Raw genomic sequence first — 137246 nt, 5'->3', positions numbered from 1 at the left:
GTGTTTTTCTGATAACAAACAAGCTGAAACTCAGAGCAGCTGATTCAAACTCAGCGCCGTTCTAAGACACGGGCGAGGGGAGGAGGCAACAGCACAGCAGAACAACGCAGCTAATAAACGAGGCAGTCTTCCCAGCGACAGCGAGTGGGACAAGTACAGGCGTGGAAAAGTGCAGAGCAGTTTAGAAGGTGGTTGAAAGCAGGTTGACGGCTGCAGAAGAAACTAAACTTAAAAAAAATAAATAAACATGGTCTTCAAGCCAGTAATCTGTGACACCTGCATGATGTGGGAAATCCGAGAAAACCCAGCGGAGCTAAACCAAGTGTGTGTAAACTGCCGCACGATCCAGGACTTGCATAAACTAGTAAGTATGCTAGATGGAGCTGGAAGAAATGAGACAGCAACAGGATCTTGAGGAGCTGGCACACCCACAAGTCTGTACCACCCCTAATAGACTGAAAGCCTCCAGGGAGATAGAAGGTCAAAACAGCTGGGTTGAGGTAGGCAGAAGCAGGGAAAAACAGAAACTTCGTCAAACACAACCACCAGAAATCAAAACAACCAACAAATTTGAGCCACTTCAAAATTTTGATGATCAAAACCAACATCAAGAGAACGAAAGGAACAACATCCAGGACCCGATTAACAGTGGTGACCAGACAGCATAATGAAGAAAAAAAAATAGCTAATATTTTAAGTGATTACTTTTCACAAGTTTTTACAAAGGAGGATAAGGACAACATGTCCCACATGTCACCCAGTTCCTATCCACTTTTAAATAACTTTAGCATAACAGAGGCAGAAGTGTTAAAGGGACTAGCAGCCATTAAAATAAACAAATCCCCTGGGCCAGATGAGATCCTCCCAATAGTACTCAAAGAAATGAAAAAAGTTATTTACAAACCACTAACCAAGATCATGCAGCAGTCTCTTGACACAGGGGTGGTACCGACAGACTGGAAAATTGCAAACGTAATACCGATCGACAAAAATGGAAACAAAACTGAACCAGGTAACTACAGACCAATAAGTCTGACTTTTATTATATGCATACTTATGGAAACTATAACAAGATCCAAAATGGGAAATTACCTATATGGTAAATGTAACCTGGGAGACAGTCAACATGGTTTTAGGAAAGGGAGATGCAACATCGGTGAGGGATAATTGCAAAGCATATGACATGGTTTATTTAGATTTCCAGAAAGCTTTTGACAAAGTCCTGCAAAAAAGATTAATTCTCAAACTAAACACAGTAGGGATTCAAGGAAACACACGTACATGGATTAGGGAGTGGTTAACATGTAGAAAAAAGAAAGTATTTATTAGAGGAAAAACCTCAGAATGGAATGTGGTAACCAGTGGAGTACCACAGGGATCAGTATTAGGTCATCTGCTATTCCTAATCTACATTAATGATTTAGATTCTGGTATAGTAAGAAAACTTGTTAAATTTGCAGACGACACAAAAGTAGGAGGAGTGGCAAACACTGTTGCAGCAGCAAAGGTCATTCAAAATGATCTAGACAAGATTCAGAACTGGGCAGACACATGGCAAATGACATTTAATAGAGAAAAGTGTAAGGCACTGCATGCAGGAAATATAAATGTACATTATAAATATCATATGGGAGATACTGAATAAAGAAGGACTATGAAAAAGACCTAGGAGTTTTTGTTGACTCAGAAATGTCTTCATCTAGACAACGTGGGGAACCTATAAAAAAGGCCAACAAAATGCTTAGATACATTGTGAAAAGTGCTGAATTTAAATCAAGGGAAGTAATGTTAAAACTGTACAATGCATTAGTAAGACCTCATCTTGAATATTGTGTGCAGTTCTGGTCACCTCGCTACAAAAAGGATATTGCTGCTCTAGAAAGAGTGCAAAGAAGAGCGACCAGAATTATTCTGGGTTTAAAAAGCATGTCATATGCAGACAGGCTAAAAGAATTGAATCTATTCAGCCTTGAACAAAGAAGACTACGTGGCGACCTAATTCAAGCATTCAAAATTCTAAAAGGTATTGACAGTGTCGACCCAAGGGACTTTTTCAACCTGAAAAAAGAAACAAGGACCAGGGGTCACAAATGGAGATTAGACAAAGGGGCATTCAGAACAGAAAATAGGAGGCACTTTTTTACACAGAGAATCGTGAGGGTCTGGAATCAACTCCCCAGTAATGTTGTTGAAGCTGACACCCTGGGATCCTTCAAGAAGCTGCTTGATGAGATTCTGGGATCAATAAGCTACTAACAACCAAATGAGCAAGATGGGCCGAATGGCCTTGTCTCATTTGTAAACTTTCTTATGTTCTTATGTTCTTATATTTAAGACACAAAAATAATGAGCTCCAGGACTGGAGGACTGTGGCAAAGTGCCCGCCCCTGTGTGTATTTTGTGTTTTGTGTTGTGTTTTAATGTTGGTGTATAGTCATTGGTACACAGGATATAAACGGCTCTTTCAAATGTATATTTGTATTTAGGCATGAGGATTGCACAGCACTTCATGTGCAAGTAAAAAGTAATAATATGTCAGCACAGGGAATTGCACTTTATTAATTCACGTGCAGGCCGGTGGAGGCAGTTCCATCTCCTTTGGTGGTGGAGGCGGGTATAAAAACCTGTTTTCCTCTAGTAGCAGGGCTGGAGCTGAGGTTGCTGCCGGCTCCTCCGACAGCAGGGCTGGTGGCACTGCCGGGTCCTCCGACAGCAGGGGTAGGGCAGGTGGCACTGTTGGCTCGTCCGACAGCAGGGCTCGTGGTCGGCATCTCTGCAGGGCTCCCTTCAGCAGTAAATAAAGGGGCTGCTGTGCAGCAACAGCTTCACGCCCTTGTCCCCCCCAAAAAAAATCTGGGGGTTGGGCCTCCCGTTCCTCCCTCTCCAGCTCACAGGACTGTAGCTCCTCCCCTTCCGGCTCTTGGGACGGCAGTGACGGCTCCTCCCCTTCCGGCTCTTGGAAAGGCAGCGACGGCTCCTCCCCTTCCGGCTCTTGGGATGGCAGTGACAGCTCCTCCCCCTCGTACTGTGTGGGGCAGATGGCCACCGTGTGCCCATATTCCCCACAGCCGGGGCACAACTCTTCCTCAAGTTTCTTTAAAAAAAACTTCCAGCTGTCATCTGCATCCTCCTGGGCCAGCTCCATATTAAAATTTATTTATTTATTATTTTTTTTAAAAACTACAGTCCCACTCTGAGTCTCTAGGGGGCACAATCCCACTCTGACACCATATATGACAGGATAGCTGGGTGGATAGAGACTCGGAGACAGTAAAACTGCAGTTAAAGTGCTGCTGCGCTGTTTAATAAACAAAAAAGTAAATCAAAAAGTTGAATCAAACACTGCTCACAGAGCAAAATAAAAGGTTTAACAAAAACAAGTCACAAACCAAGTAATCAGAAACGAAAATAACCAGCCCAAGGGCCAAAACAAAAGTTTTAAACAGAACTGTTCAGGCTGGGCAGGGCCTTCACTGACTCTTCTCCAAAACACAGAGTAACAAAACTTTTTCACTCCCAAATTCCCTCCACCAAACAAAGGAGTTTCTCCTCTTTTATAGCATGTGGCTGGAGCCTAATTATCAAAATGCTAGAGCATTTAAAGTAAGAATGCTTTCAAAAATAGACATGTTAATAGTTTATATTCATCAATTAACTAAATGCAAAGCGAGTGAACAGAAGAAAAATCTAAATCAAATCCATATTTGGTCTGACCACCCTTTGCCTTCAGAACAGCATCAATTCTTCTAGGTACCATGATAGATATACCATGCTTACAAAAAAATGTATAATAAAATGGTGGATTCCTTCCAGGTACTGCAAGCACTGTAAGATAAGGCCCTCTACACCGGTGCAGTCACTTCTCATTATTTACTGATCTATGGCTTTGATAGATCATAACAATTACTATTGACCATTTGCACGTATGCCTAACCCCAGAGATGATCCTGAGAATTGCGCGCTCTTTAAGAATCTATGTGATGGCCATGATAAGTTCTGAGTATGCCTGCAGATTAAACTAAGACAACCAATAGCAGTAATAGCTTTAAATCATCATCCACTGCTACTCCAAACGTCCTACTTCAAATAATACAGATCTTAAACACTGCAAGAGACAGCTGCCTTACTCAGCTGCTTCTGCAAATCACCTGTGCCTGCACTCCACACACACACACGCCTTCTTACTGCACAACTAGCAGAGAACTCAACATCCTGCACTCCACACACACACACACACACACACACACACACACACACACACACACACACACACACACCTTCTTACTGCACAACTAGCAGTGAACTCAACATCCTGCCCTCCACACACACACACACGCCTTCTTATTGCACATGCTTGCCTTATCATAACGTGGTTTTGGTTATCTGGCCAGTGTATGATCTGCACGCTGACAAACCAATCACAAAAAAACAGGTGAGAAAAAAAAGAAGCAGCTATCAAGGCCCTGGTTTACAGTCTTCTGAGATTATCCAGTGATGTCACTGAATCACAATGCAGTAAACATTTCTGGAAGATTATCCAGTGATGTCACTGAATCACAATGCAGTAAACATTTCTGGAAGATTATCCAGTGATGTCACTGAATCACAATACAGTAAATATTTCTGGAAGATTATCCAGTGATGTCATTAAATCACAATACAGTAAACATTTCTGAAAGATTATCCAGTGATGTCACTGAATCACAATGCAGTAAACATTTCTGGAAGATTATCCAGTGATGTCACTAAATCACAATACAGTAAACATTTCTGGAAGATTATCCAGTGATGTCATTAAATCACAATACAGTAAACATTTCTGGAAGATTATCCAGTGATGTCACTGAATCACAATGCAGTAAACATTTCTGGAAGATTATCCAGTGATGTCACTGAATCACAATACAGTAAATATTTCTGGAAGATTATCCAGTGATGTCATTAAATCACAATACAGTAAACATTTCTGGAAGATTATCCAGTGATATCACTGAATCACAATGCAGTAAACATTTCTGGAAGATTATCCAGTGATGTCACTAAATCACAATACAGTAAACATTTCTGGAAGATTATCCAGTGATGTCATTAAATCACAATACAGTAAACATTTCTGGAAGATTATCCAGTGATGTCACTAAATCACAATACAGTAAACATTTCTGGAAGATTATCCAGTGATGTCACTGAATCACAATACAGTAAACATTTCTGGAAGATTATCCAGTGATGTCACTAAATCACAATACAGTAAACATTTCTGGAAGATTATCCAGTGATGTCACTGAATCACAATGCAGTAAACATTTCTGGAAGATTATCCAGTGATGTCACTGAATCACAATACAGTAAACATTTCTGGAAGATTATCCAGTGATGTCACTGAATCACAATACAGTAAACATTTCTCTTTTAAACCAGCAATTTCCCTCAATGTACAAAATACATTTGGGAGTGGACTTCAAGTATCACAAGGAGGAAACTGACCAACAACATTTGGGGAGTTGATTCCATGACAAAAAAGTGTCTCCCTATTTTCTGTTCTGAATGCCCCTTTTTCTAAATCCATTTGTGACCCCTGGTCCTGTCAGTAAATTTTAAACCCTGTGTTCCTGAACCTCATTGCAAAAATAAGAAAGTTAGTATCTTTTTTATAGCGAGGTGACCAGAACTGCACACATTTATTGTACAGTTTTAACATTTTAAATTCAACACTTTTCACAATGTATCCGAGATTTGTTAGCCTTTTTTATAGCTTCCCCACATTGCCTAGATGAAGACATTTCTGAGTCAACAAAAACTCCTAGGTCTTTTTCATAGATTCCTTCTTCAATTTCAGTATCTCCCATATGATATTTATAATGTACATTTTTATTTCCTGCGTGCAGTACCTTACACTTTTCTCTATTAATGTCATTTGCCATGTCATCTGCCCAGTTCTGAATCTTGTCTAGATCATTTTTGAATGACCTTTGCTGCTGCACAGTGTTTGCCACTCCTCCTATTTTTGTGTCGTCTGCAAATTTAACAAGTTTGTTTACTATACCAGAATCTAAATCATTAATGTAGGATTAGGAATAGCAGAGGACCTAATACTGATCCCTGTGGTACACCGCTGGTTACCACACTCCATTCTGAGGTTTCTCCTCTAATCAGTACTTTCTGTTATCTACATGTTAACCACTCCCTAATCCGAACCCTCACCTGAACTGCTTGCCTTACAAGTTTGTTTACTATACCAGAATCTAAAGCATTAATGGAGATTAGGAATAGCAGAGGACCATAATACTGATCCCTGTGGTACACCGCTGGTTACCTCAATCCATTCTGAGGTTTTTCCTCTAATCAGTACTTTTCTGTTTTCTACATGATAACCACTCCCTAATCCTTTTGGAGGAACCTGTGGGACACACATTAAGAAAGTTAGTATCATTTATATTTGTGGATTTGTGGGACACACATTCCCCTTGTGCCTTAAAGGGTTAAGGTCTGTCAGATTTGAGATTTAAGCACAATAGCTGCTTTAAGCAGTGGGCACTGCTTATTGAACTGGACCAAAGTGATCAGATCAGAGATGCAGCCTTGACCCCCGTTTAAATCAATTGCCTTTCCACCCTGCCCCCTGTCAACCCTGCTGCTGCTGGATGTCAGTCAGGTGTGACGCTGACCCAGTCATGTGCTTCTGTGTTGACTGCAGTCACAGAAACAAGCCCAGTTCACTCCATGTGATCTATTAGCCAGCATGAGGCAAAGGCAGACCTTGAGTTCCATACCACTGTGCCAAGCAGCTGAAATAGAATCGTCAATCACAATGCCGAGACAAGGAGAGGAAATGGAATCTTACTCATAACGTGACCGCCTCTCTGTGTATTTATAAGGACTACAGTCCTGGTTAAGGGAACAGAATACACATTAGTCATGTAAACTTCAGCTCCCAGTACTGCACACTACAGCATTAACATGGTAGAGTGGTGATGAACCAGCGCTGAACAGACTGGCTCTCCCAGAGCACTGGGCTGATGAAGAGGACACTGCAGCACCTACATGGTAGAGTGGTGATGAACCAGCGCTGAACAGACTGGCTCTCCCAGAGCACTGGGCTGATGAAGAGGACACTGCAGCACCTACATGGTAGAGTGGTGATGAACCAGCGCTGAACAGACTGGCTCTCCCAGAGCACTGGGCTGATGGAGAGGACACTACAGCATTAACATGGTAGAGTGGTGATGAACCAGCGCTGAACAGACTGGCTCTCCCAGAGCACTGGGCTGATGGAGAGGACACTACAGCATTAACATGGTAGAGTGGTGATGAACCAGTGCTGAACAGACTGGCTCTCCCAGAGCATTGGGCTGATGGAGAGGACACTGCAGCACCTACATGGTAGAGTGGTGATGAACCAGCGCTGAACAGACTGGCTCTCCCAGAGCACTGGGCTGATGGAGAGGACACTACAGCATTAACATGGTAGAGTGGTGATGAACCAGCGCTGAACAGACTGGCTCTCCCAGAGCACTGGGCTGATGAAGAGGACACTGCAGCACCTACATGGTAGAGTGGTGATGAACCAGCGCTGAACAGACTGGCTCTCCCAGAGCACTGGGCTGATGAAGAGGACACTGCAGCACCTACATGGTAGAGTGGTGATGAACCAGCGCTGAACAGACTGGCTCTCCCAGAGCACTGGGCTGATGAAGAGGACACTGCAGCTCCTACATGGTAGAGTGGTGATGAACCAGCGCTGAACAGACTGGCTCTCCCAGAGCACTGGGCTGATGGAGAGGACACTACAGCATTAACATGGTAGAGTGGTGATGAACCAGCGCTGAACAGACTGGATCTCCCAGAGCACTGGGCTGATGAAGAGGACACTACAGCATTAACATGGTAGAGTGGTGATGAACCAGCGCTGAACAGACTGGCTCTCCCAGAGCACAGGGCTGATGAAGAGGACACTACAGCACCTACATGGTAGAGTGGTGATGAACCAGCGCTGAACAGACTGGCTCTCCCAGAGCACTGGGCTGATGAAGAGGACACTACAGCATTAACATGGTAGAGTGGTGATGAACCAGCGCTGAACAGACTGGCTCTCCCAGAGCACTGGGCTGATGAAGAGGACACTACAGCATTAACATGGTAGAGTGGTGATGAACCAGCGCTGAACAGACTGGCTCTCCCAGAGCACTGGGCTGATGAAGACCTTTTTTTAGAACCCTCCCCCCCTGCCCCCCCTCCAAATTTGCAAAGGTTACAAAGCATTCTAGAAGTCATGTCACATTATTAGAACAATCTCCTGGAGGTTCCACTGCAATTTATTTATATTCAGTAGGCTGCTACAGTGCCAGACATCCAGGCTGGCCATAACAGTAGGGATAAAAAAAATCTACGTTACTAATCCCTTAAAATAACCCAGATATATACGTGCCACCTGCAGAGTTTGATTGAGTGCCGTGGTACAGCAATCAGGTGCTTTTTATCATGCTGACATCCCATCCATTACTGTAGTTCATGCTTTGGGTATTAGGCTACCAAAGATTTAACTAGCTCTCCTTAAAACTATTGCCTAGTGTCAGCATCTGCTTATTCAGTATCACTCACTCATATATAAACATGACTTTCCTACTATATTCCTATAGAGGTCTATACAGAAGATAACGTCTTTACCATAGTGTAACCCACACCCTGTCTATAACCCTAATAAGAATCCTAAATTATTACAATTGTATCCAACAACTTGTAAAATACTGTTGAATAGCACTTAGTTGTCAAATCAAAAGATAGCACTGATATGGTCCTGAAAGTCAAATTGCTCTCGTTTCAGTTCTGCAGTTCACTGACAAGCCTTACCCTGCATGTGCCATCTGGTATTTACAAAGAGCATGTGTTGTACTAAAGACCAAAATAACATGTTTAATATGTCTTAGCTTTGAAGACCCTAACTGATCTCACATTACTGTATATTCCACACTGATTTCATGACATTCCCTCTCAAGCAGCAGCAGTTAAAGTGTAAAGTTTACCTTTATATTTCTCCCTGGCATTTTCATAAGCCTGGATGAAGTCCTCCTCTGCATTGGGTGGCAGGCTGGATGGGTCGTACAGAGCCATGTGGGCGCCTGTCGCTCGCTTCTTGTTTTCTTCAGTCAATGTTTAATTCTGCACTTCTCTCTGTCTAGTTTTAAAAGTAGTCTCTGCTTCTCTCTCTCTCTCTCTCTCTCTGAACAATCACTCTCAGGCACTGGGTTTCATTCCAGCCACTCAACTGAGAAATACCAACACATGTCAAACCCGCCTCTTAAACACACAAACACAGGCACTCACTCGCAGGCTGGCAGGCACACACACCCACACACTGTCATACACCAAACAGACAGGCAGTGGGATATCCTCACTCACTCACAGACAGGCAGTGGGATATCCTCACTCACTCACAGACAGGCAGTGGGATATCCTCACTCACTCACAGACAGGGAGTGGGATATCCTCACTCACTCACAGACAGGCAGTGGGATATCCTCACTCACTCACAGACAGGCAGTGGGATATCCTCACTCACAGACAGGCAGTGGGATATCCTCACTTACTCACTCACTCACAGACAGGCAATGGGATACACTCACTCACTCACTCACTCACTGACTCACTCACAGACAGACAGTGGGATATCCTCACTCACTCACTGGCAGACAAGCACACACTGTACATATTGGACTTAAATTAATACTATTTTGAAACACCTATAATTGAAGGATTTAAATAATACTCCATAGCAGTTTCATCCATTCCTGGTTTTATTGGGAGTTTATTAAGGCACACCTGAGCCTGTACCCATACGCTGTGGCTAATCAAGCATGTATTAAACACTGGAATGAGTAAACTGCAGTGCAACAGGAGTCTTGTTTCCATCCCTGGAATTTAAAATTATTGAACAAAAGAACTCTGTTTTCTTCCCACAATCAAAATGAACCTAGAAAATAATAGAACCCAATGGCGTAGGAGGCCAATATTGTGTCAGGTCAATATCATGTCAGGTCAATATCGTGTGAGGTCAATATTATGTCAGGTCAATATCATGTCAGGTCAATATCGTGTGAGGTCAATATCGTATCAGGTTAATATCGTGCGAGGCCAATATCGTGTCAGGCCAATATTATGTCAGGTCAATATCATGTCAGGTCAATATCGTGTGAGGTCAATATCATGTCAGGTCAATATCGTGTCATGTCAATATCATGTCAGGTCAATATCGTGTCAGGTCAATATCGTATCAGGTCAATATCATGTCAGGTTAATATCATGTGAGGTCAATATCGTGTCAGGTCAATATCATGTCATGTCAATAACGTGTCAATTTCGTATCAGGTCAATATCATGTCAGGTCAATATGGCCATTTTGCACGATAGCGATTTGTTGGTAACTGATTCAAACCTGATACAGTTCTGTTTGTAACCTGATAACTCCTCATCATCAAACTCAAATTCAAATGGTTTATTCGAACTTTTCAAAACTGAAATAGCAAGAGTAATCTAGAGTTGCTGCTTAGAAACAATGTGGCCCCATGTGTGTAAATGATTAATAAAAAAGGTAGGGATAACTGTCCAAGGAATGTATTTGTATTGTGTTTAAAAATATTTTCTATTGTTAACTCTTTAAACCCTGCTGGCTGCACGGCTAGTCTGGGCTGCTCATAGCACACAAGCTAGTTCAAAAGCCAGCCAGGAGAGGGGATTCTCACTAGGAGCAGACAGGAGAAGGGATTCTCACTAGGAGCAGGCAGGAGAAGGGATTCTCACTGAGAGCAGGCAGGAGAGGGGATTCTCACTAGGAGCAGCCAGGAGAGGGGATTCTCACTAGGAGCAGCCAGGAGAGGGAATTCTCACTGGGAGCAGGCAGGAGAGGGGATTCTCACTAGGAGCAGCCAGGAGAGGGGATTCTCACTGGGAGAAGACAAGAGAGGGGATTCCCACTAGGAGCAGACAAGAGAGGGGATTCCCACTAGGAGCAGGCAGGAGAGGGGATTCTCACTGGGAGCAGGCAGGAGAGGGGATTCTCACTAGGAGCAGGCAGGGGAGGGGATTCTCACTAGGAGCAGGCAGGGGAGGGGATTCTCACTGGGAGCAGGCAGGAGAGCTGATTCTCAATAGGAGCACGCAGGACAGGGGATTCTCACTGGGATCAGGCAGGAGAAGGGATTTTCACTGGGATCAGGCAGGAGGGGATTCTCACTAGGAGCAGGCACCTTTATGAAGGGCTGGTATAGGAGTTAGTCGTGGGCTTATCTCCATGGACAATGTTTTTTATTTTTTTCCAAACCTGTTTGTAGATTCCTTCGACAGACCAGTAGTAGCAGCATTGCATTTAATAAATCAAAACAATGTAGTTAAAAAAAAAAAAAGGGACTTCTTTTTGGGGTTTTCTTTTGTAGCGAGAGAAACACATATGGACTTAAACCGTTCTTGTTCGCTGCAGACATCCACCTTTGAATTTCCTTCAGCCGCCCGCATTGTGTTTGTACACGTTTACTTTACCCGCCTTTTTTTCAAAAATCCCAACCCCCAAATGAAAAAGAAACATTTCTACAATGTGAGCCGAGCTGAGATCAGTATCAGATATGATAGAAAAATGGGAATTACAGGGTTCATTTTTTTCAGTGCCTCTACCATGGCTTTATTTCAATTTTAAAGGAAAGACCAAATAAAAAAATTCAGGATTTTTACACATTACTAGTTCAGTTACCTGCTTCCCTTGGTAACGAAGTATCATAACATATACTGCTGTAATGCTATTCTTTGCTGCCACCTAATGGATTGAAGATACCCATCCTCTACCTACTTTCTGTTGTGTGCAGAGGCTGATGCACTACCAGGCTGTTCTGAATGAGTAAAACTTGACTACCAAACACACTTCAAACTGGACAGAGGAACCACTCCAGCAGTGTGGACTTCCTTCTCCCTCAGCATGTTGAGAGAATAGTGTGAGGATAGTGTTAATTACACAACAAGCTTCACAAATCCCTGTTAGCACTGCAGGTTTGAGACGATAGTGTTCATTTATACAGCAAGCTTCACAGATCCCTGTTAGCACTGCAGGGTGGACAGCATAGTATTCATTGATACAGAAAGCGTCACAGATCCCTGTTAGCACTGCAGGGTGGACAGGATAGTGTTCATTTATACAGCAAGCTTCACAGATCCCTGTTAGCACTGCAGGGTGGAGAGGATAGTGTTCATTTATACAGAAAGCGTCACAGATCCCTATTAGCACTGCAGGGTAGAGAGGATAGTGTTCATTTATACAGCAAGCTTCACAGATCCCTGTTAGCACTGCAGGGTGGAGAGGATAGTGTTCATTTATACAGAAAGCTTCACAGATCCCTGTTAGCACTGCAGGGTGGAGAGGATAGTGTTCATTTATACAGAAAACTTCACAGATCCCTGTTAGCACTGCAGGGTGGAGAGGATAGTGTTCATTTATACAGAAAGCGTCACAGATCCCTGTTAGCACTGCAGGGTAGACAGGATAGTGTTCATTTATACAGAAAGCTTCACAGATCCCTGTTAGCACTGCAGGGTGGAGAGGATAGTGTTCATTTATACAGAAAGCGTCACAGATCCCTGTTAGCACTGCAGGGTAGAGAGGATAGTGTTCATTTATACAGAAAGCGTCACAGATCCCTGTTAGCACTGCAGGGTAGAGAGGATAGTGTTCATTTATACAGAAAGCTTCACAGATCCCTGTTAGCACTACAGAGTGGACAGGATAGTGTTCATTTATACAGAAAGCTTCACAGATCCCTGTTAGCACTGCAGGGTGGACAGGATAGTGTTCATTTATACAGAAAGCGTCACAGATCCCTATTAGCACTGCAGGGTGGAGAGGATAGTGTTCATTTATACAGAAAGCTTCACAGATCCCTGTTAGCACTAGATCCCTGTTAGCACTGCAGGGTGGAGAGGATAGTGTTCATTTATACAGAAAGCTTCACAGATCCCTGTTAGCACTGCAGGGTGGAGAGGATAGTGTTCATTTATACAGAAAGCTTCACAGATCCCTGTTAGCACTGCAGGGTGGAGAGGATAGTGTTCATTTATACAGAAAGCGTCACAGATCCCTGTTAGCACTGCAGGGTAGACAGGATAGTGTTCATTTATACAGAAAGCTTCACAGATCCCTGTTAGCACTGCAGGGTGGACAGGATAGTGTTCATTTATACAGCAAGCTTCACAGATCCCTGTTAGCACTGCAGGGTGGAGAGGATAGTGTTCATTTATACAGAAAGCTTCACAGATCCCTGTTAGCACTGCAGGGTGGACAGGATAGTGTTCATTTATACAGAAAGCTTCACAGATCCCTGTTAGCACTGCAGAGTGGACAGGATAGTGTTCATTTATACAGAAAGCTTCACAGATCCCTGTTAGCACTGCAGGGTGGAGAGGATAGTGTTCATTTATACAGCAAGCTTCACAGATCCCTGTTAGCACTGCAGAGTGGACAGGATAGTGTTCATTTATACAGCAAGCTTCACAGATCCCTGTTAGCACTGCAGGGTGGAGAGGATAGTGTTCATTTATACAGAAAGCTTCACAGATCCCTGTTAGCACTACAGAGTGGACAGGATAGTGTTCATTTATACAGAAAGCTTCACAGATCCCTGTTAGCACTGCAGGGTGGACAGGATAGTGTTCATTTATACAGAAAGCGTCACAGATCCCTATTAGCACTGCAGGGTGGACAGGATAGTGTTCATTTATACAGCAAGCTTCACAGATCCCTGTTAGCACTGCAGGGTGGACAGGATAGTGTTCATTTATACAGCAAGCTTCACAGATCCCTGTTAGCACTGCAGGGTGGAGAGGATAGTGTTCATTTATACAGAAAGCTTCACAGATCCCTGTTAGCACTACAGAGTGGACAGGATAGTGTTCATTTATACAGAAAGCTTCACAGATCCCTGTTAGCACTGCAGAGTGGACAGGATAGTGTTCATTTATACAGAAAGCTTCACAGATCAAGCACTGCAGGGTGGAGAGGATAGTGTTCATTTATACAGAAAGCTTCACAGATCCCTGTTAGCACTGCAGAGTGGACAGGATAGTGTTCATTTATACAGAAAGCTTCACAGATCCCTGTTAGCACTGCAGGGTAGACAGGATAGTGTTCATTTATACAGAAAGCTTCACAGATCCCTGTTAGCACTTCACAGATCCCTGTTAGCAGGGTGGACAGGATAGTGTTCATTTATACAGAAAGCTTCACAGATCCCTGTTAGCACTGCAGGGTGGAGAGGATAGTGTTCACTTCATTTATACAGAAAGCTTCACAGATCCCTGTTAGCACTGCAGGGTGGAGAGGATAGTGTTCATTTATACAGAAAGCTTCACAGATCCCTGTTAGCACTGCAGGGTAGAGAGGATAGTGTTCATTTATACAGCAAGCTTCACAGATCCCTGTTAGCACTGCAGGGTGGAGAGGATAGTGTTCATGCAAGCTTCACAGATCCCTGTTAGCACTGCAGAGTGGACAGGATAGTGTTCATTTATACAGAAAGCTTCACAGATCCCTGTTAGCACTGCAGAGTGGAGAGGATAGTGTTCATTTATACAGAAAGCTTCACAGATCCCTGTTAGCACTGCAGGGTAGACAGGATAGTGTTCATTTATACAGAAAGCGTCACAGATCCCTGTTAGCACTGCAGGGTGGAGAGGATAGTGTTCATTTATACAGAAAGCTTCACAGATCCCTGTTAGCACTGCAGGGTGGACAGGATAGTGTTCATTTATACAGAAAGCTTCACAGATCCCTGTTAGCACTACAGAGTGGACAGGATAGTGTTCATTTATACAGAAAGCTTCACAGATCCCTGTTAGCACTGCAGGGTGGAGAGGATAGTGTTCATTTATACAGAAAGCTTCACAGATCCCTGTTAGCACTGCAGGGTGGACAGGATAGTGTTCATTTATACAGAAAGCTTCACAGATCCCTATTAGCACTGCAGGGTAGAGAGGATAGTGTTCATTTATACAGCAAGCTTCACAGATCCCTGTTAGCACTGCAGGGTGGAGAGGATAGTGTTCATTTATACAGAAAGCTTCACAGATCCCTGTTAGCACTGCAGGGTGGAGAGGATAGTGTTCATTTATACAGAAAGCTTCACAGATCCCTGTTAGCACTGCAGGGTGGAGAGGATAGTGTTCATTTATACAGAAAGCTTCACAGATCCCTGTTAGCACTGCAGGGTGGAGAGGATAGTGTTCATTTATACAGAAAGCTTCACAGATCCCTGTTAGCACTGCAGGGTGGAGAGGATAGTGTTCATTTATACAGAAAGCTTCACAGATCCCTGTTAGCACTGCAGGGTGGAGAGGATAGTGTTCATTTATACAGAAAGCTTCACAGATCCCTGTTAGCACTGCAGGGTAGACAGGATAGTGTTCATTTATACAGAAAGCTTCACAGATCCCTGTTAGCACTGCAGGGTGGAGAGGATAGTGTTCATTTATACAGCAAGCGTCACAGATCCCTGTTAGCACTGCAGGGTGGAGAGGATAGTGTTCATTTATACAGAAAGCTTCACAGATCCCTGTTAGCACTGCAGGGTGGAGAGGATAGTGTTCATTTATACAGAAAGCTTCACAGATCCCTGTTAGCACTGCAGGGTGGACAGGATAGTGTTCATTTATACAGCAAGCTTCACAGATCCCTGTTAGCACTGCAGGGTGGAGAGGATAGTGTTCATTTATACAGAAAGCTTCACAGATCCCTGTTAGCACTGCAGGGTGGACAGGATAGTGTTCATTTATACAGAAAGCTTCACAGATCCCTGTTAGCACTGCAGGGTGGAGAGGATAGTGTTCATTTATACAGAAAGCTTCACAGATCCCTGTTAGCACTGCAGGGTGGAGAGGATAGTGTTCATTTATACAGAAAGCTTCACAGATCCCTGTTAGCACTGCAGGGTGGAGAGGGTAGTGTTCATTTATACAGAAAGCTTCACAGATCCCTGTTAGCACTGCAGGGTGGAGAGGATAGTGTTCATTTATACAGAAAGCGTCACAGATCCCTGTTAGCACTGCAGGGTGGAGAGGATAGTGTTCATTTATACAGCAAGCTTCACAGATCCCTGTTAGCACTGCAGGGTGGAGAGAATAGTGTTCATTTATACAGAAAGCGTCACAGATCCCTGTTAGCACTGCAGGGTGGAGAGAATAGTGTTCATTTATACAGAAAGCGTCACAGATCCCTGTTAGCACTGCAGGGTGGAGAGAATAGTGTTCATTTATACAGAAAGCTTCACAGATCCCTGTTAGCCCTGCAGGGTGGAGAGGATAGTGTTCAAAAGCTAAACCCCAGCTGGAATGACCAGTGCTAAAAGGACATTCAAGTGGAAAGACTTAGTTACTGCTGCTTTTGCGAGGATTTGTTTAAAATCATAACAAACCCAGTACAGCTCAAGTACAAAGATACATCAAACAAAACACAGTACGATGAATTCAGCACAATACAACTGCGACAAGAAAGAGAACATTTTAAATGTATGAAAACAACACGATACATTCTTGTGATGCAGTATAGATTACAGCTCGGCATTAACCATTTAAATCACTATTCCAAAAAAAGAAAATGACTCCATAAACACTGAAGGATGAGAACACACATCATCACCTACTCACTTAAAAATGTAATATAGGGATATATTGCCAGAAGAAGAAAAACAAGAGACTGGGCAACCAAAAACAGGTCAGCTTCAGTTCAAGAAATTAGCAGCATCCACTTTCCTGTCTTTGTGTAAACAGCAGAAATGTTAGAAATGTTTCATCACCATGTTTCCCTCAAAGTCCTGTGTAAACAGTGGATATGGCCGAGAGTCACAGTCCTTGTCATCCTGGATTGTATCTCTGCCTGATAGTGCTGTGTTGGAATATCTATTCATGCTAGTCCTCCTGCTCTGGGTCTGGTTTGTTTTGCCTTTCAAAGGGCTATTCCCAGCTCTCCCCATCATGTTGCGGTGGGAAATGACCTTGTTTCCCTGGGAATCCTGACCCATTGCCAGGGTGCTGCACGTGTTCTCCTCAGTTTTTGCTCTTTTAGTTGGACTCTGGTCCATTTCCCAGTTCATTTGGATAGGGGTTAATGGGGAGCTATCTGAAGGAGACATGGCCCGTGTTAATGTGGCCATGCACTTATTCTCCTTGTCCACTCCCACACTGCCCTCCAAGCTCCTGGGAGATTGCATTTGTTGGCTGTCAGAAAGCTTGTATTTTCTCAGAGTCTGAGAGCAATTGCTCACCGTTTGGGTCAAGGTGCTCTTATCAAGGTTCAGTAACCTTTTCCCGAAAGTCTCTGGGTTCAGCCGTTCACTCAAACAGCTGCTTTCTTCTCTCCCACGAGAGCTCTTCCTATCAGGCAGCATGTGCATCGCTCGGTGTGCTGTGACTTGGCTCCCCTGGAAATCCTGAGTAAAATCACACCGAGTCAAACCAGCCCCCTGTGTATCTGCTGTGCAACAATCTGAAACATACCTTCCATGGGGGGTTTCACAATCTATGGGTTTGGGTTCGTTTTCCCAGCAGGTATCTGCTGTTTCTGCAGTGAATACATCAGCTGCAGTGTGTCTCTCTGTTTCTGTAGTAACCAAATACATTTTGCCAGAGAGTTCTTTAAGGTTGTAGGATTGGCTCTGCTCCTTGCATTTCTGATTTCCTTTATCACTGGCTTCATAAATATGATGCACTTCTGAACTGAATGTACTCATCCCTTGTTCAGTGTCCTCCTGACTCATGCTGTTGCAGTGCTCATCCTCCAGATGACCAGCGCTGTCAGCCTCCAATTCGATTCCCAGGAGGTCCTCAGACGCACTGCAGCTGTGCTGCTCCTCTGTTAAATTTGGGCTGGAGTTCCGTTTTCTTCCAGGTTTGCCAGATGCAGTTGTTGTGAAGTTAGAATCTGAACCTTTGCTTGGACTTCTACTTTTATTACCTGTTGGGTTAAAACACTGGTTAATACAGAACAGTACAAAAGCCATACTGATGGTGGCACTTACTCTGTGCTTTTTTCTTCATTTTAATAATAAATCGATGTCAACAAAAAGCAACAACCTAGAACACTAGCCATTTAACGCCATTTTAAAAAAAAAAAATCTGCAACTAGATTTGGAGAGAGAGAGAGAGAGATTCATTTTCTTATTAGTTGTTAAACTATTATTTACCAAAAGAAACATACCGTGCTACAGGCTATTCACAGCTAAAAAAAAAAAAAAAAAAAAAACTTTAAAAAGTTTAATAAAGAAAACTATCACTCCCGCACGCACTTAAAGGAATAACACGCTGGTTTTAAAATATTTTCAGTCCCTCTGACTCCTATTGTTTCTTAGTCCCGCCGGAGGTTTAAACAAGTCCTTCGCCTTTCCCAAAAAACTGAATGCTGTTGTTCAGATCAAATGCCTGCAGCACGTAAATATTATTAACTTACGATTTTCTTCTGTAAAAGATGTATATTTATTGTTGTATCATAAAACCGAATTCCACAGTAAGCTTCAAATAGATTTTGCTTACATTGCAGAGATGTTTCAGACATCTACGTTTGTTGATGGTGACGTCGATCAGCGCGTCGAGCGTAACTTTGTTGTTCAAGTGACATCACTGGAGAAGAAGGTGAGTAGGAAGTGATGTTGCTATTATTTCTATTTTATACACAAAACAACTTTTAATTGCGTTGAATCCGATTAAGAAGTGCTGTAATCACAATATGATACGGTTAAATGGAAGCCCGTATTGTCATCTAAGCGCGGAACTGTTGAGATACAAGGTCTCACTGTTCTTTGTTTACAGTAAAGATAGTGGCCAAAACGTTTTTATTTTATGAATATAAACGCTGAAAAAGACGTTGAAGTAATTGATGTAATTGTCACGTTTTTCTTTAACCTTTTGTCGAAGTGAGGAACGGAATATTACATAACGCACGAATCTGCTGTGTCTCTTTACTGTACACTTTTCTCTTGTGATAAAAATTGTATTATCTTGTTATCGATGTATTTTGGTTACATAAAAAACAAAAGGCAATTGAGATTCGTCTTTATTTCGCTTGAAAGAGTAAATATTTTGAAATGGTATTTTCATTTTGTATGCTTTCTATTTTCCTCGATAGTTGTAATAACTGTGAGGATTCTAATATTTTGGACATTTCTCTGTGTTCAATCCACAGGCTGCGAGGGAACTCTTAATTGCCAGTCGCTATCTGAGGTGAAAGATCATTTTGTCACGTCACTATTTGTAATGAGGAAAACAAAGACAATGAATTCAGATGAAAGCGAGATTAAGAGAGTAAGATTTATAGACAGGGATTATTTATTCTGTTACTCACCGCTAATGTTATCATAACCCCCTGAAAACGAACAAAATGACGGGTTGGAAGTATACAGTTACATTTTGGAGCTAAATAACACAATTAAAGTACAAGTAGCATGTCCCAAATATTATTTATAATATTATTCTTCAATATCTGAACTAAATAAAAGCCAATATAGCTGTCTTCCACTCTTAACCCACCTTTTACATTTAATAGCATATCTGATTGAGTAAGTGTTAAACTAGTGCAGTGCTCCAAGTATTTAGTTGTTACAGTAACTCTGTGAGTGCTGAATATCAGTTTTAAAGAATACTGTAAGAAAGCCCCATTTTGAAGAGTTCTTCCTTTGTCAGTTTTGCATACTAGTCTGTAACAGAGCTTGAAGATTTAGTTATAACCGCTGAATTAAATGTTTGGAAAAAAAGTGTGTTAAACAGTGCAGTACACAGAATATAGTGTGTCACTACTATAGAACAATAGGTAAATTACTTAGATTTTAGTTTTTTTGTTTCCTCACAACACTCATGAAGCTGAAGATTTTGTCTGCTTTAATTGTTTCACTGTTTAATCATTGTCGGTAAGCCATTTGCTTTAAGCCCAAAAGTCCCAGTGTGAGGAATGCTTCCCCCTGTCTGTTGCAGAGCTCCAGAGCCTGGCCTGTTACCATGTTTCATGGGATCCCAGCGACTGCAGGCATGGGGGGAGGTGAGAGTTCAATCAACTGCTTTACAAGTTTATTTCATTGGAACAGTGCTCACTAATCAGAGGCAGAGGCACCCTAAATAAATAGGCTGAAATATTATACATTCAAATCGAACTTCTGATTTTTTTTTTCAGCCCCAGTTAATAAACCAGAACTGTATGAGGTAAGCTTGTACTTTAACATCCAATGAATACCTGACTGCGCTAAACAAGACTATCAGCTACATTTGAAACCTTGGCGTGCTGTATATTCTAAGCTAATTAGATGGTAAACTCTTTTGTATTGTTCAAAGAAGCAAGTAAAACAAGTGCCATAGCTGGAAGGTTAATAGTCACACTCTTCATGTTTACAACATTGAAAACCATCTGTGACAGTATCCTCAATGTAAAACTTTGCTGTTTTATCTGTTTTTAATTGACACAAAAAAAGATGACAAACATTTTTCTTCTTGACTTTCAGGAGGTCAAATTATATAAAAATGCCAGGGAGCGTGAAAAGTAAGTGTTCAGTCAGGTGAAACATTGCATGTGTATAATAAAAGTAGCTATGGAAGATGAGAGGTGGTATTCTCCAGTGCCGTGGTTAAATTGACCACACATGTTCCTTGATAACTTAAAACTCCTATCAGATAATAATGAGCGAGAATCCTACAGAACAGTGTATTTACTCTCCAGGCTTATTCCTGAGTAATTCTGCCCCAGTTAATTACCTTGCTTGCTGTGTGTAGTAAGGACACCAGGGCATCTTTGGAAACAAGAATTAGTTCTAGTTCAGTGCAGAAATACTTGTGTAAATGAATGTGCTTTTCTCTGTTTCTAGGTATGACAACATGGCGGAGCTGTTTGCTGTAGTAAAGACTCTTCAGGCCTTAGAGAAAGCTTACATCAAGGACTGTGTGACCCCGAATGAGTGAGTGTTAGCGAAAGCTTACATCAAGGACTGTGTGACTCTGAATGAGTGAGTGTTAGCGAAAGCATACATCAAGGACTGTGTGACCCCGAATGAGTGAGTGCTAGATAAAGCTTACATCAAGGACTGTGTGACCCCGAATGAGTGAGTGTTAGCGAAAGCTTACATCAAGGACTGTGTGACTCTGAATGAGTGAGTGCTAGAGAAAGCTTACATCAAGGACGGTGTGACTCTGAATGAGTGAGTGTTAGATAAAGCTTACATCAAGGACTGTGTGACTGTGAATGAGTGAGTGTTAGATAAAGCTTACATCAAGGACTGTGACTGAATGAGTGCATGTTAGATAAAGCTTACATTAAGGACTGTGTGTCTCTAGATGAGTGAATGTTAGAGAAAGCTTACATCAAGGACTGTGTGTCTTTAGATGAGTGAGTGTTAGAGAAAGCTTACATCAAGGACTGTGTGTCTCTGAATGAGTGAGTGTTAGATAAAGCTTACATCAAGGACTGTGACTGAATGAGTGAGTGTTAGAGAAAGCATACATCAAGGACTGTGTGACTCTGAATGAGTGAGTGTTAGATAAAGCTTACATCAAGGACTGTGACTGAATGAGTGAGTGCTAGAGAAAGCTTACATCAAGGACGGTGAACTGAATGAGTGAGTGTTAGAGAAAGCTTACATCAAGGACTGTGTGACTCTAGATGAATGAGAGAAAGCTTACATCAAGGACTGTGTGTCTTTAGATGAGTGAGTGTTAGAGAAAGCTTACATCAAGGACTGTGTGACTGTGAATGAGTGAGTGTTAGATAAAGCTTACATCAAGGACTGTGTGACTGTGAATGAGTGAGTGTTAGATAAAGCTTACATCAAGGACTGTGTGACTCTGAATGAGTGAGTGAGATAAAGCTTACATCAAGGACTGTGAATGAGTGAGTGCTAGAAAAGCTTACATCAAGGACTGTGTGACTGTGAATGAGTGAGTGTTAGAGAAAGCTTACATCAAGGACTGTGTGACTCTGAATGAGTGAGTGTTAGATAAAGCTTACATCAAGGACTGTGTGACTTTGAATGAGTGAGTGTTAGAGAAAGCTTACATCAAGGACTGTGTGTCTCTGAATGAGTGAGTGTTAGATAAAGCTTACATCAAGGACTGTGACTGAATGAGTGAGTGTTAGAGAAAGCATACATCAAGGACTGTGTGACTCTGAATGAGTGAGTGTTAGATAAAGCTTACATCAAGGACTGTGACTGAATGAGTGAGTGCTAGAGAAAGCTTACATCAAGAACGGTGACTGACTGAATGAGTGAGTGTTAGGGAAAGCTTACGTCAAGGACTGTGTGTCTCTAGATGAGTGAATGTTAGAGAAAGCTTACATCAAGGACTGTGTGTCTTTAGATGAGTGAGTGTTAGAGAAAGCTTACATCAAGGACTGTGTGTCTCTGAATGAGTGAGTGTTAGATAAAGCTTACATCAAGGACTGTGACTGAATGAGTGAGTGTTATAGAAAGCATACATCAAGGACTGTGTGACTCTGAATGAGTGAGTGCTAGATAAAGCTTACATCAAGGACTGTGAATGAGTGAGTGCTAGATAAAGCTTACATCAAGGACTGTGTGTCTCTAGATGAGTGAGTGTTAGAGACAGCTTACATCAAGGACTGTGTGACTCTGAATGAGTGAGTGTTAGAGAAAGCTTACATCAAGGACTGTGTGACTCTGAATGAGTGAGTGCTAGAGAAAGCTTACATCAAGAACTGTGTTTCTCTAGATGAGTGAGTCTGTCTACTATAAGTATATTCAAATAATCACAGCCACACCTCCTTTAGACATGACTGGCTATTAAATATGTCTTCTTAAAGAATTGTGGACCAAAATAGAGCTTTCTTCTCAACGGAGGTGCATCTGTGGGTACAAGGAGCCATAACAGTGATAAACAACAGAATGATTATACACATCTTTATAGCTGCACACTTATATTTGCATATTGTATTCAACGCCACCCCTATGGCAAATCTGCATTGCATCATTGAGTTCTCCATGGCTAATTCTGTGCCAGTACCAATGTTCAGCACCCTAGGTCAGTTAGGTAAGTCTCAGCATATGTGGATATACCCTAAGCTAAGTGAAGTCATGCCAGCCTGGTCTGCACTGTTGATGTTGATGATAGAGATGACTAAGCTGCTGAATGTGCTTCCCAGGTACACGGCTGCCTGCTGCAGACTGCTGGTTCAGTACAAGGCTGCATTCAAGCAGGTGCAGGGGTCCGATGTGGGCTCCATTGATGATTTCTGCAGGAAGTACAGGGTACGTAGAGAAAAGCAGACATACAAGGCATACCGTAATGATAATACATATCCATTGTTTCAGTCTGTGTAGTTATTAAGTTACGTTCTGTGAAAAGCCAGGCAGGATTTATCATGTTTTTCAAAGTCTTTGTCACAGAGTTGAATGACAAAGCCAACTCCCTCTCTGCTTTCAGGGAGATGTGAGGAGTAAACCAGTAATACTGTTCAGAAAAAAGGGTGCTCATGCCATATATGTGTGATCTGTTTCTTTACTAGCTATTGTCTTTCCTAGCTGGACTGTCCACTAGCTATGGAGAGGATTAAAGAGGACAGGCCAATCACCATTAAAGATGACAAGGGCAACCTGAACCGCTGCATTGCAGATATCGTTTCAGTAAGTCAAATACTAATCTATACTTCTGTTCATTTTAGTTTTGATAGCAGTTGTGATATCAATATCTTATATAAAGTGTTGTCCTGGTGCCCCTCATACACACAGAGTGGAGTCACATGTCAGGTTGTCCTGTCCCCCTCTGGAAACAACAGCAGACCATGTGTCTCCCAGCCGCCGACTGTATCCAGCTCACAAAATTGGTTCCAAACTTCTCTGCTTTAATATCTAGGCTACACTGCATTCTGTGTTAGGCTTTAAGTTTAAAATGCTTTTTCAGCTTCCGTGATGTTGTCTGTTTATCTCTCCGTTGTAGCTTTTTATCACAGTGATGGATAAGCTGCGGCTGGAGATCCGAGCCATGGACGAGGTAATTTACACTAAATATATACGGCTGTGGCCAAACAGTTTGATTCATAGAGAATTTTAGGATTGAGACCATTTAAAAAAATAAATAAATAAACTTTAAAGAACATGATTTAGCTATTTTATTTAACAGTGTGACATTATTCAGTAGGTTTCATTTGACTATATGAAGCAAAATGAATTTATTTCTATATGGTGACGCCATAGCTGTGCTAATAAGAACACTGAGTTAGGCTTGTTCAAGTAATATGTCTGGGTGTACATTTCTAGATCCAGCCAGACCTGAGGGAACTGATGGAGACCATGAACAGAATGAGTAGCATGCCCCCTGATTCTGAGGCGAAAAATAAAGTCAGTCTCTGGTATGTAACGTGTGATCTGATCTGTTAATCACATTCCAAACTCATTTTTGTATTAGAATCTAGAATCTAGAATGCATTAGGCCTCCATTAACATGCATTCTGGGTCCCAAAACACAGCAGTATTAACCCTTTACAGCATGACGTTTTCTATTTTTGCAAAACATGCTGTAAAGTTTTTTTCCAGCAAGGTTTCCCGAATCGAGAAGTAGAATCTATTGTCATGGAAACTGACATTTTGAAAGAGTGTTTGTGTTTTACAGTAAATGCCATACCACTCCTGATGCGATGCAACAAGCCTACTAAAACCTATGCTTTTGATAGTCTTGCATGAATATAAAAGTCAAGTTTTATACAGCGAGTTTATACAAAGGAGATATGACAATGGCAATACATAAAATACAGTCTATCAAAAATAGCCTGTTTTACATTTTACATTTGATAAATGCCTCAGTTAAAATCTCATCATGTCTGGTGTGTGGCAGACTGAACATTAATCCCCAGAAGCAACTCCACTGTCACTACCCAGCCCTCTGGACTTTGTCTGGGGAATGTTTTATGAAACAGGTGATTAAATAATGTATACTTACAGCACCATCTCTGGCTTACATAATTGACAGACCCCTTTGATGCAATTGCAGGCTGATGACTCTCAGCGGGATGTCGGCCTCCGATGAACTGGATGACTCCCAGGTCCGTCAGATGCTGTTTGACTTGGAGTCTGCGTACAATGCCTTCAGTCGTTTCCTGCATCATTCCTAAATTTTCACCTCCCCCCCGGAATTCCCTGAGGTTGACTCTGAATTGAATCTGTTCAGTCTTGAACAAAGAAGACTACGTGGCGACCTAATTCAAGCATTCAAAATTCTAAAAGGTATTGACAGTGTCGACCCAAGGGACTTTTTCAGCCTGAAAAAAGAAACAAGGACCAGGGGTCACAAATGGAGTTTAGAAAAAGGGGCATTCAGAACAGAAAATAGGAGACACTTTTTTACACAGAGAATTGTGAGGGTCTGGAATCAACTCCCCAGTAATGTTGTTGAAGCTGACACCCTAGGATCCTTCAAGAAGCTGCTTGATGAGATTTTGGGATCAATAAGCTACTAACAACCAAACGAGCAAGATGGGCCGAATGGCCTCCTCTCGTTTGTAAACTTTCTTATGTTCTTATGTTCTTAATCCTCTGAACTGTCACCTTCCACTGGCATTCCCTGAGGTTCAGTCTGAACTGTCACCTTCCACCGGCATTCCCTGAGGTTCACTCTGAACTGTCACCTCCCACCGGCATTCCCGGAGGTTCACTCTGAACTGTCACCGTCCACCGGCATTCCCTGAGGTTCACTCTGAACTGTCACCTCCCACCGGCATTCCCGGAGGTTCACTCTGAACTGTCACCTCCCACCGGCATTCCCTGAGCTTCACTCTGAACTGTCACCTTCCACCGGCATTCCCGGAGGTTCACTCTGAACTGTCACCTTCCACCGGCATTCCCTGAGCTTCACTCTGAACTGTCACCTTCCACCGGCATTCCCTGAGGTTCACTCTGAACTGTCACCTTCCACCGGCATTCCCTGAGGTTCACTCTGAACTGTCACCTTCCACCGGCATTCCCTGAGGTTCACTCTGAACTGTCACCTTCCACCGGCATTCCCTGAGGTTCACTCTGAACTGTCACCTTCCACCGGCATTCCCTGAGGTTCACTCTGAACTGTCACCTTCCACCGGCATTCCCTGAGGTTCACTCTGAACTGTCACCTTCCACCGGCATTCCCTGAGGTTCACTCTGAACTGTCACCTTCCACCGGCATTCCCTGAGGTTCACTCTGAACTGTCACCTTCCACCGGCATTCCCTGAGGTTCACTCTGAACTGTCACCTTCCACCGGCATTCCCTGAGGTTCACTCTGAACTGTCACCTTCCACCGGCATTCCCTGAGGTTCACTCTGAACTGTCACCTTCCACCGGCATTCCCTGAGGTTCACTCTGAACTGTCACCTTCCACCGGCATTCCCTGAGGTTCACTCTGAACTGTCACCTTCCACCGGCATTCCCTGAGGTTCACTCTGAACTGTCACCTCCCACCGGCATTCCCTGAGGTTCACTCTGAACTGTCACCTTCCACCGGCATTCCCTGAGGTTCACTCTGAACTGTCACCTTCCACCGGCATTCCCTGAGGTTCACTCTGAACTGTCACCTCCCACCGGCATTCCCGGAGGTTCACTCTGAACTGTCACCTTCCACCGGCATTCCCGGAGGTTCACTCTGAACTGTCACCTTCCACCGGCATTCCCTGAGGTTTACTCTGAACTGTCACCTTCCACTGGTATTCCCTGAGCTTCACTCTGAACTGTACCTCCCACCTGCATTCCCTGAGGTTCACTGTGCACTCCTCTGAACTGTCACCTCCCTCCAGCATTCCCTGAGGTTCACTGTGCACTCCTCTGAACTGTCACCTCCCACCAGCATTCCCTGTGGTTCACGCTCCCACTGAGGTTCACTGTGCACTCCTCTGAACTGCCACCTCCTACCGGCATTCCCTGATGTTCTCTCTGCACTCCTCTGAACTGTCACCTCTGGCAGTTTCATAATTGTTTTGGGGTTGATTTTATATGTAAATAAAGTTTTTGCAACCCTTAGGACTGAAGCATTAAATACTGGGGCACTGTAAGTGTTAAACAGAGATGTTCAAAACAATGTATAGTCGACCTTGAAGCTTGTTTTAAAAAATAGTAGTGCAATTAAAGCATGGTTAAAAAAAGACAAACAAAAGCAGTCTGCATGGAGTGCAGGATGAGCCCTATAGCCTGGAGATCGCAGGTTCGAATCGCAGGCTATGTCACTGCCGACCGTGACAGGGGGTTCCTAGGGGGCGCCGCACAATTGGTCGAGTGCCGCCCGGGTAGGGAGGGCTTAGATCAGCTGGGCAATCCACGGTTCACCGCGCACCAGCGACCCCTGTGGCCAATAGGGTGCCTGCGGTTCTGCAGTGGAGTCATTAGATCTTTGTTGTCCTCCAGCACTATGTGACGGATTGGCAGGAGCACGTTTCGGAGGACGCATGTTCCAACGGTGAACCGGGATACAAATAACAATTGGGCTTTCCAAATTGGGGAGAAAGCCGACGTAAAAAAACAACGGCGACTACTAAATAAATATATATTATAGTAACACAGCAAGGAGGGGGTTAATGTCCTCCCTGCCAAAAGCATAATTGTTTTTATTAGTTAATTATCACTTGTACCTGGCTATTATTGTGAGTTATAGCCAGGTGCAGGTTATTTAAAGAAAGCAGCGAGTCGGTTCTGGGCTGCTTCTGGTGTTTGTAGAAGCCAGACTAAGCTGGTGTGTGTACAGCCGTAGTTAAAGTAGAAAGGTAGTATAAAACCTTTTTGTTTTGTGAAACTGTGTTTTGCAGCCAACAAACATAAGAACATAAGAAAGTTTACAAACGAGAGGAGGCCATTCGGCCCATCTTGCTCATTTGGTTGTTAGTTGCTTATTGATCCCAGAATCTCATCAAGCAGCTTCTTGAAGGATCCTAGGGTGTCGGCTTCAACAACATTACTGGGGAGTTGATTCCAGACCCTCACGATTCTCTGTGTAAAAAATTGCCTCCTATTTTCTGTTCTGAATGCCCCTTTGTCTGATCTCCATTTGTGACCCCTGGTCCTTGTTTCTTTTTTCAGGTTGAAAAAGTCCCTTGGGTCGACACTACCTTTTAGAATTTTGAATGCTTGAATTAGGTCACCACGTAGTCTTCTTTGTTCAAGACTGAATAGATTCAATTCTTTTAGCCTGTCTGCATATGACATGCTTTTTAAACCCAGAATAATTCTGGTCGCTCTTCTTTGCACTCTTTCTAGAGCAGCAATATCCTTTTTGTAGCGAGGTGACCAGAACTGCACACAATATTCAAGATGAGGTCTTACTAATGCATTGTACAGTTTTAACATTACTTCCCTTGATTTAAATTCAGCACTTTTCACAATGTATCTGAGCATCTTGTTGGCCTTTTTTATAGGTTCCCCACGTTGTCTAGATGAAGACATTTCTGAGTCAACAAAAACTCCTAGGTCTTTTTTATAGTCCTTCTTTATTCAGTATCTCCCATATGATATTTATAATGTACATTTTTATTTCCTGCGTGCAGTACCTTACACTTTTCTCTATTAAATGTCATTTGCCATGTATCTGCCCAGTTCTGAATCTTGTCTAGATCATTTTGAATGACCTTTGCTGCTGAAACAGTGTTTGCCACTCCTCCTATTTTTGTGTCGTCTGCGAATTTAACACGTTTGCTTACTATACCAGAATCTAAATCATTAATGTAGATTAGGAATAGCAGAGGGCCTAATACTGATCCCTGTGGTGCACCACTGGTTACCACACTCCATTCTGAGGTTTTTCCTCTAATCAGTACTTTCTTTTTTCTACATGTTAACCACTCCCTAATCCATGTACATGTGTTTCCTTGAATCCCAACTGCGTTCAGTTTGAGAATTAATCTTTTATGCGGGACTTTGTCAAAAGCTTTCTGGAAATCTAAATAAACCCTGTCATATGCTTTGCAATTATCCATTATCGATGTTGCATCCTCAGAAAAAATAAGCAGGTTAGTTAGACATGATCTCCCTTTCCTAAAACCATGTTGACTGTCTCCCAGGTTACATTTACCATATAGGTAATTTTCCATTTTGGATCTTATTATAGTTTCCATAAGTTTGCATAAAATAGAAGTCAGGCTTATTGGTCTCTAGTTACCTGGTTCAGTTTTGTTTCCCTTTTTGTGGATCGGTATTAGGTTTGCAATTTTCCAGTCTGTCGGAACAACCCCTGTGTCAAGAGACCCCCTGGTTAGCGGTCTGTAAATAACTTCTTTCATTTCTTTGAGTACTATTGGGAGTACTTAGCTGTCCAGCTTACTGAAACTGAAATGTTTTTCCATATCTTTGTTTCATTTTTTCAATTTGCAGTTTAGGTTTTGAATCAGGTTATTCTGAAAACCATGCTTAAAAAGGTACGGGTAGTGTTGTGAATGAATGAATAAATAGGAGGACCTGACAAAACGGAATGGACCTGTCTGAACTCACTGACAGTTAGTTTACAAATGGATATTGGTTTGAATAAAGTTGTTGTATGAAAGATAGCTGTACACACAAGGTCTTCTATATTTCAAACCCTACAGCCTTGTGTTCTATATTGCGTCTTCAAGCAATCAGTTTCAGTTGTCTGTCTGGGATCTTGGTATAAAATCAAATATATTCTGCAATAAATTCATTGATTTTAGAAGGTACTCTATTTATAGGCTACTTTTTGCTGAAGAAATTGTAAATAAAGTTAATAAAACCTGTCTGTCTTCCGTGTTTAAGAAGTAAATGCATTTGCTATTTTTTGTGGTTGCTTGCTATAATAATGTAGGAAACATAGAACTTCAACGTTCAGTACTATTCCCTTTGTGGAGAAATCTTTTTATTTTTTAAAGTGAACCCTACATTTTCATCTTTACAGTACAAATGTGACAATTGAATCGCTCAGTAATATTTTAGCTGTCATGACTATTCCTTTTGTGCTCTGTTTTGCTTCCTGAATACCAGCCCTTTTCAATGTTATTTTAGCCACATTCTGCTCCAGTCAATCCCTGGAATAGATTTCGTTATGTCTGCTATCTTTTAAACCAAAGGTGAGGAATCCAGGTCCTGGAGGGCCAGTGTCCTCCCTGGCTTTTGTTCCAACTGTATCCTAAATTTTTTAATTTGACCAATTATTACCAATTACTGGTCTAATCATGTAATTTAGGGCACAGTTGGAACAAAACCCAGGGGGTACACCGGCTATCCAGCAATGTTCCCCACCCCTGTTTTAAAAGTACTCAAAAATAACACTCATTATAGGGTGCAGTTATTTAATCCTATCTCAGCATACCAGTCTCCTTTCCCATGCCAGCTTTAGTTTACCCTACTGCCTTTGCAATTTATACACAGCTCTTACCAGTAAAACTTACCCTGCTCGCTGCCCCTTTGTTTTAACCTCTGCCCATATCAATGCTCACATACTGAGATAGTGTCTGCTTTACAATCAGTATGAGCACACACTGAGATAGTGCTTTACAATCAGTATGTGCACACACTGAGATAGTGCTTTACAATCAGTATGAGCACACACTGAGATAGTGCTTTACAATCAGTATGAGCACACACTGAGATAGTGTTTTACAATCAGTATGTGCACACACTGAGATAGTGCTTTACAATCAGTATGTGCACACACTGAGATAGTGTTTTACAATCAGTATGTGCACACACTGAGATAGTGCTTTACAATCAGTATGAGCACACACTGAGATAGTGCTTTGCAATCAGTATGAGCACACACTGAGATAGTGCTTTGCAATCAGTATGTGCACACACTGAGATAGTGCTTTACAATCAGTATGAGCACACACTGAGATAGTGCTTTACAATCAGTATGTGCACACACTGAGATAGTGCTTTACAATCAGTATGTGCACACACTGAGATAGTGCTTTACAATCAGTATGTGCACACACTGAGATAGTGTTTGCTTTACAGTCAGTATGTGCACACACTGAGATAGTGTTTGCTTTACAGTCAGTACACAATGCTTTTCTGTTTCTTTCAGTCAAGTTCAGTTAGTTGTGGCCAGAAAACCTTTCAGTGCTGGATGTATTTCACATGACACTTCAGGGTAAAGCATCAGAAAACCTTTCAGTGCTGGATGTATTTCACATGACACCAGGGTAAAGCAATGGAAAACCTTTCAGTGCTGGGTGTATTTCACATGACACTTCAGGGTAAAGCATCAGAAAACCTTTCAGTGCTGGATGTATTTCACATGACACTTCAGGGTAAAGCAATGGAAAACCGTTCAGTGCTGGGTGTATTTTACATGACACTTCAGGATAAAGCATCAGAAAACCTTTCAGTGCTGGGTGTATTTCATATGACACCAGGGTAAAGCAATGGAAAACCTTTCAGTGCTGGGTGTATTTCACATGACACCAGGGTAAAGCAATGGAAAACCTTTCAGTGCTGGGTGTATTTCACATGACACCAGGGTAAAGCAATGGAAAACCTTTCAGTGCTCTATATTTCACATGACACTTCAGGATAAAGCATCAGAAAACCGATCAGTGCTGGGTGTATTTCACATATGCATGAACTTCAGGGTTATAAATTACGTATTTTTCAGGTTAAAGGAAATGTCAGATCCATTTTTAATACACAGATATATTTGCACACAACCCAGGTCCCAGATATGTAGTCGATCTGTTTTTATAGATGTATCCCATTTCATAACCTTTAAAACAGTTATTCTCTAAGAGTAAATTGTTACTGACGCTGTTTTGTTTACTCTATCTCTTCAATTTGACTTTTTTTTTTTGTCGCACTGATTCTTACATTTTAAATACGACATTAAATACGACAAACAGTGAAGATGATGGGAAAGCAGTGTGCGGCCCCTTTAATAGAGTCCTCGGGAGCAGGTCCGCTCAGTTTCTGTAGTCGCGTCTCCAGGGCAACAAAAACAACAAGGAAACGAAAGCTTGCAGTTTGTACCCCAGTAGACAGCGAAGACCAGGGGCAGCAAACAAGAAAGAGTGATAAAACACAACGATCACAATGCAACTAGCACTAGAATAGCGCCGAGGAGAAGGCTTTGAAAAAAAAAACACATGAAGACAACATTCATTTATGAATAACTAGAATGGAAGGTCAATAAACTCTTGCTATCAGCAACTGAACCGAAGAAGGAAAAGACCAGAAAAAGGTGTTGCTTAGTTTTAAACTAAGCGACGTTGCACATAAACAAATGCGCAGCGCCCTGTAAGGCAATGCACAGTTTCACTCGGTTTAGAGGATAAACAGTATATGCATGGTGTTATTATTGTACTACAAATAACTATTGAATGCAAGATGAGTGTGTTGGAAGTTGAGGACCATATTTCTCAGAAGTATGAAATAAAGAGAAGACTGGGGAAAGGGGTAAGTAATTTGTGTATTAAATATTGTGCACTTTTCACTATAGCAATACGCCATCATGAACGTGTGAGTTGCTGGTTCTGCTTCTGCTGATCCATACTGAGCTATACGCATGCTGTATTATTGTATTTGTGAGTCTTGCCTTGTCAAATGACTCGACTCCACTCGAATCATCAGGGTCACAAATGGAGTTTAGATAAAGGGGTATTCAGAACAGAAAATAAGAGGCACTTTTTGCACAGAGAATTGTGGGAGCCTGGAACCAATTCCCCAGTTATGTTGTTGAAGCTGACACCCTGGGATCCTTCAAGAAGCTGCTTGTTGAGATTCTGGGATCAATAAGCTACTAACAACCAAACGAGCAAGATGGGCCGAATGACCTTCTCTCATTCGTAAACTTTCTTATGTTCTTGTGTTCTTAGCGCAACATTTTAACAATACCAGTCTTACAACACAAATCTCCTTCCCGGTGTATGGATTAACCTGTACTGTACAGTATTTACAAACGCAGTCGTCTGGAGTCGGCGCACACTGCATTGCTGATTTAAAACATGGTTACAGGTGTCGTATTGTTTTGCAGACTGTGTAAATATTTAGTTTGTCACAAAGGCGATTGACTGTTGTGAAATTGGCAGTTTTGGAATGACATCGATGTATGTATTGAGGATGCAACATCGATAATGGATAATTGCAAAGCATATGACATGGTTTATTTAGATTTCCAGAAAGCTTTTGACAAAGTCCCGCACAAAAGATTAATTCTCAAACTGAACGCAGTTGGGATTCAAGGAAACACATGTACATGGATTAGGGAGTGGTTAACATGTAGAAAACAGAAAGTACTGATTAGAGGAAAAACCTCAGAATGGAGTGTGGTAACCAGCGGTGTACCACAGGGATCAGTATTAGGTCCTCTGCTATTCCTAATCTACATTAATGATTTAGATTCTGGTATAGTAAGCAAACTTGTTAAATTTGCAGACGACACAAAAGTAGGAGGAGTGGCAAACACTGTTGCAGCAGCAAAGGTCATTGAAAATGATCTAGACAAGATTCAGAACTGGGCAGACACATGGCAAATGACATTTAATAGAGAAAAGTGTAAGGTACTGCACGCAGGAAATAAAAATGTACATTATAAATATTATATGGGAGATACTGAAATTGGAGAAGGAATCTATGAAAAAGACCTAAAAGTTGTTGTTGACTCAGAAATGTCTTCATCTAGACAATGTGGGGAAGCTATAAAAAAGGCTAACAAGATGCTCGGATACATTGTGAAAAGTGTTGAATTTAAATCAAGGGAAGTAATGTTAAAACTGTACAATGCATTAGTAAGACCTCATCTTGAATATTGTGTGCAGTTCTGGTCACCTCGCTACAAAAAGGATATTGCTGCTCTAGAAAGAGTGCAAAGAAGAGCGACCAGAATTATTCTGGGTTTAAAAAGCATGTCATATGCAGACAGGCTAAAAGAATTGAATCTGTTCAGTCTTGAACAAAGAAGACTACGTGGCGACCTAATTCAAGCATTCAAAATTCTAAAAGGTATTGACAGTGTCGACCCAAGGGATTTTTTCAGCCTGAAAAAAGAAACAAGGACCAGGGGTCACAAATGGAGTTTAGACAAAGGGGCATTAAGAACAGAAAATAGGAGGCACTTTTTTACACAGAGAATTGTGAGGGTCTGGAATCAACTCCCCAGTAATGTTGTTGAAGCTGACACCCTGGGATCCTTCAAGAAGCTGCTTGATGAGATTTTGGGATCAATAAGCTACTAACAACCAAACGAGCAAGATGGGCCGGATGGCCTCCTCTCGTTTGTAAACTTTCTTATGTTCTTATGTATCTGGTACATGTCAGCGTGGTTTTATAAGGTCATTCTTCTTTATAATACAAGGGGAAATACACTTTTTTAAAAGGTGCCGTTTCTGCGAGCAACAGGGAAGTTCAGATACTCGAGGAAGTGGGAGGTTGTTGTTCAAACGGTTTCTTCCTAAAACATATTTGAAAGTAACTCAGGTATCACTCGGAGGGAGCTGGCAGTTTGGATTAGCAGATCCAGCCTGTCAGCAAATTTTAAACCAGGTTTCGTGCATCTCCTTGCATAAATAAGAAAGTTTGCATCATTTTTATTTGTGAGACACAAATGTCCCTTGTACCTTAAAGGGTTAAACGGACTTGTTTATACTTGAAAGGAAACATTTGTACTGTAAAAAAAAAAAAATGGGAGACTGTGAATGTGGGTAATGTTGTTGAAGCTGACACCCTGGGATCCTTCAAGAAGCTGCTTGATGAGATTCTGGGATCAATAAGCTACTAACAACCAATCGAGCAAGATGAGCCGAATGGCCGCCTCTCGTTTGTAAACTTTCTTATGTCCTTATGAACCCCAAGTCCATTGTGATGTGGTGAGGAGTTGTGTGTGAGGTGCAGGTGCACACGCACACTGCAGCAATAGGCTTGGGCTTGGGTTGTTTCATTGACTGATCAAGTCCCACTCAATGTCAGGTTTAGTATTACCTGTGGCGTATCTCAGGGTTCTATTCTTGGTCCAGTATTATGCTCTTTGTACATGCTACCTCTAGGTCAGATTATTGGTAAACATGCTGTGCAGTTATATCTCTGAATCCTGGTGACATTATCATTACATCAGTCCTACTTGAGTGTGTTATTGACATCAGAATTTGGATGTCCCAAAATGTCCTGCAATTAAACTCTGATAAGACAGAAGTTTTGATAGTAGGTTCTCAGAAACAACTTGACTGTCAAAAATAGACTTGGGTGACTTAACTGGAAATTTAAAATCTGAGGTGAGAAACCCAGGTGTTGTCTTTGACTCTGCTTTGAGTTTTGAGTCACTAACTTGCTTGATTTTTTTGAGGATGCAACATCGATAATGGATAATTGCAAAGCATATGACATGGTTTATTTAGATTTCCAGAAAGCTTTTGACAAAGTCCCGCACAAAAGATTAATTCTCAAATTGAACGCAGTTGGGATTCAAGGAAACACATGTACATGGATTAGGGAGTGGTTAACATGTAGAAAACAGAAAGTACTGATTAGAGGAAAAACCTCAGAATGGAGTGTGGTAACCAGTTGTACCACAGGGATCAGTATTAGGTCCTCTGCTATTCCTAATCTACATTAATGATTTAGATTCTGGTATAGTAAGCAAACTTGTTAAATTTGCAGACGACACAAAAATAGGAGGAGTGGCAAACACTGTTGCAGCAGCAAAGGTCATTCAAAATGATCTAGACAAGATTCAGAACTGGGCAGACACATGGCAAATGACATTTAATAGAGAAAAGTGTAAGGTACTGCACGCAGGAAATAAAAATGTACATTATAAATATCATATGGGAGATATTGAAATTGGAGAAGGAATCTATGAAAAAGACCTAGGAGTTTTTGTTGACTCAGAAATGTCTTCATCTAGACAATGTGGGGAAGCTATAAAAAAGGCTAACAAGATGCTCGGATACATTGTGAAAAGTGTTGAATTTAAATCAAGGGAAGTAATGTTAAAACTGTACAATGCACTTGTAAGACCTCATCTTGAATATTGTGTTCAGTTCTGGTCACCTCGCTATAAAAAAGATATTGCTGCTCTAGAAAGAGTGCAAAGAAGAGCGACCAGAATTATTCCGGGCTTAAAAGGCATGTCATATGCAGACAGGCTAAAAGAATTGAATCTGTTCAGTCTTGAACAAAGAAGACTACGTGGCGACCTAATTCAAGCATTCAAAATTCTAAAAGGTATTGACAATGTCGACGCAAGGGACTTTTTCAGCCTGAAAAAAGAAACAAGGACCAGGGGTCACAAATGGAGTTTAGAAAAAGGGGCATTCAGAACAGAAAATAGGAGACACTTTTTTACACAGAGAATTGTGAGGGTCTGGAATCAACTCCCCAGTAATGTTGTTGAAGCTGACACCCTGGGATCCTTCAAGAAGCTGCTTGATGAGATTTTGGGATCAATAAGCTACTAACAACCAAACGAGCAAGATGGGCCGAATGGCCTCCTCTCGTTTGTAAACTTTCTTATGTTCTTATGTTCTTATGTTCTATATTAACAGGATTACAAAGGTGTCTTTTTATCATCTAAGAAATATTGTCAACATTAGATCATTTCTGTGATTCTCCGATGCTGAGAAAGTAGTCCATGCCTTTATTTCATCTAAACTGGACTACTGTAACGCCCTGTTTGCTAGGCTTACTAGCCAAGCCTTATCACGACTGCAGCTTGTGCAGAATTCAGCTGCAAGGGTTCTCACCAGAACAAAAAAGAGCACATATAATAACTCCTGTGCTGGCATGCAGTGAAATATGGAACTGATTTTAAAATTCTATTACTTCCGTCTAAAGCACTAATGGGAATGGCACCGGATTGCTTGTTAGAGTTATTGTCTCCCTATCGGCCTCAGTGTGCATTGAGATCAACTGATAGTGGTCTGCTCTGCAGTCCCAGGGTAAGGCTTAGGGAGAAAGGAGAGGTTGCTTTTTGTGATTTTCTGATTTTCTTCGGACATGTCGTGGTTATTTTAACTGTTTTATTTGTTTTTATGCATTTTTATCATTTTATGAGTGTGTGTTTTGCTCTTTTGTTAGTTAGTGTTTTTATAATATTTGTCTTTGTAATTGTTGCTCTATTTTAACCTGTGTGAAGGGCATGAAATGCATCTATAAGTAAAGATTATTATTATTATTATTATTATTATTATTATTATTATTATTATTATTATTATTATTATTAGAGTAAATACAAATGTCAGATAGTCAGGGGTGGTTTTACACAGTCCCAAACAAAGGATTGCTGAGGGTAACCTTCAAATAAACACCAGGGTTGTGTGAAGTCTGTTCAAAAACTAGTGTTCCATTACTGGTGATGAATGTGACTGCAGTATGAAACACCTGAGCTTGTTACCTACATTGTGGCTAGTCAAACTTGTATTAAAACTGGAATACTGTAGGTGGAACTGCTGTGCAATGTGAGTTTATTTCCATCCCTGGGCAGTATCTCTGCAAAGCATACTACTAGATCTTTCTTGAAACCTAGTTTTGTTGTACAGGTAGTAATATGGTACATTCTGTAATCTACTTGATGTTTCGATAGTGTTCTTGCAAGGATGATGAGGAAAGCAAGTCAGTCAACAGGGGAAGCCAGTGTCGGGGTGGGGGGCAATTTCACTCTCCAATTAAAATGACCCAGGAAGCATGGCTTGTGAGGAGACCTATAAAATATATAGATGTGCATGGTGGAGACATTGATGGCAGTGCTTTGTTATCTTTACTTTCAACTCTTCAGTTCATTTCTTAACTGTTCTTAAATCTCAGCTTTCTTTAAATTCAGACTACTAATGTTTTTATAGTACAGTAGCTAAAATTTACAGTGGTGCAAACAGTCGGTGGCTATTGAAGCCAGATGCAACAATGTTTGGGGCACGTGTTTGAAGCCACTTCTTTTTCTATACCCCTCCAGTTAGGACTTCCTCCAAACCCCTCCAGTTAGGACTTCCTCCAAACCCATACTGTAGCTGAAATAATTGTCCAGTTTGTGAATGCTGTAGTGAAAATGGACATTGGCACAGCCATTGTGAAACCTTGATGAAGTAGGACGATGATGGCATGGATTGAAAGTCTGTGACAGGCGCAAACTGCATGCCTGGTCACTGCTGTCACGTAGAACTCACTGCAAGAATCATTAGCGTTTAGAACAAAGTTTATTTTCCTGCTGCAGATGGGCTGCTACTGCATTGTTATCAACTTGTAGTTAGCAGATATCAACCAAGAACAAATATATACTATAACATATGTGCTATGCAATAATAATATATCCAGACCCAGTAGATGTTAACTCTAAACCACTAGGAAGGTGCTGTTAGGAAACCACAGAGCTCAATAACAGGTAGGAGATTTGTATTATGCCTGTTTATTTCTAGGGTATTTAAACTGAGTAGTCTTGTGACTAGTATTGTACCATGTCAAGATGTTTATTCAACGTAGCTATTATGGGACGGATCCGACTCATTCACTTGTGAACAGCAGAAGCTCAAACAAGAAGCACACACGTTTCCATTACTGTATATGTTGAGTACTGTAGGTCTGAAGCTTTGCACTCTGCTCAAACTCTCACAAGTTGAGTGTGTGTCTGGGTTATGATGACTCCTCTCACTCTTGTGTGTGTCCCTGGGATTGTGTGTCTGGGTTATCATGACTCCTCTCACTCGGGTGTGTGTTTCTGGGATTGTGTGTCTGGGTTACGATGACTCCTCTCACTCTTGTGTGTGTCCCTGGGATTGTGTGTCTGGGTTATCATGACTCCTCTCACTCTTGTGTGTGTCTCTGGGATTGTGTGTCTGGGTTACGATGACTCCTCTCACTCTTGTGTGTCCCCCTGGGATTGTGTGTCTGGGTTATCATGACTCCTCTCACTCTTGTGTGTGTCTCTGGGATTGTGTGTCTGGGTTATCATGACTCCTCTCACTCTTGTGTGTGTCTCTGGGATTGTGTGTCTGGGTTACGATGACTCCTCTCACTCTTGTGTGTGTCCCTGGGATTGTGTGTCTGGGTTATCATGACTCCTCTCACTCGGGTGTGTGTTTCTGGGATTGTGTGTCTGGGTTACGATGACTCCTCTCACTCTTGTGTGTCCCCCTGGGATTGTGTGTCTGGGTTATCATGACTCCTCTCACTCTTGTGTGTGTCTCTGGGATTGTGTGTCTGGGTTATCATGACTCCTCTCACTCTTGTGTGTGTCTCTGGGATTGTGTGTCTGGGTTACGATGACTCCTCTCACTCTTGTGTGTGTCCCTGGGATTGTTGTCTGGGTTATCATGACTCCTCTCACTCTTGTGTGTGTCTCTGGGATTGTGTGTCTGGGTTACAATGACTCCTCTCACTCTTGTGTGTGTCTCTGGGATTGTGTGTCTGGGTTATGATGACTCTTCTCACTCTTGTGTGTGTCCCTGGGATTGTGTGTCTGCGTTATGATGATTCCTCTCACTCAGGTGTGTGTCCCTGGGATTGTGTGTCTGGGTTACGATGATTCCTCTCACTCAGGCATGTGTCCCTGGAATTTTGTAGGCCTATGGAATCGTGTGGAAAGGAATAGATCGGAAGACTGGGGAGATCATTGCTGTGAAGAAAATTTTTGACGCTTTCAGAAACAGGACAGATGCCCAGGTAAATATAATACCAAAACAATGTAGTTTCCAGTGGGATTCTGCTTGTTAATGGGAACTGTTGTGAGTATTATCTTAAACATGTAGACAAAATACATGAACGTATTGTACTGAAGTGTGAATTTGGAGGGGGTGGTTTTTTTTCAGAGAATTGTTTCCCTGCAGTAACAGTTGAGTTACAGCTCAAGTGTTTTGCTGATTTTATTTATTTTATTTTTTTTTGGCATACGTTCTGTGAGGTCATTGAATATTCCATTCTTTAAGCTTCTGTGAGGTCATTGAATATTCCATTCTTTAAGCTTCTGTGAGGTCATTGAATGTTCCATTCTTTAAGCTTCTGTGAGGTCATTGAATATTCCATTCTTTAAGCTTCTGTGAGGTCATTGAATATTCCATTCTTTAAGCTTCTGTGAGGTCATTGAATATTCCATTCTTTAAGCTTCTGTGAGGTCATTGAATGTTCAATTCCTTAAGCTTCTGTGAGGTCATTGAATGTTCAATTCTTTAAGCTTCTGTGAGGTCATTGAATGTTCAATTCTTTAAGCTTCTGTGAGGTCATTGAATGTTCCATTCTTTAAGCTTATGTGAGGTCATTGAATATTCCATTCTTTAAGCTTCTGTGAGGTCATTGAATATTCCATTCTTTAAGCTTCTGTGAGGTCATTGAATGTTCAATTCTTTAAGCTTCTGTGAGGTCATTGAATGTTCCATTCTTTAAGCTTCTGTGAGGTCATTGAATATTCCATTCTTTAAGCTTCTGTGAGGTCATTGAATATTCCATTCTTTAAGCTTCTGTGAGGTCATTGAATGTTCCATTCTTTAAGGTTTTGAAGGTCAATGCCATTTACTACTTTTTCTTTTTTTTTTTTTTGCAGAGAACGTTCCGGGAAATAATGTTCCTTCAGGTAAGAATTGCATTTTAAGCTCTCCTTCAGCGTAGGTCCAGTATACCACATGTGTGCAGTCATCAGTTCAGATAAGCTGAGTTTCAGTTCTGTTCAGTGGGCAAATCAAACCCTCTTCTCTGCTTGTGGTAGGCGTAGCTGCTGCAGTTTAATAAGAAAGCGCAGTGTTTTGAAAATACAGGTATCTATTTCCAGCTATAAAATATGTGTGTTACACACGCAGACCCATCATAACCCCTATCTATTAACCTTCATGAAAATTGATTGCAGTACAGCAGCATTTGTAATTAGTTTTTTATACAGTATTTGGTTACCAGAAAGGAATCCTTAACATGATCATGTTACGACTTTACAGCATACTGTATGAACAGCTTGCTTAGAAGAATACTTTTATTTATAGAAACACAAAAAGCAAAGGTAAGCGTGACACTGGTGTGTGTCTTGGGGTGCTGTGGTTTGCTAAGTGTCATTGATCACGAGGAGTAGGAACATCTGCTAAGGCTCTGTTAAAGCTACAATGCAGTGTGTTAAGCTGTATTTAATCATCTGTCTCTTTTACTTTACAAGACCAAAGCTGCTAAAACATTCATAGCAACCCCATTAGTTAGTGCAATTACTCAACACAATGCAGTGCTGTTTATTTTTGGAATCACTCATTTGGGCTAAAAGCTATTTCTGGAATAATACCACGTTTAATTTTTATGTAGATAGCATTATGGAATAGAGCTATGTTGAGTAGGTTTGTCACTTACAATTTTTCTAGCAGTGACAGATATAAGGGACATTTTTGGTGGGTTATTGTGGAATCAATGTAGATTTATTCTGGTCTGTGCTTCAGAGCTTGTGCAGTACTATAATGCAATATCCTTACATTATATCATTTCTATTCATATCATATGAGGCACATTTGAATTCAATGTAAATTCCTATTTTAAACATTCTTCAACACTGCCAGTAGTTAACTGCAACAGTTAAATATACTGTGTAACTTTGTACTATAGGGTATTATAGGTCATTCGATTGTCTGCAATCTTTCTATAGGTCATTCGATTGTCTGCAATCTTTCCTTGCAAAATGAATACAGCCAATAGTAGTGAGAGACAGTTTTACACTGGGTGTGTTTGAGGAGTTTACAGAGCATGCAATAGTAATGAGAGACAGACTATTATTATTATTATTATTATTATTATTATTATTATTATTATTATTATTATTATTATTTATTCCCTATCCAGGGTGACTTATAATTGTTACAAAATATCACAGTACAAAGTATCACATTATAAAGTGATGTCATTGGGTGTGTTTCAGGAGTTTGGAGGGCACCCCAACATTATCAAACTGCTGAATGTCATCAAAGCTCAGAATGACAAGGACATCTACCTGGTCTTTGAGTACATGGGTAATGGAATTTGATTTATTTGTTTTTTTGTATAGTGAAGAATTAACTGCGGAAGCAGAGTGAATGTGCTGGCTGTGCAGTGTTCATTTCCCTGCGATGTGTGCCATGGTGCGGGTTGTGCCAATCTTGGCTTTTATTGCAGAAACCCAATTAATATTCTGTGGTTTCTCTCAATATACTGTCAGTGTCAAGGCACACTGAAACTCTTTTCTTAGCTAAGCATGTTATCAGTATTGTAATAGGTCAAGGGCTGCAGTTATTATTATTATTATTATTATTATTATTATTATTATTATTATTATTATTATTATTATTTTATTATTAGTAGTAGTAGTAGTAGTAGTAGTAGATCAGGGCAGCTGAGTTGGACACCAGCGCAATGTCGTTGCCTTCAGGAACCAGCTAGTAGTAGTGGTAGTAGTAGTAGGAGTATAATAGTATAATCTGATAATGTTACATTTCAGACCACTGCACGGCTTCTATTTCACTCTGTTTCCATCTTTGTTGTATGTGACTGCAAGGCAAGCCTGTATATTCAATCAGCTGTATATACAGTTATTTCCTCCTTTGCACATTCACTAGAACACTATCCTTTAGAAAAATCCACAACTGCTTTTGTGCTGCTGTGTTACAGTGTTACAGTACAACTGGATTTAAATGCATTGGGGGGATTTTCAAACATCAGTGTTATTGTATTGAACTCGCTGTATAGTAATTCAAACATCAGCGTTAATGTATTGAACTCGCTGTATAGTAATTCAAACATCAATGTTATTGTATTGAACTCGCTGTATAGTAATTCAAACATCAATGTTATTGTATTGAACTCGCTGTATAGTAATTCAAACATCAATGTTATTGTATGCAGTATAGTACAGCCAAATGGAAATAAAACTTAAACCCTACTAGTCATTTACCCTCATTCGAGGAGGTATTTTGCCACAGCTTATTATATACAACTCTTTTAATGTGAACTTTGCACTCTTGGTTCAAAAGAAAAAAAAGGTATTTTGTTTTGGATGGGGGGTAAGCCATCTGTGTAGGCTTGATTGGAATTTCTTTTCTTATGTTGATGTAGTACGATTGTAGGCTATGAATAAATACATTTGAAGTGCAATTTGTGTTTGTAGTTCTTAGTTATTATACATGTATACCATGTATGCAACATTTCATGATATATTTATTAAGCTTTTAAAGTTAGGATAGAACTCCCTACAATAAGGATGCATTGCAAATCCACAATCCCCTGTAAGGAAACTTTATTGTAATAGTATGCCATTTTCTATACCAAGATTTCATTATTTACTCTTAGGCTTTTTCAAACAAAATCTCTGCAAATAACAATAACAGTGTATCATTTTAGCAATACAACAAATGTTTCTGTAAGGTTACAAATGGTTAAAACAAAATGGTCATAACCACATATAGAAAAGACTAAAATATTGAATTTTCTAGGTAGTCTTACAATACTGACCTGCTAACATGCCATCTGGTGTATTGGGTCTCTGAACACAGCGGATTGTGTCAAAATGTAAGTCATGACAGGAGCCAGGGAAATGTGCTGTTATAGGATGCCTTACAAATCAGCTGCACGTTTAGTGAATGTTGGAACCCTCCCGGTTCACATACGCATGGTGCTGCAGTGATTTGAATGCAACGTGTGTGTGATCGATGGTTCCCATTACCCTGGGTAATCCAGCAATGTCATAAAACTCCTTTTTAATATTTTGTAGCTGCTCCTGATTAAGTGGGGTACTGCTATAATCATTGACCGTCTTTATCAAGTCACCGTGACCCTTTGAAATCACCTAGAGATATAGAAGGACAATGCTGCTAACACCTTCATATGCAGGGGTACGGCATGGACCCTTTTAGTAGGCAATTCAAGGTCCTCCTGCAGAGTCTGACAGAGATCGACAAAATGCCCTATACAGACGCAGTCGAATTTCTAGATCATCACCTGGTCAATCTAAGAAATGAACTCTGGTCCTGAACACCCTCTCTCTGTATCGTCAGCGTTGCAGCCGGGGTCTGTCAATCTCAGGCTCACACTCAAGCTCTAAAATTACATACTGCTGCACCAAAGAACTTAAGCACTGTTTCAGGTGAGCTATGTACTTTTTCGCTAATTAAAACCCTCCTTTTCAAATTAACTCCTGATACATTCTGACAATTAACACAGATTTGCTTTTAAATTCCCACGCAAACAAAAGAAGCCCTGCTTGTTAAGATATTAACATTATTTCGTAAATCCACATAATTTCGGAATTATTTAAAAATGAGATAGGCATAACAACCGCTTGAAAATGTACTTACCGAATTGTTCATTAGCACTGAAGTTACCATTTACGAACCTTTGAAAATCCCCCCACTGTGGTTTGGTTGCCTCAGTGGGTAGTGCAATTGCCAGTTAAACATTTAAATGTTAATTACAGTTTAGGTATATATTCAATACTGTATCACAGGCAGCTATTGCAAATCCATTGCGCCACCTAGGGGAAAATTGTATTTGAGTCACAAATTTTCTTTCATACTTGAACTATTTCTCTGAAATGCAGAGACGGACCTGCATGCAGTGATTAAGAAAGGTAATCTGCTGAAGGATGTTCACAAGCGTTACATCATGTACCAGCTGCTGAAAGCCACCAAGTTTCTGCATTCGGGTAACGTCATCCACAGGGATCAAAAGGTACCTTACTCCTCCCTGCCAGACAGAAAACGGCAGGTCGATCTCTGTAACCCTACCCCTAGGACACAAGTACCTTACCCCTCCCTGCCAGACAACTAGCAGCAGGTCGATCTCTGTAACCCTACCCCTAGGACACAAGTACCTTACCCCTCCCTGAAAGACAGCTAGCAGCAGGTCAATCTCTGTAACCCTACCCCTAGGACACAAGTACCTTACCCGTCCCTGAAAGACAACTAGCAGCAGGTTGATCTCTGTAACCCTACCCCTAGGACACACGTACCTTACCCCTCCCTGAAAGACAGCTAGCAGCAGGTCAATCTCTGCAACCCTACCCCTAGGACACAAGTACCTTACCTATCCCTGAAAGACAGCTAGCAGCAGGTCGATCTCTGTAACCCTACCCGCAGGACACAAGTACCTTACCCCTCCCTGCCAGACAACTAGCAGCAGGTCGATCTCTAACCCTACCCCTAGGACACAAGTACCTTACCCCTCCCTGCCAGACAACTAGCAGCAGGTCGATCTCTGTAACCCTACCCCTAGGACACAAGTACCTTACCCCTCCCTGAAAGACAGCTAGCAGCAGGTCGATCTCTGTAACCCTACCCCTAGGACACAAGGACCTTACCCCTCCCTGCCAGACAACTAGCAGCAGGTCGATCTCTGTAACCCTACCCCTAGGACACAAGGACCTTACCCCTCCCTGAAAGACAGCTAGCAGCAGGTTGATCTCTAACCATACCCCTAGGACACAAGTACCTTACCTATCCCTGCAAGACAGCTAGCAGCAGGTCAATCTCTGTAACCCTACCCCTAGGACACAGGGGGTAGCGGTGAGCCAAGCTTAAATAATAATTGGATATTCTAAATTGGGAGAAAATAATAAAAGATAATTGGCAACTACTAAATAAAAAAATAAATTAAAAAAAAAAGTATGAGATTGCCAACGTTGTTGTTGGAAAACATGGATCGAGAATTGATTAGGAGTTTGCTACACATGTGGACTGGCAGAGCTATACTGGTGTTCTTTTCTGAAAAGAGACTAATATTGCAGATAGCAGACTGTTTGGTTCAAATTGCATGTACTGCTAACCATTGATAGAGATGTTGCGTCTACAAGCTTCTTGCCCAACATTGACTGCAAGCTAATGAGATAACAATGCTGTGGACTACAATTAGCACAGGCTCTAAAGACTTCAGAGAGATCGAAAGAGATAATGCCACTGGGATGACGCAAGGGGGTCTCAAGAAGATAACAAAAGGCAGATGTATGGACCTTTTGTCTCCAGGAGTGTGAAGAATGCACTGAGTTCAGAGGTTGTCACACTAGACTACACACACAGACATACAGACACACACTCACACAATAAATTAAATTACCTTTGCAATTGGTTAAGTGTCAGAGAAAGGGGAGGTGGACCATCTATACAGAAGGGTATTTAATGTCATGCAAACATTGTAATGATGAGTATTCTGTTTGTCCTGTACCTGGGACCAGACTCCCTGCATATTTCAATAAACATGGCAACTGATTGAAGAAAAGGACTCTGTGCATTTTCTTGAATCTACTTACTTACCATCATTTTTTTTAAGTTACTTCAGTTGTTAGTAAGGGAATGTGGAATAAAGCTGAGTTAGATCACTAGCTTCGTGCTTCTGTACCCAGACTGTGAAGGATTGTATGAGCCCCAGGCAGCACACTGACAGAACAGGAAAGTGGCGGGTGAGGCAGGCATCGAGGAGCCAGAAAATCTGATCTCACAGCAGACACTGACCTTCTGCTAGCCTCACAGTGTACTGCCGTGGGATACAGGATTCTCTGTGTTTACCCTTTATTACATTCTTTCACATTGAAACAAAAGACATGTTATACCTGTTCCCCCTTCAGGAATGTGTTTTTTATTATTGGTCTCTAGAGCACTGTCTGGTGCCCAGCCTACCTGCAGTATGATCTGTGTTCAATAATCCCTCCTCAGCCCTCCAATATCCTGCTGGATACAGATTGCTTTGTGAAGCTGTGTGACTTTGGCTTGGCTCGCTCGCTGTACCAGATCCAGGAGGATTCTGGGAACCCTGCTCTGACGGAGTATGTGGCCACACGGTGGTATCGCGCGCCAGAGATTCTCCTCGCCTCCTCCTCAAGGTATCTCTCTGTTTGAGTTTTCTGTTGGAGCTCGTCAAGATGTCAGATTGGCGGCACAAAATGGCATTTGTTGTGAGTTTCATCTATGTATTGGCAGAACCTTAGTCCAGAATATTATGTGCATAGTGGAGGGCCAGCACTAGCGCTTGCAGTAGATACCCCACATAGATACTGTACACATTTGTAAGATACATCGTTGAAAGTTGTCACACCTGGAGAATTACTAAGGTAAAAGTTTGTATGGCTGTGCCCTGGAGAGCTTTTTTTTACAGCATTGTGACACATCCTGTGGTTTAATAATAGCCCAATACACCCACCTTTATTACACGGCTGTAAGTCCTGAGCAACGCTCACAGCGATATGAAAAGGGCAGTGCAGACACAATGAGCTCCGGTCTGTAGAGCTGTAACTGCTACACACACAATGTAAGCAGCGGAAACACATTCCTGATGCAAGGCTCTGAGTGCAACAACCAAGAGGCATTGCACTCCAGCGATGTCATCGCTTTTATTAGTATAGCGCCTCTCTGTACATTGGATAAGACTTTAGTTTTATAATAATAATCCATTTATCTGTACACATAATGCGTCATTGTGCAGTCATTTTGTTTTTAACACTGAAGGAAGTTTTTTTTATTTTTTTTACAGGCAATATAACAAAGTGCAAATGTCATAACAACAAGAAGAAAACAGTCATCGCATCGCTGTACAGAAAGACCCCAAATCCCTGTTTTGTGCACGGTTGTTTTTACAGCTGTAAAACCTTGTATGCTTTTTCTATGAAATCTTTGCTTGGCTCATCTTGTTCTTGTTGCTGAACTCTGCAGGTATACAAAGGGAGTTGACATGTGGAGTGTGGGCTGTATCCTGGGAGAGATGCTGCTGGGAAAGCCTCTGTTCCCCGGCACGTCCACAATCAACCAGATCGAGAAGATCCTGAGTGGAATTGCTCCTCCCTCCAATGAAGGTAAAGGGGAGTCTTTTTCATTGGAAACACCACACATTCAAATGAAAGGAACAGAATAGGCAGCTTGGTACAAGTTTGGGGCTGTGTGCACTTTTGAAAAAAATGTATGATGACTGATAGTTCCAGGTTTTGGCGGCCATCAAATCAAACTGTGAAAAGGAACTTTTTTATTTTTTGCTCACATTTGGAGATTTTGGTATATTTTTGGCATTTTTCATTTCAGATGTGGTTTCAATAAAATCAGACTACGGTACATCAGTTATACAGAAAATGCTGTCTCGGTAAGTGATACAGACTCATATACTGGTGCTTCCTAACTGCCAGCATGGAGGTGACTTTTCATCCCCTCCACTGATTTGTAACTTCTATTGATTTCAGGCCACGGGTTCCCCTGGAGACACTGCTTCCTCCCTCAGCCCCCCCAGACGGCCTGGATCTTATGAGCAGGCTGCTGGTGTTTAACCCAGACAAGCGTCTCACTGCAGAGAAGGCTCTGGAGCACCCCTACGTGCGCAGGTACGAGAGACAATGCACACTACATACAGTAACACTGCACACTACATACAATAACACTGCACGCAGCACCCCTACATGCGCAGGTACGAGAGACACTACACACTACATACAGTAACACTGCACACTACATACAGTAATACTGCACGCAGCACCCCTACATGCGCAGGTACGAGAGATAATGCACACTACATACAGTAACACTGCACACTACATACAATAACACTGCACGCAGCACCCCTACATGCGCAGGTACGAGAGACACTACACACTACATACAGTAACACTGCACACTACATACAGTAATACTGCACGCAGCACCCCTACATGCGCAGGTACGAGAGACACTACACACTACATACAATAACACTGCACACTACATACAATAACACTGCACGCAGCACCCTTACATGCGCAGGTACGAGAGACAATGCACACTACATACAGTAACACTGCACACTACATACAATAACACTGCACACTACATACAATAACACTGCACGCAGCACCCTTACATGCGCAGGTACGAGAGACAATGCACACTACATACAGTAACACTGCACACTACATACAGTAACACTGCACACTACATACAGTAACACTGCACGCAGCACCCCTACATGCGCAGGTACGAGAGACACTACACACTACATACAGTAACACTGCACACTACATACAGTAACACTGCACACTACATACAATAACACTGCACACTACATACAATAACACTGCACGCAGCACCCTTACATGCGCAGGTACGAGAGACAATGCACACTACATACAGTAACACTGCACACTACATACAGTAACACTGCACACTACATACAGTAACACTGCACACTACATACAATAACACTGCACGCAGCACCCTTACATGCGCAGGTACGAGACACACTGCACACTAACCTAGCAGGGAAATCAATGTAACGAAACTAAGACCAGCCATTTTACTGTGTACATACATTAACTCTGCGTGACAGCAGTATATTTCCAAAACACAGATGTAATAAAACCTCACCCACAAAGCTTTTTATCTCCCACCCACAACATTCATTTAAGTTTCCACAACCCTGCGAAAGAGCCCAGCCTGGACTATGACGTGGTTCTCCCTGTGGATGACGACACACAGCTCTCTGTGGTAGAGTATCGCAACAAGCTGTACGAGGTGAGCACAGTGCTGTTCATGAAGCAACAGTTATGCATTGCTACGGAAGACACGTATATACTTACATACACACAGACACACACAGTGTACCACTGTACCAGTTCAATTTGACCAGCTCTTTATAGTTTTTTAATGGGGCGCTTTATCATTAATTTGAACACAGATCTTGAAAACGTTCTTGATAATAAAATATGTATTTGTGTGTGTGTGTGTGTGTGTGTGTGTGTGTGTGTGTGTGTGAGTATTGGGTTTCAGGGAGAGAGTTAAATTCCTCCCTGCAAACATGTGGGAGTGTTGCTGGAGCCTTCTATTGAATGAATGTTTAAATGATTAATTAAGGCTCCAGCCACAGGTGTGTAAATAAGGTGAAATGGTTAGTGTTGGTGTTCATGGTGAAGGTTAGTGTTCCGTGCCGTGCTGTCCTATCTGTTTCTTATTTTCATGAGTTTTTGTCAAACCTTTCGTTTTGACCAGTGTGTTTTTTGTTAGTGTTTGTACCGTTTTAGTTTTTGTTTATTTGTTTAAGTAAAAGGCACATTATCACATTCAAACTTGCAGCTTCTGTCTGTGAGCCTACTTCCTGATATTCACATGGGCTGTGACGTCATCCTGTCACATACCCCTACACTCTATTCTGTGGTTCATGCAGATAAAATGGTCATTCATTTTGTCCAGAGGTAAATATGCACTAACCTATGAATTTCCCTGATCTGTCCCCAGATGATCTTGGAAAGGAAGTCAAGCCTGCGACTCCAGCTCAGAGCTCGGCTAAAGGAGGGGGTTGCAGAGGGCAAACATGAGGAAGAGAACAAGGGGACCCAGCCTGCCGCTCCTAAACCTGCCCCAGCACCAGCAGCTGCATTGCCCCTGCCTGGGGCTCAGCCACAGGGAGAGAAACCTGGGACCAGCCATGCCACCTGTCCCAGAGCAAACAAGGCTGCATACAACCCTATCACACACAGCCCAGCATCCTACCCTGTCACACACAGTGAGTCTTATTAGAATAGCACTTTAATGCACTGCTGCTCTCATTCCAGAGCAAGCCCAATTTGAATGATTTACATTTTGTCAGTATTTAGATTCACTGGCTGTCAGATCAATAAAATAGGGTCTGACGTCTATCAGTGAGAATATTGTATAAAGAAATGACAACTATAGAACTGAGTGGTAAAACTGCATAGAACTAAAGCAAGCAACAGTGGACTGCAATATAAAGAAACATATTAAAGTGATTGTGTTTTATAATCCAGTTTCACGCGTTTAAAAAGAAACCAATTGTTTTGATCCCTTTGTTAGATGGTACCAGACCTACCCAGAATCCCCCAGGGCCCCCTCACCAGCACAGCACCTCAGCGAGCAGGAAGATAGCCCACCAAGTGAGCCACGAGAACATGGGAGCACAACCACCAGCAGCAGAGAGCTCGACAGGGGCCTGTGTGAGTCCAGAGAGCTTTTAACACAACTAATATAAGGGTCAGATTCACAGTGAGATTATAAAAGAAAGGTTAAGGGCGTGTAAGGAAACTCATTTCATTTGAGGTCTGCAAATACCAATGGCTATGTTAGTTTCCATTTTCTGACTCCAGTATTCAAAAGCTACACATCTATAGCGTAAACATTTATCGATGGACACAAAACATGTGGCACCCGGTAATAAACAGAAATCAGATCAGTTACCTAATTCTCTGGGAGATAGCTCAGGTATGGAGAGTGTCTGTCATCAGGAGAGGATTCAAGTAAGCATATCTCACTTGCACTAATGAGTACCTGTCTTATATATCCTAGCTAACTGCATGTGTGTGAAGCTGAACTATGTGAACGCTGCTTACACTTTCCTAACAGCATCTTAACGCTATCAGTTTCTTGGCTTGAGTTATAATGTTCTTCCCGACGAGGAACAGATGCAAGGTCACAATGTACGGTGTCCCTCCATAGCTGCAGCTGAACTCAAATACTATTTGTTTAGCCTTCATTCACCCTACAGACAATGTTTTGTTGTTTTCTATCCCGCTGGTTAGAGCTTGATCCCAGGGTTTCCAGATGTAGGTGTTGTGATGGTGTGGCTGTGTGGAGAGGTGTAGATCTAAAGACACTAACAGAATATCCAGGGTTTCCAGATGTAGGTGTTGTGGTGGTGTGGCTGGCTGTAGGGGTGCAGATCTAGAAACACTAACAGGGGTGCAGATCTAGAAACACTAACAGAATATCCAGGGTTTCCAGATGTAGGTGTTGTGGTGGTGCAGGGGTGCAGATGGCTGTGTGGTGTTGTGGTGGTTTGGCTGTGTGGAGGGGTGCAGATCTAAAAACACTAACAGAATATCCAGGGTTTCCAGATGTAGGTGTTGTGGTGGTTTGGCTGTGTGCAGGGGTGCAGATCTAGAAACACTAACAGAATATCCAGGGTTTCCAGATGCAGGTGGTGTGGCTGTGTGGAGGGGTGCAGATCTAGAAACACTAACAGAATATCCAGGGTGGATGTAGGTGTTGTGGTGGTGTGTGTGCAGGGGTGCAGATCTAGAAACACTAACAGAATATCCAGGGTTTCCAGATGTAGGTGTTGTGGTGGTTTGGCTGTGTGGAGGGGTGCAGATCTAGAAACACTAACAGAATATCCAGGGTTTCCAGATGTAGGTGTTGTGGTGGTGTGGCTGTGTGCAGGGGTGCAGATCTAGAAACACTAACAGAATATCCAGGGTTTCCAGATGTAGGTGTTGTGGTGGTTTGGCTGTGTGCAGGGGTGCAGATCTAGAAACACTAACAGAATATCCAGGGTTTCCAGATGTAGGTGTTGTGGTGGTGTGGCTGTGTGGTGGGGTGCAGATCTAGAAACATAGCAGAATATCCAGGGTTTCCAGATGTAGGTGTTGTGGTGGTTTGGCTGTGTGCAGGGGTGCAGATCTAGAAACACTAACAGAATATCCAGGTTTCCAGATGTAGGTGTTGTGGTGGTTTGGCTGTGTGCAGGGGTGCAGATCTAGAAACACTAACAGAATATCCAGGGTTTCTGTGTGCAGGGGTGCAGATCTAGAAACACTAGGAATGGGTTTCCAGATGGTGGTGGTGGTGTGGCTGTGTGCAGGGGTGCAGATCTAGAAACACTAACAGAATATCCAGGGTTTCCAGATGTAGGTGTTGTGGTGGTTTGGCTGTGTGCAGGGGTGCAGATCTAGAAACACTAACAGAATATCCAGGGTTTCCAGATGTAGGTGTTGTGGTGGTGTGTGGCTGTATCCAGTGATGTAGGTGTTGTGGTGGTTTGGCTGTGTGCAGGGGTGCAGATCTAGAAACACTAACAGAATATCCAGGGTTTCCAGATGAATGTCCAGGGTTTATCCAGGGTTTCCAGATGTGAGGGGTGCAGATCTAGAAACACTAACAGAATATCCAGGGTTTCCAGATGTAGGTGTGGTGGTTTGGCTGTGTGCAGGGGTGCAGATCTAGAAACACTAACAGAATATCCAGGGTTTCCAGATGTAGGTGTTGTGGTGGTGTGGCTGTGTGCAGGGGTGCAGATCTAGAAACACTAACAGAATATCCAGGGTTTCCAGATGTAGGTGTTGTGGTGGTGTGGCTGTGTGGTGGGGTGCAGATCTAGAAACATAGCAGAATATCCAGGGTTTCCAGATGTAGGTGTTGTGGTGGTGTGGCTGTGTGCAGAGATCTAGAAACACTAACAGAATATCCAGGGTTTCCAGATGTAGGTGTTGTGGTGGTGTGGCTGTGTGCAGGGGTGCAGATCTAGAAACACTAACAGAATATCCCAGGGTTTCCAGATGTAGGTGTTGATGTAGGTGGTTTGGCTGTGTGCAGGGGTGCAGATCTAGAAACACTAACAGAATATCCAGGGTTTCCAGATGTAGGTGTTTCCAGTGGTGGTGGTGGCTGTGTGCAGGGGTGCAGATCTAGAAACACTAACAGAATATCCAGGGTTTCCAGATGTAGGTGTTGTGGTGGTTTGGCTGTGTGCAAACACTAACAGAATATCCAGGGTGCAGATCTAGAAACACTAACAGAATATCCAGGGTTTCCAGATGTAGGTGATGTAGGTGTTGTGGTGGTTTGGCTGTGTGCAGGGGTGCAGATCTAGAAACACTAACAGAATATCCAGGGTTTCCAGATGTAGGTGTTGTGGTGGTGTGGCTGTGTGCAGGGGTGCAGATCTAGAAACACTAACAGAATATCCAGGGTTTCCAGATGTAGGTGTTGTGGTGGTTTGGCTGTGTGCAGGGGTGCAGATCTAGAAACACTAACAGAATATCCAGGGTTTCCAGATGTAGGTGTTGTGGTGGTGTGGCTGTGTGCAGGGGTGCAGATCTAGAAACACTAACAGAATATCCAGGGTTTCCAGATGTAGGTGTTGTGGTGGTTTGGCTGTGTGCAGGGGTGCAGATCTAGAAACACTAACAGAATATCCAGGGTTTCCAGATGTAGGTGTTGTGGTGGTTTGGCTGTGTGCAGGGGTGCAGATCTAGAAACACTAACAGAATATCCAGGGTTTCCAGATGTAGGTGTTGTGGTGGTTTGGCTGTGTGCAGGGGTGCAGATCTAGAAACACTAACAGAATATCCAGGGTTTCCAGATGTAGGTGGTGTGGTGACTGTGTGCAGGGGTGCAGATCTAGTAACAGAATATCCAGGGTTTCCAGATGTAGGTGTTGCTGTGTGCAGAGATCTAGAAACACTAACAGAATATCCAGGGTTTCCAGATGTAGGTGTTGTGGTGGTTTGGCTGTGTGCAGGGGTGCAGATCTAGGGGTGCAGAGATCTAGAAACACTAACAGAATATCCAGGGTTTCCAGATGTAGGTGTTGTGGTGGTGTGGCTGTGTGCAGGGGTGCAGATCTAGAAACACTAACAGAATATCCAGGGTTTCCAGATGTAGGTGTTGTGGTGGTTTGGCTGTGTGCAGGGGTGCAGATCTAGAAACACTAACAGAATATCCAGGGTTTCCAGATGTAGGTGTTGTGGTGGTGTGGCTGTGTGGTGTTGGGGTGCAGATCTAGAAACACACTAACAGAATATCCAGGGTTTCCAGATGTAGGTGTTGTGGTGGTTTGGCTGTGTGGTGGGGTGCAGATCTAGAAACACTAACAGAATATCCAGGGTTTCCAGATGTAGGTGTTGTGGTGGTGTGGCTGTGTGGTGGGGTGCAGATCTAGAAACACTAACAGAATATCCAGGGTTTCCAGATGTAGGTGTTGTGGTGGTGTGGCTGTGTGCAGGGGTGCAGATCTAGAAACACTAACAGAATATCCAGGGTTTCCAGATGTAGGTGGTGTGGTGGTGCAGATCTGGCTGTGTGCAGGGGTGCAGATCTAGAAACACTAACAGAATATCCAGGGTTTCCAGATGTAGGTGTTGTGGTGGTGTGGCTGTGTGCAGGGGTGCAGATCTAGAAACACTAACAGAATATCCAGGGTTTCCAGATGTAGGTGTTGTGGTGGTTTGGCTGTGTGCAGGGGTGCAGATCTAGAAACACTAACAGAATATCCAGGGTTTCCAGATGTAGGTGTTGTGGTGGTGTGGCTGTGTGGCAGGGGTGCAGATCTAGAAACACTAACAGAATATCCAGGGTTTCCAGATGTAGGTGTTGTGGTGGTTTGGCTGTGTGCAGGGGTGCAGATCTAGAAACACTAACAGAATATCCAGGGTTTCCAGATGTAGGTGTTGTGGTGGTTTGGCTGTGTGCAGGGGTGCAGATCTAGAAACACTAACAGAATATCCAGGGTTTCCAGATGTAGGTGTTGTGGTGGTTTGGCTGTGTGCAGGGGTGCAGATCTAGAAACACTAACAGAATATCCAGGGTTTCCAGATGTAGGTGTTGTTGGTGTGGCTGTGTGGAGGGGTGCAGATCTAGAAACACTAACAGAATATCCAGGGTTTCCAGATGTAGGTGTTGTGGTGGTTTGGCTGTGTGCAGGGGTGCAGATTGGCTGTGTGCAGGGGTGCAGATCTAGAAACACTAACAGAATATCCAGGGTTTCCAGATGTAGGTGTTGTGGTGGTTGGCTGTGTGCAGGGGTGCAGATCTAGAAACACTAACAGAATATCCAGGGTTTCCAGATGTAGGTGTTGTGGTGGTTTGGCTGTGTGCAGGGGTGCAGATCTAGAAACACTAACAGAATATCCAGGGTTTCCAGATGTAGGTGTTGTGGTGGTGTGGCTGTGTGTAGGGGTGCAGATGTAGGTGATGTAGGTGTTGTGGTGGTGGCTGTGTGCAGGGGTGCAGATCTAGAAACACTAACAGAATATCCAGGGTTTCCAGATGTAGGTGTTGTGGTGGTGTGGCTGTGTGGTGGGGTGCAGATCTAGAAACACTAACAGAATATCCAGGGTTTCCAGATGTAGGTGTTGTGGTGGTGTGGCTGTGTGCAGGGGTGCAGATCTAGAAACACTAACAGAATATCCAGGGTTTCCAGATGTAGGTGTTGTGGTGGTGTGGCTGTGTGGTGGGGTGCAGATCTAGAAACATAACAGAATATCCAGGGTTTCCAGATGTAGGTGTTGTGGTGGTGTGGCTGTGTGCAGGGGTGCAGATCTAGAAACATAACAGAATATCCAGGGTTTCCAGATGTAGGTGTTGTGGTGGTTTGGCTGTGTGCAGGGGTGCAGATCTAAAAACACTAACAGAATATCCAGGGTTTCCAGATGTAGGTGTTGTGGTGGTGCAGATGGCTGGGTGATGGTGGGGTGCAGATCTAGAAACACTAACAGAATATCCAGGGTTTCCAGATGTAGGTGTTGTGGTGGTGTGGCTGTGTGGAGGGGTGCAGATCTAGAAACACTAACAGAATATCCAGGGTTTCCAGATGTAGGTGTTGTGGTGGTGTGGCTGTGTGCAGGGGTGCAGATCTAGAAACACTAACAGAATATCCAGGGTTTCCAGATGTAGGTGTTGTGGTGGTGTGGCTGTGTGCAGGGGTGCAGATCTAGAAACACTAACAGAATATCCAGGGTTTCCAGATGTAGGTGTTGTGGTGGTTTGGCTGTGTGCAGGGGTGCAGATCTAGAAACACTAACAGAATATCCAGGGTTTCCAGATGTAGGTGTTGTGGTGGTTTGGCTGTGTGCAGGGGTGCAGATCTAGAAACACTAACAGAATATCCAGGGTTTCCAGATGTAGGTGTTGTGGTGGTGTGGCTGTGTGGTGGGGTGCAGATCTAGAAACACTAACAGAATATCCAGGGTTTCCAGATGTAGGTGTTGTGGTGGTGTGGCTGTGTGCAGGGGTGCAGATCTAGAAACACTAACAGAATATCCAGGGTTTCCAGATGTAGGTGTTGTGGTGGTTTGGCTGTGTGGAGGGGTGCAGATCTAGAAACACTAACAGAATATCCAGGGTTTCCAGATGTAGGTGTTGTGGTGGTTTGGCTGTGTGCAGGGGTGCAGATCTAGAAACACTAACAGAATATCCAGGGTTTCCAGATGTAGGTGTTGTGGTGGTGTGGCTGTGTGCAGGGGTGCAGATCTAGAAACACTAACAGAATATCCAGGGTTTCCAGATGTAGATGTTGTGGTGGTTTGGCTGTGTGCAGGGGTGCAGATCTAGAAACACTAACAGAATATCCAGGGTCCAGGGTGTCCAGATGTAGGTGTTGTGGTGGTTTGGCTGTGTACAGGGGTGCAGATCTAGAAACACTAACGGAATATCCAGGGTTTTCAGATGTAGGTGTTATGGTGGTTAATGGCTGTGTTAACTCCAGGTCCCAAAGGTATCCATCTAAAACACCTACAAGACCCACACATGTCCCCACTCTAGATTCGGTTTGGGATTTGCCTTATAGGCTCCCAAAACGTCTAACTTTGCACTCACCCCCCCACCCAACCACACCACCCGCCCACACCGTCTAGATCATTTACTGCTGCACTTAAGGTCTACAAACGCAATGTAACAGTCGCGAAGACTCGGAAATAATAAATGTCTGTTCGGGGTGAGATTGGGTAAGCCCTTAGATTGGGATGTTTTCCTTAAGCACACCACAGTCTGTTCGTGTCCCTTATCGATTTGCTATAACTCGGACACTATATCAAAAAAGGAGTTACTGTATGCAGCCTATCTAGAAACACTAACTGTATCTGACTGATGCCATCTATTGGTCAGTCCTCTGTTACTGCAGTTTTTAATTTACACAGTGAACAGAGGTCAGGTCAGTCTTAGGCTTTGATATCTCACATCTGAAACTTTGCCACAGTGTATTTATCGGAGCTCCCTGGCTGTTTGTTCCCTCTGTCTCAGAGTCAACCAGCTGGGAGAGGGGTAGAGCAGCAGCGAGGCCGGACAGCTCCCATTGCTCGAGCGCGCTCCTTTAACAACCCCCAGAGTCACTGGAACATTCCCCTCGTCAGGAAAGACGAGCCGGACATCACTGCAGGGGTCACTGTGGCCACGGCACGCCTGGTCAGTGAACACTCAACTGGATGTTGCTGTTTTGCATTTCCATAACAATAGCAGCTCATTCACTTACAATGTAATATATAGTTAATCTCAATTTGTATTGTATATTTTTAAGACAGACCTTCCAAGGCAATGCACACTGCACAGACGCGTAACTAGAAATAGATTTTTACTGAAGAAAAAATCAAATTTTTTGTTTAAAAAAAAAAAAAAAAACTATATATCCTGTTCATGAAGCCTGGAGACTATATTAACCCTTTGCGGTCCTATGTCGGACCAGGTCAGACATTACATTTTACCCTTTCCATTCTGATGTCAGACCCTGTCTGACATCATCAAAAAGACATCCAGCAGAGAAAACCTTTCAATGCCTGAGTGAGACCGATAGGAGCCGAGAGAAGTCGAAAAAAAAAGGGGCGGATCTGAGCAATACACATAACCCCTGCACCACAGGGATAACACGGACATAAACAAACAAGATAGCTGCTTCCGCATCCAGCGCTCAGAGAATATCACAGACATTTTTCAAGCTTTTTGAGACGTTACAGTAATAAAATAATGACTTGGATCGCATTATTGAGGAGTTTGTGATAAAACGAGTGATCAGGAGATGATTTATCAGTATGCACGACTATGAAGAGGTATGTGATAAATACAGTGAACAAGGGGATGGGCTTGGCTGGAGATGCAGTACTGACTGTCCTGTTGATATGTATTTCCTATTAAACCTGTTTTACTTTGAATAAAATTACTTTTAATAAGCGCATGCAAAATAAACTGCGCGTGTGAAAATAAATTGGACCTGACACACCTGACAGGCGCTGAATAAATGGACCTCAAAGGGATAATGAAAACTGCAAAGCAGTATAAGTCGCTAGCTCTTTTTACCCAGTGACCCACCTTGGATTATTGAAATTTCATGACACATATTTTTTTTTAAACAACTCTCCCAGCAAAAACAAACCCAACCTAAAATGACTCAATTCACACTGACAGAAATATGTGATATTAACAGGACAAGAAGAATAGAACTTAGATGGGTTTATACCTTCATTGAGACATGTGTTTGGTTCACTGCTACTGAAGTTACAGAGACTGGTGACAACTGTAACTGGTAAGACTGGTGCTGCAAGTGCTGGGGCTGGTAAGACTGCTGCTGGGACTGGTGCTGCTACTGTTGGGACTGGTGAGACTGGTGCTGCTACTGGGAGTAGTAAGACTGGTGTTGGGACTGGTAAGACTGGTGCTGCTACTGTTGGGACTGGTAAGACTGGTGCTGGCACTGCTGGAACTGGTAAGACTGGTGCTGGCACTGCTGGAACTGGTAAGACTGGTGCTGGGACTGGTGCTGCTACTGTTGGGACTGGTAAGACTGGTGCTGCTACTGCTGGGACTGGTAAGACTGGTGCTGGCACTGCTGGGACTGGTAAGACTGGTGCTGGGACTGCTGGAACTGGTAAGACTGGTGCTGGGACTAGTGCTGCTACTGTTGGGACTGGTAAGACTGGTGCTCCCACTGCTGGGACTGGTAAGACTGGTGCTGGCACTGCTGAACTGGTAAGACTGGTGCTGGGACTGATGCTGCTACTGCTGAGACTGGTATTAAAACAGTACTTCCTTCGATTTTTTCCTGTAACGAAAACATTAGGAAAATAACTTATTTTTTTAAACAGCTGTTGCCAAACAGTGAATTTATAAATAGAATTACCTCCATTTTTTCTATCCCATGCCATCAAATACAGTACAGTAGTGAAAAGTACTAAAAACTAATAGCTATGAATCATTATATCGGAGGAGGGATTAAACACCGATTTATGAAAAAGTATCGCAGCTAAATATCACATTGCACAGGACTGTCAGCAGAAAAACAATATTAATATAACAAATACAATCACTAAACATTCTTACCCACAGTTGGCTACTTCTGAAAGAAATGCGTTACAGATTAGTTTCATCTTTGAGTATGTACAGTACTGAACCACCCACTAAATAATATACAGGACTACCTGCTGCTCCAGGGGCTGGGTGCACTAACGAGAACAAAAAATGGGACCGGATCCGAATTCACTGGAGCCGGATCATAAACACAGCGTAACTAGAGAAACTGACCAATGAGAACGAGACGCGAACATGTCTGTTTGGCACAAATCTTCAATACCCCGGCTGTCAAATTTATATACAGCCTAAGATCAGAATAATGTTACAAAGAAGTGGCAAATAAAAAATAATAATAATATGAAAACATGTCGATTTATATGCCAAAAATGTAAGTGGGCACATTATTTAAAAATAAATAAGTAAATAAAAATAGATATATTTTTGTACTTTTCTTTTTTTTTACTTTCAAAAATGTACCTGGCTGATTTTTGCCGAGATGGCTGTCTCAGTGTGTGCTATGCCCCTGCTGTAGCAAACCTGATGTGGAGGCCTAGATATATACAGTATTAATTTCTTCAGCCAATACTTTTATATATATATATATATATACACACACACACACACAGTGGCTTGCGAAAGTATTGACCCCCCTTGGCATTTTTCCTATTTTGTTGCCTTTTGTTGCAGACTCTGGGGCCTTTCAGAACAGGTGTATATATACTGAGATCATGTGACAGATCATGTGACACTTAGATTGCACACAGGTGGACTTTATTTAACTAATTATGTGACTTCTGAAGGTAATTGTTTGCACCAGATCTTATTTAGAGGCTTAATAGCAAAGGGGGTGAATACATATGCACGCACCACTTTTCCGTTATTTATTTTTTAGAATTTTTTGAAACAAGTTATTTTTTTCATTTCACTTCACCAATTTGGACTATTTTGTGTATGTCCATTACATGAAATCCAAATAAAAATCCATTTTAATTCCAGGTTGTAAGGCAACAAACTAGGAAAAATGCCAAGGAGGGGTCAATACGTTCGCAAGTCACTGTGTGTGTGTGTGTGTGTGTGTGTGTGTGTGTGTGTGTGTGTGTGTGTGTGTGTGTGTGTGTGTGTATATATATATATATATATATATATATACACACACACTCAGTGTACAAAACATTAGAAACACCTTCCTAATATTGAGTTGCACCCCCTTTTGCCCTCAGAACAGCCTCAATTCGTCGGGGCATGGACTCTACAAGGTGTCGAAAGCGTTCCACAGGGATGCTGGCCCATGTTGACTCCAATGCTTCCCACAGTTGTGTCAAGTTGGCTGGTAGTGGATCTCTACTCTGAATAGCTCGTTCCATCTCATCCCACAGATGCTCAGTTGAATTGAGATCTGGTGAATGGGCAGGCCACAACAGTAAGCTGAATTCACTGTCATGTTCATGGAACCATTCCTGGACAATCCTAGCCTTGTGGCATGGGGCATTATCCTGCTGAAAAAAATCCATTAGCAAATGAATACACAGGGATGCACCTGATTGGCAGTGATGTTCAGATATCCTGTGGCATTCAAACGTTGCTCCACTTTTATCAAGGGGCCCAATGTGTGCCATGAAAACACACACCACACCATCACACCACTACCAGCAGCCTGCAATGTTGACACGCAGCATGATGGATGCATGTACTCATGTGGTTTTCTCCATACCCTAGTCCTCCCATCAGCGTGAAACAGCAGGATCCGGGATTCATCAGACCAGGCAATGCTTTTCCAATCCTCCAGTGTCCAGTGTTTTCGTTCCTTAGCCCACTGCAACCGCAGTTTCTTGTGTTTTGCTGAAAGAAGTGGAACTCTGTTAAGTCGTTGGCTGCCATACCCCATTCGTGTCAAGGTATGACGAGTTGTGCATTCTTTTATGGGTCTTTCGGCACCAGTGTTGTACTGGACTGTCAGTTGACTAACTGTAGCCCGTCTGTTGCTCTGCACAATTCGTGTCAGCCTCCTTTGTCCTTTTTGATCAATGAGCCGTTTTCGACCACTGGCCTGCCATTGGCTGGATGTCCTTTGGGTGGTGGACCATCCTTGATACACATGGGAATCTGCTGAGCGTGAAAAACCCAGCAGCGTTGCAGTTCTTGACACACTCTAACCGGTGCGCCTGGCACTTGCTACCATACCCCGTTCAAAGACACTTAATTCTTTTGTCTTGTCCATTTACCCTCTGAATGGCACACATACACAGTTCATGTCTCAATTGTGTCAAGGCTTAAAAATCCTTCTTTTACCTGACTCCCCTTCATCTACACTGATTGAAGTGGATTGAACAGGTTACATCAATAAGGGATCATAGCTTTCACCTGGATTCACCTCGTCAGTCTATTTAATGGAAAAGCAGATGTTCCTAATGTTTTGTACACTCAGTTTATATATTTCAATACAGTCATTAGATATACAGAATAGAGACACTGTAGCCTTTGCTTATTGTCCTCTGTTTTAACTGCTATGCTTTATGTTTTGTTGAAGAACCAGAGGTCCCATTCACAAACGAGAGAGGCCCGCCCTGCCCCCAAGTTCAGTAAGAAGATGTTCCAGTCCACCTCAAATGTAGGGGCCGCCGGAGATCCCAGAGCCAAGCTGGGCAGCTACTCACAGGCCTACGGGACCATTAGCAAAACTGGACTGCAAAACCTGCTCCGTGCCCCAAGCAACCAGTAGTGTCTGTAAAGAGACAGCAATGAGAAGTAACAGCTGGGGGAGTAAAACCAGCAGCAAAAATGAATTTACCCTGTAAAGAGACTGCAATGAGAAATAACAGATGGAGAATCAGAGATTATCTTGGGGCAATAAAACCAGCAGCAAAAATTAATTTACCCTGTAAACAGCAAGAACACTGTTGCAAACAATGGCTAGGGAAATCTAAGAACATCCTGGGGGAGTAAAGATAGTTTTACTGCAGGTATTGCTGATCATAAGTTAAGGGCTATTGCTGAAATGCTTTGCACTAGAGTGAGCACCAAGACGCTGTGGCAGTAGGCTTCTTAATTCTTTTTTTAGGTCAAAAGGGCCCTGAATATGCCTGTATTTAATTCAGTAATAATTAGATTGACAGGGTTCGGGGTTACCAAAAAAATTGTAAATTGGGGGGCAAAATGCACATTTATGCAATCCATAGTGGAACAGTATGCATCTGGATTAATTAAATATGTAATGGAAAATATGCTCATCAAATCAAAACAAATATTGTTCCCTCTCTGTTTTTATAACCTCTACATTACCTGATTTTACCTATCAGCAAAAGTGCCTTAAAAAAATCTTATGGAATGTAAAAAGTGACTTAATATATGAATACTATTATTTATATATGGCCTTTATCTGCCTTGTTGTTTGTATTGATACCATCAAGATCGTTAACTAGCAGGTCTTTCCAGTTGTCTTTTGGATTGAGAATAGTTTTATGTTTTGACATTGTTAAAAGTCACAATATATTTTAATTTGACCTGTACACTGTTGTGGAACAATAGTGCTGTCACAGCAGTCAGGGGGTGCTTATAATGGGATCTGAAGATGCCTGTCCTGCAAGCATTTATTCCAAGCTGAAATATTCCGATCTCTCTTTCCTCTAGTCTGATCAATGCAGTAGAAAGCTTTCAGAGACCAGATTTATCCCTTCCTCACAGCGGTCTTTCCCATATCCTCTGAACTGAGTAGAACATTTGTTCTCTTGTCACTGCAGCTCAGTGGCTGTCTGGGCAGCTGTCCATGCTTTAGCTTAATGCAGTGTCACAAGAAGCAAAAGAATACCTACTAAAGAACAAGATGTCCTGTAACAGACTGAGTAAATATACAGTTGTGTTTGGAGCTTGGGTTTTAAACTCTTGTTTTCATTCAGTGCTTGGATTACTGTATTTAGAAACAAACTAACAAACATCCTGGCTGTTCAGGAGCAAGGCTATTTCATCGTAAAATATGTGTAAATAAAATAGTTTTCTAAATCCCGGATTCCAATTGTGAATTAAATTAAGCCCTTAACGAAGCGCTCCTTGCGAAATCAACTGAACACACCCAAGTTCTTTTTTCCCTAAGATAAGGGAGAATGTATCCTTAGAGAGTAAATAGTAGGGTTCCGAAATTTATAGCGTTATACATCCCCCACATGCTGCTACAGCTGTTTAAATATAGCATTATACATCCCCCACATGCTGTACAACTGTTTAAATATAGCGTTATTGTTATTGCTGTGTGACCTGTTAGAGAATGTGGGCAACAATCACAACACTATCAGTGCACTGGGGCGGCCATTTTGAAAAGAGCTTTGAAACAGAGTTTAAGTGTAAAAATGTGTCAGGATGTTAATAAAAAATGACTGATATGTTATTTAAACAGCTGTACAACATGGGAATGTATAACGCTATATTTCTTGGAACCCCTCTACTTACTCTTTCAGCGTTAGACTTAAATGTAATGTTTGAGATGTTGTATATGCAATCCTGCCTCAAAAACAACATTTTCATAGGGGGTACATTATGTGTTGAAGTCCAGATCCTTAATGTTGTGTTTGGTACAAGGAACCGGACCCACTCAATAAATAGAGCTTTTCGACATACAAAAATACTTGGGCATTGCAGGGTGAAATCTGACAGTTCCCAAATTGCTGAATTGCTGTGTTGGTTTCCTTTTGTACCATTGTAATTCTTGTAATGTATTCTTACAGTTTTTTTTTTTTTTTTTTTTTTTAATAGTTTTTGTTTACAATATGTAAATTAAATAAAAATCCTCTTGTAAAATATGTATGTTAATTGTTGCTCTTACAATAATGCCTTCTCTTTGGATTTGATTAATTAGAATTAAATTCTTTGTGTTGATCTTTTAGATTTAACTTTTATTCTTAACCTTTTCAGGAACACCTGGTCAATATCCTGTACAGGAACAGGACCCTGGTCAATATCCTGTACAGGAACAGGACCCTGGTCAATATCCTGTACAGGAACAGGACCCTGGTCAATATCCTGTACAGGAACAGGACCCTGGTCAATATCCTGTACAGGAACAGGACCCTGGTCAATATCCAGTACAGGAACAGGACCCTGGTCAATATCCAGTACAGGAACAGGACCCTGGTCAATATCCTGTACAGGAACAGGACCCTGGTCAATATCCTGTACAGGAACAGGACCCTGGTCAATATCCTGTACAGGAACAGGACCCTGGTCAATATCCTGTACAGGAACAGGACCCTGGTCAATATCCTGTACAGGAACAGGACCCTGGTCAATATCCTGTACAGAAACAGGATCCTTCCTGGTCAATATCCTGTACAGGAACAGGACCTTGGTCAATATCCTGTACAGGAACAGGACCCTGGTCAATATCCTGTACAGGAACAGGACCCTGGTCAATATCCTGTACAGGAACAGGACCCTGGTCAATATCCTGTACAGGAACAGGACCCTGGTCAATATCCAGTACAGGAACAGGACCCTGGTCAATATCCTGTACAGGAACAGGACCCTGGTCAATATCCTGTACAGGAACAGGACCCTGGTCAATATCCTGTACAGGAACAGGACCCTGGTCAATATCCTGTACAGGAACAGGACCCTGGTCAATATCCTGTACAGGAACAGGACCCTGGTCAATATCCTGTACAGGAACAGGACCCTGGTCAATATCCTGTACAGGAACAGGACCCTGGTCAATATCCTGTACAGGAACAGGACCCTGGTCAATATCCTGTACAGGAACAGGACCCTGGTCAATATCCTGTACAGAAACAAGATCCTTCCTGGTCAATATCCTGTACAGGAACAGGACCTTGGTCAATATCCTGTACAGGAACAGGACCCTGGTCAATATCCTGTACAGGAACAGGACCCTGGTCAATATCCTGTACAGGAACAGGACCCTGGTCAATATCCTGTAAAGGAACAGGATCCTTCCTGGTCAATATCCTGTAAAGGAACAGGACCTTGGTTAATATCCTGTACAGGAACAGGACCCTGGTCAATATCCTGTAAATGAACACCTGGTCAATATCCTGTACAGGAACAGGACCCTGGTCAATATCCTGTAAAGGAACATCTGGTCAATATCCAATACAGGAACAGGACCCTGGTCAATATCCTGTACAGGAACAGGACCCTGGTCAATATCCTGTAAAGGAACATCTGGTCAATATCCTATACAGGAACAGGACCCTAGTCAATATCCTGTACAGGAACAGGGCCCTGGTCAATATCCTATACAGGAACAGGATCCTTCCTGGTCAACATCCTGTACAGGAACAGGACCCTGGTCAATATCCTGTACAGGAACACCTGGTCAATATCCTGTATAGGAACAGAATCCTGGTCAATGTCCTGTACAGGAACAGGACCCTGGACAATGTCCTGTACAGGAACAGGACCCTGGACAATGTCCTGTATAGGACAGGACCCTGGTCAATATCCTGTACAGAAACAGGACCCTGGTCAATATCCTGTACAGGAACAGGACCCTGGACAATGTCCTGTACAGGAACAGGACCCTGGTCAATATCCTGTACAGGAACAGGACCCTGGTCAATATCCTGTACAGAAACAAGATCCTTCCTGGTCAATATCCTGTACAGGAACAGGACCTTGGTCAATATCCTGTATAGGAACAGAATCCTGGTCAATGTCCTGTACAGGAACAGGACCCTAGTCAATATCCTGTACAGGAACAGGACCCTGGACAATGTCCTGTAAAGGAACAGGATCCTTCCTGGTCAATATCCTGTAAAGGAACAGGACCTTGGTCAATATCCTGTACAGGAACAGAACCCTGGTCAATATCCTGTAAATGAACACCTGGTCAATATCCTGTACAGGAACAGGACCCTGGTCAATATCCTGTAAAGGAACATCTGGTCAATATCCTGTATAGGAACAGAATCCTGGTCAATATCCTGTAAAGGAACATCTGGTCAATATCCAATACAGGAACAGGACCCTGGTCAATATCCTGTACAGGAACACAACCCTGGTCAATATCCTGTAAAGGAACACCTGGTCAATATCCTGTACAGGAACATCTGGTCAATATCCTGTACAGGAACAGGACCCTGGTCAATATCCTGTACAGGAACAGGGCCCTGGTCAATATCCTGTACAGGAACAGGATCCTTCCTGGTAAACATCCTGTACAGGAACAGGACCCTGGTCAATATCCTGTATAGGAACAGAATCCTGGTCAATGTCCTGTACAGGAACAGGACCCTGGACAATGTCCTGTATAGGAACAGGACCCTGGTCAATATCCTGTACAGGAACAGGACCCTGGACAATGTCCTGTACAGGAAAAGGACCCTGGTCAATATCCTGTACAGGAACAGGACCCTGGTCAATATCCAGTACAGGAACAGGAACCTGGACAATGTCCTGTACAGGAACAGTACCCTGGTCAATATCCAGTACAGGAACAGGACCCTGGACAATGTCCTGTACAGGAACAGTAGCCTGGTCAATATCCAGTACAGGAACAGGACCCTGGTCAATATCCTGTACAGAAACAGGACCCTGGTCAATATCTTGTACAGATACAGGATCTTCATCAGAGTATTTTAGGAAATATCAGGACCTCACTTGAAATTTATTTGTCAGGATTGTGAACAAAATAAGCAAGAAAGCAGGAGGGGAGGAGAGCAGTTAATCACCTTTGACAAAACAAAGGAAATTTGGTTGAACTGTCAATCATGAGCTGTGGGCAAGGCCAGGGAGTGGCTCCGAGACGAGTAACCAGTGTTTAGGCACGTTGCTTGACGTCAAACACCAGCCATGAATTCAATGATCCAAACAAGATGGGTCGGTGCTTAATTAAAAAAGACAGGCAAAGAAAGTTGGAAGTGGTTCTGAGGTCTAAAATGAAATGGAAGCTGAACTGCTCTAAAAGTTTCTGAAGCTTGGAGAAAGCAATTGGAAAGTGTGCTAGAGTCATGGGAGACTCGTTGGTCTGAAGACTGGCTAAAAACATGTTCCGAGAAGGCTGAAATCAGCTTTCAAGAGAGGCCTGCTCTTTGCTCTATGAGAGACTGAATCAGTAAACCGGACACTGCATTGATCTGAAAGTGGGACTTTGTTTCTGTGTCGCTGCACGAAACAAACTGAAGCATAGCCAGCAGCTGGACTAAAGTCAGTGGTGGAGGTAGAGGAAGATGGGCACTGCTGCAGGATCTTATTGTGGGCCCCCCTCCCCAAACGTTAATTTAACCCTTCTTTATAAACATCAAACACACCAAATCAAGTGTTCAATATTGAACTGTGTTTAATTATCAGAATATTAACATGTATGGAACAGTACAGAATAAGAACGTTTTCCACTCACCTACTTTATTTTATTCTGCGCACATCTTTCCATCCAGCACTACACTATTGTTTAATCATAAACAAACAGGTTTAATCACCAACCCTACCAGGATCCCCAATTACAGAATTCACAATTCTGCACAGACATTCGCAGACATTGTCTCACATAGGAAACCGTTTTCTTTTTTTTTCTTTTTTTTGTAATTATTATTATATTTTAAAAATCAGAAATACAGGCATGTTGATTTGCTGTAGTTTATTGTGTTGCCCTTAGCAGCACCCAACAGCTTCTGTCTACTACAGGATGAATCGTGCACACAGAATATAACTGCAAATGTCTGTGCTGAGTAGTACTGCAAAATCTTCCTTGAAGATGTCCCTCGTGCCAGCCTCTGGGGGAAAAAAGATAGGATAATTAAGACAATAGTGATACCTGTTGTAATGAAGGAGAATACAATCTGAATTACTGGCACTGCACACCAGCAGCTACAGTGATACAAAAGTGTAACATCTGCAAATATAAATGCAAAGCATATTATCATTGTTAAAAAATAAATAAATAAAGACTTTTGAACCGCTGCAGGGCCCTCTGAGTGCAGCTGCACCTGCTATTGCTCCAGCACTGGCTATGGTCATGTACTAGCCATACAGAAGAATTGCAACAAGAACACTTTTACAAACTACATAACTTTTCAATTGCAACGTATTCTTTGAACTGAGTTTATGTCTGATCAACGGAACTATTTCCAGTCGGAAACCTTCGACAAGTTGAAGATAATGTTGCAAGACTATTGGAACTGAACAAGCTACTTCCTTTGAAAATAACTATTGTGTGCTGAGAGCCGACACAGCACAATGCCTATGATAAGAACGACCATCTCCATTACTTTCAGTGAACTTCAGATACAGAGAAAGAAGAAACTACAGTGTTACCATCACCCTACAAGACCAACATCTTTGTTGAAAATCGATAACTATTCAACGAAGCAATTATTAAACATTTTAAGACTCGAGAAATTAACTGTAGCTAATGCTATCAAGTTAGTAGATACATTTTCTAGAATATAACTTCCTGTTTTATCTAGGTTGCTGTCAAGAAGTACAGCAAGGCTTCTTACTGTGGAGGAAGGCAGCAGCAGACAGTTTCTGAGGTTCACGGCAGCTACGTTGAGATTCTTAAGTTGAGTTTTAGATCCTACTAGAAAGAGTTCAGATTTGCTAGTGTTCAGCTGAAGAAAATTGGCAGATATCCAGGCCTCATTGTCTTGAATGTAGGCAGAGAGCCGGACCATGGCCGAGGGGCTTCCAGGGTGAGTTTTAAGTAGAGCTGGGTGTCGTCAGCATAGGAGTGAGACATGAGGCTGTGTTGGCAGGTGAGGTGACCCAAGGGAAGCGTGTAGATATTGAAAAGAAGGGGCCCAAGAACAGATCCTTAGGGAACACCACAAGTGACTGGGTTTGCGACACCACTGCATCCATCATAGAAAACAGACTTCATGCATCCGGACAGGTAAGAGGACATCCAGGAGAGACAGGTTTCAGCATACTTCTGAAGGCGGTCAAGAAGAATGCCATGATCTGTGGTGTCAAAAGTGGCTGTTAGGTCAAGGAGGACAAGCACAGAGGGAGCATCAGCATTGAGCAGGAGATCATTCACAATCCAGAGCAGAGCAGTTTCAATACTGTGATGAGGCAGGAAGCCAGACTGTAGAGATTCATGCAGATTATTATCCATGATTTTTCATCAGCTGACTAGCTACAGCCCTTTCAAGAGTTTTGGAGAGACAAGGGAGATTGGAGATGGGATGGAAATTAGATAAATCAGCCGGGTCGAAGGAGGGTTTTTTTAAGGACAACAGGAACCAAGCCAGACCCTAGGGACAGGTTGAGAGTGTGCATAATGGAAGCAAGAAGCACAGAAACAGACAAGGTTAGTCGGCCAGGGGCATGTGGCAGTAGTTCATTTCAACAGTAAGCCGGAAACACAGCAATGGAGAGCGGGGAGAAGGAGGCGAGGGCAGGAGGAGAAACCGGAGGAGCATCAAGGTGGTCAAGTAGTAGACTGGGTTTGTGGTGGGAGAGCGTAGAATAGATGTCGTCAATTTTGTTCTGAAAGAAAGGAGAAATCATGACAGGTATGGATGAACGAGAGATGGATCTGTTGGTGGCTGGATGTAGGATTTGGTCAATGGTCTTAAAAAGAACACTGCATTTACCGTGTCCCATAGTTATGATTTCAGAGAAGTATTTCACCCTGGCTGTGGCAAGCGCACGCCTGTAGCTTGTGAGATGGTCAGTCCAGATCTCTTTATGACCTGTTAGTCCAGATGATTTCCACTTGCGCTCAAGCTTGCAGCAGGCAGACTTAAGCACTCAAAGTTCGAGGGTGTACCATGGGCAGTTTTGGACAGTTCTGGTTGTAAGCGGAGCAACAGCATCAATCATATGAGTAAGGGTGGTGTTATAAGGGTGGGTCATCAACCGAGAATGGGAGAATACCAGTTAGAGGGGATGCAGAGACACATTCCAAAAGTTTCAGAGGATTCAGCAGATTCTTGGGACAGAAGGCGACAACAGTATCAGTAGTGGAGGAGGGAGCAGGGAGATTAATATTAGCAGTGATTAAGAAATGGTCAGAGAGAGACAGATATCTGAGACTGAGAAATTAGAGATATCAAGGCCCCTGGTGATGAGCAGATCCAGGGTGTGTCCTCGGGTGTGAGTGGGAACACTAACAGATTGAGAAAGTCCAAGACTGTCCAGAAGCGTGTTGAAGTCGGTCACTAGGGGGGAGGAAGGCAAGTCAACATGAATGGTGAAGTCACCTAGGAGTAGGATTTTGTCAGTAGAAGTGCAGATGATGGAGAAGAATTCTGAGAACTCGGCAATAGAACTAGATTTGTTCTTAGGTGGACGGTAGATAACAGCAAGGGTGAGGGACATGGGAGAGAGGAGCTTGCTGGCGAGATGTTCAAATGAAGAAAAGGCAGGCAAAAAAAGAACTGAGGAAGCAAGCACAGAATTTGCAATAACAGCAGTACCCCCGCCAGTGAGGCAAGGTTTGTCAAAGAGGGAATAGCCCTTTGGGGTGGCTAGATGCAGTGAGTGCATGTCATTTACAGAGTGCCAGGTTTCAGCTAGACAGAGATGATCGATTGGTATTGGTTATAAGTTTGTTGAGAAGCAGAGATTTGTTAGTCAAAGAGCGACAATTAAAAAAGGCGCTTTTCAAGTGTGTAGCAGGCAGCGAAGGAGTTAGTAAGGGTATGTGCAGCAGGGACTAGGACTAGGAGCTCTTAAAATAAACAAATCCCCTGGGCCGGACGAGATCCTCCCAGTAGTACTCAAAGAAATGAAAGAAGTAATTTACAAACCGCTAACCAAGATCATGCAGCAGTCTCTTGACACAGGGGTGGTACCGACAGACTGGAAAATTGCAAACGTAATACCGATCCACAAAAAGGGAAACAAAACTGAACCAGGTAACTACAGACCAGTAAGCCTGACTTCTATTATATGCAAACTTATGGAAACTATAATAAGATCCAAAATGGAAAATTACCTATATGGTAACAGGGTACTGGGAGACAGTCAACATGGTTTTAGGAAAGGGAGATCGTGCCTAACTAACTTGCTTGATTTTTTTGAGGATGCAACATCGATAATGGATAATTGCAAAGCATATGACATGGTTTATTTAGATTTCCAGAAAGCTTTTGACAAAGTCCCGCACAAAAGATTAATTCTCAAACTGAACGCAGTTGGGATTCAAGGAAACACATGTACATGGATTAGGGAGTGGTTAACATGTAGAAAACAGAAAGTACTGATTAGAGGAAAAACCTCAGAATGGAGTGTGGTAACCAGCGGTGTACCACAGGGATCAGTATTAGGTCCTCTGCTATTCCTAATCTACATTAATGATTTAGATTCTGGTATAGTAAGCAAACTTGTTAAATTTGCAGACGACACAAAAGTAGGAGGAGTGGCAAACACTGTTGCAGCAGCAAAGGTCATTCAAAATGATCTAGACAAGATTCAGAACTGGGCAGACACATGGCAAATGACATTTAATAGAGAAAAGTGTAAGGTACTGCACGCAGGAAATAAAAATGTACATTATAAATATCATATGGGAGATATTGAAATTGGAGAAGGAATCTATGAAAAAGACCTAGGAGTTTTTGTTGACTCAGAAATGTCTTCATCTAGACAATGTGGGGAAGCTATAAAAAAGGCTAACAAGATGCTTGGATACATTGTGAAAAGTGTTGAATTTAAATCAAGGGAAGTAATGTTAAAACTGTACAATGCACTAGTAAGACCTCATCTTGAATATTGTGTGCAGTTCTGGTCACCTCGCTATAAAAAAGATATTGCTGCTCTAGAAAGAGTGCAAAGAAGAGCGACCAGAATTATTCCGGGCTTAAAAGGCATGTCATATGCAGACAGGCTAAAAGAATTGAATCTGTTCAGTCTTGAACAAAGAAGACTACGTGGCGACCTAATTCAAGCATTCAAAATTCTAAAAGGTATTGACAGTGTCGACCCAAGGGACTTTTTCAGCCTGAAAAAAGAAACAAGGACCAGGGGTCACAAATGGAGTTTAGAAAAAGGGGCATTCAAAACAGAAAATAGGAGACACTTTTTTACACAGAGAATTGTGAGGGTCTGGAATCAACTCCCCAGTAATGTTGTTGAAGCTGACACCCTGGGATCCTTCAAGAAGCTGCTTGATGAGATTTTGGGATCAATAAGCTACTAACAACCAAACGAGCAAGATGGGCCGAATGGCCTCCTCTCGTTTGTAAACTTTCTTATGTTCTTATGTTCTTATGTACTTACCAGTGTTCATTCTGGGAGAGGAGAACGAGTGAACTCGCTTTGTCCAAGGGATCCAGAAGTAGGAGTCCAAGTAGGAATGAGGCCACTAGTAGCCATTTGGAGGGATTTGGGAAAGATCCTCACTCCACCTGTTCTCGTTCGGACTGCCACAGCTCAGACTGCTCTTGGACGTGTGGCCCTTAGACAACTGGTGTTCTAAGACACTTATTGCCAATTTATCACAGATAATCCTGAGGAAAATAATGATTTTTGAGTTTTGTCACAGACACGAAGAAAATAAAACAACAGCAACATGGAGAGTACTATAAAAGTATCTGCGGTGGTGGAGTTCGCTTTTAATAATTATACAGTCTACCAGGAGAGAAATAAGCAGGCTGCATCCTGCCAGAACAGTAAAGCAACAATATGATTAAACTGCATTCAAAACAGCACCGGTAACTGCACTAATTTATACAGGCAGGTTTTTAGTTTTTTTCAACAGCTAAAATGAGAATCTGAATTAATTAAAAAAAACATTTTTTTTAAATGAGTAGGTAGTCGATATTCGATATTTAAAAAAAATAAAATAATGCCAGGGCAAATTAGACAACATGACAGAAAAATCATTGATTAGGAGATATTTTTCAGGTTTTGTTAGCACAAAAATATAGGGTATATGTATGTGTAAATATATGTATGGAAAACGTTTCTAAGAAGTAAAATTTTGTCTAGTGAAAGCTTAAAAAGCTTCTATTACTGGATTTTTTTTTTTTTTTCCCCCCAACAGCAGTATTCGTTATTGTTACTGTAAGACTCATTTATGTTATTTTGTTTCAAAGATTAAAAAGAAAATGTTCAAACAAAGTTTCTGATGTTTTGGACACATTATTTGCTTTTGGTGTCTTTATTGTTGCATGGTTGACTCCACTGCATTCATTTTGCAATGTATACAGGATTTTGGTCAGTAGTTTGGGTTTTTGGTTTTGATACAATTGTGTTGAATATCACTGAATTCTAACTGTACATTATTTTGAATAGTTTTATTCTGTAGGTTGCTATCATTTTGCTCATTGTAATGTTGATCATTTGAATATGAGCAAATGACACTGTTTTGAATTGTTTTGTGTTTTACAGCATTATTTGCTAATGGGTGTTTTATTTAGCAATGCTTCAATGATTAAACTTCAGTGATCATAGCAGCTGATGTTTTGCTTTTACTGTGTCATTTGACACAGTAGTATTTATTTTGCTCTTAATAATAATAATAATAATAATAATAATAATAATAATAATAATAATAATAATAATAATAATAATAATAATAATAATAATAAACAGGTATCCAGAGAGATAACATCATTTTATTCCCTTGTGTTTAAGCTTCAAGCTGCATTGTGTGTCCCTGTGTCACAAAGATGGCTGCAGTGGGTGACGTCAGACCAGAAACAGAAACCAACACAAAATAAACAGAGAGGTGGAGATGTGGTGAAGCTGAGCACTTGCTTGTGCTCAGCATTTAATAATTAAACAGAGCAGAAAATAAAAGGTTGCAAGACAAACAAAACACAGGACATGGCACTTTAGCCAAAATAAATATACAAACAAACACTAAACAGACAAACGTTGGACACTTTGCCACACCCTATCATTGAGATTACTTTATTTCCAAACTGCATCGATTCTTTACACTGAAAACTCGCTCCACGAATACCTTACTGCATGGCACAGAAACATGCTGTACAATTCTTAGATATTTGGTCTTCTACTGTCCTGAAAAATGCTGGTGAGACTGCCATCTTCCATTGTGCCAGGGGCAGAAGTTGAGATGGAGATCCCTATGCACGGGGTCCGCTTCATTGTGATTCTTTAGCACTGTTGATAGCTTACTGTATAGAAGGCTGTTAGGCTAGCATTGTGATGGCTAGTACAGTAGCAGGGAGCTCATTGGAGGAGCACGCAACAGCAAGAAACAGACAGACAGCACAGTTTACTTTCAGGGAAGAAACAGTAATAAACTTTTCATTGAGGCAGGAACTGTGTTTAAAAACACAAGCGCCTACTTATGAAAGGTACGCCAGAAATAATTTCAGCTTCTGCTGAAATGTGTACACTTTGTGACAACTGTAAGTTGTCCTGGGTAAGGGCGTCTGCTAAGAAATAATTAATAATAATAATATATGAGATGTCGGGAGCTACACACTGTAGTGAAAAAATTAAGCTGACAAATGGTGTTTGATTCAAAAACACTTTATATACAAGAAAGGTACACCTCCAATACAATCATATAAGCACGAGATTCAAACTGACTTCAGACAAGGCCTCAGTACAGCTCAGTGCATATGTTTGTATCAGAAAGCACGGATATCCATTTAGTCAATTCGAAAGACATGAAAAGACTGACAAAACTTTACAATGTTGGGTATTTATACCTTCGTAAACAACTGCTGACTCCATTCCCATTTGTCTTACTTCTGTCCAATGATTGGGTTTCCACTCTATCATTGCACCTTCCCTCCGCGGGGGAAAAGGGGGGGCTGCATACCACTTTGTACCTAGCAGGGCGCATCCATCTTGTCTTTGGGTTCCCCTCCCCCATCTCGCACTATCTCTGCTAATCTCCTGCCTTTTGGTGTTTAGCTCAGACACACATCTATGACTTTCAGTTGTATTATGCAAAACTGCACGTAGCTGGTTTTGTCAATGGGAAATGAAAATTCGAAACTTACACAATACTGTATAGAACCTTAATATAAAAGCATATTAAAGCAACTGAATTAGTAAGCACATTAAAACGACTATAAAAACATATTCACAAACAATTTAAACATCATGATTAAAAACAATTTAACTATAAAAGACATGTGATGCAGTGCAGTGCTGAATAAACAGATTGGCAGTGATATTCAGGTGCAAGGGTGTATATTGAGTAATTAACAATGTCCAGAGCCTTATGGAAAACACCTGTAAATATTAAATAATGGAAGTGATATAGCGACGTGTATCACTTCCTTTGTAAATCCCTCGGGTTTGACCCAAAACCAAAAGTCCAGTTTATTTCCTCACCTACACGTAACACAAAACACAAACACAGTATTAACAGTGAGTGAATCAAGTGCTTGTGGTGAAAGACAGTTCATAGTGAAACAGAGAAGTGCTGGTGTCTGGGTTTTTTGCTGCCCTGCGGCTGCAGCTCCAGATCGTGTTAATATTATTAGTAAAACAGACAGACAGTTTAACGAGACAAACTAACATACACAACACTCACATTCTTCACAGATGCAGGGTCTCCTTTCAGGTTGTATTCTAACCATTCACAAAGGAGCAGATTACTTTGCTACGGCCCTATGTATACCCTGGTGAGTCGTGCTCTGGGTGCCGTGCTGTGTTGTGTGTGGCTGTGCCGTGATGAGTTGTGCTCTGGGTGCTGTGCTGTGTTGTGTGTGGCTGTGCAGTGATGAGTCGTGCTCTGGGTACTGTGCTGTGTTGTGTGTGGCTGTGCAGTGGTGAGTCGTGCTCTGGGTGCTGTGCTGTGTTGTGTGTGGCTGTGCAGTGGTGAGTCGTGCTCTGGGTGCTGTGCTGTGTTGTGTGTCGCTGTGCAGTGGTGAGTCACGCTCTGGGTGCTGTGCTGTGTTGTGTGTGGCTGTGCAGTGGTGAGTCGTGCTCTGGGTGCTGTGCTGTGTTGTGTGTGGCTGTGCAGTGGTGAGTCGTGCTCTGGGTGCTGTGCTGTGTTGTGTGTGGCTGTGCCGTGATGAGTTGTGCTCTGGGTGCTGTGCTGTGTTGTGTGTGGCTGTGCAGTGGTGAGTCGTGCTCTGGGTGCTGTGCTGTGTTGTGTGTGGCTGTGCAGTGGTGAGTCGTGCTCTGGGTGCTGTGCTGTGTTGTGTGTGGCTGTGCAGTGGTGAGTCGTGCTCTGGGTGCTGTGCTGTGTTGTGTGTCGCTGTGCAGTGGTGAGTCACGCTCTGGGTGCTGTGCTGTGTTGTGTGTGGCTGTGCAGTGGTGAGTCGTGCTCTGGGTACTGTGCTGTGTTGTGTGTGGCTGTGCAGTGGTGAGTCGTGCTCTGGGTGCTGTGCTGTGTTGTGGTGAGTCGTGCTCTGGGTGCTGTGCTGTTTTGTGTGTGTCTGTGCAGTGGTGAGTTATGCTCCAGGTTGTGATGCTGGCTCTCCAGCTTAGCTCCCTCAATCCTCAATCATCTGCAACAACGGCAAAAAACAAAACAATAACAACAACAACAAGCTCCGGGTTTCTGATCACATTTCAGGGTAAGGGGTCGTACTCATGTAGCTGCGTCCCCTTCATACTACCAAACTCTTCCCTGCAATCAGCCCAATGCCATGGTTTATCCAATCAGTGCCCCAAACTCCTCCCTGCGATCAGCCCAGTGCCATGGTTTATCCAATCAGTGCCCCAAACTCCTCCCTGCGATCAGCCCAGTGTCATGGTTTATCCAATCAGTGCCCCAAACTCCTCCCTGCGATCAGCCCGCTGCCATGGTTTATCCAATCAGTGCCCCAAACTCCTCCCTGTAATCAGCCCAGTGCCATGGTTTATCCAATGAGTGCCTGTAACAAAGTGCCCGCCCCTGTGTATATTATCTGTTATGTGTTGCGTGTGGTGTGTTTAAATGTTGGTGTATAGACATTGGTACACGGGATATAAACGGGTCTGTGTAACACGAGTGTTTAAAAATGTATATGTGTATTTAGGCACAAGGATTGCACAGCACTTCACGTGCAAGTAAAATGTAGTAATATGTGAGCACGGGGAATTGCACTTTATTAATTCACGTGCTGGGATTCAAGTGAATAATTAATTGGTAATTGAATCCCAGCACAATAGTATATATAGATGCACGTTGGCACATACTGGGGTTGGGTGTTCGGTGAGCGGAGAACGGGATTGGAGACGGAGGAAATAAACAGTAGTAGTATAATAAGAGGAGAAAGTATCCGCTCACCGTGTTTGTCAGTGTCTGTCCGTGCACCGTTTTGTTAAGTTTAGTCTGTTTTTGTTTGTCTATTTATTTTGGCGTAGAGTGCCGTGTCCTGTGTTTTTCGTGTTTGTGTAAACCTTTTATTTTGTATTAAACCGGCGCCAACAGGCGTCTTCATCATTTCATTTCATCCGTCCTGTGTTTTGTGTATTGCATTACCTTTCCTGGCTCTGACGCCGCCCACTTCGGCCGTCTCTGTGACACGTGGTGTCCTGCGTGGGATAACAGCGCCTCCAAGCGTCAGACCAGGAGAGGTTTTTTTTTGTGTGGGGAAAAAAAAAAAAAAAGGGGCGTCTTTGGATTACAAAAAAAAAAAAAAAAAAAGAAAGAAATGGGGAGAAGCAGGAAAGACGATAAAGAGGTGAGGGACAGGGAGGAGGAGTGCCGCCTAAGGGCCAGACATCCCCGGCGATGTAACCAGTCCTTGCCGGGGTGCCTCCTCTGCAACCAGGACCATCTCTTTGCCAATTGTCCCTTCCGCTGCCCCTACCAGGAGGGAGAGGAGGAACTGCCACAGAAGAGGAAGGTGAGGAGGTGGCAGAGAAGGGGAAAAGGGAAGAGGAAGGCAGAGGTCCCACCGCTGTTTCCACAGCCGCACCAGTCCCCTGCAAGTGAGGGAGAGCCGCACCAGTCCCCTGTAACAAGGGGAGACTACACACCGCTCCCACCTCCACCACCAGGAGACTACACGCCGCTCCTACCTCCACCGGCAGGCGCAGAGCAGCAGGAGCTGCCTCTGCCTCCGCCACCTCCACCGGCAGGCGCAGAGCAGCAGGAGCTGCCTCTGCCTCCGCCACCTCCACCGGCAGGTGCAGAGCAGCAGGAGCTGCCTCTGCCTCCGCCACCTCCACCGGCAGGCGCAGAGCAGCAGGAGCTGCCTCTGCCTCCGCCACCTCCACCGGCAGGAGCAGAGCAGCAGGAGCTGCCTCTGCCTCCGCCACCTCCACCGGCAGGGGGAGAGCAGCAGGAGCTGCCTCTGCCTCCGCCACCTCCACCGGCAGGGGGAGAGCAGCAGGAGCTGCCTCTGCCTCCGCCACCTCCACCGGCAGGGGCAGAGCAGCAGGAGCTGCCTCTGCCTCCGCCACCTCCACCGGCAGGAGCAGAGCAGCAGGAGCTGCCTCTGCCTCCGCCACCAGCAGAGGGTGAATGCCTGCTGGGTCCCTGTCCACCAGCAGAGGGTGAATGCCTGCTGGGTCCCTGTCCACCAGCAGAGGGTGAATGCCTGCTGGTATCACTTCCCCCACCAGCAGAGGGTGAATGCCTGCTGGGTCCCTGCCCCCCAGCAGAGGGTGAATGCCTGCTGGGTCCCTGTCCACCAGCAGAGGGTGAATGCCTGCTGGTATCACTTCCCCCACCAGCAGAGGGTGAATGCCTGCTGGTATCACTTCCCCCACCAGCAGAGGGTGAATGCCTGCTGGTATCACTTCCCCCACCAGCAGAGGGTGAATGCCTGCCAGCCCCCAGCAGAGGGTGAATGCCTGCTGGTATCACTTCCCCCACCATCACGAGGAGAGGAGCTGGAGCTTCCTCTGCCTCCACCTCCATCAGGGGGAGAGGAGCAGGAGCTGCCTCTCCCTGCACCAGAAGGACCAGGACTAGATGCTGGCGGTCCTCAGCAGCCCTTGCATAGGCTGCTGAGGGAAGCACTGGGAAGAACCGCCCGGCCGCAGTGGCCGAGAAGAGGGCCAACACCCGCACCCCAGCTTGTCCTGACTGCCAGCCTCGCTTCGCCCAGGGATGCCAGCCTCGCTTCGCCCAAGGATGCCAGCCTCGCTTCGCCCCGGGATGCCAGCCTCGCTTCGCCCAAGGATGCCAGCCTCGCTTCGCCCAGGGATGCCAGCCTCGCTTCGCCCAGGGATGCCAGCCTCGCTTCGCCCAAGGATGCCAGCCTCGCTTCGCCCAAGGATGCCAGCCTCGCTTCGCCCAAGGATGCCAGCCTCGCTTCGCCCAAGGATGCCTCTGCATCGCCTGGGGTTGCCCGCCGCTCTGCATCGCCTGCCGCTCTGCATCGCCTGGGGTTGCCCGCCGCTCTGCATCGCCTGGGGTTGCCCGCCGCTCTGCATCGCCTGGGGTTGCCCGCCGCTCTGCATCGCCTGGGGTTGCCCGCCGCTCCGCATCACAGCCGGAAGTACTGTGGCCGGAACCCCACGAAGGGGAGCTGCCGGCCACGAAGAAGGGGGAGGAGGTCTGGAGACCGCCAACCCCAGCAGCAGTTTCGCTGCCGGAGGAGGGGGAGGAGGTCTGGAGACCGCCAACCCCAGCAGCAGTTTCGCTGCCGGAGGAGGGGGAGGAGGTCTGGAGACCGCCAACCCCAGCAGCAGTTTCGCTGCCGGAGGAGGGGGAGGAGGTCTGGAGACCGCCAACCCCAGCAGCAGTTTCGCTGCCGGAGGAGGGGGAGGAGGTCTGGAGACCGCCAACCCCAGCAGCAGTTTCGCTGCCGGAGGAGGGGGAGGAGGTCTGGAGACCGCCAACCCCAGCAGCAGTTTCGCTGCCGGAGGAGGGGGAGGAGGTCTGGAGACCGCCAACCCCAGCAGCAGTTTCTCCGCCGGAGATCGTGGGGGAGGTCCGGAGACCTGCTCCCTCTGCAGTTTCTTCCCTGCAGGAAGAACGGTGGTTGAAGCCCCACCAAGGGGAGCTGCCGGCGCCGAAGGAGGGGGAAGGTCAGGAGACCACACCCCAAGCAGCCTTTCCGCTGCTAGGACTACCCTGGCAGGAGAATGCTACCCTGCTGACAGCATTACGACCTGTGGGCCCCTGGAAGCCTCTGGTCCTGGCCAAGGACTTTGGGCGGGACTTTTGGGCTTTTAAGGGGGGAGGTGGCCATTGAGGCCATGTGTGCTTTGCACAGGAGGGGGTATATGTAACAAAGTGCCCGCCCCTGTGTATATTATCTGTTATGTGTTGCGTGTGGTGTGTTTAAATGTTGGTGTATAGACATTGGTACACGGGATATAAACGGGTCTGTGTAACACGAGTGTTTAAAAATGTATATGTGTATTTAGGCACGAGGATTGCACAGCACTTCACGTGCAAGTAAAATGTAGTAATATGTGAGCACGGGGAATTGCACTTTATTAATTCACGTGCTGGGATTCAAGTGAATAATTAATTGGTAATTGAATCCCAGCACAATAGTATATATAGATGCACGTTGGCACATACTGGGGTTGGGTGTTCGGTGAGCGGAGAACGGGATTGGAGACGGAGGAAATAAACAGTAGTAGTATAATAAGAGGAGAAAGTATCCGCTCACCGTGTTTGTCAGTGTCTGTCCGTGCACCGTTTTGTTAAGTTTAGTCTGTTTTTGTTTGTCTATTTATTTTGGCGTAGAGTGCCGTGTCCTGTGTTTTTCGTGTTTGTGTAAACCTTTTATTTTGTATTAAACCGGCGCCAACAGGCGTCTTCATCATTTCATTTCATCCGTCCTGTGTTTTGTGTATTGCATTACCTTTCCTGGCTCTGACGCCGCCCACTTCGGCCGTCTCTGTGACAGTGCCCCAAACTCCTCCCTGCGATCAGCCCGCTGCCACGGTTTATCCAATCAGTGCCCCAAACTCCTCCCTGTGATCAGCCCAGTGTCATGGTTTATCCAATCGCTGCCTGCCCCACAGCTGATCGCAACAGAGTTTTTTCAGTGAACTTGCAGCTTCGTACTTCCTGTAAGATGACTGACTTCCGGTTTCCGCCTACCATAGAGTCAGCCTGTCTAGGGGGAAGTATACCACCAACCTTACACAGTGCCCTTTCTGGTCGGGAGGGAGATTTACAGCTCAAATTCCTTATCTGTCTAAATCTGGATTTCTTCACAGAAAAAAAAAAAATTAATTCTTCGTTTTGGCTACAACTGCTGAGCCCTATTCTGAGAACAGTCAAGTTAGACGTACCTATAATCAGATGTTCAACATCTAGAAAATTGGGCTTTATCATCACTGGGGAGGGAAACACCAAGAAATTGATAGTTATTTTATAGTGATTTCTTACTTTATTGTGGCATCATAAAACATCTGAAGGGTTGTATTTGCAGAATTAACGGTTACATTTAGACTTAACTTGTACGGTTAACAATATAGTTAAAGAGAACATCAAAATAACAGACAAATGGCAGTTTACAATGCTCCAAAAAATTACAAAGTAGCCTGTCATCAAATGAGGGCAGTGGCACTTAATTGTTTAATACTATATCATAAGAACATAAGAAAGTTTACAAACGAGAGGAGGCCATTCAGCCCATCTTGCTCGTTTGGTTGTTAGTAGCTTATTGATCCCAGAATCTCATCAAGCAGCTTCTTGAAGGATCCCAGGGTATCAACTTCAACAACATTACTGGGGAGTTGATTCAAGACCCTCACGATTCTCTGTGTAAAAAAGTGTCTCCTATTTTCTGTTCTGAATGCCCCTTTGTCTAATCTCTATTTGTGACCTCCGGTCCTTGTTTCTTTTTTCAGGTCGAAAAAGTTCCTTGGGTCGATATTGTCAATACCTTTTAGAATTTTGAATGCTTGAATTAGGCCGCCGCATAGTCTTCTTTGTTCAGGACGGAATAGATTCCATTTTTTTAGCCTGTCTGCATATGACATGCCGTTTAAACCCAGAATAATTCTGGTCGCTCTTCTTTGCACTCTCTAGAGCAGCAATATCCTTTTTGTAGCGAGGTGATCAGAACCGAACACAATATTCAAGATCAGGTCTTACTAATGCATTGTACAGTTTTAACATTACTTCCCTTGATTTAAATTCAACACTTTTCACAATGTATCCGAGCATCTTGTTGGTCTGTTTTATAGCTTCCCCACATTTCTGAGTCAACAAAAACTCCTAGGTCTTTTTCATAGATTCCTTCTCCAATTTCAGTATCTCCCATATGATATTTATAATGCACATTTTTATTTCCTGCGTGCAGTACCTTACACTTTTCTCTATTAAATGTTATTTGCCATGTGTCTGCCCAGTTCTGAATCTTGTCTAGATCATTTTGAATGACCTTTGCTGCTGCAACAGTGTTTGCCACTCCTCCTATTTTTGTGTCGTCTGCGAACTTAACAAGTTTGCTTACTACACTAGAATCTAAATCATTAATGTAGATTAGGAATAGCAGAGGACCTAATACTCCACTGGTTACCACACTCCATTCTGAGGTTTCTCCTCTAATCAGTACTTTCTGTTTTCTACATGTTAACCACTCCCTAATCCATGTACATTTATTTCTTTGAATCCCTACTGCGTTCAGTTTGAGAATTAATCTTTTAAGCAGGACTCTGTCAAAAGCTTTCTGGAAATCTAAATAAACCATGTCCTATGCTTTGCAATTATCCATTATCGATGTTGCATCCTCAAAAAAATCAAGCAGGTTAGTTAGACACGATCTCCATTTTCTAAAACCATGTTGACTGTCTCCCAGGACCCTGTTACCATATAGGTAATTTTCCATTTTGGATCTTATTATAGTTTCCATAAGTTTGCATATAATAGAAGTCAGACTTATTGGTCTGTAGTTCCCTGGTTCAGTTTTGTTTCACTTTTTGTGGATCGGTATTACGTTTGCAATTTTCCAGTCTGTCAGTACAACCCCTGTGTCAAGAAACTGCTGCATGATCTTGGTTAGCGGTTTGTAAATAACTTCTTTCATTTCTTTGAGTACTATTGGGAGGATCTCATCCGGCCCAGGGGATTTGTTTATTTTAAGAGCTCCTAGTCCCTTTACACTTCTGCCTCGGTTATGCTAAAGTTATTTAAAACTGGAAAGGAACTGGATGACATGTGGGGCATGTTGTCCGTATCCTTCTTTGTAAAAACTTGTGAAAAGTAATCATTTAATATATTTGCTTTTTTTTTTTCTTCATCTGTGATTTTGCCATTTGTATCTCTTAAACATTTAATCTCCTCTTTGAATGTTCTCTTGCTGTTGTAATATTGGAAAAACATTTTGGAATTGGTTTTAGCTCCCTTAGCAATGTTCATTTCTATTTCTCTCTTGGCCTTTCTAACTTCCTTTTTGACTTGCTTTTGCAGTTCCGTGTACTCTTTCTGTGTACTTTGTTTTTGGTCCCTTTTTAACACTCTGTAAAGTGCCTTTTTTCGCTGAATTTTTTTTTTTTTAATTGATCTATTAAACCATTTTGGCAATTTAGTTTTACATTTAGATTTGTCTACTTTAGGGATGTAATTGTTTTGCGCCTCTAGTACTACATTTTTGAAGAACAACCATCCTTTTTCTGTGGATGTTTTCTCTATTTTACTCCAATTTACTTCTGTAAGTCTCTGTTTCATACCTTCATAGTTTGCTTTTCTAAAATTGCAAACCTTAGCTTTAGTCATTTCTTTTGGGGATTTAAAAAACACTTCAAATGAGACCATGTTGTGGTCTGAGTTTGCCAGTGGTTCTCTGACCTCTGTTTTAGTTATTCTATCTTTGTTATTCGAAAAGACTAAATCAAGGCATGCCTCCCCTCTAGTCGGTGCCTTGACAAATTGTGTTAGGAAGCAGTCATTTGTCATTTCCACCATTTCTATTTCATCCTTCGTGCTACCCATCGGGTTTTCCCATTTTATTTGGGGGAAGTTGAAATCCCCCATTAGTATGGCTTCTCCTTTGCTACACGCATTTCTAATGTCATTGTATAACAGATTATTGTGCTCACCATCTGAATCTGGCGGTCTATAGCATGCTCCTATTATTATGCCCTTTGAATTTTTGTCCGTTATTCTGACCCATATTGATTCAGTTTTATTTTCTTTGTCCAGGTTTAACACCTGGGCTTCAAGACTGTTTCTTATGTATAGCGCTACCCCTCCTCCTCTTCTGTCCTGCCTGTCTTTCCTATACAGTGTATACCCACAAATATTATATTCATCCCCATCACTCTCAGACAACCACGTTTCTGTAACACCTATCACATCATAGTTACTTGTTAGTGCAGTAGCTTCAATTTTTAAAATTTTGTTGCTGATACTTCTAGCATTTAGATAAATACATTTAATGGTTGTCTTACCTGAGTTGTTGCCCTAGTTTTGATGCGGTCTCCCTTCTGTTTTTTTTGTTGATTTCTCCCCCCTTCCTTTCCAGTTTAAATGCTTCTGAACCTGCTCGAGGATCTTTTTTCTAAGTAGATTGGTTCCCTTTTTATTTAAGTGCAGTCCGTCCCATTTATACAAATAGTTGTTGTTGTAGAATGTGGTCCAATGATCAAGATAGGTGAAGCCTTCCCTTGTGCACCACGTCTTCAGCCATGCGTTTAAATTAATTATTTCCAGATGTCCATATGGTCCTTTGCAAGGTAACGGTAGTATAAAATACCAAGGTTTTGGTCTTGTCTTTCTCAGTGATGTGCGTGACAGAGGTTCCTGGAAGGCAGCACACTGTTGTAGTAAGGGGGTCCAAACTGCAAATTGAACTTGCTGTGTTTCTCAATAGGTCAATATATCCCATTATCAGTATCTGTTGTTGTTACCTATTATATGATTATTCATAATACTCATTGTTCAGATTTGTAGAAACTCTTATTCAATGGAGATGGGATGCTGAGGACTTCGGGTTTATTAGTACAACTTACTGAAGGAGGTCCATCTGGGTATATGTGAAGGCTGTCCCACCCTAAATACTTTGCACGTTTCTAACTTTGTCCCAAATAATGTAATTTTCAATACCCAACAACTAACATACTTTCCAGAAGGTTCCTACTTCCCTCTATAAAACAGTCTTTTGAATCCAGTGTCTTAATGACCAGATGAAAGCGCACCCTATGAGTAGGCTGCAATACATCCGGTAATAAGAATTACAGGACGAGGAGTTAAATGTGGAAGTATTGCACTGGGCCTTATGCTGTGAGGCCGCAGAATCGTTACAATGGTATTAGCCAACTGGTTTTGTTAAAGGCTTTTAAATAATAATAATAATAATAAAATAATAATAATAATAATAATAATAATAATAATAATAATAATAATAATAATAATAATAATAATAATAAAAAAAACTCATAGTTCATGCTTTCTTGAGCACTACAGTACCCCCTCCCAGTCAGATAGTGTTCATGCTTTCTGAGTTAAACCCGTCGTCAGATTACGTGAATACTGGTTTATAAAAATGAAAATAAAATAAAAAGAGCGTGCAGACAGTCTGCGGGCGGGGATGGTGTCACGTGATCGCGACGACAGACTAGCTAGTCGCTTCAGTGCGGGCTCGAGAAGGGGAGGCTGAGGACAACAAAACGCATTAGTGAGAAGTATTAATAATAATAATAATAATAATAATAATTGAAAATAAACGTAACCTTTACAACGGGGGTATAACGTACACAAGGAACGAGATTAATAAGGTAAGGCATATTATCATTGTGTATTGTACTGCGCTGACCAGTTTGGCCGCACGCAATCATGGCGGCGATATAATCCTCCTTATGTTTTTAATATAGTTATAAATAATACCTGAGAGCGCAGAGCAATTACTATACAAGCCGGTACGAATATGAGAATAAAATAAATGCGTGTTTCGGTTTAAAAAACCGTTTTAGGAACGATGTTATTTTATACAGAGCAAATATTATTTTAAAATACACTATTGTTGTAAAACAAACATTGTAGGTAGACTACATCGGGTGAAAACACGGAAGGCTTGAGATGAAGTACTGTTCCGCAATGTGAATGAAAAGATTCAATAAAATAAAAACAATTCCACGTCTATGACACTAATACAGTGAAGTACTCAACAGCATACTCACATGACATGTGTAAAATGAAGACTTCACTGTTTTACCCACAGACGCTGTCATCTGAGACGTGTCCATCGCTGTAGTGTGGTATTTAGAAATTACCCTGGTTCTGTACTCGAGGTATACATGCTGTAGCATGATCGTGCAGACATCATGGCAGGGCTGTCAGCTGCTATCAAAAACAAACTGTCCTTTTTCTAAACACCTTTGTGAAAAAAATAAAAATAAAATCAATTTTAAAAAGATAGCGTAACCAAAAAAAAATAATCATCTGATTTTAAGAAAACAGTGCGTTTATTCTGACATTAATCATTTTTTAATGATGCCTCCCACGCCAGTTTGTACTGAGTCTCCAGCCTCAATGCCCGGCTTTGCCAGAGTTCACTATGACAGCCATAGACGACTGTACAGCAGTGATGCAGAACGGGGGTACTGTGTGGAAACGGCATTAACGAAAGCACATTTCAAACGTTAATAACCGTAGGTAATGTATCCGTTGATTTATTTTTGTACATTTTATTTTATATTATCGGTAAATATTTGATGTACCACATAAAATGGCCTCTCCCCTGCATGTGGATAACAGTGCACTAACTCTGAATCGTGTACTTTTACCCTGACTGATATAGTGGATAACAGTGCACTAACTCTGAATCGTGTACTTTTACCCTGACTCTGATATAGTGGATAACAGTGCACTAACTCTGAATCGTGTACTTTTACCCTGACTCTGATATAGTGGATAACAGTGCACTAACTCTGAATCGTGTACTTTTACCCTGACTGATATAGTGGATAACAGTGCACTAACTCTGAATCGTGTACTTTTACCCTGACTGATATAGTGGATAACAGTGCACTAACTCTGAATCGTGTACTTTTACCCTGACTCTGATATAGTGGATAACAGTGCACTAACTCTGAATCGTGTACTTTTACCCTGACTCTGATATAGTGGATAACAGTGCACTAACTCTGAATCGTGTACTTTTACCCTGACTCTGATATAATGGATAACAGTGCGCTAACTCTGAATCGTGTACTTTTACCCTGACTCTGATATATTTCAGTCTGGTTGTCGCCCTCTTCCGAGGACAGCGTTTGTTCATCTTCACCACTGCCGAGTCAGCGTGGGGGTGGTAGCGGTGAGCTGAGCCTGAAAATAAATGGATATTCCAAATTCCTAATTCTGTGATGTTATTTTTTGGAAACCTCTTCAGACGTTGCCCCATTTCTCAGAACTCCAGTGTTAGTTCTGGGTATTTGTTGTAACTGGGGCCTGGTTAGGCAAGTTCTTCCTTTCACTTTTGGTTATAGCAGTAGCTGGTTGCAGTAGATTTTCTGGAGTCATCACATTCCATGCTAAAAAGAACAGAATATAACCCATTTGCTTTGCGCGACTGAGGATAAAAAAAAAAAAAGCCAGGGATTAATGATGCTGTATAGAAGGAGGCTGACTGTAAATCCAAGTACAATATGCAGGGATTTTTTTTTTTTTTACAGGATATGCTTACTGTATGGCTGAAATTCTGTATCGTTTTAATGTCTTCATCAGTGCACCCTCCTCTGTGCTTTATGAGGTCTTGTTTAGAGTTTGGTATTGACTCCATCCCAGGCAATTACAGTAGGCTGGTCTAACCTGTCCTGTTGCAGAAAAGTTCAACACAGATTTGATATAATGGTGGTGTTTTGATACAGTACTGCATGACTGAAATGCACATTCTTTCTTCTGTCACACACACATTAATGGAATGAACCAGATTGTGTTTTTCAATGTGATACTTTAATAGCTTGGTAAGAGGTTGACCTTATAAGCTATTCATTCAGTAAGAATCCCAGGCCTAACTAAACTGAAGGGGGAAAAAGTAGTGTCTGTTCTGTTTTTTTTTTTTTTTTTTTTTTTTTTTTTTTTTTAACAGTAGGGACATGATTCTTTCATCAAATGCCATTTAAATCGTAATTCTATAAAGCTAGACAGAATACCATTGATCCATGTAATGTAGCCTTTATTTTCACAATACTTTTATCAGGGTTTGCCCTACTCTGAATTTGCAATTTGTTTAGATTTACATTATTGTTGAAATGTTTGAATTAAAATGGCTAATATTGCATTGTACATTGTTGTAAAATGAAACAATGGCAACAACAATATACACCAAATGCATGCAAACATCATCTTTTGAGATACCTAACAATGATTGCAAACAACGGCTAAAATGCACACATTTTAAGCAGTAACCTTCACATTCAGTTTACTAACTTTCGTAAGTTATTATAGATATCAGACTCTGGCCTCATGAGGTAAACCTATTTTGAGACCATTCTTACAAAGTGTCTGTCTTGCAGCTAATTCTCTGATTTCCATCTGTAAAAGTGCACGTAACATTAGTGCACAGCTCGCTCGGGCACCAGTGATTCTACTGGTACAGGGTGGATGAAGCAGGTGTCTGGTGACTCTACCTCTGTAGAGAGTGCTGCTCATGAACTTTACAGTTTTTAACTTGTCGTATAATTGAATGCTAAAATCAGTGAAGCACAATCTTCTTACATTTAGAAGTATAAATACTCTGGTAAACATAAATAAAAATCACAATACTCACTGATGATTTGTTTTATTTCCCTTTTAAAAAATGACTATTTCAGAAATTCTCAAGCTTTTTGAAACTGGTAAAAATTGAATCAGCACATTAGTCAAATACACATTTAAGTGTACAGTAATTGAAGAAGACAGACCATGTCCATTTTTTTTTTTTTTATTGTGAGTTTATTCATCATGTGACTTCACTCTGTCTCTGTTGAAACTCAACATGGTGGTTGCACCAAAGAAGAAAAAAAAAGATTCAGTAAGACAGAGCTAAAACAAATCTGATCATCTATATGAGGATGGTGCGATTAGTATTCTTAGTTTTACTGTAATTTGGATGATCGTGTAGGAGTCAATACCATTAAGTATCATAATGCCAGTCGTAAACGCGTAGAGAATAAGAAAGCAAATTAGACTGCAACAATGGCAAAGCATTGCATTCTATGCTGAAAAGCTAAGACCTAAGGTACTGCGCTCAGGACGGAGCTTTCCCGAAGTAAGCTAATTGTGTATTTCATTATTGTTTAGTTTTTTTTTTTAATTTCCATGCTACCTACCTTTAATGAAGCTATAATTAGCAATTTTAAAGCATGACCGTTTCTTAATTGAATTATATTTTCTGGCGACGAAGAAATTAGCTCAAAACTATTTTTCTAGCTATACAATCCTTAAAGGAAATTGATCGCTTTACTGTGTAAAGGATGTAGTCACTACACTACACCGTTGGTTTCATAAAGACATTCTGTCTGTAGACACGCCTCTTTTTAAATCTTGCAAATAACACTGCAGAATTAGGAAAGAAACAATTTAGGATTAATTATGCGTTTACTTTAAAAGGGGCGCTATTTAAATTACAATCGGGTAATACAGAGCAGTGATCCTGTTTTAGAGCCACGTGTCAGTCAACATGCCTTTATCTTTCATATTTTATCCTGGTTATTATAATGTCAGTAAAATGCTAAACTTAATTTGTGGAGTACTGTACATAGGATTACTCTCACATGATGTTGATGGACTGTTAGTAAATTGTTTCATATTTTTTATTGTTATTGTAAATGCCAGCAATAAGCTAAACAGATCTTTTAAAAACACCTTTATTTGTCGACTGAACTGTTGTGCTAGTGGAAGACTGTAAATATGATTCTCACAACTGTGCTGGACACTTGGTTTTCTGAACTATTGTAATATAATTCTTAGGTTATTCTGCTTATTTAAATGCCAGCAATGAGCCAAGTAATGTCTATAAACATTGTGACAGGTTTGAAGTGTCTTCAGGTGCTTTACTTACTATTACAGCAACAAGAATCTGATTTGAAAAAAAAACAACACATGGTAATATTTGTTAAATTTACTTATTTTAACTACATTATATTTATGTTCAAATGCCATATTTAATTATTAATATGTTGATAAAAACAAAATGGGAACAAATGGAATTGACCATTTTTGAAAAACGGAATTTGGTATTCCCAAGAATGGAACAATTAGTAGCCTTAGTGATGGTTACAACTGAAGGCAGTGCAGATGTCAGTGTTCTATGCAATAGTAAAAAGCAATGTTATGCAGGCCACCAGTTAAGCATGCAGTCTATATCTATGATAACAGCCGACAGGGCTGCATAGGATCAGAGGATGATTCAAAATCAGAGGCAGAGTCACAATAAATGTCTTGTTTAAATTTAAAGTAAATTGTAAAATTGTTGAGATACTTGTGTTGGAATATTGTTTCAAAACTGTATAATGCAACAAAAATACACCCACCCCTCATTATATCGCCCCTCGCTATACTGGATTCAGATATATCACGGTCCTGGAGTTGGCTTCCCGTTTTTACTGTCTGACTGCGTATGCCTTAGCTGCAATATACAGTACATAGGCACTTAGAATTACTGTTTGTTTTATTTCATACTGCCCATCAAACAACGATATACAAAACAAATAAAAACAAAGCATTAATGTCTTACTGTTATATACACATGTATTGCACAGTAACACAAAGCAAATTAAACATTAAATATACTTGCTGAACAATGTCACATATGAAATGGAAAACACATGGAAACTACTTCAAATGTAAAAGAGTAATGTTGAAACGGAAAATCACTTTGGTGTACAAATTACACATATTAACGTAGATGGGGTTTTTTGACGCGCAGTAGACAGGGCCACACCAGCACGTCTATACCCAAGCGTCAGTTACCTTTCCCAGGTTAAAAAAAAAAAAAAAAAAAAGTGCTGGTACTTCATACTAATACATTACATTTAGCATGAAAGTACCCACTCTCTCCCACTGTTGCTCTTGCCTAATATATATCAACAGAAGAAGAGGAGGAAGAAGAGATTCGTACTGTACATACATTTGAACATACATTTTACATTTGACTTGAACTTCTTAAAAATGGATTCTAAAAATAATGAAATTAAGTACCGTGTCTATTTTAAACATAGATAGATTATTTATTTGTAGGTGGGTGTTTGTGAGTGTACTTTCTGCATTTTTTATCGAAACTGTCAATAATATTAGTTGACCACAGTTTTACAGCAACTGATAGAAAAAGATCTGATCGGTACATTTTGTTGCTCATGTAGTGATATTTTTCGTTTTAGTAATGACAATCAGCAAAACAAAGCAATTAAAAATGAAATAATCAGTCATATTCCTTAATGGCGCAATGCGAATATCGTTTCCTGAATTAATTGTATATGCAAGGTTTCGGATCAATCTTCTAAGTTAATGCATAACACATTTTATAATGCTGTAACATATACTCACTGTATTTCATACACTTCAAGTAAAAAATATGATTTTACATAGAAAATTTAGGTTATTTGTTTTGTTTTTTGTTTTTAAATGTTGTACAACGTCATAACTCTGCTGTACGGTTACTGACTCGGGTATGTGATTGTACAGTTTGGTCTTCAATCACCAACGTCGCTTGTAAGCCCGAAACCGATTGGTCCATTCATGGTGTCCATGGAAACGTAAGTCCGGAAACAAAATGCCCTCAGAGAAGGAATGTTTTACTCGACTTGCATACGTAATGAATTGTGGAACTTGCTGCTATTTTACTGGAACAAAATAAATATTTTGAATACTATTCACTGGAACATGCGAACACTATATATATATATATATATATATATATATATATATATATATAATTTTATTTTTTTGAAATAACTATTTTAGGCAGCTCATCTGGCAAAGTAGATGGCATTTTAGCCGGCCGCTGCGTTGAAATGGGAAGGCTGGTTGTTAGTAGCTTATTGATCCCAGAAACTCATCAAGCAGCATATCTGGGTGTCAGCTTCAACAACATTACTGGGGAGTTGGTTCCAAACTCTCACAGTTCTCTGTGTAAAAAAATTGTACTTTACAACTGCTCTCATCTGTAATGTGATACTCTGAACTGATACTTTACAATGTGATTCTCCTGAACTGTGATACTTTACAATGTGATATTTTGTAACAGTTGTAAGTCACCCTGGATAAGGGTGTTGCTAAGAAATAAATTAATAACAATAATAAATTATTAAAACTCTTTTTTCTTTTGCTTTACGTTCTTGATAAAATGAAACTATTTAGAAGATTATAACTGCTTTGTGTCACTGGATGAGTTTTGAGGATTCTTTGTGCTTCAGCCTAACACCTCTCTCTCTCTCTCTCTCTCTCTCTCTCTCTCTCTCTCTCTCTCTCTCTCGTTTTTGATTTCCGGTGTTAACCGATAAAACACCCCCGGCACAAAAAAAATGAAATCGATGCATATCCAATAAACACTGGAAAAACGGGCATTGATTTACCCGTACATTTCCATGCATGCTAATATTCTGTTATTATTAACTAGTATTTGTCATGTAAACAACATATTCAGAGTAAGACTTATGCATTATGAAGCTATCTTGTGGAATATTAGTTCATGTAAACCCTGTATTCCAAATAGTTACCTTTCTCTATCCCTGTGAATGTGTGAGACCATCCTTTCTAGTCGGGGATTTAGAAAACCTGTGAGGTGTATTTGTTAACCTGGCTCTGTACTTTTAGTGAGGGACCCAGTGCCCTGCTAATAATAGTACACCTGGGGCGCACCGTAATTGCTGATACATAGACCTAGTTGTTTTCTATGATTCCTCTGACCATATTTGTGATACAGCCCACTTGCTTTCAGACATAATCTTTACTAGCTGTATTCTATGATATCACTGCTTTTAGAAATATCACTGCTACATCTGTTTATGTTTCCTTTTCTGCATGATTATAAATAGTTCCATGTTTTGGGACATACCCATTATGTTACACTATGGGATGCTTTTTTCTTAAATTTTTTTTAAATCCTTCCATTTTTTTTTTTTTTTCAGTAGTTCATTTTCTTCAATGCCTTGTGTTCTTTCCAATCAGGAGCCCTGAAGGTTTGCAGCTTCTAGAATAATGTCCTCCCAGGAGAAAGGCTACATGGTTCCAGGCGAGAACAACCCCCTCCAGAACTCTGTTTTTGGCTTCCAGCAGCCGGGTGGTTTTGGGGCACCTCCACCCGGCTATGGGCCTCCCCCACCATCTTACGGGGGGCCACTCTCGTATGGTGGCCCTGGGTTGGCTCCCGGAGCCTTTGGCCAGCCAGCTTTCCCACAGGGGGCCCCAGGCTTCGATCCGCCCCCCTACCCCAACCAGCAACCTCCATTTCCACAGATGCCCTTTCCCCAAGGACCCTCTCTCTACCAACAAGGACAACATCAGCCGGGATTCCAGCCCAAGGGGCCTTCCAATACTGATGATCCCTCTGGTGAGTGGCACATTTGATTTACTCCCTTTTGAATTTAGTCAGGGTTATTTGGGTGTTAGTGGCTCAACATGGGAATTGGTAATGCCATGCCATAAGGATGCAGTAGTTATGATTTTCCAAACTAAACTGAAACCACATTTGCATAAAATTCTAAATTGCACGATACCAAACTGAATATTTTTGTACAATGAAAAAATGTCGACATTCTCAGCACTAAATCGGCAGCATTTTCGGGAGCTCATTGCAAACTTGCAGCGATTCACAGCGATGTTGACGATTCATATTAACATCCCTTGATAATTTTAATTTGGGAACAAAAATCTAAATTATGACACGACTTGCCCTCAGTAGGGATAACCGCAGCTTCATACTTGGTGTGGGTGTTCCAATGTTGAGTTTTCTTTGTAGGTTTGTTGATAAAAAGGTGCTGGTGCTTGCAACTAGCAAGCATACTCAAACACTCAGCCTGCACACCCTGGAGAAAACCTCGTTTTAAAAAAATTAGTACCTCCTAGGAAGTGAAAAGCTGACGCTGGAAGTATTTGAGGTTAAAAAAAAAAATTATAAATAAAACAAACGTCTGTGGCTGCTGCTTAATGACTATATAGACCTAAAAAAAAAAAAAAAAAAAAAAAATACTGGTACTAAACTGATGAAAACAGCCAAAAACAAAATTATTGGAAGAAAATAAAATGTTAGTTGAGGAACAATTGTGAAGCTGCAAAGCAAACGAGAGAGTTACTGTGGACTAATATCTGGAAGCTGCTTTAAATGCAGTACTTCTGTGAGCAGGTCAGATTAGTTTTTATTAAGGTAGCTTTATTTAAAATCAGTTTAGTTTGCAGATTACTTTGCTGCATTCTATCTGCATATTGATTTGAATTGAAATGTAAGGGCCGTACCATAGAGTCTCTAAGAAAAATTTTGTTTTACATTGTGGATCACGCCACTCGCTGACTTATTTTGAAAACCTGTATGGTAGTCTATGGGTGAAGAAATGTCATTATTTTAATACTTTCTTGTGTTCTTTGGACTCAAGGCTTAGGTGCATCAATATTATTTCAGATAACCTCAAATAGACAACGTGGTGTAAAGCATGGGTGAACCTGCTCTGATTTGTGCTGCTCTGGATTTCATTTAGTTCCTCTGAACAGTCCTGGATACCACCAGGAAGACATCCCCCCGTCGTATTACGACAATGAAGACTTCACCCCCTCAAACTGGGAAGACAAGATCATTCGGCAGGCTTTTATCCGCAAGGTGAGTGTGCATGGGACGAGTGCTTTAAATCACGGGTCCCAAAACTTTTTACCAAAGTGCCATATGCAAATTTGTACTGTACTGGCCAGCCCAGGAACAAAATACTTTAGTAAAAATGTTGTGCATTTACTATAGTTGTATCACAGTAACTTACCATTGTATTTTTATGGAAATAGTTTTGCCATTCCAGTATTTACTATATTAATTACAGTTTATACTACACCTTCAATTGTAGTAGTTTACTATAGTGTTAACATACTAATGTGTTTACTTTCATTATTGTATTGAAAACTACAGCTGAATACCTAATTTACTATAGTTTAACTGTAGAATCTTTAATTATATGTACTGTAGTTTATTGATGTATTTACAATGCTGCTTTACTAGCTGTATTAAAAACTATCACTACTATTATAGTTTTAACTTTCTTGGGAATATGATGAGATCCCAGAATCAGCACAGAGATACCAGCTGGAACAAAGACCATGTGTCTCTCCACCTGATGCTGGTGAAAACGTAGAACATGAAGGAAACTATATAGATGTAAAAAAAAAAAAAAAAAAAAAATACTGCTCTGGAAATCAGTTATGTATATTCTGAATTATTTTAATTTACTAAATAAAGGGAAACTGTTTTAAATTTACGAAATAAAAATGGCATATTCGACACTGGTTGTTGTTCTCATTTATATAATTGTACTCACCTGACCTGCAGTAGAAGTAGTGTTCTGCAGGTATGCTTGTGTAAGCCTTTCATGTTGCTCTTCTGATGAAGACATGGTGTTTGGGGTTCGACCTGCGATGCAGGACTCTTAGACAGAGATATCGTTCCAAGCACTTTTTTTTTTTTATTTAACTGAGTTGCAGTTTAACAAGTAGTGTACAAACAAAGCACAACAGATCAGCGGCCAGTTGTGTTCTGTCTCTGTGATAAGTGCCTGTATGAGAGCAGGTTTTCATTGGTTGGCTTCCCTAGCAACTTGAATGGAGCGTGCTGCGAGTTTGCCCGCTGAGCCAATGGGAATGGAGGTTAGAAGAGGCATGTCTGTGAACGTTCTGTCTCTGTTCCTGCCTTCCTGTGTGTGTTCTTGGTAGTGTGAGAGTGCTTAGGTCGCATAGCTTTCAGTCAGAGTAATTTTTTATTAAAATTTTCCACAACATTAGCGGGCCAGTCATGAAAGTTGCACGGGCCGGATCTGGAGCCCATAGTTTGGGGACCCCTGCTTTAAATGATAGTCTTTACTCCACTGTAACAGAGAACATTTGAACTTTTTAAATGTGAACTCAAGTTAAGAATCAGTTAGTTGTGCAGCTTGTGAAAGATAAGATTGCAGGTTTTGTAATGGTAGACATGTAAACAAGTTAAGAATCAGTTGTAGCATGTGAAAGATAAGATTGCAGGTTTTGACATGAAGGTATTAATGAGTTTTTTTTTGGGGGGGGGGGGGGGGGGGTAGCATCAAGGTTAAGTCACATGCAGCTGACAGAAGGTAATTGATACAGTATCCTGCTTGAGACCCTTTTTAACTGTGTATATTATTTGCGTTGTTCCAGGTGTTCATGGTGTTAACTTTGCAGCTCATGGTAACCTTTGCATTTGTGGCCGTGTTCACATTTGTGCATGAGGCAAAGTTGTTTGTGCGCAGTCATCCCTGGACGTACTACGTGTCTTACGCAATCTTCTTTGTATCGCTTATCGTGCTGAGCTGCTGCGGGGACTTCAGACGCAAGCACCCGTGGAACCTTATTGCCCTGGTAGGCTTTGATTTATTTTTCTGTGGTTATTCCTGTTTGGTAAATGTGGTTGCTGATAATCTGGTAAATCTATTAAAGCTAGCTAAATTAAGCAATAAAAACAGCCCATTGTGTTTAATATCATTGATTCTTAAGTGTCAAATTCAAGCTCAAAAGAAGGAAACAGTATGACAATCCTATTATTCAATTTCAACTTCAAACATGTGTTTTGCACTGTGTTGATATTCCATAAACGCTTAACGGTCTCTGTAAATAATTGTCACTTACATTTTCATATATACAGTACCAAAACGGCCAAGTTAGGTTATATGTGAAAAGCATGAGTCCTGTTAAAGATATAATGTAAAAGTGGCTACGTTAATCAAGACACAATCCAGGCAAACTTGGCCCCCAATTTGTACTGCAGTCTGAACTAGTAGCAACATGAATAGAATAAAAAAAAGTGGGGGTCAAGTTTAATGTCAAGAAACACAATTGGGATACAGTAGCTGTGTCAACACCATAGATTTCCCCTGAAGTTTGGTGCCATGTAGGTATTCACGGTACTTTTGCTATTACTGTAGCTTTCCTTTATTGTGACTTGGCCGGAGTAACTACAGCGATTCCCAGTATAACTAAGAGCAGGGGTGTGGCAAGTTGTTCTTGTGGCAGCTGAACATAGCTAGCTGCCAGACACTAAAATGCTTTTAAAAACACTAGCTGTGGTTTAATATAGGTTGGTCAAATTAGCACCGAAGTAACTACCCAAGAAAAAACAATTCAATTTCCTATTGTGGAACGGTCTGCTTTTTGTCTGAAATTTAGTAATGTAGGCAGCTGTTTTGGAACGAACTATAAACCAGCAACACAATTGAGGAGCCACATGTAACTAACACACAAGACATGGGTCGTGTTTATGCTGTTTCTAAAATATGAACAGAGAAAATGATTGACATTTTGTAGAACTTTTCATTTAGCAGGGATACATTCCAAGGGAAGTTGCTTGGCTTACGTTTGGCCTTGTTGTAGACCCCTTACGAAACATTCTGCTGTTATGCTGTGCATGTGGGTAGATGTCTTGTGTTCATCCAATATTTCAAAGTATTGTTCTTCCTGCATAGCCCTTTTTTGTTTCTCTTCCAGTCTGTTCTGACCCTAAGCATGTCTTACATGGTGGGGATGATTGCCAGCTTCTACGACACGGACTCTGTGGTAATGGCAGTGGGGATCACTGCCGTAGTCTGCTTTACTGTGGTCCTGTTCTCTCTTCAGGTATGCATTTGTTGAATTTGGCAGCAAGTGGCCATTTCCTTGTGCCAAATAGACACCATTAAGATTAAGACACACACTAATTGTAGCTAATTGTTTGTTTTTCTTTTAAAATTGATACACAATTTTTCTGATGAGGCATTTTGGATTTCAGTACAAGCCTAGAATCAGTACTTTCCCAATGCATCCAATCACATTAAGGGTCAGAGTTGGGTGGTTCATACTTCTATTGCAGATGAATGCTGTGCAGCATCACTCTGTTCATGCAGCAAATATTGAAGTTTTTCAACATTATACGACCCGATGCGATTTCAGGTTGCTGACGCATGAATAAAGGCTGTACGACTTTCCAAAAAAGACGCACGTCGCAGGAGTGTGGATGACTTGATTCCGACCTGTCGCACAGGGGTCTCAAATATAAACTAACCTTTATTGTCCTTATTCAATAACCTTTTACTAAGACTTGACAGCTAGTGTGTTATGATGACTTACAAAGTTATAATAGTCCTCTAAAATAAGTTGTAAAATGTGTCATGCATTTTTCAGAAATATGTACAGTACCAGTCAAAAGTTTGAGTACACCTGCTTGAAACCAGGTTTTTCATGATTATCTATGCTTTTAACTGTATAAACTTGTCTATAAACACTTAATATTTCATTATATGATACGTGTACTTATATAAGCTGATAATCATAAGTGAGTTGCATTAAAAATTTAATTTTTAAATGAAAATGTAAATCTTGTCAATTTTAATGAAATGGTCACCCAAAGCAAGGGGATTTCAGTCTGAAGCCCAAGTCAGTTAAAAGTCTGAAATGTGTATAACACGGTGTTAGAACACTGGCCTAAGTATAAAAGTGTCTTTGTTAGATGTTCTCTGAGTTAACTAGCATGTTACCTAATTAACCTTTTGTCACCAATTATTGTTAACAGGTGAGAGTCCATGATTACTATAAATATAGGTAGCATAGGCACAAGTTTGTCATTCCTGAATGTAAGGGAGCAGAAAATGGCAAAATATGCTCAGTTAAGCAAAGAAAAAAGACTGATTTAAGAAATGAAGGTCAATCTCTAAGACAAATCGCAAGAACTTTGCAGGTGTCTGTAACTGCTATGGCCAAGACCATCAAACGGTTTGAAGAAACTGGCACTCATGAGGAATGAACAAGGTCAGGCAGACCAAAGGTGTCATGGTCTGGGTTTGCTTTGCTGGTGACATAGTTGGTGATCTTTACCAAGTCCATGGCAAGCTCAATCAGCATGGCTATCATAGCATACTTCAGAGGCATGCCATTCCATCAGGATTACGTCTAGTTGGGCAGGCCTTCATTCTTCAGCAAGATAATGACCTGAAAAACACCTCAGAGTTGTGCAAGAACTATCTGCGAAGAAGGAAAGTTAAGGACAACTCAATCTAATGACCTGGCCTGCCCAGTCTGCAGACCTGAATCCCATAGCACTTGTATGGGACGAACTGGACAGAAGTCAAAGCAAAGCTACCCACAAGTGCCCTATATCTCTGGGAATTGCTGCAGAAGAGCTGGGAAGACATGTCGGGTGATTTCCTGCTAAAACTTGTTATATAACCGAATGCCTTGTGTTTGTTAGGCTGTTATTAAGGCAAAGGGTGGCTATTTTGAGGAATCCAAGAGTTAGAGACAATTTTCAATTTTCTTGAACATTGCTTTGATACTCCTTCTGTTTTGTTTTGTATATTGTAACGTGTGTTTTCATTTTCAAGTATTTACAGAAACATATACGAGGTAAAACATTGTCAGTGATGAAAAAAAACCTAGTTTCCAGCAAGTGTACTCAAACTTTTGACTGGTACTGTAGTTTCAATAAAATGAACATGTTTGTTTCCAGTGCTAAACCTGGATAATGTTCTCTCTGCAACAGGGTTAGCTATCTTTTACAGCCGTTCAGAGCCACACAACCCACCCTATGTTCTTTGTCATCAGTATGTACCTACAGGAAAGCACACACGCTAATCACTGGGATGTCTATATATTACACAGGACGGGTATCTACGGCTGGGGATGTAATGATGTCTTGAAGCTTCTTTTTGTTGTAATTTCAGCACTGAAAAGATAATCTTTATTTGTTGTTTTTTTTGCAGTCAAAATACGACTTCACCTCCTGCCGAGGTGTGCTGTTCGTGTGCCTCATTGTGCTGATCCTCTTCTCCATTCTGTGCATCTTCATCCGGAACCGCATCCTGCACATTGTCTATGCCTCAGTGGGAGCCCTTCTCTTCACTTGTGTATGTGCACGTTGTCTTCTTTTATGATGAGGCTGGATGGGTTTTTCTAAGATTGTTGTAAAACATTTTGTGTTTGGGGGCCCCTCTTTTAAAACCAATATTGAATAAGGACCCCAAACTGAACACTGAGGAAAAGCCAAATTGTAAACAAGGAAGATACACTGTACTGCAATGACTAGCAACATTTCAGTGCTTGTAAGAGAAAACCCACATTCAAGTAGATGATGTGTATACAGTATATTGCCTATAAGGATCACAAGGCCTGTCTCTCACCACCTGCTGAACTGGGTGTAAAAATGAACTAAAATAAACCAAGCTGTCAGGTACACGTTGTACAGATTGATGGTCTTTTCAATGCTTTTCAGAGTTCTGACAGCATGGGATACGTGAAGTGTAGTTCTTGAAATGCGCAGCCTGTTTGTACAATAACAGTACAGAATCTGTATTGTTGTATACAAAAGCCATGCAGCGTTCTGCTAGCTCATGTTTTCAATCACTATTCAGTGGTTGTATTTATTCAATGTCATTTGATCACTAGTCAGTGATTGTTTTGTAGGGACAATTCAATAATTGATTATTTAATGTTTATCTGGGTTGATTAGTTCTCTACTAACAATATTTAAATTGGCATGCTACAAAGATTAAGGATTTACTGTGAACACGCAGACACAAGGAATGTTTAATCAGTAGTAGTATTTTATTAAGTACACAAATAATAAACAGAAAAGTCATAAAGTAAATCTCTTAGTCTCTATGCACAAACACAAATCAGAAACTCTCACTGCCTTAATTTGACTAGCAGGCAATTGAAATATGACACCGCCTGTCTTCTCACACAACAGCAGCAAACAAGCAAGCAGGCTGTGACTAGCAACTTGCTCACACACACACGCCCACATCTAAGCACACAGCCTCAACTGATGTGATGCAGACAATCTTAGAATATATCACATTAAGTATATAGCAAGTTTACACTTTTAAAGAAATTCTTCATTCAACAATATGAGGTAGATTACTTATAGTTCAAGTTTCAGTGAAAGTTGTTTCACACGCAACAGTTCAATTCTATGTGAATGTGTTACAATTAATTAATTTAGTTCCATGAAAGGAAAATGCAACTGGAATTATACAATGGTTCCTTGAAGCTTAGACTTTTGGTCTGCTGGTTTGGAAACTCAATCTGTTCAAGTGTCCAGTACAAAAGCTCACCCCTCAGCAACAAAGTCCTCCATCCCACTTTGGATAAAACTCTGCAACAAAGCTTTCAATTCTCGATAGAATCAACAAACAGTTGCAACAAAGTTTTCATTCCTCGGTATAGGATTCACAACAGCGCCCGTCCCCTCTGTCCTCTTCGTTGAATCTTTTAGCTGTGCAGGTAGCAGAGCACTGTTTCTTTTGGATACTGTGGTTTTAGGTGTACAGCAGACCCAGACTGGTTTGTCTGATAAGTCGCTGTAAGTTTTACGGCAGTCTTATAGCCGGGCCTCAGTCTCTTTGCTTGTGGTTGTTGACTCGCTGGCAGTTTGCTTCCTCGTCTTTGGGTCTGTTTCGGGTCCCGTCTTGATTCCGTTTTTAGGCAGAGTCCCAGAGTTGCAGCTTTGCTTAGCAGAGTGACAGCACCTTGTTTAGCATTCGATGTGGAGCGCAAAATGTTAAATTTTGCTTCGATATTTCTTTCTCACTCTGCTGATTTAGCTACTTTCAGAAGGTCATTTGTATGCCTTGCCTCTTGAAACTCACAGTCTTTTTGATGTTTTAATGTCCTTTTCCACTGGGACAATGCTAGTTTGTCTTCCTTGCGTCAAAACGATTTTGTTGTTGCACGAGTGAATTATCTATACATAACTCAACTGTCCGCTCAGCCTAATCCAGTTCAAGCACCCGTCCTGTAATCAGTAGGTCACATAGTTCAGTCTGTCTACAAACCAGAGGCCCCCTTCTCAAGACACAACGGTTTGCCCTGTTTCTCAAGACAGTTTCATTAATTAATCCAGTTATATTTCTAATACACATTCATGTATTATTGTATTCAGGGAATATGTCCTACATCATTTATTCAATATGATTTGATCTTGTGACCCTTTTGTTAAATATGTCTGATTGCGTAACACACCCTTAATAGAACGTATAAAAGCAGGATAATATCCATTGGTGGTAATTCTTGTAAAAACCTCACTTGTTCTTCTTTCAGTTCCTGGCCGTGGACACCCAGATGCTCCTTGGAAACAAGCAGCTAGCTTTGAGCCCTGAGGAATACATCTTTGCTGCCCTCAATCTCTACACAGACATCATCAATATTTTCCTCTACATTCTGGCCATCATTGGCAGGGCCCGGGAGTGAGAGATGCAGGAAAGATAAGATGCTTTGTTGGAAGTAACAGAAGCAGATGCAATACCCTACTTACTTTTCTGTGAATACTCAATACGTTTAATCTGTATGCACAGTGATTTTTCTTTTTTTTCACATTTATTCATTTTATAGCAGTTTTCTACTTAGTGTTGTGTTTTAAACATAGTGATCCTTGATAGAAACCATGTGTGAAAATATTTTTTTAAAAACAAACAAAACTAATGTTCTTTACAAAATGCCTGTTTCCTTTCCCACCAGTGTCAGGGTTTTTAGTTTTTTTTTCAGTAATGTAAAGGCATGTGAGCAGCTTTGTCCTGTCCTCCGACTCGCAAAACTCCACGTACCAAACTAACATTGTTCTTCATTCCCTAAACTCTGTTCAGATGTCTGCTGATTCATATGGTTGCTAGTGTTTGACACAGTTTCTATTTCGAGTCTTGCATTTTTAAACATTGTATTCACTTCCCGCTCTGCTGTGATTGCTCTTCTATGAGCTCATTATTTAGTGACAGCTGATATAGCAAGACTTTTCTCAGTTTTCCTTTGATAAGCTTGCTTATGTCACATTGTAAAAAGAAGACCAAGGCACAGGTTGAAACTGTAAAATGTTAGTAACCGATGCTAATTGACTGCAGTGTCTCCCGTCGGCTAGCTGAACTCTCCCAGTTAACTTATTTCTGCAATGTTAGAAATGCATGACAAATTAAAACGAGAAGTTTGAAAAAAATGAACTCAAAAAGCAAGTCCTATTCTAAATATACTAAATGCATTCCTATAGGTGTATTGTAACGAGATACGCTTCCAATAATAAAAATAGCTTTGCAACCCCGGTCAGTGTTATTGCGACAATATTCCCTTTGACTGAATGCCCTATATTCCAGTTTTGACGTGTAGTCTGTGCACAACTTTTCTGTGGAAGATTCTGTGCTTCACAGAACGTACGAAGATGAAGCTGCTGTACATCAGAGTCTTTGTCCATCATATTCCCCAGGAATAGGTGCTCTTGCAGTGTATGACTAAAACCTGGCAACTTTATAGTTGCTCTGGATTTATCGTTCTTTATTTAGAAGGAAGGGTAGTTAAGAATCGGTGCTAATACCACACTGTCCATGAAATAAAATCAAATAATGTTAACTGCAAAAGTAATTTAGAAAATATAATTTTCTATTGAGTCTTTTTCACGTGTTTGTTTGTGTGTTTGTTTTTAAAATAATATAGCCATCATAATGTAAATTAGAAGGTGTAATGGATCTATGAGTTATTCTCAAAGGGCAGGCATTTTATTTAAAGAAATGTGCTTTACCTTGTGCTTCTCATACATGCATGCATTTTGTTGAAGACCAATGTTCTCCTTGCCTTAGGTGGCAGACTGCAAAACTATTGTGTACTGTCTAAAATGATTTGATATGCTTGGTAAAACTGTGGGGGAGAACTTTCTATTTTTTGCTTGTAGAATAGGCGTTTTAAATGTTTAATTTGTATTTGGAATAAATACATTTATGAACCCTGAACTGGTTTGAGCAGCGAGAATTTGATTAGCTCCACCAAGTGTAAAAACCATACACAAGTGAAGGTGTTTCCCTTTTCTATCACTGCTTTCATTGCATCTCTCTTGGGTCGAAGGTGCAGCTTTTTCTACACAAATTAGGAAAAGTAACAGACCCCAATCTGCACTAATCTGACATTTGCCTAGGAGATCCTAGATTAGTGTTATTTTCTGTGTGTGTGTGAGATAGCAGGGAGGGGGTTGAAATCCTCCCTGCTTTAAAAACATGTGAAAATGCTCTATTGGATGAATGGGCTAAGGGTTTTTATTGTTTAATTGTTTAATTGTGTAATTGTTTGATTGTTTAGTTATCCCCTGCAGCTGGTGGTAATTGTAAATTAGAGCCAGGTGCAGGGTATTTAAGAGAGGCAGCCAGTCTGCTCAGGGCTGCTGCTGAGAGAAGAGCCTGACTGTGCGAGTGAGCAGTCGTATTGAGGAATCGTGTGAGTTTGTGTTTGTGGCAGGTAAATGGCTTAGCCGTCCTGCGTGATAGTAAAAAAATCACGATACACACACAAGTTTGAAGGAAATAGCGCTGATGCGCAACTTTAATAACAAAAATAAGCAAAAAATAAAACAAAACAAACACCTAGCTCCTTCGGAGCACTAACTAAACACTCGGTGCAAGATCCTAACTACCACGCAGGACGGCTAAGCCATTTACCTGCCACAAACACAGACTCGCACAATTCCTCAATACGACTGCTCACACACACAGTCGGGCTCTTCTCTCAGCAGCAGCCCTGAGCAGACTGGCTGCCTCTCTTGAATACCCTGCACCTGGCTGTAATTCACAATTACCACCAGGTGCAGGGGATAACTAAACAATCAAACAATTACAAAATTAACCAATTAAACAATAAAAACCCTTAGTCCATTCACCCAACAGTGCATTTTCACATATTTTTAAAGCAGGGAGGATTTTAACCCCCTCCCTGCTATCTCACAGTGTGACATAGGGCTAGATAACGAAAAAAAACTCTAGCTGTGCCCAAAGCAAGATAGAAGGGTCTTCACAATTGAAATACAATCTGTTTTTGTTGGTTTTGAATTTGTAAATGTGTGTTTAATTGCATGGGTGCGTTTCACACCAATGTGGTTTTAAATTGAAATTCTTTATTGTACAGTAGATACAAAATGTGTATCTGACTTCCTTTTAAGTTAATGTTCTATTTGTATATATATATATATATATATTTAGTATAGGGTTTCCTCTAAAACACATGACTGATAATTGATGAAGTGTATAGTTCCTGCCTTTTGTAGTTTTGTTTACACTTTGACATCGGGTGTTCCACTGCAGTGTGTCTGCTGTTCATTAAAACAGTCAAAGGCTGAGACAGAGGCTGTTGCTTTCTTTATTCTCTGTGTCACTGCACATTAATGTTACAGATAATCTCTGTAAAACACTTCTATGGTTATTTCAGTTCTTACTAGTAGACGCAGCTGTTTACAAGGTTATTAATCCAATATATTTGTGTTTGTTTCTTCTCGTTAGAGAATTTGCAGAGAGCACAGCAGTCTTGTTGGAATGGAGCAGCAACACTGCTGGCAGGCGCTGTTATATCTGAAACATGCCAGCAAACAAGAACAACGAAAGAATACATTGTGAACAGACCACAGGAAACCCAACCAGCGCAGACACACAGAGTCCCTTAACTAGAGCAAGGTTACAGTAGGGAAACCTCTATAGGAGGCCAGGAGTGTAAAATAAGAGCAACATTTGGTGTAGATGGGTGTAAAATCAGTACAGTGTGGATTGTGACAGACAGACAGACAGGCATGCATGTGAGGCAGTGAAATAGGTACTTAAATAAAATATATAACTTCCATTTTAGTAATATCTAACAAAGTAGATTCTGTACTTTACAGAACAGATTCTATCTGTGTAAATGTAGATGCATTATATTGACAGAAGTGGGGTATGTGGTTATTTTAATAGAAATGAATTGGAGCAACAACCTATTGGGCTAATAGTGAAAAGAAATGTGTTTTAAATGTGCATGCACACGAGCTTACGCAGAACAAGTAGATACTTGACCTGGTACAGTCTGCATACTTGTGATTAAGGGTCTGCTTAAATCATGGTAAATTTACATATTTTTCGTGGGTAGGTTATGGAATAAAATTAGGATTTCGTGACGTTTCCTGGACTGGTGTAAACATTAAATAAACCCAAGTGACAATATTTCGGAGCACTATAAAGGCCTTAAAATAATGCTGCTTGCTTCCTTACTAAAACGGAGTGCTATCATTTGTTAATGGCAAGCATGCAACATCTTCCCAACAGTTGCTGCCTACATTCTCTGTCTGGTGTGGATTTGTCCATACCTTGAGACGGCACGTCTGCATCCACTGAATTGGTTGGAAGTCTAAGGTAAAGCTTTGCCAAGTTATACAGATGTAGAAATCGATTAGAAACAGTTCCAAAACTCAGTTACCCAAAGGTATCTGGCATTCTTTAATAAAGTCCATATATGCAGCATGTTCCATGTCATGTTATTTGTCTCATTCAATAATTTATTTTATTGGTGTCAAAACAAAGAAAACTTGCCTATTCAGGTCTAAAATTCTAACTGCATTTTAAAAAGTAAGCAGCAGGTTGTTTGAAGCAGTGGCTGTGCTAGATCGTATTCTAGTGCTGATTTTAACTTGGCTACAACCGACAGGAATGCTTTTTGTCTGCACTGACTTTCTAGTTTGTTTTCTGAAAGCTGTTTATTTTATGTTAGGTTGAGCAGTCTCTAGTAGCCTTTCATTTTAATGTGTGATTCTGAAGCTAAATAGCAATCAATCATATTTTCTCCAAAGACACATTTACAAGATGTGCAAAACAATTAACTCCATCTGTACAGTTTCTTTAGGAAATATCTTGACACGATCATCAGCAAAATCTACTTTGCTTTTTTTGCTTTGTCGTCCATTTCTGGTATTTTACCTCCAATGCTGAAAACTAGATTTTTAGCAACCTAAATCAAAACAATGCAGTACTGACACTGTCCCACCGCTTACTGTAGAGCACAGGTCACAGAAAAGCCAGTACAGACGCACTGATAGGCTGATTTAAAACATCAAAGCGGTTAAGGTTCTTGTTTACTTACAAACAGAGAATTGTTAGGGTCTGGAATCAACTCCCCAGTAATGTTGTTGAAGCTGACACTGGGATCCTTCAAGAAGCTGCTTGATGAGATTCTGGGATCAATAAGCTACTAACAACCAAACGAGCAAGATGGGCCGAATGGCCTCCTCTCATTTGTAAACTTTCTTATGTTCTTATGTTATGTTCTTATGAGTATTTTTTTTATAAATGTTATTTGTCTAAGGACTTTTTTTTGTTTGTTTGTTTTGCAATGCACACAGGACGACGAAGGAGCAAAAAAAAAACCCAAAACCTATCTACAGAAGGAAGATGCATAGTTTGCGTTGTGCAGTAGTTTATTTAAACAAGGGTTCTTTTTCTCTCTGTACTTGTCTGGTATGCATTGGTGCCTAAAAGAGGTCAATTTCCTGATTTCTGCAAAATCACGATTTAGGTAGAACCCTACTTATGATACCGTTTACTAACATTATGACATTGTAAAAAATGTAATTCAATAGAAACACAACGATAATAAGAACATAAGAACATAAGAAAGTTTACAAACGAGAGGAGGCCATTCGGCCCATCTTGCTCGTTTGGTTGTTAGTAGCTTATTGATCCCAAAATCTCATCAAGCAGCTTCTTGAAGGATCCCAGGGTGTCAGCTTCAACAACATTACTGGGGAGTTGATTCCAGACCCTCACAATTCTCTGTGTAAAAAAGTGTCTCCTATTTTCTGTTCTGAATGCCCCTTTTTCTAAACTCCATTTGTGACCCCTGGTCCTTGTTTCTTTTTTCAGGCTGAAAAAGTCCCTTGGGTCGACACTGTCAATACCTTTTAGAATTTTGAATGCTTGAATTAGGTCGCCACGTAGTCTTCTTTGTTCAAGACTGAACAGATTCAATTCTTTTAGCCTGTCTGCATATGACATGCCTTTTAAGCCCAGAATAATTCTGGTCGCTCTTCTTTGCACTCTTTCTAGAGCAGCAATATCTTTTTTATAGCGAGGTGACCAGAACTGAACACAATATTCAAGATGAGGTCTTACTAGTGCATTGTACAGTTTTAACATTACTTCCCTTGATTTAAATTCAAAAATAAAGATCCCTTCAATGCATTGTTTATTATTATTCTGCCAGACAATGTTATATAATCTGGGTATCTCAACAAAAAAAAAGAATGATGAAAAAAGACCACAGGTCTTAAAATGTGACTAGCAAACCTGTGTAATTCTCAGATTGACACACACAGAATCCCCAATCTATTAAATCACAAACAGTAATGGATCACCTACCATGAAGTATAAAATAAGAATTTAAATGGAAGCAGACAATCCAATCAAAATACAAAATTGAATGATTTTGTATTTATTCTTTTACTTTAGAAGCATTAATAAAATGTATACATTGTTTCAAATATGAGCTCGACAATAAAACTAGCAATTATTTTTCAGACTCTCCTGTTATTGTAACGTTGCCATTTTCAAGAACAAAAGCCTATCGGCACTTAAACTAGCACCCCTCTGCTCTTTACTTTGGAAACTGGTCTGCTACAGTATGTGTATTGCCTGTTAAATAACCCCAATGTGACCTGAATGACTTGTGATCGCTCTCCAGTGGCTACAGCATGTTCTGTGCACACGCCGAGGCGAACACAGTGCAGTGATCATGTCCTGCTTTTGGACTGTTTGAGGTAAGGACGTGAAGGAGTGCAACATGAACAGGTTAAAAACATTCATATAAAATCCGAGAGTTCACTCAGAGTAGAGGGACAGACGGATGATACTTTTGAAAAGGGGAAAAACAAAAAATGAAAATATTTTGTCAACAAAATCATATTGAGTTAAAATGCCTGTAAAAATTACTCAATGTAAATAGGTCAGGATATGCATGGAGCCTCATACTTTGAATATGTTCATTTCAGCTATGTTAGGTATCATTTGGGGGAAATGATTCCCACCTTATAAATGCTGTTGCTGTGCAAGTATTGTGCATGATCTCATAAGGTCAGGGTGGTGGCTAGGAATTAAATAAACATCCTGGATGGGAATCTTGAAATACAACAGGCATCACGTGGTGAACAACACTGAGCACGTATAATCCTCTTCAGCAGGGCTTCTCAACCCTGGACTTGCTGGTTTTCATTCCAATTGAGCTCTCAATTACTTAACTAGACCCTTAATTGATCCGATCATTTGCTTAATTAGACCTTTTTAATTGTTTTCAGCTGTTAAACAGTTGCAGAGCTAAAGTTACTGAATGTTATAGCTAACTTGAAATCTGCAACTGTTAAAGCACTGAAAACTATCAAAGGCCTAATTTGCAAAATACTGTGAAGACCACATTTAGAGCAGTTTTAATAAAAATGACTTTTTTGTACAGCAGACCTGCAGTGATAAAGAACACAAGAAGGAAATGTATTTACTCATTATTGCAGGTTGTTCATCTTACCGAAGCAGATAGATCACGTGAAAGAAATCTACTGGTGCTATTAAAAAAAAAAAAAAAAATGCCATTATACACTCAGACTACATAGTAGGCTTATATTAGGGTTTTACCAAAATTTTGGTACAAAATTGACATTTGTGAAGTATAAAAGCCACACAAATGTCATGCTCTAATATATGGAGAGGTTATGGTCAGGGAGATCAACTGCTAATGCAGTTTCCTCTGTGCCATTGATTACGATTATGACTATGACTGTAGCAGGTTCGTTCCTGAAGCCTGGCCATGTCGTCATTTCTTCTGTCTCTATGGCACACATGCTGATGGGCTTTGGGCTTCTCCTTGTACCTTTGCTGCACCTCTCTAGCCCTCTGCTGGATCTGATTGGATTTCTGATCCTCACCCTGTGTACGCCTGTTCAGTTCGATCATCTTGAAGAGGTCGGTGAGCTGCTGTCTCTATCAGCTCAGCATTCCTCACTGCCCTCCTCTCAAACACATCTTTGATCTCCCTCACCTGGTCCATCGCACTCATCTGCTTGGTGAGCCACTGCAAAGAGGTCACAGGCTGCGGCACACCCAGCTCATTGGAGTAATAGTGTTCGGGTGGTATTGGTAATCCTTAGGCTGGTGTTGGGGCTGGGAATGGGAGCCCTGCTGGTCCCTTTTCCAGTCACTGCAAAAGCACACACCTCCTGGAATATCCAGAAGATCAAGTTCACTGCAGCTAGAACCCTTGGGCATGTTCTGCTCCCCCCCACCCCCAACAATAAAAAAAGAACAAAAAAAAAGTTTATGTTTAGGTCTATGTATGACTCCAGTTTCTCTACAAGTACTGAGCCATCCTTACTAAGTGGGTGGTGGGACATCTGTAGGCAGCAGTACCATTGAGGGAGATTACGAAGAACCAGAGAATCTCCACGCCCCACTTTGTATTACTTTAAAAAACACAATGTTGATATTAAAAAAATACCAGACATTTTAAGATGGAAGTGATCTATATTTTGATTCGGGTGAGATGGGTTTAGCTACATTGTATTTTTATTGATATTTATAAAAAAATGTGAAAAGAAAATCTGTCATGGACTCCTAAAAGGCCATGTTTTCAGTGTATGGAAGACAGAATAAACATGCTCAGTATTTGTCTGGTGTGTGAACGTCCCTGCTCTCAAAGCACAATGACACTGTGCTTTGTTAGGTAGCAATCACCAACGACATTGAAAATGCTTTTTCAATTAAAATATTTTTGTAGAATGGATTAGCAGCAATAATTCTGACTCGCAGCAAACTGTGGTGCCCCATTTATTTCAAAGGAAAATCTGATAACAGAGAGAAAGCCACCAGGGAGATAGAAGAGGGTTGGATTCAGGTAGGCAGAGAAAAAAAGAAAAATAAACTTAGTCAAACACAACCACCAGAAATCAAGGGTAGCGCTGTACATCAAAAATAGTCTTGAAGCCCAGGTGTTAAATCTGTAAGAAAAAAAACAATGCAGAATCAATATGGGTCAGAATAATGGACAAAAATTCAAAAGGGCATAATAAAAGATAATTGGGTCCTCATCTGTTAGGACAAACTCTCTATAAAGATAGACAATGGTTTAAGGAGTTAATTTTTTAAAATGGTTTAATGGATCAATTAAAAAAATATTCAAGCTGAATGGAGGAGCTCTCGTTGGTAAACGTTTTATTAGCTTCTTAATCGTAGTATTTATTCTTAAATTTCTCTCTCGCTCCTCGATCTGTCTCATTCCTCCTCTGAACACCCCACCGGAGTGCAGAGAGCTGTGGGTTTGTATACAGGTGGCCTTCTTCTGATTAGCAACAACTATACAATTAGATAATTCAGGAGATGGCCATCTTCTGCACAAGGTTTTTAATCATTCCTGGCAGAGGACGAGTTTACAACTCTCGACCCCGTTCTAAAAATAAACTCATGTACAGGGCTCCCCAAGATGTTTATAGTACAGTCCAAACAGGGCTCCTCATCGTGTTACACAGTCCAATACAGAATTTAATTAAAACAGAAATTTAAAAATTGTAAAATTAGAAAAACTAAGATAAAAAGCTAGTTTGTAGAAATAGAAGAATTAGGAGACTAAAACAAAAATGTGTAATAAGATTGGAATTAAAATAAAGAAATAAAAAATAATAAATAAGCTTCCACACAGAAAGACGAAGCACTGCAGCCAGCCAGGGCTATTTCATTCAGGAGCACAAAAGCAAAGTAAGAAGTGTTTATAGCCACCAGAGGGCGCTCATCTAAATAACTAGTGTTCTTCATTGTTGTCTGTGCAACAGACGTTGAAAACAAAATGAATTGATAGTCATTACAAGACAGCCGTGGAAATCTTAACATGTTTGTTGCATTATATATTTAACGTAAATAGCCTATTTTGAAAGCTTTTTTTTTTTTTTTTTTTTTGTTTAAACAATACATTTATATACCAGTTTCCCTTTGAACTTTCCCAATTTCATCTTTACAGGATTCTTTGTAATTCAACCTTTTTTTGTATATATTACCCGTGAATTCATTCTTTATTGGATATCACATGTCAAACGCAGTGGGTTTGTTTTTAACATGTGAGTCCCCATCTATTTTTTTTATTTTTTTATTTTTTTTTGTTTAGGAAAACAGTGGGATGATACTTTGGAGGAGGGTCGGTTTTCCAGAGAGCTTCTGACAAAGTCACACAGAACATCTTCTCCCTTGTTTCTCGGTGTCCAGTCTAAAAATCCCTACAAAACCTTTCAACCTGTAGGGATAACAAAAGAAAGGACCTGCTCTGCAAGACATGGCGCTAAAGGTGGATAGAAACACACAGGGGCCCAAGGAATAGAGAAACACAGGGGCCCAAGGAATAGAGACACACAGGGGCCCAAGGAAAAGAAACACAGAGGGGCCCAAGGAATAGAGACACAGAGGGGCCCAAGGAATAGAGACACACAGGGGCCCAAGGAATAGAGACACACAGGGGTCCAAGGAATAGAAACACAGAGGGGCCCAAGGAATAGAAACACAGAGGGGCCCAAGGAATAGAAACACAGAGGGGCCCAAGGAATAGAAACACAGAGGGGCCCAAGGAATAGAGACACACAGGGGCCCAAGGAATAGAAACACAGAGGGGCCCAAGGAATAGAAACACAGAGGGGCCCAAGGAATAGAGACACACAGGGGCCCAAGGAATAGAGACACACAGGGGCCCAAGGAATAGAGACACAGAGGGGCCCAAGGAATAGAGACACAGAGGGGCCCAAGGAATAGAAACACAGAGGGGCCCAAGGAATAGAGACACAGAGGGGCCCAAGGAATAGAGACACAGAGGGGCCCAAGGAATAGAGACACAGAGGGGCCCAAGGAATAGAGACACAGAGGGGCCCAAGGAATAGAGACACAGAGGGGCCCAAGGAATAGAGACACAGAGGGGCCCAAGGAATAGAAACACAGAGGGGCCCAAGGAATAGAGACACATAGGGGCCCAAGGAATAGAGACACACAGAGGCCCAAGGAATAGAAACACAGAGGGGCCCAAGGAATAGAGACACAGAGGGGCCCAAGGAATAGAGACACAGAGGGGCCCAAGGAATAGAGACAAAAAGGGGCCCAAGGAATAGAGACACAGAGGGGCCTGTGAATAGAGACACAGAGGGGCCTGTGAATAGAGACACAGAGGGGCCCATGGAATAGAGACACAGAGGGGCCCATGGAATAGAGACACAGAGGGACCCATGGAATAGAGACACAGAGGGGCCCATGGAATAGAGACAAAAAGGGGCCCAAGGAATAGAGACACAGAGGGGCCCAAGGAAAAGAGACACAGAGGGGCCTGGGGCCCCGGTGAATAGACATATACACAGAGAGGGGCTGAGGCCCAGTGAATAGAGATACTCATAGGGGCCCCTTGAATAGAGACACACACGGGAAGCTGTGAATAGACACGCACAGGGGCCTGGTGAATAGAGACACAGAGGGGCTTGTGAATAGAGACATACAGAGGCCTGTGAATAGAGACACACACAGGGGCCTGAGAGGCACAGATAGGGGGGTCTGGGGGCCAGTGGGGAAATCAGCTTTCAGCTGGATCCTTACTAAACACTGAACAACCCTACGAAACAAAACACTGTGAGCAACCCTACGAAACAACACTGTGAGCAACCCTACGACATAAACCACTGTTAACAACCCTATGAAACAAAACACTGTAAATGACCCTAGATAAGAACATAGGAACATAAGAAAGTTTACAAACGAGAGGAGGCCATTCGGCCCATCTTGCTCGTTTGGTTGTTAGTAGCTTATTGATCCCAAAATCTCATCAAGCAGCTTCTTGAAGGATCCCAGGGTGTCAGCTTCAACAACATTACTGGGGAGTTGATTCCAGACCCTCACAATTCTCTGTGTAAAAAAGTGTCTCCTATTTTCTGTTCTGAATGCCCCTTTTTCTAAACTCCATTTGTGACCCCTGGTCCTTGTTTCTTTTTTCAGGCTGAAAAAGTCCCTTGGGTCGACACTGTCAATACCTTTTAGAATTTTGAATGCTTGAATTAGGTCGCCACGTAGTCTTCTTTGTTCAAGACTGAACAGATTCAATTCTTTTAGCCTGTCTGCATATGACATGCCTTTTAAGCCCAGAATAATTCTGGTCGCTCTTCTTTGCACTCTTTCTAGAGCAGCAATATCTTTTTTATAGCGAGGTGACCAGAACTGAACACAATATTCAAGATGAGGTTTTACTAGTGCATTGTACAGTTTTAACATTACTTCCCTTGATTTAAATTCAACACTTTTCACAATGTATCCGAGCATCTTGTTAGCCTTTTTTATAGCTTCCCCACATTGTCTAGATGAAGACATTTCTGAGTCAACAAAAACTCCTAGGTCTTTTTCATAGATTCCTTCTCCAATTTCAATATCTCCCATATGATATTTATAATGTACATTTTTATTTCCTGCGTGCAGTACCTTACACTTTTCTCTATTAAATGTCATTTGCCATGTGTCTGCCCAGTTCTGAATCTTGTCTAGATCATTTTGAATGACCTTTGCTGCTGCAACAGTGTTTGCCACTCCTCCTACTTTTGTGTCGTCTGCAAATTTAACAAGTTTGCTTACTATACCAGAATCTAAATCATTAATGTAGATTAGGAATAGCAGAGGACCTAATACTGATCCCTGTGGTACACCGCTGGTTACCACACTCCATTCTGAGGTTTTTCCTCTAATCAGTACTTTCTGTTTTCTACATGTTAACCACTCCCTAATCCATGTACATGTGTTTCCTTGAATCCCAACTGCGTTCAGTTTGAGAATTAATCTTTTGTGCGGGACTTTGTCAAAAGCTTTCTGGAAATCTAAATAAACCATGTCATATGCTTTGCAATTATCCATTATCGATGTTGCATCCTCAAAAAAATCAAGCAAGTTAGTTAGACACGATCTCCCTTTCCTAAAACCATGTTGACTGTCTCCCAGTACCCTGTTACCATATAGGTAATTTTCCATTTTGGATCTTATTATAGTTTCCATAAGTTTGCATATAATAGAAGTCAGGCTTACTGGTCTGTAGTTACCTGGTTCAGTTTTGTTTCCCTTTTTGTGGATCGGTATTACGTTTGCAATTTTCCAGTCTGTCGGTACCACCCCTGTGTCAAGAGACTGCTGCATGATCTTGGTTAGCGGTTTGTAAATTACTTCTTTCATTTCTTTGAGTACTACTGGGAGGATCTCATCCGGCCCAGGGGATTTGTTTATTTTAAGAGCTCCTAGTCCCTTTAACACTTCTGCCTCAGTTATGCTAAAGTTATTTAAAACTGGACAGGAACTGGATGACATGTGGGGCATGTTGTCAGTATCTTCCTTTGTAAAAACTTGTGAAAAGTAATCATTTAATATATTTGCTATTTTTTTTTTTCTTCATCTATGATTTTGCCATTTGTATCTCTTAAACATTTAATCTCCTCTTTGAATGTTCTCTTGCTGTTGTAATATTGGAAAAACATTTTGGAATTGGTTTTAGCTCCCTTAGCAATGTTTATTTCTATTTCTCTCTTGGCCTTTCTAACTTCCTTTTTGACTTGCGTTTGCAGTTCTGTGTACTCTTTCTGCGTACTTTCTTTTTGGTCCTTTTTTAATGCTCTGTAAAGTGCCTTTTTTTGCTGAATATTTTTTTTAATTGATCTATTAAACCATTTTGGCAATTTAGTTTTACATTTAGATTTGTCTACTTTAGGGATATAATTGTTTTGTGCCTCTAGTACTACATTTTTGAAGAACAACCATCCTTCTTCTGTGGGTGTTTTCTCTATTTTACTCCAATCTACTTCTGTTAGTCTCTGTTTCATACCTTCATAGTTTGCTTTTCTAAAATTGTAAACCTTAGCTTTAGTCATTTCTTTTGGGGATTTAAAAAACACTTCAAATGAGACCATGTTGTGGTCTGAGTTTGCCAGTGGTTCTCTGACCTCTGTTTTAGTTATTCTATCTTCGTTATTTGAAAAGACTAAATCAAGGCATGCCTCCCCTCTAGTCGGTGCCTTGACAAATTGTGTTAGGAAGCAGTCATTTGTCATTTCCACCATTTCTATTTCATCCTTCGCGCTACCCACCGGGTTTTCCCATTTTATTTGGGGGAAGTTGAAATCCCCCATTAGTATGGCTTCTCCTTTGCTACACACATTTCTAATGTCATTGTATAACAGATTATTTTGCTCACCGTCTGAATCTGGCGGTCTATAGCATGCTCCTATTATTATGCCTTTTGAATTTTTGTCCGTTATTCTGACCCATATTGATTCGGTTTTATTTTCTTTGTCCAGGTTTAACACCTGGGCTTCAAGACTGTTTCTTATGTATAGCGCTACCCCTCCTCCTCTTCTGTCCTGCCTGTCTTTCCTATACAGTGTATACCCACAAATATTAAATTCGTCCCCATCACTCTCAGACAACCACGTTTCTGTAACACCTATCACATCATAGTTACCTGTTAGTGCAGTAGCTTCAAGTTCTAGAATTTTGTTTCTGATACTTCTAGCATTTAGATAAATACATTTAATGGTTGTCTTACCTGAGTTGTTGTTCTTGTTTTGATGCGGTCTCCCTTCTGTTTTTTTGTTGATTTCTCCCCTCTTCCTTTCTAGTTTAAATGCTTCCGAACCTGCTCGAGGATCTTTTCTCCGAGTAGACTTGTTCCCTTGTTATTTAAATGCAGTCCATCCCGTCTATACAGATAGTCCTCGTTGTAGAATGTGGTCCAATGATCAAGATAGGTGAAGCCTTTCCGTGTGCACCACGTCTTCAGCCATGCGTTTTGATTAATTATTTCCAGCTGTCCATATGGTCCTTTGCAAGGTGCGGGTAGTATACCAGAAAATACCACAGTTTTGGTTTTCTCTTTTAATTTCCTTCCTAGCTCTCTGAATTTGTTTTGCAGGGATTTTGGTCTGTCTCTTCCAATGTTGTTTGTACCAATGTGGACGACTACTACCGGGTCGTCTCCTGTTCGTTCCAGGAGCCTGTCCACGTTCTCAGTGATGTGCTTGACCAAGGCAGCACACTGTTGTAGTAAGGGGGTCCAAACTGCGAATTGAACTTGCTGTGTTTCTCAATATGGAGTCCCCAACAATCATGACCTCCCTTCTTTTTGCTGTCTGGTCACCACTGTTAATAGGGTCCTGGATGTTGTTCCTTTCATTCTCTTGTTGTTGGTTCTGCTCATCAAAATTCTGAAGTGACTCAAATCTGTTGGTTGTTTTGATTTCTGGTGGTTGTGTTTGACGAAGTTTCTTTTTTTCCCTGCTTCTGCCTACCTGAACCCAGCTGTTCTGACCTTCTATCTCCCTGGTGGCTTTCAGTCTGTTAGGGGTGATGCAGACTTCCATGAATTGTGGGTGTGCCAGTTCCTCAAGATCCTGTTGCTGTCTCACTTCTTCCAGCTCCTTTTCTAGCATACTTACTAATTTATGCAAATCCTGGATCGCGCGGCACTTTACGCACACTTGGTTTAGCTCCGCTGGGTTTTCTCAGATTTCCCACATCAAGCAGGTGTCACAGATTACTGGCTTGAAGACCATGTTGAGGTTTTTTTTTTTTTTTAAGTTTAGTTTCTTCTGCAGCCGTCAACCTGCTTTCAAACTGCTTCGAAACTGCTCTGTACTTTTCCACGCCTGTACTTCTCCCACTCGCTGTCGCTTCCACTCGCTGTCGCTGGGAAGACTGCCTCGTTTAACTGCGTTGTTCTGCTGTGCTGTTGGCTCCTCCCCTCGCCCGTGTCTCAGAACGGCACTGAATTTGAATCAGCTGCTCCGAGTTTCAGCTTGTTTGTTATCAGAAAAACACATGCGGCTGTTTGACTTTGAGCTGCAAGTAAACCGAGCCCATGTTTTAACACTAAACAACCCTACCAAACACTGAATAACCCTACGAAACAAAACAATGAACAATCCTACGAAACAAAACACTGAACAACCCTACGAAACAAAACACTGTGAGCAACCCTACGAAACAACACTGTGAAATGAAACAAAACACTGTGAACAACCCTATGAAACAAAACACTGAATAACCCTACAAAGCAAAACACTGTGAGCAACCCTACGAAACAAAACACTGTGAACAACCCTACGAAACACTGAACAACCCTATGAAAAAAAACACTGTGAAACGAAACAAAACACTGAACAACCCTACAAAACAAAACACTGTGAGCAACCCTAAAACAAAACACTGTGAAACGAAACAAAACACTGTGAACAACAAAACAAAACACTGAACAACAAAACAAAACACTGTGAGCAACCCTACGAAACAAAACACTGTGAAACGAAACAAAACACTGAACAACCCTACAAAACAAAACACTGTGAGCAACCCTACGAAACAATACTGTGAAACGAAACAAAACACTGTGAACAACCTTAACAAAACACTGTGAAACAAAACACTGAACAACCCTACAAAACAAAACACTGTGAAACAAACAAAACACTGTGAACAACCCTACAAAACAAAACACTGAACAACCCTACAAAACAAAACACTGTGACAACCCTACAAAACAAAACACTGTGAAACAAAACTGAACAACCCTATGAAACAAAACACTGAACAACCCTACAAAACAAAACACTGAAACACTGAACAACCCTACGAAACAAAACACTGAACAACCCTACAAAACAAAACACTGTGAACAACCCTACGAAACAAACAACCCTACTGTGAACAACCCTATGAAACAAAACACTGTGAAATGAAACAAAACACTGTGAACAACCCTACAAAACAAAACACTGAACAACCCTACAAAACAAAACACTGTGACCCTACGAAACAAAACACTGTGAAACGAAACAAAACACTGTGAACAACCTTATGAAACAAAACACTGAACAACTCTACGAAACAAAACACTGAAACAAAACACTGAACAACCCTACAAAACAAAACACTGTGAACAACCCTATGAAAAAACACTGTGAACAACCCTACAAAACACTGAACAACCCTACAAAACAAAACACTGAACAACCCTATGAAACAAAACACTTTGAACAACCCTATGAAACAAACAACCCTGAGCAACCCTATGAAACACTGAGCAACCCTACAACCCTATGAAACAAAACACTGAACAACCCTACGAAACAAAACACTGTGAACCCTACAAAACACTGTGAACAACCCTACAAAACAAAACACTGAAAACAAAACAAAACACTGTGAACAACCCTACAAAACAAAACACTGTGAACAACCCTAACAACCCTACAAAACAAAACACTGTGACAACCCTACGAAACAAAACACTGTGAAACGAAACAAAACACTGTGAACAACCCTAAAACAAAACACTGAACAACCCTACAAAACAAAACACTGAACAACCCTACAAAACAAAACACTGTGAACAACCCTACAAAACAAAACACTGAACAACCCTACAAAACAAAACACTGTGAGCAACCCTATGAAACAAAACACTTTGAACAACCCTATGAAACACTGAAAACCCTATAAAACAAAACACTGAGCAACCCTATGAAACACTGAAACAACCCTATGAAACAAAACACTGAACAACCCTATGAAACAAAACACTGAACAACCCTACGAAACACTGAACAACCCTACAAAACAAAACACTGAGCAACCCTATGAAACAAAACACTGTGAAACCCTACAAAACAAAAAACACTGAACAACCCTACAAAACAAAACACTGAACAACCCTACAAAACAAAACACTGTGAGCAACCCTACAAAACAAAACACTGTGAAACCCTACAAAACACTGTGAACAACCTTATGAAACAAAACACTGAACAACTCTACGAAACAAAACACTGAACAACCCTACAAAACAAAACACTGAAACAAAAGAAAACACTGTGAACAACCCTACAAAACAAAACACTGAACAACCCTACAAAACAAAACACTGTGAGCAACCCTATGAAACAAAACACTGAACAACCCTATGAAACACTGAAACAAAAACACTGAGCAACCCTATGAAACAACAACCCTACAAACAAAACACTGAACAACCCTACGAAACAAAACACTGTGAACAACCCTACGAAACACTGAACAACCCTACAAAACAAAACACTGTGAACAACCCTATGAAACAAAACACTGTGAAATGAAACAAAACACTGTGAACAACCCTACAAAACAAAACACTGTGAGCAACCCTATGAAACAAAACACTGTGAAACAAAACAAAACACTGTGAACAACCCTATGAAACAAAACACTGAACAACCCTACAAAACAAAACACTGTGAACAACCCTACGAAACAAAACACTGTGAACAACCCTATGAAACACTGAACAACCCTACGAAACAAAACAGTGTGAATAAGCCTATGAAACACTGAACAACCCTACAAAATACTGAACAACCTGGTGAAAAAAAACACTGTGAATAACCCTACGAAACACTGAACAACTCTATAAAACAAAACACTGTGAGCAACCCTATGAAACACTAAGCAACCCTACGAAACAAAACACTGAGCAACCCTACGAAACACTGAGCAACCCTACGAAACACTGAGCAACCCTATGAAACACTGAACAACCCTACGAAACAAAACACTGTGAACAACCCTATGAAACAAAATACTGTCAACAACCCTATGAAACAAAATAATTAACAACCCTACGAAACACTGAACCCTATGAAACACTGAACAACCCTACGAAACAAAACACTGTGTACAACCCTATGAAACAAAATGTTGCCTTCCACAGCCTAGTATTCTACCCTAAGATATATGCTAGGTTTCCTTTACAGCCCATTGTACTATTGTAAGCAGTGCAGCAGTTACTGTCGGTTCAGAAGAATTGGTCGTCTGAAATAGCTCTGCTCTAGTTATAATCAGTGCTGTCACACTGTACTCCAATGAGTACAAGTCCTTATTGGAACATAATACGTATATATATATTATATAATATATATATATATATAATATATATATATATATATGAAGGATTGGTTAGGAAAAGAACAAAATGTGAAAGGAGAATGTAAACTAACTGGAGGATAAACAAAGAAATCAAATAATGTAATGTGTTTGAGAGTAAAACTAAAAATGGGTTAATTCAATAAACTGGTAAATGATAACTGTGTGTTAAATAAGGGAAACTAGATGTAATTAAGCTTGGTTTGGAACAAACACTTTTGTTTAGCCTAGACCATACATGGCAGCATTAGGACCCAGTAATGGTTATTGGAGTCAGGACCACCACCAGGTTAATTCAATGAACTAGTTAATTATGTTTAAAAGGGTGTGAGTGTGTTTCAGTGTGGGTGATGGTAGGAGTTTGGTAGGGGAGTTGGGGAGTTGGAGAGTTGGAGAGTTGGGGAGTTGGGGAGCTGGAGAGTTGGAGAATTGGAAATGGTAGGAGTTTGGTTAGAGAGTTAGAGATGGTAGGAGTTTGGTTGGAGAGTTGGTAAGAGTTTGGTTGGAGAGTTGGGGAGTGGGGGAGTTGGAGGTTGTAGGAGTTTGGTTGGAGAGTTGGGAAGTTGGGGAGTTGTGGAGTTGGGGAGTTGGAGATGGTAGGAGTTTGGTTGGAGAGTTGGAGAGTTAGAGATGGTAGGAGTTTCGTTGGAGAGTTGGGGAGTTGGAGGTTGTAGGAGTTTGGTTGGAGAGTTGGAGATGGTAGGAGTTTGGTTGGAGAGTTGGGGAGTTGTAGGAGATTTTCATTGTAAATAATAAACATATATATATGTGTGTGTGTGTGTGTGTGTGTGTGTGTATATATATATATATTGTGTGTATATATATATATATATGTGTATGTATATATATGTATATATATATATATATATATATATATATATATATATATATATATATATATATATATATATATATATAGTACAGTGCCTTGCAAAAGTATTCAGACCCCTGACCAATTCTCTCATATTACTGAATTACAAATGGTAATTTACATTGAAATTTCGTTCTGTTTGATATTTTATTTTTAAACACTGAAACTCAGAATCAATTATTGTAAGGTGACATTGGTTTTATGTTGGGAAATATTTTTAAGAAAAATAAAAAAATGAAATCTCTTGCTTGCATAAGTATTCAACCCCTGTGCTGTGGAAGTTCCCAGTTTGCATCAATGAAAGAAATTGCCCTAACGAGGACACAATTACCTTACCATTGGCCTCCACCTGTGAACCATTAAAGTTGCTGTCACATTTTCTGGATAAAAACCCCACTGTTGAAGGATCATTGGTAAGGCTGTGAATCTAAAGGAAAATGAAGACCAAAGAGCATTCTACAGATGTTAGAGATAAAGTAATACAAATGCATAGATTAGGGAAAGGATACAAAATAATATCCAAGTGTTTGGATATCCCAGTGAGCACAGTTGGATCAATAATCAGGAAGTGGAAGCTGCATCACACCACCCAGGCACTGCCAAGAAAAGGCTGTCCCTCAGAACTCAGCACTCAAACAAGAAGGAGACTTGTGAGAGAAGCCACAGAGAGGCCAACAATCACTTTGAAGAAGCTACAGAGTTCAGTGGCTGGGAGTGGAGTAATGGTGCACCAGTCAACCATATCAAGAGCTCTGCATAACACTGGCCTGTATGGGAGGGAGGAAAGAAAAAAGCCGTTACTCAAAAAGTACCATCTGAAAGCACGTCTAGAGTTTGCCAGAAAGCATGAGAGTGACGCAGCTGCGATGTGGGAAAAGGTTTTGTGGTCAGATGAGACCAAGATAGAGCTTTTTGGCCAAAACTCAGTGCTATGTGTGGCACAAACCTAACACTGCCCATGCCTCAAGACATACCACCCCTACAGTGAAGTATGGTGGTGGCAGCATCATGCTGTGGGGATGCTTCTCATCAGTAGGGACTGGGCATCTTGTTACAATTGAAGGAAGAATGGATGGAGTAAAATACAAGAAAATACTGCAAGAGAATCTGCTTCAGTCTGCTAAAAAACTGAAGCTTGGGAGGAAATTCACCTTTCAGTAGGACAATGATCCCAAGCACAAGGCCAAAGCAACACTGGAGTGGCTCAAAAACAAAAAGGTGAATGTCCTACAGTGGCCCAGTCAAAGTCCTGATCTCAATCCCATTGAGAATCTGTGGCACTATTTGAAAATTGCGGTCCACAAGCGTCGTCCAACCAACCTGAACAACCTGGAGCAAATCTGCCAAGAAGAATGGGCCAAAATCACTCCGACACTGTGTGCAAAGCTGGTACATACTTACCCCAAAAGACTTAAAGCTGTTATTGCTGCGAAAGGTGGCTCTACCAAATATTAATGTGTGGGGGTTGAATACTTATGCAAGCAAGATATTTCAGTTTTTTATTTTTCTTAAAAAATATTTCCCAACATAAAACCAATGTCACCTTACAATAACTGATTTTGAGTTTAAGTTTTTTAAAATAAAATATCGAACAAAACGAAATTTCAATGTACCATTTGTAATTCAGTAATATGAGAGAATTGGTCAGGGGTCTGAATACTTTTGCAAGGCACTATATATATATATATATATATATATATATATATATATATATATATATATATATATATATATATATATATAATGTATGTATGTATGGAAGACACAAATGCGTGATATTTTCCCACATATAAAGCAATGGAAAAAAATTGAAAAATGAAAAATGAAATGAAAAATCTATTTATTATTTCTCTGAAACTTACTTTTTGTTTCAGCTGTTTTCAATACTATATTATAAACTATAATACGATTCAAAATGGAAAATTACCTATATGGTAACAGGGTCCTAGGAGACAGTCAACATGGTTTTAGAAAAGGGAGATCGTGTCTAACTAACTTGCTTGATTTTTTTGAGAATGCAACATCGATAATGGATAATTGTAAAACATATGACATGGTTTATTTAGATTTCCAGAAAGCTTTTAACAAAGTCCTGCACAAAAGATTAATTCTCAAACTGAACGGAGTTGGGATTCAAGGAAACACATGTACATGGATTAGGGAGTGGTTAACATGTAGAAAACAGAAAGTACTGATTAGAGGAAAAACCTCAGAATGGAGTGTGGTAACCAATGGTGTACCACAGGGATCAGTATTAGGTCCTCTGCTATTCCTAATCTACATTAATGATTTAGATTCTGGTATAGTAAGCAGACTTGTTAAATTTGCAGACGACACAAAAATAGAAGGAGTGGCAAACAATGTTGCAGCAGCAAAGGTCATTCAAAATGATCTAGACAAGATTCAGAACTGGGCAGACACATGGCAAATAACATTTAATAGAGAAAAGTGTACGGTACTGCACGCAGGAAATAAAAATGTACATTATAAATATCATATGAGAGATACTGAAATTGGAGAAGGAATCTATGAAAAAGACCTAGGAGTTTTTGTTGACTCAGAAATGTCTTCATCTAGACAACGTGGGGAAGCTATTAAAAAGGCTAACAAGATGCTCGGATACATTGTGAAAAGTGTTGAATTTAAATCAAGGGAAGTAATGTTAAAATTGTACAATGCACTAGTAAGACCTCATCTTGAATATTGTGTTCAGTTCTGGTCACCTCGCTATAAAAAAGATATTGCTGCTCTAGAAAGAGTGCAAAGAAGAGCGACCAGAATTATTCCGGGCTTAAAAGGCATGTCATATGAAGACAGGCTAAAAGAATTGAATCTGTTCAGTCTTGAACAAAGAAGACTAAGTGGCGACCTAATTCAAGCATTCAAAATTCTAAAAGGTATTGACAATGTCGACCCAAGGGACTTTTTTGACCTGAAAAAAGAAACAAGGACCAGGGGTCACAAATGGAGATTAGACAAAGGGGCATTCAGAACAGAAAATAGGAGGCACTTTTTTACACAGGGAATTGTGAGGGTCTGGAATCAACTCCCCAGTAATGTTGTTGAAGCAGACACCCTGGGATCCTTCAAGAAGCTGCTTGATGAGATTCTGGGATCAATAAGCTACTAAAAACCAAACGAGCAAGATGGGCCGAATGGCTTCCTCTCGTTTGTAAACTTTCTTATGTTCTTATGTTCTTAATATTTCATGCATGAAAAGGTTCATTTAAATACGACACCCACCCTTTCTCTAAGTTTTGCTAAATTACTGGGAAGTTGTGTGACCTCAAGTTGAACAAAGTTCAGTTGGAGGAAAGTTTGCAAACCCAACAAAAACACATTCTTGTTAACCTTGTTTTGACAGGAACTCTGTTGCAACAACATGTATGATGAAAACGTTTCAACTCCGAAAAACCTGCAGAGGTAAAGAATGGAGTCTGTATCTCAGTTTTGTGAAAATACGTCATGGGGCAGATTACTGAAGCATACCTGTAGGGGGTGTGTTCTTGTAAATACTACTGCATGTCTTTGGCTGCTTATATCTCATGAACTGTATGAGATGCTGTGACAAAGTGCCCACCCCTGTGTATATTATCTGTTATGTTGCGTGTGGTTTGTTAAATGTTGATGTATAGTCATTGGTACATGGGATATAAATGGGTCTGTAACATGATTGTTTAAAATGTATATTTGTATTTAGGCAAGGGATTGTACATCACTTCACGTACATTTAAAGTAGTTAATATGTGATCACGAGGTTGCACATAATTAATTCATATGCTGGGATTCAAGTGAATAATGAATTAGTAATTGAATCCCAGCACAACAGTATATATAGATGCATATTTTACTCACTCGCGGTTGGTTGTTTGGTGAGTGGAGAATGGGAGAGAGAGTAGGAACATTATAATTTCAATTGCTGTTGCGTGCTGGTGGGACCAGCACGATACTTGTATTTATCTGCTCACCGTGTTTGTTAGTTTGTCTGTCCGTGCACCGTGTTTTGTTAAGTATAGTCCATTTTTGTTTGTCTGTTTATTTTGGTGTAAAGTGCCGTGTTGTTTTCTGTTTGTTTAAACCTTTTATTTTACAATAAACCCGCGCAAGCAAGCGCCACCATCATTTCAACTCATCCGTCCTGTTTTTTGTATTCATTTCCTGGTTCTGACGCTGCCCACTTCGGCCGTCTCTGTGACAGATGCTGACCTCATATTTTCAGTGTGATACCTAAACTTCTGGGGTTAAATTCTACGTGATTGTACAGTATAATATAAGATTCTATAGCATAGATTCACTACATTGTTTTCATGCACCAGATTAACAGTGCATTAAACTATTACTTAACACTAGTTAGCTGTAAATAAATGGGGACTTCATTGCAATTTCATTTTGCATTTGGATTGCTGAATGATCATAAAAGAAGTGAACTGCCAAAGGGTCATTTGTTGTTGATTCTGGTTTTTCTTCATTGCAATAATAATTAGGAGTTTGCAGAATGAAACTGTGCGTAGGAGCTACATCACCCCCTCCCTTTGGCTCAGGTGGGAGTCCCTTTGACTATCCAGAGCCTGGAGCCCCCTGGGTGGGGAGACGCATCGACTACATGTTGTACAGAGAGGCCAGCCTCTCCCAGAATTGCAAAACTGTGAGTCACCTTTCTGCTTGCACTGTGTGAAAATGTACAATCTGTGTTGGCTGCACATAATTCACAGTGTGGATCCTGCATCTTCCCACTCTTACATTGGGCCAGAAAGTGAAGTATCTTGGCACTTAGCAGAGACATTCGTATCCTTAGTCCTATGCTCTGACACACTGCACCATTCGGTTTAAATAAACAGCAGACCTAGAAAAGATCTTGGATACACCCATATAGAGTTGTAGTACTTTACTGTCAGGATTAACCACTTTATATTATTTCTTTATTTCACAGGAGATTGAGGAATTCACTTTTATTACTCAGCCTGCTGGGCTGACAGATCATATACCTATAAGCATGAGACTGTGCTTCTGTGTGAACACAGAGGATCCAGGAGGAGAACAGGAAAACAAAACACACTTGTTACTGCAGAACCCGTTTTCAACATGATACAAAAAGGACCATTGTCAACAGAGTGCCACACAAACCCCGAAAACCATCATCAGGGTGCATTGGAGGGTAATGAAAGGAGCAGTGCCATTATTGGGGTGCATTAAAGGGTAATAAAAGGAGCAGTGCCATTACTGGGGTGCATTGGAGGGTAATGAAAGGAGCAGTGCCATTACTGGGGTGCATTGGAGGGTAATGAAAGGAGCAGTGCCATTACTGGGGTGCATTGGAGGGTAATGAAAGGAGCAGTGCCATTACTGGGGTGCATTGGAGGGTAATGAAAGGAGCAGTGCCATTACTGGGGTGCATTGGAGGGTAATGAAAGGAGCAGTGCCATTACTGGGGTGCATTGGAGGGTAATGAAAGGAGCAGTGCCATTACTGGGGTGCATTGGAGGGTAATGAAAGGAGCAGTGCCATTATTGGGGTGCATTGCAGGGTAATGAAAGGAGCAGTGCCATTACTGGGGTGCATTGGAGGGTAATGAAAGGAGCAGTGCCATTACTGGGGTGCATTGGAGGGTAATGAAAGGAGCAGTGCCATTACTGGGGTGCATTGGAGGGTAATGAAAGGAGCAGTGCCATTATTGGGGTGCATTGGAGGGTGATGAAAGGAGCAGTGTGGATCGAGTTGGCGAGTAATTGGATCTAGAATATGTTCTGCCACAGATATCTGTCGAGTTTTGTGAAGTTGGGATTTCATGTAGACTTGTGAAAGGAAGTTTGTTCCTAAGTGTACTTGCAGATTTGAATTACACTGGATTGTGAGTTGTAATTTTTTTGTTTTTAAATATTCTACCTGGTTGATTGTGTTTTGAAATACAAGACTAAACTGTCTAGGATATCATTTTTGACTCCATTGTGTCCATCACCTCCCTTTAAGGAGATTTGAAAGGGTTACTTGTGGTACATTTTGATTTATTTATTCATTTCATTTTTTAGATTTTTTAAATTGTTGAAACACACGATGTCTTCCATCATGTTGAGAAAACAGACACACTGTGTGTAAAATAAAACACACACACACACACATACATGTCATGTGTAAATAACACATACATCATGTGTACAATAAAACACACACCATGTGTAAAATAAAACACACAACATGTGTAAAATAAAGCACACGCCATGTGTAAAATAAAAGCATGCTGATAGATTGTCGTTGTTTGTTTTGTGCTAAACATACAGCACATTATATCAGTACTGATGGACAAAATAACAATTAGCTTCAATGAGGGTAAATAAGTGTGAAATACTATGAGGTGGGATACTATCTTACTTGCCCTTACAACTAGTTTGTATTTGCATCTTGATACAAAATAAAATAATGCAAACCTGTTTTTGGGGTTTTTTTAAAAAATGAATTTGACATTTCTACTTCAACACTAGCGTGTGTGAGCGGAGCAGAGGATATTCTGAGTGGTGAGTTGAATTGTGGCACCTCACACTGTCTGCTCAACACCAATAAGAACATAAGAAAGTTTACAAACGAGAGGAGGCCATTTGGCCCATCTTGCTCGTTTGGTTGTTAGAAGCTTATTGATCCCAAAATCTCATCAAGCAGCTTCTTAAAGGATCCCAGGGTGTCAGCTTCAACAACATTACTGGGGAGTTGATTCCAGACCCTCACAATTCTCTGTGTAAAAAAGTGCCTCCTATTTTCTGTTCTGAATGCCCCTTTGTCTAATCTCCATTTGTGACCCCTGGTCCTTGTTTCTTTTTTCAGGTCAAAAAAGTCCCTTGGGTCGACATTGTCAATACCTTTTAGAATTTTGAATGCTTGAATTAGGTCGCCACGTAGTCTTCTTTGTTCAAGACTGAACAGATTCAATTATTTTAGCCTGTCTGCATATGACATGCCTTTTAAGCCCAGAATAATTCTGGTCGCTCTTCTTTGCACTCTTTCTAATCAATCTCACACTGTCTGCTCAACACAATCTCACACTATCTGCTCAACGGCAATCTCACACTGTCTGCTCAGCACTAATCTCACACTGTCTGCTCAGCACTAATCTCACACTGTCTGCTCAACACCAATCTCACACTGCCTGCTGAACAGCAATCTCACATTGTCTGCTCAACACAATCTCACACTGTCACCTCAACACCAATCTCACACTGTCACCTCAACAGCAATCTCACACTGTCTGCTCAGCACCAATCTCACACTGCCTGCTGAACAGCAATCTCACTGTCTGCTCAGCACTAATCTCACACTGTCTGCTCAACAGCAATCTCACACTGTCTGCTCAGCACCAATCTCACATTGTCTGCTCAACACCAATCTCACACTGTCTGCTCAACACCAATCTCACACTGCCTGCTGAACAGCAATCTCACACTGTCTGCTCAACAGCAATCTCACACTGCCTGCTGAACAGCAATCTCACACTGTCACCTCAACAGCAATCTCACACTGCATGCTGAACAGCAATCTCACACTGTCTGCTCAACAGCAATCTCACACTGTCTGCTCAGCACCAATCTCACACTGTCTGCTCAACACCAATCTCACACTGCCTGCTGACCAGCAATCTCACACTGTCTGCTCAACAGCAATCTCACACCGTCTGCTCAACACAATCTCACACTGTCTGCTCAACAGCAATCTCACACTGCCTGCTGACCAGCAATCTCACACTGTCTGCTCAACAGCAATCTCACACCGTCTGCTCAACACAATCTCACACTGTCTGCTCAACAGCAATCTCACACTGCATGCTGAACAGCAATCTCACACTGCATGCTGAACAGCAATCTCACACTGTCTGCTCAACACAATCTCACACTGTCACCTCAACACCAATCTCACACTGTCACCTCAACAGCAATCTCACACTGTCTGCTCAGCACCAATCTCACACTGCCTGCTGAACAGCAATCTCACACTGTCTGCTCAGCACTAATCTCACACTGTCTGCTCAACAGCAATCTCACACTGTCTGCTCAGCACCAATCTCACATTGTCTGCTCAACACCAATCTCACACTGTCTGCTCAACACCAATCTCACACTGCCTGCTGAACAGCAATCTCACACTGTCTGCTCAACAGCAATCTCACACTGCCTGCTGAACAGCAATCTCACACTGTCACCTCAACAGCAATCTCACACTGCATGCTGAACAGCAATCTCACACTGTCTGCTCAACAGCAATCTCACACTGTCTGCTCAGCACCAATCTCACACTGTCTGCTCAACACCAATCTCACACTGCCTGCTGACCAGCAATCTCACACTGTCTGCTCAACAGCAATCTCACACCGTCTGCTCAACACAATCTCACACTGTCTGCTCAACAGCAATCTCACACTGTCTGCTCAGCACCGATCTCACACTGCCTGCTGAACAGCAATCTCACACTGTCTGCTCAGCACTAATCTCACACTGTCTGCTCAACAGCAATCTCACACTGTCTGCTCAGCACTAATCTCACACTGTCTGTTCAACAGCAATCTCACACTGTCTGCTCAACAGCAATCTCACACTGTCTGCTCAGCACTAATCTCACACTGTCTGCTCAACAGCAATCTCACACTGTCTGCTCAGCACCAATCTCACACTGTCTGCTCAACAGCAATCTCACACTGTCTGCTCAACAGCAATCTCACACTGTCTGCTCAGCACTAATCTCACACTGTCTGCTCAACAGCAATCTCACACTGTCTGCTCAGCACCAATCTCACATTGTCTGCTCAACACCAATCTCACACTGTCTGCTCAACAGCAATCTCACACTGCCTGCTGAACAGCAATCTCACACTGTCTGCTCAACACAATCTCACACTGTCTGCTCAGCACTAATCTCACACTGCCTGCTGAACAGCAATCTCACACTGTCTGCTCAACACAATCTCACACTGTCTGCTCAGCACTAATCTCACACTGTCTGCTCAACAGCAATCTCACACTGTCTGCTCAGCACCAATCTCACATTGTCTGCTCAACAGCAATCTCACACTGTCACCTCAACAGCAATCTCACACTGTCACCTCAACAGCAATCTCACACTGTCTGCTCAGCACTAATCTCACACTGTCACCTCAACAGCAATCTCACACTGTCTGCTCAGCACCAATCTCACACTGTCTGCTCAGCACCAATCTCACACTGTCTGTTCAACAGCAATCTCACACTGTCTGCTCAGCACCAATCTCACACTGTCTGCTCAGCACCAATCTCACATTGTCTGCTCAGCACTAATCTCACACTGTCTACTCAACAGCAATCTCACACTGTCACCTCAACAGCAATCTCACACTGCTACCCACCAAGCATTACTGCAGCGATGCATCAGAATGAGTAGAGCCTATACTGTCACTCCACAGGCAATACGACAGGCGGCACTGGAGCTACGCAAAATAAATAAGAGTGAATCGTATTTATTGTGATTTGACATGCGTCAACTAGGGCATTGAGCAATCAGAGAACAACTTCAATGTACGTGGTCTAGCAGGGTGAAGCAGTGTCCAGAATGATAGAGGAAACGATAATACCCAGAGCTTTAAGATAAAGGACATCACAGTTCTAAAGATAAAGATTTGAGAGATAATATATGGGAGTCCATTTGGAAGGAACTGGATAAGACTGGTGTGTATGATTTATTGTCATATATGTTGAAATACCTTCAGAGAAGACACTTCCACATCGTAATTTTGTCAATAGCAATGTTGAACAGTTGTATAGATCTGGCTGTTTTCAAACCTGTCGCATCACCTCTGGTGTGTGGAGACCTTAGGCAGCAAGTTAGAAATTTCACCCAAAATATATTTCATTGTAATGCATCATTTTAATATACATACAGTAGTATGCACATGTAGTAGAACAAAGCATCGCTTTGCCTACACATCTCTCTTCACTGGCTTTAAGCTTTGTCTTAGAACTTCAAAAAGTCCTGTTCTGGTGCTGGTGTCGTACTATTCCTACTGACATTATTATCTGAAACCATTTGTAATATCCCTATTAGAATTGTAGTTAACTATCAATTTTACACTTAAAATAAACCACTTTGTTTGGGTTTATAAGCAGGTTTACACCTTCAGAAACAATGGCTGCCTGAACATTCTTTCTGTCCTATTGGAAGAGAACTTGGTCACCATGGCAACAGGTTGTTATCCTTCTGGCTTTGTTTTGGGTGTGGAAAGGCAGAGAGCAGCAGGTAACTAATAGATTATTATTATTGTTGTTATTATAGCTGAAATAATGACTTGGGAGAAACTTGAGTATAAAAGGTGGCATTTCCTTTAGAACTTCCAACTGATCTACACTAAGATTATATATAGCTAGTACAGCAATACCTAGGCACCGTTTGTGAATAGAAGTGCGTTTATATAATATTTAAAAAATCACCTTTGCCCTTTTAAGGAAATATAATGGCATTCAGAGAACTGCAGTTCAAGTTGAGGAATGCTCAGACTTTTCAAGGGGAAGCTGTATATTGTTGTAGTATAAATTGTCTTTGTGTTTTTTGGTTTGAGTGTCACCATGCCAACTGGCATTTTTAGCACCTGGGACTACAAAGTCTACAAGGCAGAACAAGTTCTCCATAACAAGATGAAAAAGAACCACTGCTATCCTTTTACTCTTGAGAAGCCAAATGGTAAGAATGTACTGTTAGTTTCAACCATTACTAGTGTCTATTCATAACCTTGAGGACCAAGTATAGGTACGGGGAGCACAATTATATTTATTTGTTTAAATATATCTAAGAAGTAAATCTTTTCATTGCTCACCTGTGATGAATTGAAATGCCATCGGCTGCGGCCCTTCGGGGAGAGGAGCATTTTTCTCAAACAAAATGGTGCTCCTTGGTGCAGGGCTGGTGCTAGGATTCACTGGGCCCTGGTGCAAGATTGCAAAGTAAACCCCCAGGACCTTGTATTTGCTGTTGTACATTTCCAATCTGATATCTCTGATTGACGTCTTTCCTCTGGCTCAACCGTTGTTTAATTTTCGTGCGAGGAGGAGGTTGGCAGTTCTGCTGCCGCACTATCCTTCCATCTGCTGTTGTTGGACACCGTTAAACCATTTCCTGTAAACTTTTTATTTTTTTTAGCATTTTCTGCCTCTTTTTTGGAAATTTCTAGCTGTCCTTTCTGCTCTTTTCGCTTTGAACAACCAGACTTCTGTTTTGATGGCATTTTTGATATACCGTACCTTATGTACTCATTACCACAACTGTGGAAAAGTTAGCTGTGGAGGAGTTGACTGATAGGCCTATGTGTTTATTTTTTCTTCAAAAGTATTTGTGATTATATTTGTGACACCTTGTTAGTAAACTGTTTGTTATAATCTTTATAAACAGCCACTGTGATAGAAATGCACCCTCAACCCCCCCCCCCCGTAAATGGAACAGTCTGTTGTTTTTTAATCAACACTGTCCAATTATAGTTTCACGCCGAGTCCCGCCTACGTAGCTCTGATTTGTTAATGTGTGTTTTGACTGACAGTACAACTTGGCCACGGTTTATTTTTGAACCACCATTATTTTAGAATATCTTTGGTATGGGCCCCAGCAGAGGCAGGGCCCGGGTGCAGTCGGATCCCTCGCGCCCCTCCCCTAACGCCGGCCCTGCATTGGTGGTACTGAAGACTCTAACCCGAAGGTGGGGGAAGATGAAGACGCTGCGGCTTGGAACTTGGTTTCAGGAGACTAGGTTTCAGGCCACTGCACGGCACACCATGGGAGATTTGGTGTTTCATACAGCAAAGTTGCCGCAAACTAGGGGTGCGTTCGTAAACTCGTATCATCCACAGCAAGCTGTTAGCCATTTTGAAAGTGAGAATCTGCTCTGAGAATCCAACTCTGAAGCTGGAGTGGCCAGGGTGTTCTCTGAGCGCTCCGAAATTCATCTCCTCTGAGTTTTCGAACGACACCACAGAGCACACTAGAAAGTTTACGAATGGTCAGAGTGCACTCTGACACTCTGAGATTGAGTTTACGAACATACCCTAGATCTCCTGGAACCAGGTTTCAAGACACTGTTCCTGAAAAACTGACTTTGTGTTCCCTCAGCTTCCCTTGCAATCAGGAGGTTTGAGACTGGCTGTAAGGGTGTTTCTCAGCTGGTTGGTGATCAGTACGTGGACAATTGACTTGTGTTGTGGTAGATCAGTGTGTGGACAGTATAGTTGTATTGTGGTAGATCAGTGTGTGGATAATATAGTTGTATTGTGGTAGATCAGTGTGTGGACAGTATAGTTGTATTGTGGTAGATCAGTGTGTGGACAGTATAGTTGTATTGTGGTAGATCAGTGTGTGGACAGTATAGTTGTATTGTGGTAGATCAGTGTGTGGACAGTATAGTTGTGTTGTGGTAGATCAGTGTGTGGACAGTATAGTTGTATTGTGGTAGATCAGTGTGTGGACAGTATAGTTGTATTGTGGTAGATCAGTGTGTGGACAGTATAGTTGTATTGTGGTAGATCAGTGTGTGGATAGTATAGTTGTATTGTGGTAGATCAGTGTGTGGATAATATAGTTGTATTGTGGTAGATCAGTGTGTGGACAGTATAGTTGTGTTGTGGTAGATCAGTGTGTGGACAGTATAGTTGTATTGTGGTAGATCAGTGTGTGGACAGTATAGTTGTATTGTGGTAGATCAGTGTGTGGACAGTATAGTTGTGTTGTGGTAGATCAGTGTGTGGACAGTATAGTTGTATTGTGGTAGATCAGTGTGTGGACAGTATAGTTGTATTGTGGTAGATCAGTGTGTGGACAGTATAGTTGTATTGTGGTAGATCAGTGTGTGGATAATATAGTTGTATTGTGGTAGATCAGTGTGTGGATAATATAGTTGTATTGTGGTAGATCAGTGTGTGGACAGTATAGTTGTATTGTGGTAGATCAGTGTGTGGATAATATAGTTGTATTGTGGTAGATCAGTGTGTGGATAATATAGTTGTATTGTGGTAGATCAGTGTGTGGATAATATAGTTGTATTGTGGTAGATCAGTGTGTGGATAATATAGTTGTATTGTGGTAGATCAGTGTGTGGACAGTATAGTTGTATTGTGGTAGATCAGTGTGTGGACAATGCAGTTGTATTGTGGTAGATCAGTGTGTGGATAATATAGTTGTATTGTGGTAGACTGCTACGCTGCCCTTTAACACATAGTTACTTTGTTCAGATCAAGTAAGGCTATTTATAGACATATTTAATTTGTGAGTTTTTCAATTGTCTCACCAGGGGAAAGTTTGAGAAACCACTGCTGTTACGTAGCAGGCTGCTAGCTAGCAAGCTGTCTTAATTTTACTTGTTTCAAAAAGCAATAGTTTAAGGTAGAACGATAATTTAGTAGAAATCCACTCAGCAAGTCGGTATGATTGAAGGGATAAATGTTGTTTTTTGTTTTTGTGGAAGTGAACTGGATTTAGCAGACTGCTACCTAAAATTGCTGTGTAAAAGCAGCTCCAGGACCTTAAATGACACTTTGTTCAGCCATGTGTGATCTACTGGGGGCAAAAAAACAAGATTTATTAAATAAAAATGTGTTCATGAAAAGCTCACACACAAAACAAGTAACACGACTTAATAATTTTCTCAAAATGCTTTTGCTAAAAAAAAAAAAAAAAAAAAAAAAAATCAAGGCAGTTTGAAGTGACAGCAATTTCAAATTCCAGGATCCTGTAAAGCAGGCTTCAAATTCCAGGACCTAGTAAAGCAGGCTTCAAATTCCAGGACCCAGTAAAGCAGGCTTCAAATTCCAGGATCCAGCTGAAGTGTAGTGTACTTGGTTGTAATATGATTTGCATATGAGAAATATGCAGACTGAAAGTGAATTATTCATGGCTGGGTTCACAGTCTCAGATTAGCACTGATGTAGGATTGGAGTAGTTTTCCTAAAATAAGATTTGGTAGTTCCAGATCATTTTTTTGCTGCTGTTTTATTAGTGTTTACTATGGACTACCATCGTGATGACCTGTGGAAGGGCCTATTACTTCTGCTTGCCTCGGTCATCGGCAGTGGAGTTTACCTCAGTGGACATGAGGTATCGCTGTAGTTAAGTAATAGTTTGCTGGGGGGGGTGGGGGCTTATTGGTGAAAAATAATGTGTTAAGTTCAGTATTATTTTAATTAACAAGACAAACAATTTTCAAATTGTAATACAGTGCAATAAGAAATCCAGCCTTTATGAACATTACATTACTCATTGCACTTTTACAGTGCTGAGACTCTTGTATCAGGAAGAGGCAGCATCTTCACACATCTATAGATATGTATTTGAAAAAATATTTAACAGAGGACTATGGGACCAATAACACGTGTAACAAATTTTTATTTATTTTTTGTTACTGGGTAGTAAGTGTTATTTCCTAATTGCTTATGCCTCAAAAGTGTAGAAAATGGCTATTACTCCCCACAAACTTTGCTTTTGTGACCAGGACAGGGATATTTCAAAATATCACTATTTCCAATGGGAAAACGGGCAAATGTGTGTCTTTTCGTTCACATAAAGTCAGAAAAAAACAACATATGAATCCAAATTAACATGTATTTATACTAAAGTAATACAAAAATTACTACAAAAAATTTAGAAGTGAGTAGTTTTTCGAGATTTACGATTATACTGTATCACAAAAGCAAAGTTTGTGGGGAATAATAGCCATTTTCTATACTATTGAGGCATAAGCAATTAGGAAATACCACTTACTACCCAGGAACAAAAATTGTGTTACATAGTGTAATGTGGTTAGTACTGAAGTTGTTTTTAGTTCTTGTTTTATTACTTACTGCTTTCAAAGGCTACAATATAGCTTGTTTGGAAGCAGATATATTTTACAATTACAAAGTTATTAATGACATTACCGCTACGCGTCACCAAGTATGTATTAACCTTGACTGCAGTTCATTCGAGTAATTTCCATGCCAAGCTGGGTGGTTAAATCTTCAGTTTTGTGTTTCAGGATTACCACGAGTTTGCAGCTTTTTTTGTTTTAGGCTTGTGTCTGGGCATCTGGATCACAGCCTCAGCCTCCTTCAAACGAAGACTGATAATCGACCACCATGCTGGATTTTACTGCTTCTACATCCACCAGCAACTACGCCAGCAGGGG

The 137246-nt window shown here is 41.4% G+C and overlaps 4 protein-coding genes and 1 long non-coding RNA gene across 11 annotated transcripts; 3 read left to right on the top strand and 2 right to left on the bottom strand.

Annotated features, from left to right (window-relative positions):
* Nucleotides 1–16235: 16235 nt before the first annotated feature.
* On the bottom strand, nucleotides 16236–18634 carry LOC121315194. 2 transcript variants are annotated; one of them, XM_041249249.1, is made up of 2 exons: nucleotides 18556–18634; nucleotides 16236–17980 (listed from the first exon to the last, which is right to left on the bottom strand). In XM_041249249.1, the coding sequence occupies exons 1-2, from the start codon at nucleotides 18575–18577 to the stop codon at nucleotides 16806–16808; spliced, it is 1197 nt and encodes a 398-aa protein (XP_041105183.1). In that variant the 5' UTR covers nucleotides 18578–18634; the 3' UTR covers nucleotides 16236–16805. The 2 variants fall into 2 exon arrangements, with proteins under 2 accessions (XP_041105183.1, XP_041105184.1); XM_041249250.1 differs by having other exon boundaries at nucleotides 18473–18565.
* LOC121315195 (vacuolar protein sorting-associated protein 28 homolog) lies at nucleotides 18571–25233 on the top strand. Of its 2 annotated transcripts, XM_041249253.1 has the most exons (11): nucleotides 18592–18654; nucleotides 19205–19242; nucleotides 19990–20053; nucleotides 20186–20214; nucleotides 20511–20548; nucleotides 20871–20960; nucleotides 23159–23264; nucleotides 23538–23639; nucleotides 23953–24006; nucleotides 24273–24364; nucleotides 25003–25233. In XM_041249253.1, exons 3-11 carry the CDS (start codon nucleotides 20014–20016, stop codon nucleotides 25121–25123), a joined length of 672 nt encoding a protein of 223 aa, XP_041105187.1. In that variant the 5' UTR covers nucleotides 18592–18654; nucleotides 19205–19242; nucleotides 19990–20013; the 3' UTR covers nucleotides 25124–25233. The 2 variants fall into 2 exon arrangements, with proteins under 2 accessions (XP_041105186.1, XP_041105187.1); XM_041249252.1 differs by lacking the exon at nucleotides 19205–19242 and having other exon boundaries at nucleotides 18571–18654.
* A 6659-nt stretch (nucleotides 25234–31892) lies between these two features.
* On the top strand, nucleotides 31893–63956 carry LOC121315192 (mitogen-activated protein kinase 15-like). Of its 3 annotated transcripts, XM_041249246.1 has the most exons (14): nucleotides 31895–32365; nucleotides 39455–39553; nucleotides 40428–40457; nucleotides 41769–41859; nucleotides 44418–44548; nucleotides 46525–46691; nucleotides 47518–47657; nucleotides 47881–47938; nucleotides 48036–48173; nucleotides 49230–49335; nucleotides 50056–50323; nucleotides 50632–50771; nucleotides 57571–57732; nucleotides 62135–63956. In XM_041249246.1, the coding sequence occupies exons 1-14, from the start codon at nucleotides 32252–32254 to the stop codon at nucleotides 62324–62326; spliced, it is 1836 nt and encodes a 611-aa protein (XP_041105180.1). In that variant the 5' UTR covers nucleotides 31895–32251; the 3' UTR covers nucleotides 62327–63956. The 3 variants fall into 3 exon arrangements, with proteins under 3 accessions (XP_041105182.1, XP_041105181.1, XP_041105180.1); XM_041249248.1 differs by lacking the exon at nucleotides 57571–57732 and having other exon boundaries at nucleotides 31893–32365; nucleotides 62141–63956; XM_041249247.1 differs by lacking the exon at nucleotides 57571–57732 and having other exon boundaries at nucleotides 31893–32365.
* A 4251-nt stretch (nucleotides 63957–68207) lies between these two features.
* On the bottom strand, nucleotides 68208–86781 carry LOC121315191. The gene is made up of 3 exons (XR_005950210.1): nucleotides 86461–86781; nucleotides 72778–73007; nucleotides 68208–68324 (listed from the first exon to the last, which is right to left on the bottom strand). It is a non-coding gene; the product is annotated as an uncharacterized LOC121315191 (long non-coding RNA).
* On the top strand, nucleotides 85878–104202 carry LOC121315190 (protein lifeguard 1-like). Of its 3 annotated transcripts, XM_041249244.1 has the most exons (8): nucleotides 85878–86058; nucleotides 86790–86935; nucleotides 93431–93812; nucleotides 94954–95072; nucleotides 96626–96826; nucleotides 97949–98077; nucleotides 100195–100338; nucleotides 102533–104202. In XM_041249244.1, the coding sequence occupies exons 3-8, from the start codon at nucleotides 93461–93463 to the stop codon at nucleotides 102680–102682; spliced, it is 1095 nt and encodes a 364-aa protein (XP_041105178.1). In that variant the 5' UTR covers nucleotides 85878–86058; nucleotides 86790–86935; nucleotides 93431–93460; the 3' UTR covers nucleotides 102683–104202. The 3 variants fall into 3 exon arrangements, with proteins under 3 accessions (XP_041105178.1, XP_041105177.1, XP_041105179.1); XM_041249243.1 differs by lacking the exon at nucleotides 86790–86935; XM_041249245.1 differs by lacking the exon at nucleotides 86790–86935 and having other exon boundaries at nucleotides 85935–85958.
* Nucleotides 104203–137246: the final 33044 nt, after the last annotated feature.

This window comes from Polyodon spathula, chromosome 4 (assembly GCF_017654505.1).
Source record: "Polyodon spathula isolate WHYD16114869_AA chromosome 4, ASM1765450v1, whole genome shotgun sequence".
Lineage (NCBI taxonomy): Eukaryota > Metazoa > Chordata > Actinopteri > Acipenseriformes > Polyodontidae > Polyodon > Polyodon spathula.
This window is presented reverse-complemented; position numbering and strand designations above follow the sequence as displayed.

Excerpts from the sequence above, each read along its gene's own strand:
- LOC121315194 (XM_041249249.1), bottom strand. The coding sequence starts at position 18,577 with ATGTCTGAAACATCTCTGCAAT. Across the intron at positions 17,981-18,555 it reads GTCTGAAACATCTCTGCAAT|GTAATAAAAGTAGAAGTCCA; the intron begins GTAAGCAAAATC and ends TTAACCCAACAG.
- LOC121315195 (XM_041249252.1), top strand. The coding sequence starts at position 20,014 with ATGTTTCATGGGATCCCAGCGACTGCAGGCATGGGGGGAG. Across the intron at positions 20,054-20,185 it reads GACTGCAGGCATGGGGGGAG|CCCCAGTTAATAAACCAGAA; the intron begins GTGAGAGTTCAA and ends TTTTTTTTTCAG. Across the intron at positions 23,265-23,537 it reads ATTTCTGCAGGAAGTACAGG|CTGGACTGTCCACTAGCTAT; the intron begins GTACGTAGAGAA and ends TGTCTTTCCTAG.
- LOC121315192 (XM_041249246.1), top strand. The coding sequence starts at position 32,252 with ATGCATGGTGTTATTATTGTACTACAAATAACTATTGAATGCAAGATG. Across the intron at positions 39,554-40,427 it reads GAAACAGGACAGATGCCCAG|AGAACGTTCCGGGAAATAAT; the intron begins GTAAATATAATA and ends TTTTTTTTGCAG. Across the intron at positions 47,939-48,035 it reads ATACAGAAAATGCTGTCTCG|GCCACGGGTTCCCCTGGAGA; the intron begins GTAAGTGATACA and ends TATTGATTTCAG.
- LOC121315190 (XM_041249243.1), top strand. The coding sequence starts at position 93,461 with ATGTCCTCCCAGGAGAAAGGCTACATGGTTCCAGGCGAGAACAACCCC. Across the intron at positions 96,827-97,948 it reads CGTGGAACCTTATTGCCCTG|TCTGTTCTGACCCTAAGCAT; the intron begins GTAGGCTTTGAT and ends TTTCTCTTCCAG. Across the intron at positions 100,339-102,532 it reads GAGCCCTTCTCTTCACTTGT|TTCCTGGCCGTGGACACCCA; the intron begins GTATGTGCACGT and ends TTCTTCTTTCAG.